The sequence below is a fragment of the Bombyx mori genome, chromosome 16 (assembly GCF_030269925.1).
Source record: "Bombyx mori chromosome 16, ASM3026992v2".
Lineage (NCBI taxonomy): Eukaryota > Metazoa > Arthropoda > Insecta > Lepidoptera > Bombycidae > Bombyx > Bombyx mori.
In genome coordinates, this window is record NC_085122.1 from 11,005,952 (window position 1) to 11,150,130 (window position 144,179).

Genomic DNA, 144,179 nt, shown 5'->3' on the forward strand with positions numbered 1-144,179 from the left:
ACTGGAGCCCATAGACATCTACAACATAAATGCGCCACCCACCTCGAGATATAAGTTCTAAGGTCTCAGTATAGTTACAATGGCTACCCCACCCTTCGAACCGAAACGCATTACTGCTTCACGGCGGAAATAGACGGGGTGGTGGTACCTACCCGTGCGGACTCCCAAGAAGTCCTACCACCATTGAAAAACCAGCTATTATACGTTATACGTTTTTGACTGACTTTACATTCACCTACGCTTTCAATTAATGAAGTCCACGCCATAAATTTTGAATGTGATTTCACCCCGCCAAAAAAATCAGCAAAAAGCTCAAAATTTGCTATTTTCTAAGTACATGATATTTTTATAGACCTACACAGAAGCTTACAGAATATATTTTGAAATCAAGATGCAAAATATACATTATTATGTATGTCATTATTGTAGGCAAATCAAAAAAGTTGTAAATAAAAAATGTGTCACTCAAATCAAAGCGATTTCACAGCCGGTCCCAAGATATAAGTACAATAACTCGATGGGAAAATAATTTAATAACGTTCCGAGATTTGGCGCGAGTGCGTCTACGAAATTACAGTTTGACTTGTAAGGGAGTTTATTAGAAGTCGATAAGATATATCCTGAAAGGGATTGAATTTATGGAGATTTTATTGATATAGATGACAAATTATAGTCCTAAGTAGCTACTCATTATCTTCACATTTTGGAGAGTGTCGTCAAAACTCTTGAAGATCTTTGGCCAGGAGATCTAATTTTACAATAACTTGTCCGAGCTCCCTTTTGTTTGGTCAGGAGGAAATCGCCGGACTTCCGCGCTCCCCTGGGGATGTCCGAGTCAAACTGACTAAAACCTCCTGTCGCTCAACAACCCACCTCCGAACCTCGCATGAGACAAAACTCATTAAAAGGCAAAGGGGGGAAAGTGAAGCGCTTAGTGCGGAGCACATCTCTTTCATCACCCTCCCCCTCGGGACGCCGGACCAGCGGTCGTCGGCGCCCCGACCACCAGCCCTCTCGGTCGGCAGGCTATCCGGAGCCCGCCTAGATGGCACCGGTTAGAATGGGTTGTCCGAGCTCCTAGTGTTTCTACATCACGGTAAAAACCAGTCCGTATTTTTCTAATATTTCTCTCTCTTAGTTTTGATCACCGATGATATATTGAATCAGGTATAGCCGTTTCTACTCTGAGGTCATCACGCATTGCGCTCTTAAGTGTGAAAAACCACTATTCCACAGCAAATGTGATTTAAATATCTGCTGGTTCTAGATTCTCAGGTGCTGCTGGAGCAAATGGTGACATTCATGTCTTTAAGGACTCTAATGACCAATTACATTTGACTGGCCGTTGAGATCATTGATATATATACAAGCTAAATATATAATATATACAAGCAAAATCTACTATCTGTAACTACAGAGGATTGGCTTACGTCTATGCCAGGTAAGGAACTATGTGGTGAGTTTGTTATACTATTTAAAACTTTATTATAGAAAGCATTGATTTCATAGCTTTAGATTCGTGATCCTGCTTTAAAATTAAAACTTGCACTACTATTAATGAAGTTGCTGCAGAAAGTGGCTTTACAACATCATTGATGCTTTTAACGGAACTCATCCTAACCCGTGGTCTTTATTTGGTTCTCTCAGATTTTTAGCATCAACCATCTATTTTCTTTTGTCTTAGAAAAAACATTACACCTCATTCATATTTCTTTTCATGAAATTCATGCCTCCACATGACATGTTTATAATGAACAACCCTCAATATCCCCGTCACTCAAATTTTAACACCAAACAGTGGTAATGCAAAAAAACCATTCAGAAAACTCTATTAATTATTCTGTTTGCACTGATCTTTAATTGTCCAATAAATCAAATAACACCTAAATAAACTTATATTGTATCATATTATATGATATAATATAATATATGTATATTATATTGTGTGATTTTGAACAAACACCCGAACATACTAAATCCCGAACTAGAATTCTATACAAACACACAATGTTAGCTAATAATTAAATTAATACGAGGTCTCGAAGCCAAATCGAGGCCAATTGAATAATATAATACTTCACACCAACTAACTCAATAATGTACCGTCTCTACGAATGGAGGATCGAAATCGAACGACATTGTATCGAATTAATTTGGTATTATTATATCGTGTCAAACACATATGCGCAAGTCTGTCTTGAGCATGTAGGACGTCTGCCATATGAAATCACGCTTATAAGTCTTATATAACTTTCATATTACGTATTTCGAGTTCTCATGGGATCGGTGCTGGCCAAACTCGATTGAACCGATAATATCACAGTAATTTTAGAGCTTCAGAAACCTTTTTTTTACTACCAGCGTATATTATAGATATGCTATTTTGGATTTTTGATGTGACAACGTCTTATAATTCGATGGAGCCGCACGCACGCACGAAAGAACATGACTCGTGCGGCGTTACCTCGCTCTGAGGCGTTCTATTTAAGGCTTGAAGTGCAAGCGAGAGCGCGCATCAAGCGACAAAGAGGCACAATCGGCCTCCGCGTTCGGCAGCGTTCGACATCTGTCTCTCTCCTACTTGAGTTAGCGATGCATCCGCGTGGACAGCTGCTATACAATAATACATTTACATGTTTTCGTCAAGTATGAAGTTCAGTGAAAAGTGTTTTTTTTTTGCTTAGTTGGATGGACGAGCTCACAGCCCACCTGGTGTTAAGTGATTACTGGAGCCCATAGGCATCTACAACGTAAATGCGCCACCCACCTTGAGATATAAGTTCTAGTCTCAGTATAGTTACAACAGCCTTCAAACCGAAACGCATTACTGCTTCACGGCAGAAATAGGCAGGGCGGTGGTACCTACCCGTACGGACTCACAAGAGGTCCTACCACCAGTAATTACGCAAATTATAATTTTGCGGGTTTGATTTTTATTACACGATGTTATTCCTTCACCGTGGAAGTCAATCGTGAACATTTGTTAAGTACGTATTTCATCAGAAAAATTGGTACACGCCTGCGGGATTGGAACACCGGTGCATCGCTACATACGAATGCACCGGACGTCTTATCCTTTGGGCCACGACGACTTCAACATGTGGTGTCAATTGTTTATAGCAACGATAATTGCGATAATTGAAAGATGAAACCATTCTATCAGTATTTTCTTATGACGTCGTCACGTTCAACTATCGTCAGTAAGCCAACTTTACAGACAACCGATTTTTTAAGGTGGGTTAGGTCCGTGTATTATTAAGTTTTAAAGAATATATTACACATGTAAACACATGTAAAAACATAAGATAGAGGTGTATGTACATATTACATATGTGCGTATTGCGTTGCATTTTTTTTGTAAACTTAAATTTAAAAATTTCTTTTTTTTCCTTTGTGCGCTTTTTACTTATATGTAACTTTGATGGTGGAAACTTGTTCGGTTTTATCTTAGCTATTTTTTAATCCATATTTCTATACTAATACTAGCTGTCCCGGCAAACATTGTTTTGCCATATATAAGATTTCTAGGGAATTTCTAGTGTAGAAAAAAAAAAAAATTTATTGTAAGTGTGTAAGGATGTGGTAAATGAGTGAAAGAGGCATGTAGCGCTGTGAACGTTGAGGGAATATATAATAAAAATAACAAAACCTCATTCAACCACATAATACCTCATTATAACAAAAAAAAAGTCCGAATAAAAAAAATATGTTAGGGGTGGACAACCCTAATCACTTAGGGGTATGAAAAATAGATAGTAGCCGATTCTCAGGCTTATTGAATATGCATAAAAAAATTCATGAGAATCGGGCAAGCGGTTTCGGAGGAGTATGGGAACGAACATTGTGACACGAGAATTTTATATATTAGTATTAGATTATAAATGCGAAAGTAACTCTGTCTGTCTGTCTGGCTCTTTCACGCCAATACTACTGAACCGATTTAAATGAAATTTGGTACACAGATAGTCTAGAACCCGAGAAAGGACATAGGCTACTTTCTAATTCGAGAAAAATGTTGTAAAGGGTGGAAAGGGGGGAATGAAAAGTTGTGTGGAAGTATCGTCATTTTTAGAGCTAAAAGCTTGAAAATTATTTTTTAGGTTATGGATTTGACATAAATAAATATGACACTAAGCTTACACATCAGAATAGCGCACAGGCTATAATTTAAGTCAAGTAAGAAGAAAAAATCTGCCATCTGAGAGATAACTTCCGTGTGCCGCAAAAATCGTTGGAGTTACACCTACATATAGCATAATGTTAAATGAAAGTCTTTATCTTAAATAGTCCTACAAAAAAGTCCATGACAGCATATATATCTATCTTTTATTTGTAAGCCATTATCGTTAAAAAAGTCAACCATTAATATAAGAAGAGGAAATTTATTAGATTTTTTGTTTGTTATTTTCTTTTTTTTTTATTGTGTTTGTTACTTACTGTCAGGATCAGATTTGTTTACAAGAATATTCAATAAGATCAATAATAAATTATAGTTCCCAAGACGTAGCGAGGGCGGGTCGCTAGTATATAATATGTTTGTTTTGTACTGTTGGTTTCCACAAATAAATAAATAAAATAAATAGATTTATATATCCATACTTTTTTATGAGTGCACAAAATTTACTTGCAGTGAGAAATGCATTTACATTGTTAATGGAATTACCATTAAAGTGTTTTTTAGATTGGCAGGTGAGAACTCCTGATGTCAAATGGTTATGGGGCTCAGAGATTAAGGGCCCATTAGCGGGAATTCCGCCCTCCGCGTTGCGAAATGAGGTCGCAGCCTCAACACTACTCACTCAACTGAACAGTAGCATTTGTTCGAGCTTTTTTTTCATTGCTTAGATGGATGGACGAGCTCACGGGCCAACTGGCGTTTAGTGGTTACTGGAGCCCATAGACATCCACAACGTAATTTCCGCCACCCACCTTTTACTGTTTGCGATCAGAAACTCAAAAATGCGATGCGGCAAAAATTGGCTGGATGACAGTATCACAAGTGATTGCTAGGCATAAGACGTTCAAAGAAAAGATTAGCATTATTTTTTCGTATGCCTACTAAGTCCTCCGATTCATTCACCTTGTAGTATTATTGTTAAAGTTCCGAAGACCGTTGAGACCTCGTGTTCAAACATATTGTTTCTAGTATTTTGGAGTCCCTACCGCACGCCAAATTTTTCTTAATATATCATCATCATCAACAGCCCACAGTCATCCACTGGTAGATATAAGCCTCTCTCAAGCCACACCACTGAGCCTGGTCTGCGGCTCACCTCATCCACTTCTTGCCGGCCACCGTTCGGAGGTCATCACACCACCTAACCAGGGGGCGTCCCACGTTACGTCTTCCGCTGCGCGGTCTCCACTCGAGAACCCGTGAATATATAGCTGACGTATATACAAGAATAACTTCCATGACAAAGGAAGATGAATAATATTATGTTATAAAAGTCCATATTTGCTTTATAAGGCCGGTTAGATACCACTGTATTATCTGCTTCTGCGACAAAGCAGTCATCCACCGTGGTTTGAAGGATGCAAGAGCAATTGGCTGGTATACGGTACAACTATGCGTTCTACTTTGTGTCTGCGGTTGAATATCGGCATTCCCGTTGTGACGTCTATGGACTCTGGCAACCACTTAACGCCAGCTTAGTCGTGAGCTCATCTGACTAAGAAAGCTCGACATAGGTTCAGATCGACGACCCTAGATCGGGTTCAATTCCCATATCGGGAAAACACTTTTGTGATGAACAAATCTGTTTGTTCTTTGGCTGGCTGTTTAATATATATATATATATATATATATCTATGTATTTATTGAAACATATTCATTTGTGTATGTCCATATATCTGGTTTGAAAAGTACAGGGATCCTAGTTTGTCATCAAACAGTCAATCAATCATCAATAGTCAAATAGGAAGTCGTCGTGGCCTAACGGATAAGACGGCCGGTGCATTCATGTTGAGCGATGCACCAGTGTTCGAATCCCGCAGGCGGGTACCAATTTTTCTAATGAAATACGTACTCAACAAATGTTCACGATTGATTTCCACGGTGAAGGAATAACAAACCGCATTACCAATTTGAAACCCGCAAAATTATAATTTGCGTAATTACTGGTGGTAGGACCTCTTGTGAGTCCGCAGGGGTAGGTACCACCACCCTGCCTATTTCTGCCGTGAAGCAGTAATGCGTTTCGGTTTGAAGGGTGGGGCAGCCGTTGTAACTATACTGAGACCCTTAGAACTTATATCTCAAGGTGGGTGGCGCATTAACGTTGTAGATGTCTATGGGCTCCAGTAACCACTTAACACCAGGTGGGCTGTGAGCTCGTCCACTCATCTAGCAATAAAAAAATAAAAAAATCCTATGCGATCTATACCCAATTATTTATTCGTTATAATACTTTATTTAATAACTAGCGGACTCGGCAGACTTCGTAGTGCCTTAATCGATAAGTAAAAGACCTAAACTTTTGTATAAAATAAACTTAAAACAAACAAAAGGAATCCGTCTGACGGGGAACACATCAAAGTAAAAACATTTATTTATTTATTTAATTCTGAGCATTTTCATATTTATCTACCTTTTAAACCTTCTCTGGACATCCACAAATAATTCAAGACCAAAATTAGCCAAATCGATCCAGCCGTTCTCGAGTTTTAGCGAGACTAACGAACAGCAATTCATTTTTATTTATATAGATAGATAGATATGGCAAATAAAAGCTTGAAGAGCAATTCCGTTGTTACTAATTTCGAAGTCTTTCATGAGCGTGCGCTTCTACTTATTCATTTTAAAAGCACATCTGACTAAATTGAAAGCAGAAATGTAACAAATTGGACAAAGTAGCTTTGTATTTGTACGTATTGCAGACGTGAGTCGGTAAATGCAAGTAGTTATTGCATATCGTTTTTATTAGTATAGTAATAATAATAAGATAATCGTTATCACAATTCTGAGTTGGTGTTTTTCAATTTTGGAACGATGTTCCTTATGGGACGATGCGCCCTGTACCCTAACCGGGAAAAAACGTCCGTAACGTAAGATTTGTATTAGTAATGCACACAGTGTACGACTTAACTTTGTAATAACGTACAAAAAATAACAAATTTTTTACTATATATTTTTTATAAATCATTGTGCATAAAATAAAGTTGATAACTTTGTAAAGTAGTTTTTTATTTATTTTTATTAATAAAAAAATCATAATAAAAAATGTATACCCGAATAATTATTTTCTTTGTACTTCGAATAGAACTTAAAATTTATAGTTTTATAATAAGGAACTTCGTTCCTGTCCGGTGTCCCACGACACCACACATCTTTTTTTTATAGTTTGCAAAATCACGTCACTATACCAGACGTTTTATTGAGGGATGGACTACTCATCTTGAAGCGAACTTGACTTCGAAGTGCTTACGGCTGTGGGTGCTTTAAATTAAAGCACTTGTCTCTAGTTCTTGAGTAGCTGGAATAGCCCTTGGAATAGTTCTTGAGTAGCTGGAATAGTCCTTGAGTAGCTGGAATAGCCCATTTGGATACCAGTGCTTACGGGGAGGAAAAGCGCTTGTCCATTTTAAGCAAAACTGGGAGGTTGACACTACTGTACAATGTACCCAACTACCATAAGACTTCAAAGAGGGCGCCGACCTTTTGACTTTTTGCAGTAGCTTAGCATCAGACCGAGGGGTCGCAATGCTATAAAAATCTACAATTTACATGATACACAAATCGCTATCAGCTTAGTTAATAATCACCACTATCTACTCTGGACAGTCAAATGAGATTTACGATAGACTGAAATAGATCAAAACGTTTTAAATCTAATTATAGTTGAACATTAAAGTTGAAGAATATAGACTGTTGTTTAACATGATTTCTGAATTCAAAGCTTTATTTGTTATTTTCGCCTCGCTACTGGTAGTCGCAATATCAAAGGAGGAATCGAATGTTCGCCTAGAGAAATCAGATCTACGAAGCTATCGGTAATATTGAATGAATGAATGAATGAATGAATGAATGAATGAGTGAATGAATGAATGAATGAATGAATGAATGAATGAATGAATTTATTTCAGACAACAACAACAAGTTCAGTGGGCCGTATGCTCGTCTGCCTACACGGGCAATAAAAATAAATAAAAGTCCATATGTGTACATAGTATCATTGAAACATACTAAAAATTACCAAAACAAATCAAATAAAAAATACATTATTAAAAATAATTATCAGTTGTATACATTTATAATATTCCATTCAACTTGTTCATATTATCTTAGTATTGTCGATCGTAGCAACTAGAAACTTAAAATGCACCCTATGCTATTAAATTCAGGATGCATGTTGAGTTTTCGGCTTAGAAACAGAGAGCTCAGAATAACAACTACTACTATAATAATATAAACTACAATTGCAGTCATTCGAAACTGTATTGCTGTGTAAGTGCCTTTATTTAAAAAATAGCCAGAACTGACCCCAGAAGAGAATCGAAAATTTCTGTGACGAAAATCTCGTTAAAATTTTTTAAATTGCATTCATGGGTGAACGTGCTTACAGCCCACCTGGTGTTAAGTGGTTACTGGAGCCCATAGACATGTGGCGGGTAGCCATCATACAACGCAAGATAATTGACAGATGCCTGAATCTCGCTTACGACATTTTCAAGATAAAGCGCATATATACAAGTTCCGAACAACAACATTCCTGTCCTGGTGAAACTGGAAAGGCCTCCGGGCCACCAGTAATCCTTCAATCATAAAAAAAAAACAACATTCGGACCGTCGGTCTACCGAGCAATATCATCCGCTCGGTGGAAGATCTTCCCTTTGTCGTATATATATCCCCAAAGACATCTATAACGTAAATGCGCCACCCACCTTGTGATATAAGTTCTAAGGTCTCAGTATGGTTACAACAGCTGTCCCACCCTTCAAACCGAAACGCATTACTGCTTCATGGCAGAAAAAGGTAGACCCGTGCGGACTCACAAGAGATTCTGCCACCAGTGAATGCGTTAACTGTTTTTTTTTTTTCGATTTTCGCGAATTGTACACGTAATTATCGTAAAGAACCAAGTCAACCAAACTGCTAGATCAGAAGATACTGTTAGTTCATTCTGTATAAAAGATAAATATCTAGATATATTTTTATACGTAAATAGACTGTAGTTCGCACAATGTTCAAATGTCAACGAATAACATTTTTATTGTCCAAGGCCTCAATTATTCGAAACGAAACACTACATAATAATATAACTTAAAAAAACGCAAAATCAAACCGTAAAAGAAGCTTAAATCATAAATGCTTTCCAACGCGTTGCCGAATGATACGAATTAAAAACAAGCGTGACATTTGTACTTATATATACTGTAGCGAATTATAATTTATAATTTGCGTTCTAAAATATTTTTTATTCGAGCAAACCCGCTTAAAAAATGCCATTTAAACTCGTAGCGTCAGTGCGGAGTTGTACTGACGTTAATTTCTGTATGAGTTGAGATTTATAGTCACCAGGGATGGGGTTTCGTTGTTCGTTTGTCGACCGTGGTCTTTTTAAATGTACCCTTATTTTCTAATGTGATAATTTACGTTTTGTGACAAGGTCGGTCATGCAGGTTCAATAACCTTCAATAATTTAAATTTAATATAAATTGTCTATTTAATGAACTCAGTGTTAGGTTCGAAGTAACGCATTCCATTGCGTATTCATGGTCTATCGATTGCGGGCGTATAGTAAGCCCGCAATGTTAGGCCATCCCGCCTCTGATTCACGTGTTATTTGTTGAAGATTTCTTGCGACGAAGGGCTCGACGGGCGAATTAACCCACAGACACAGCCCATTAAGTTTCTCGCCGGATCTTCTCAGTGGGTCGCGTTTCCGATCCGGTGGTAGATTCTGCGAAGCACTGCTCTTGCTAGGGCCAGTGTTAGCAACACTCGGGTTTGAGCCTCGTGAGCTCACCTGCATGGTGAAGCTGAAATGGCTTCTCAAGGTTATAAGAATAGGTAGGAAAAAAATTTAAAAAAAAAAGATTTTTAAATTTATACCGAGTGGATTCTTTATTCACTGCATGAAATAAAACAAAAAAATAACTTTAGAATAAATGGAAGAAAAAAAATTGAGATTCCGGAAAAGTGAAACCCTGTGAATCCCCAATCCAATGAAAACACGGCCTCGCCGTTGACAGCTGTTGCTGATATTTAAGATTGTCATTACAGTAAAGCTGACGGCTATTACAGCACGAGACGGGTAATGATTTATGGTCAGCGCTGCGGTTTCGCCAGTTCCATGTGCATTGCGGTTTAATCAGTGTCACATATATAATGCCGCTAATGTTAGTGACATTACATTATGCACTCAAAAAGTGTGTTTTTTATTGCTCGGACGGGTGTACGGGTTCACAGCCCACCTAGGGTTACCGGAGACCATTGCCATCAACAGCTTAAATACCGCGCGGGTAGGTACTACTACCCTGTTAGCTACCTACTACACTTTGTTAGTTTTCTTTTATTTATAGATAGATCGATAAGTAAAAAAAGAGGTTAAATAAATTTTAAACATGTTTTTCTCGTCATTTTTTCACTTTGACTTTTTTTTATTGCTTAGATGGGTGGAAGAGCTCACAGCCCACCTGGTGTTAAGTGTTTACTGGAGCCCATAGACATATACAACGTAAATGCGTCACCCACCTTGAGATATAAGTTCTAAGGTCTCAAGTACAGTTACAACGGCTGCCCCGCCCTTCAAACCGAAACGCATTACTGCTTCACGGCTGAAACAGGCAGGGCGGTGGTACCTACCCGCGCGGACTCACAAGAGGTCCTACCACCAGTAAAAAAATCAATCAAATATTCAATCGCATTTTATAAATAGCGTAACTAGTCCTCTTCTGAAAGACGATAATCGTATCGAGACTGGGGGCATATCCAATATCAAAATGTCGTAAGACGTAAATAGCTTTATAATGTACAACATCGTTAATTTTTTTTAACGTATAACCTAAAAATTTATGAGACTTTTGACGTTTTATTCGCATGTGCGAGGGTAAAGCACCATAAACGTATGCTCGGCTCGACTTTCAAGTTTTGCAACAAATATTTCACACATTTAGCGACATTTACAACATATCGTGTCTGAGATTTACTGGTGTAAAATGAAGTGAAATTTTCATACAAAAGCGATTTATATTCAGCGCGAGGTCACACGGCGCGTCCAGCCACGGCCACAGGTGTAGCAGAAGTATAAAAGTCGCGTCGGTTTGTCGCGACTGAATTATTCATGTTGCGACAAACGACGGACATTGTCGCATAGTCCACGGAACAAACAATAGGGACATGCGCTACGTCATCTTCTTCTTTTTCTCCACCTTATCCCAACAGGGGGGGTCGGCACAGCTAATTTTTCTCTTCCATTCTCTTCTATCAGCCATCATCTCAACACTCACTCCTCTCTCTCTCATATCGTCATTCACACACTCCATCCATGTCTTCTTCGGTCGACCTCTTCTCTGTTTACTTTGCACTACCATTTCCATACATCTCCTAGTCACATGCATCTTCTCTACGCATCACACCTCCATACCACGCTAACCTACGCTAACATGCGCTATGTCATAGCTTTTATTTACGTCTTAGCTTTTTTTAGCAGTGTACTATTAACAACACATTATTAAAGAAAATACATACATACAATAAATAGATATAATATATACCATTAAACACAATATGAAATCACCATATGATTTACTAGCGACCCGCCCTCGCTTCGCTTCGGAAACATTAAAACAAACATGAAACCAAAAAAATAAAATAAAAACAAAATTTAAAAAAAGTAGCCTATGTTCATCAGGGACAATATCGGCTTCTAATGGAAAAAGATTTTTTCAAATCGGTCCAGTAGTTTCGGAGCCTATTCGAAACAAACAAACAAACAAATCTTTCCTCTTTATAATATTAGTATAGAAGTATAGATAATCCAATATACTTACATACATAAATTAACAGTAAGGATAAAGCATAAACAAGCAAACAACACTAGGCGGATAGGTAATGTTCCTTCGCCATTCTTTCAAAGCAGTTTAAAGTTGGAGCACTTCTCAAGACAGAAAAAATTATTTTTGTTCGAGCTTCACTTACTGTTCCACATTATACTGTGTCAGTAATCCATAGCTTGCCGCGAGACTGTAACGCCACCAACAATGTTACCGTTATTTGCCGCGGCATGTTACACGCATTTTTTTTTTTTTTCGGTGTACATTGCTGTTTGTTTTGTGTTAACTGATAAAATAATTTAGTTTAAGCTGAGCTTTTCAAACATTTAGTTTCTGGTGTCTGTTGTAGTTTTATAAAAGTTTTTTTTTTTGCATCGATGGGCGGACGATCTCACGGCCGACCTAGTGTAAAGTGGCTACCGGAACCCATAGATATCTCAAACGTAAATTCGGCCACTCAACTTAAGACGTGAATTATAAGATCTCGGTTTTTACAGTACAACAAATGCCCCGCCCTTCAAACCGAAACGCATTATTGCTTCACGGCAGAAATAGGCAGGGTGGTGTTACCAATCGTGCGGTCTCACAAAACGTCTTTCGAGCAAAGTAAGTCCGAAAATTAATATTAGTTATATTTCCTATCGCTATTTCCTGAGCGCTAAGGCATGTCTTTATTCAAGCGAAATTGACGGAGAGTACTCAATGGTATTGTTACGCGCTGGGGTTCGGGATAAATAAAAATTCTACCGATGTCTAAACTAAAAACTGTATTCAACACTTAGAACACCTTAAAACACTCAACAAACACTTTAAAATTCTCAATTCGCTTCTTCCGCTTCGCTTTAGGTGATCCGTTCGCTGTTACGCTTCGAGTAGTTCCGTTTATTATCAACCTTGGTGCCATCTCTGCAACGTTTTTATAGTCGAGACGAAATCCCTAGATTTGTCGAGAACATTCCTCACAAGCCGAGTACCTTCGATCTGTGTTTCCGCTATCTGACAATAGATAAATAATAAATATTTACTAACAATCACGCATCAATCATTTATTATACACATACATATATTTAATATACATCCATAACCCTGGAAAAGACATTTTTATATTTATCATACAAATATCTTCCCTTGGCGAGATTCGAACCCGCGACCCCCTTGTGTAGTGACCATGTCACTTACCACTACACCAGATGGCGTTGTACTCCACGAGCGTTCTAGATGCTACTAGATCCTTCGATATTCGTTCGACTATTTGGCCGTAGATGGCGTTACAGTATCATCAGTCATTACAGTCTTTTTGTTCTCTAGTGGCGTATTAAACTTTATCATAGACATTGTTCGCGTGTAGCAGTAGTTATATTTTTCAAACTTCAAAAAATCAATTCAAAAATAGAAGATTTTCTCACAGCGCCTATTTATATGACTCAATTTAACAAATAAGATTGAGATCCCGCGGTGTTTTGCTGAGAGCGACATGGAAAACACATGAAAACTATTCGCAATTGCAAACGTTTTTGTCAGAAACACGTGACGTGCCTTGAAAACAGAACGAGACGAGATACGTGGCTATCACATCTTATCCGAATCACTCGAGCCGAAAATATTATCTGTAAATAAACAGAGACAAACAATTCAGGAAATTTCTTTCTTCACTATGTGTTAGCATTTTTTTTTTGTTTCACAGCTTTTATCGAGCTTCCGTGTTGTTACTATAAAAAAATGGAAACTGTTTTTTTAGCACCACGAAAATATGCAATGTAGAATATGCATTAAGAAAATGTAGTACATAGAATTCGAAATCTTAGGGCGTTATTAATGAGGGCCAAATTTCAAATATTGAAACATTACTAATAAGAATAATAATAATAACTCTGAAAAAATCACGCACTGTCGTCCGGTCCCAAATTAGGATTCCCTGTATTACCGGTACTAAAGACTGACATAGATACTTATTATAAGTTTTCAATGTTCAAATCCTGCATTCTGGTAACGTAATTCTCAGACATTATTTACTTACAAAATTAAGCACAAATACCTTTTATTGGACTGTCAAAGCCTTAATCTTGTGCTAAAATAAATAATCCACAATAAATCCACAACTATCAACCCATTTTAGATTTCCGATCATAAACTTCATAAAATTCAGTCAGACATGTGAAATTTGAAAATGCAAACAAAAAATATTTCACATTCCGAAATGCAATATCTTGACTTGCGAGCTTTCCCGAATATTGCTGGAGTACAAATAAAACTAAGCAAATATACCGAGACTATTTACTACTGGCATGAAAGGAGACTTTCATATAAGAATTCTCAAAAGCTTGATATGCTGAGTGATAAGCTTTACCTACTGGGGCCATGCTTTCAGCAAGTATTATAGTAAGCACTGTCTTTCCAATTTATGTTAAAAACAACAGATATTTTGGCACTTAGACATAAAGTTTGGTTAGTATTTCTATATTATTTGCCGATTCAAGAAATATTTCTAGTTAAATAGTTTTTTTTTATAAATTACAAAGATTGTTGATTACGAAGAATGTTTGTAATCTTGAAAATCTTCCGAAAATCTTGTAATCTTTGTAATGTAATGTAATACACATTAGTATAGTAGAAGAAGAGGTAGACTTAAGAAGAAATGTATGGATTGCGTGAAAGACGATATGTGTAAGAGGGGAGTGAGTGAAGAAATGGTATACGATAGAGGAGTATGGAAAAAAAATGAGAAAACATATTGCGCCCCAGGTGACGGGAAGAAGGGCAGGAGAATGATCATGTAGCATCGTCTTTATTTGGTATGAAAAGCAGTTCGTCACTTATTAGTATAAAATCGACAGCCAACTTATCGACACGTAGCGGTAGGCAGCGGCTTGGCTCTGCCCCTGGCATTGCTGAAGTCCATGGGCGACGGTAACCACTCACCATCAGGTGGGCCGTATGCCCGTCTGTCTGCCTACAAAGGCAATAAAAAAAAAAAAAAAAAACGTGTTCAACAATTTAGGCCCAAATTTATCGATTATCGACGTTTAATTATATCCGCGACTAATATCAAGATTGTCATGGCAGCAACGTAGCTAATTTTAAGTATTTACACATTAGCAACACGAAATGAGTGGAACATGTTACGTTTAAAGCATTAAGTGCTCCCCAAGCAAAGCGGAGTTCTTATGAGATTACCGTCAAATTCCTTCGGAGATAATTTCATTTAATTTTGTGCCTTTTAACGGATTGTACTTTAGCAGTATACGGAGATGTCGTTTCGACTTAAGCATTTCTTTTACGATCGTATAAATACGTACTTAAGTTTATTAAAAGCCTTTAATGGTGGATTCGGAGAGTTTGTATCGAAGTTATTCATTCGATGGATTAAAATTTAATGTACACGGTAGGCATTGATTTAATTTAACGGCCGTCTGGTGCAGTGTTAAGTGACATGGTCACTACACAAGGGAGTCGTGGGTTCGAATCCCGCCAAGGGAAGATATTTTGCTGGAGTCATGGTTCAGGTGGCTGGCCGATCCTTCGGCTGGTCGTAGGACCGTCGAGGCGATTCGCCCGATTCTTGTGGATTGGGTGAATCGTGACAGAGGACGCCTCACTTTCCGGCTCACGCAGGTGCTCACTGGGCATGGTTGCTTCGGTGAGTTCCTGCACCGGATCGGAGCCGAGTCGACGTCAGGATGTTACCATTGTGGTTGCGACTTGGACACGGCGGAGCACACGCTCGTTGCCTGCCCCTCATGGGAGGGGTGGCGCCGTGCCCTCGTCGCAAAAATAGGAAACGACTTGTCGTTGCCGAGTGTTGTGGCATCGATGCTCGGGGGCCAGGGAGGCGGATCTCGCCCAAGCCCTGGCCCTCTAAGTGTTTCGGGTCCCCCTCATATGTCGGTGTGGGGCCCGGCGAAGGGGGCCTAAGAAGACGACGTGCAAGCTGCTCTGCACGCGTTTTACGCAAGAGCATCCGGGTGATGGAAGGCCGGCTATCCTCGACCCACGCTGGTTCTGACCCAGCGGGGTATTTCGTAGAATAACCCATTCAAACCGGCGCCATCTAGGCGGGCTTCGGACAGCCTGCCGACCGAGAGGGCTGGTGGTCGTGGCGCCGACGATCGCTGGCCTGGCGTCCCGAGGGGGAGGGTGATGAGAGAGATGTGCTCCGCACTAAACGCTTCACTTTCCTCTCTTTGCCTCTTCATGAGTTCTGTCTCATGCGAGGTTTGGACGTTGGTTGTTAAGCGACAGGAGGTTTTAGTCGGTTCGACTCCGACATGCCCCACCCTCCATCCCCAGTGGAGAGTGGGAGTCCGGCGATTTCCTCCTGACCAAAAAAAAAGGGAAGATATTTATAGGATAAATATAAATTTCTTTTCCAGGGTTATGGATGTATATTAAATATACCTATATATATGTGTATAATAAAAATCTTACATTTATTTCCGTTATCTGGTACCTGTAACACAAGTTCTTAACGAACTTATCACGGGACCAGTTAACGTGGCGTGATTGTTAGTAAATATTTATTTATTTAAAAAAAATTGATCCGTTAGCAATGTTGCTTAACAACCTCTAACATATCATATAGATACGTATGTAGCTAGATTAGTCTTGAAGAATTTATGCGTTATCCTGGTATTGAGTGAGTATTCTTTTGAAAAATGATTGTTAATATAATTAAAACTACTTTTACGATTTAATCTCGGATTTTTTTATTCATCATTATCATTATCTCAGCTTATAGTTGTTCACTGTTAAACCTCATCAATTGATCTCCAGTGCAGGCGGTCCTTTGCCACATGCATACAACATGACCCAGCGATCTTCACTAGGTCGTCGCATTTTTTTTATTACTTCCGTCTTTTCGGAACCACATTAACTTCTTGTAATCATGAAAATATAGTAACTCTATACTAACTATATAGTAAAAGAAAATATAGTAACTCTATACTAACTATATAGTAACTCTATACTAACATAATAGAAACTCATTTTCAAATGATATCGCAAAATTAAATTCGTTGCAAGCCAATGACAATATGTTACATGAAAAAACAAAATATCGTCGCTGTCAAACCAAAATCTGCTATGTGCAAAAACTCTATTTTTAATTAACGAGTAAAAACATTTTCGTATAAAGAACTATATCAAATGAAAGCTATAGATAAATATTAAAGCTATAGACACATAACAGCTTTTTTTATACGGTAGATAGGGCTGTGAACTATACGAAAAGGTCAAAAAAGTAAAAATCTCAAAAATTGCAAATAGCAGATTTTGGTTTGACAACGACGATATTATTTTATATTTTTTGTGCTATAAAAGTTGGATCAGATGAAACCGATATAACAGTTACTTACAATCCAAGGTACAAACCCGGGCAAGCCGCTACTTAAGAATGAGAATTCCTTTCAAACTTCTTTCGTGGAAAGATATATCACGGCGCTCAAGTCGTCGTGGCCTTTATGACGTCTGGTGCATTCGTATGAAGCGATGCACCGGTGTTCGAATCCCGCAGGCGGGTACCAATTTTTCTAATGAAATACGTACTCAACAAATGTTAACGATTGACTTCCACACATCGTGTAATAAAAGTGAAACCCGCAAAATTATAATTTGCCTAATTACTGGTGGTAGGACCTCTTGGGAGTCCACACGGGTAGGTACCACCATCCCGCCTATTTCCGCCGTGAAGCAGTAATGCGTTGAGGTTCGAAGGGTGGGGTAGCCGTTGTAACTATACCGAGACCTTAGAACTTATATCTCGAGGTGGGTGGCGCATTTACGTTGTAGATGTCTATGGGTTCCAGTAACCACTTAACATCAGGTGGGCTGTGAGCTCGTCCATCCATCTAAGCAATAAAAAAATAAAAAAAATAGATTCATCCAGTATCGATTTCAGAAGCTGAATTTTAAACAGCTTAAGTTTCAAGTACTATCACTCTTGTAAGAGTGCCACCAGGTTTCGTGCCCGGGGGAAATTGTCCGGTTTGCCTCATATCCCGCTGCCTATCCGGTTCTTGTTTAAATAGCCGGATCCTTTGATTCCGTGCCTTTTTGCTTTATTCCCTCTTGAGAACAGAACGACAATCTGTTCAAACGCTCTTAAATGGAATCAATAGATTGTTAGGTTTTATTTCATTCTTGACTAGTAACAATCGCGTAGTTTATTTGAAATAGAATTCTTTCGTATGTTAGAATTTATAATCACTTAATAGCAATTTTAATAATTTGGGCAGGTGAAGGATCTTCTAGTTCATTCGACATAAAGTGGTTATCAGAGCCCCTAGACATCACCACGTGATTGCTACCACTTACTATTTAACATGAGTCAAAACCACAACCATATGGTATAAGTTCAATTCTTCGACTTCAGGCATGGCCAGACTGCTTCGTAGGAGAAATAGCTAGAATAGTACAATGAACGTGCTTACAAATTACTCCACCACAAGTAAATTGGTATGATATTCAGGGAAAGCTACTGCTACCAATCCTCAGATGAATGCCTTAGTGACTTTTTACAACTGCCACAGGAAGAAAATGTAGGGTAGTATTCTGTGTTGACATCACACTGCAATTCTATGATGATTTACGTAAGATTTTTTTAATTGCTTAGATGGGTGGACGAGCCACAGCCCGCCTGGTGTTAAGTGGTTTCTGGAGCCCATAGACACCTCCAACGTAAATGGGCTATTCACCTTGAGATATAAGTTCTCAGTATAGTTACAACGGCTTCACGGCAGAAATAGGCAGGGTGATGGTACCTACCCGCGCGGACTCACAGGAGGTCCTACAGCCGGTAAAAAAATGTATATCTCAAGAGGATAGAAACAAGAGACTAACAAGAGATGGGCCATGTTGTAGTGGGCTTGTTTACACATTGCATGTAGCGGTAGCTGTCACAGAATAGAAGATAATTGACAAGTTCCTGAATCTTGCTAACGAAATTATCAAGAATAACTTGCACATATAACTAAAAGTTTCGAACAAAAACGTTTGACCCGCTCGATGGAAGAACTTTGTCGTGTTCCTCCAAACATGCAATAAAGATAAACCAATATTATCTTCAGTACATTGTAACACGTATCAGATTGCATTACAAAGTTATGCTCTATTGGGATTCGTGCGGACCTATCTTTGTTGTCTCGTTAGGTCGTTACGTCTTGTGTGTTGTTTGAGATGATGCAATATATTCTATATGCAAACAAAAAGGATACTAAATGTACAAAGCAGTATTTATTAAACATTATAAAGGAAATTTATGGATATTTTAACCTCTACAATTGCTGGTCTAATGTCGCAATGTAATTGTATTATCTGCCATCTAGTTAAGACAATTTCAAGATAAGCTTGCATGTATACAAGTTCGGAATAACAACATACGCTAGTCTGCAGAGCAACTTCGCTCGCTCGGTGGAAGATCTTCGCTTTGTCGTATCTTGGAAACTCGTTAAGCCAGGGTCACCAGACATCACGTCATTTTGGATCCTGTCGATCCACTAACGGTGCTTTTAGATACCCCAAGCACCGGTCATCGTTCTCGGCGAACTCGTCGCTTGCAACTAAGGGTTCGGCGAATAAATTAACCCACAGACACAGCCCACTGAGTTTCTCGCCGGATCTTCTCAGTGGGTCGCGTTTCCATTCCGGTAGTAGATTCTGCGAAGCATGGCTCTTGCTAGAGTTCGTGTTAGCAACATCATCATGTTTGAGCCCCGTGAGCTCACTTACTAGTTAAGGTTACGCTGATATGGTCTCTCTAGACCATCAGCTTAGGTAGGAAACAAAAAAAAGGTCACGATCTTTTGTTCTGTGGCTACCACTATAAGCTTTTTTTTTTATTGTTTAGATGGGTGGACGACCTCACGGCCCAATTGGTGTTAGGTGGTTGCCGGAGCCCATAGACATATACAACGTAAATGCCGCCACCTACCTTGAGATATGAGTTCTAAGGTCTCAGTATAGTTAAATGTAGCAGTCAAGAAATATTTTTTAAAAATTACAAAATTTCATCTCTATACACAAATATTTTCGTCACTTTTCTAAGACATTTAAAGAATGTACAGTCTTAAATTGTTCTGGAAGCTAAAATGCCAAAGTAAACACTACATGGAGATAAGAAGCATACAAGATGTATTTGCATTTGACGTAATTCATATACTTAACCCCGTCAACGGTAATTACGAGAATGTTGACCCTGCTTGTCGGCTGCTTTTAAGCTGTGCACAACAAATACATTGTGTGCAGTGCAAAAAATAGTAAAATAAAAACCTCTATTTTCGCCACGAAGCAGCGATGCGTTCCAGTTTAAAGGGTGGGGCAGCTGTCATCCGTGTTCACGTCTGTCACAATAATTATATTTTTCATATGAAACTCTACATATCGAGATCAAACCAGGAACGAGGAGATTCGCAGGAAAACCATGGTAACCGACATAACCTAGAGCATTGTGACGTTGAAGTGGCAGAGAGCAGGACACATTACTCGTAGAACAGACGCTGGGGCCGAAAAGATCTCGGATAACGACCACGTGCCGTAAAACGCGTGGCATGGGTAGAGGCCTCCCACGATGTGCACTGATGACGAAGTTCGCGGGAATCCACTGGATGCAATCAGCGTAGGACCGGTCAATGTGGCGAGCCTTAAATGAGGCCTAAGTCGAGCAGTGGACGTCTATGGGCTGAAACATAGAAGAAGACTCTATATCTGGATATCCATATTATCTGGAACCGCTGCGTTCATCGACAGTGCGTTTCCAGAGGTCTTTTTTGCCACGTACCATACGGCTATCGAATAACCTCCCCTTCACGGAGACCCCGAGCGCTATGACATGTTCTTCTTCAAACGAGGATTGTGGAGAGTATTAAGCGGTAGGCAGCGGCTTGGCTCTGCTCCTGTCATTACTGAAGTCGATGGGAGACGGTAACCACTCACCATCAGGTGGGCCATATACTCGTCTGCCTAAAAGGGCAATAAAAAATATTATATATATATAAATAAGCAAGCCAAGCCGACAAACACAACACAGTCATGTGGCCGACAAAGCCAATATGTCTATTATGTCTATTAACTTGGCTGGCCATGGTATCAGCACTAGTTTGTGCTTCAATAGCCGTTACATAAAGTTCATTTCTCAATATCGTATCGCTATCAACTATCGTAATACCAACAGAGGTCCTTAAGGAATTGTGCACACATCCCGACTCGCAGTTGACTCGTTCGAAGTTTCTAGTGTCTGCTATTGAGTTGAGGCGATGCATTATAATTTTTGTTTTGATAGTAGAAACATATTTGTCGATATTTAAGGCGAAAGGTCGTAACTATACGAAATTCACTATTGAACATTTCATATTTTGTAACTGATTTTTGTATATTTCACATCTCTATTAGATCCTTTTGAAGACGTGAATAGACGTTAGAAGTGATTCTCTAACTAATTGGTTCAAATACCAATCTGAAGACAAAAACTACCCGTAAAATTTGTGTAAAAACAGTTATTGTTCATAAAAGTAGAATGAAAAGATAAAAAAAAAACATTCAAAACAAAGATCGAAACTACTTGTCACGTTTTTTTTTATTGCTTAGATGGGTGGACAAGCTCACAGCCCACCTGGTATTAAGTGTACAATGTAAATGCCACCGCCAACCTTGAGATATAAGTTCTAAGCTCTTAGTATAGTTACAACAGCTGCCCCACCCTTCAAACCGAAACGCATTACTGTTTCACGGCAGAAATAGGCGGGGTGGTTGTATCTATCTACCCGTGCGGACACAGGTGGTCCTACCACCAGTAATTACGCAAATTATAATTATGCGGGTTTGATTTTTTTATCACACGATTTTATTCCTTCACCGTGGAAGTCAATCGTGACCATTTGTTAAGCACGTATTTCATTAGAAAAATTAATACCCGCCTGCGGGATTCGAACACCGGTGCATCGCTCGATACGACTACACGATAGGACGTCTTATCTTTTAGGCCACGATGACTGAAATTAGAATTAATTAAGAAATTATGTAATATTCCACAAAAACGGTTTACCTAGAATTAAGATCAAAACACACATAAAAAAATACAGTCGAATTGATAAGCTCCTCACATTTTTAAAGTCGGTTAAAATACATTTCGGGTGCATATTAATTAAGAGACACAAATACGACAATAAAATTGAAAATGAAATACTCCAAATGTTCGTTTACTCGTGATTCTATGAAAAAGGAAGTTTATCAAAATCAAAACACACGAGAACGCTGTTGAAAAACATTTTCTAGAAAGTTCTTGGCTGGTGTACGGAGCTGGGTCGGGCTCAGTTGACTTAAACAAATTGGCTGGCACAATGTAAACAAACCACACAGAGCGGAGCCTACAGAAGGTGCAATGGTTGCCTTTAAAAAACAATGACATTAAAATTAGGATATTCTATCATATAAAAATAAAAGGATTGTGTGGTTTTATGAAACCACGATAAAAGTTAAACTTTTTTTCACATTATAGACATTTAACTCTGACAAACAACATTTACATTAAACACTGACAAAAATAAACAAAAATAGCGTGGAGCACTGGCACAAATGAGTAATAGTCTATACACTACACGGTCAGCTGCTACGAACTATAGGCGCCGCCATATTGGCCTTGGCTGCTATGACGAGCGCCTTTCACTTTACCCCTACTCCGCGGTTGACCGTCACGCGCGACATGCAATACATAGACGAAAAAGTTGGAGACGATGTAATAAAAGTTTCACTTAAAAAATTTAACCGTAAAAAATGTGAACGGGTTTGCGACATCTGTCCTCAGTACTATTTCTGGAGCGAGATACATGCACCATCATCGCTGGAGTAGATGAGTTCTTGAGTCGAGACCACACACTGCCCGATGTAATTTGGCATACCATCCGGCCAGATGGGTCAATAATTTGTGAAGGGTGAGGGGCCAGAAATACATGAGAAGAGCCAAAAACTGGGCTTACTGGTGTCAATTCGAGCTGTCCGATGCCTAGCATGATGATGATGAAAATGATTTTAGCTCTTATTGGCATCCTACCACAACACCATCAGTTACAATTTGTGACACAAAGGAAGTAGATATAAGATGAGAATACACAACAGCGTTCTCTGAGTATTACATTGACCTTTTAGCACAATTACTGGTTGCACGGTAGGCAGCGAATTGGCTCTGTCCCTGGCACTGTTGAAGTCCATGGGTAACAGTAACCACTCACCATCAAGCGGGATGTATGCCTGCCTACAAGAGCATTAAATATCTATAAAGGGTATTGTAAGTCCGCACGTAGAATTATCACGATCCTGCCGATTTTTGCCGCGGAACAGCCTTGCGTTCCAGTTTGATGGATGAGATAGTTGAAATGGAATGCAATTAAGACTCTGACCACTTTTGCCCCATTGGATGCACGGGCTCATCTAAGTCTGGCCATGTGCGTAGCTACTAATTTATCTAAGCAAATACGTAACGATCGCATACACGATCGACTTTTACAATGAAAATAATTATAACAAACACAAAAAAATATCGTAATTTTTGTATTTAGCGGTGATAGGAAGTACCACACGGGTAGGCACTGACATACTCCCTATTTCGGCCATTAAACATTGATGTGTTCGATTGAATACAACTGATTACACCTCATGTCTTCGGATGTGTGATGGAATGCGCGTTGTGAGGTTTATGGGTCCGGTAACCATTTAATTTAACGAAAGATGTGAATTCATCCATGCATCTAGAGCAATAACAAATAATAATATAATTTTGAGCATAGACTAAAATAACTACCTTTTTAATTTTTCAGGCATCTGTATTACTCTGCTTGTGCCAAAGACGTCCTCACACCAACGGACATTTACATTTCAAACATGGGCAGCGATGCTATTTGCAACCTCTCGCTCCGTTGTCCAGCCAAATATTTGGATGCTTCCATAAATAAAGTGATTTAGTATGTGCGTACGAATTTTAAGGGGTCGAGCTGAGTTCAAAGTAAATACTGGTTTGTTAAAAACTGTAAGCAAATTCAGATCTGAAAGATAATTGAATTTCAGAGTTAATTCCTTCGAGAGTACTCTTTGAAGCAATTTAAATATAAAATTGACTTGAGGATCAGCTGACATGAAAATTATCGATTCGAATTCTAAATATTGATTTCGGTTTATATAGATTTCTTTATCTTTTTTCATATGGTGTATATTTTTTTATTTTTTTTATCTTATTTACTGGTGGTAGGGCCTCTTGTGAGTCCCCACGGGTAGGTACCAACACCCCGCCTATTTCTGATTTGAAGGGTGGGGCAGCCGTTGTAACTACGCCATCTATCACCGAATAGCCGCTCGAGAAGTACAACGCCATCTATAATATTGTCAGATACCGGAAACACACATCGGAAATACTCGACTTGTGAGGAATGTTCTCGATAATTCTAGAGATGTCGTATCGCCTATAAAAGTGTTGCAGAGATGGCACAAGTCAGTTAGTAATCGGAACTACTCGAAGCGAAACAGCGAACGGATCACCTGAAACGAAGCGGAAGAACCGAATTGAGCATTTTAAAGTGTGTTTTAAGTGCTAATACAGTTTCAATTTGTACTTCGGTAGAAATTTTATTTATCACGAACCCCAGCGCGTAACAATTATATGTAGTGTGTATATATGCATACTTGAAGTTGATTTGGGAATGGGGCTAAAACGGAATGAGGTGAGAGGAAATTAAGTGATTTCTCAGTAAAATGACACTGACACTTCACCGAAGTCTTAGGAAGAACCCGAGATGCCACGTCCAGCTACTCTCTCTCAAAATCTATTGGGTAATATAAAGTGGGAACGCATAGAAATAAAATTCTTCAACAATGCCGCCTAGTTGCGTTGATAGAACGAATATCGTGTCCTTCAAAACGATTGCTTCATTTATTTGGTGCTTTGTTTTTATTTTTTTTATTGCTTAGATGGGTGGACGAGCTCACAGCCCACCTAGTGTTAAGTGGTTACTGGAGCCCATAGACATCTACAACGTAAATGCGCCACCCACCTCGAGATATAAGTTGTAAGGTCTCAGTATAGTTACAACGGCTACCCCACCCTTCGAACCGAAACGCATTACTGCTTCACGGCGGAAATAGGCGGGGCGGTCTACCACCAGTGATTACGCAAATTATAATTTTGCGGGTTTCATTTTTATTACACGATGTTATTCCTTCACCGTGGAAGTCAATCGTGAACATTTGTTGAGTACGTATTTCATTAGAAAAATTGGTACCCGCCTGCGGGATTCGAACACCCGTGCATCGCTACATGTGAATGCACCAGACGTCTTATCCTTTAGGCCACGACGACTTCAGACTTTGTGCGTCTAGTAGTACCAAATAGAATTGTTTATCTTTTCAAACAGCTGTGTTACATTTCTGCTCGTAAACTGCGATCTCTTGCAGACGTAAGCTGTTCATGATAATAAAATTTTATTACTATCAGTAGTTTCTTCTTTGGGTGAAGCTTTTCTAATTCATTAACTAGAACGCTATAGAAAAACGTGGTGTCTTCAATCCTTTGAGACTTCACCGAATAACAATTAAGGTAAATCGTTAAACTTTGTCACATTTCGTGTATAGTTATACCCAATATCGAGTCAAAACAATAAGAGATGTCAAAGATTCTGATCACTGTCTATAGCACTTATCTACATATTAATACGTGAAGCAAAAACTTTGTATCCCTTTTTACGAAAATTGCGCGGACGGAGGAGTATGAAATTTTCCTCAATTATAGAGAATATAGAGAAGAAGTGCACAATGCTAATATTTTTTTTAAATAATGCATAAAAGATACATTAAATCAATAAAGAAAGCATTACACACACTACATACCATGTATTTGACGCACACACGCAACATACAATTTATTGTCAAACTTTTGTTCTTGACGTCTGTTGCCAAATTGAGAATAGATTAAATATTGTTTGTCTTTGTTAATATTTTTTATAGTGTAGTCTTGGCGAAATTTGTGATTATAGAAGTATAAAATACAATCATAATAGTGTACAAACTTACAATTCCAATTAATTATAGTCGAATTTAGACTACGATGACAAAAAATGATGTCAAAAAGGAAACCAATATGTTTACTACGGATTCGAAGCGTTCTTATTAGCGAAAATACCCGGAGCAGTCCTAAGCCTTGAATCGGAACCTCTCTTCAGATCAGCAAATTATATTATAAAAATACGAACTCTGATAGACTCGGATTAGACGCCACCTGTACACAAGATTAGGAATCGAGTTGAGAGGAATTCAGGGAAATAGTAACCTGACGATAAATGATAGGGATCTTCTTGTATTTCTTTACTTTAATTTAACACGTTTGACGTGACATGACTGCCATGTTTGGTAGCCAGTGCCCTAAGTTCTGTGTCTAAGCTTCTGGATTGCCTTACTGTGCCTTCTTTTGGTTTTAATGTATATCTTTTAGGTCTCTTAGAAATAGATTCATTCTCAGTAGCTTCCGATTCATATTTCCCAGAGTCTACTAGATATTCCGGCGCCTTAGTAAGAAACAAAGTCCGGTGCATTCGTGTTAAGCGATGCACCGGTGTTCGAATCCCAGGCGGGTACCAATGTTTCTAATGAAATACGTACTCAACAAATGTTCACGATTGACTTCCACGGTGAGGGAATAACGTGTAATAAAAATCAAACCCACAAAATTATAATTTGCGTAATACTGGCGGTAGGACCTCTTGTAAGTCCGCACGGGTAGGTACTACCGAGCTCGAACGAGCTCACAGTCCATCTGGTGTTAAGTAGTTACCGGAGCCCATAAACATCCACGACGTAAATGCCGCCACCCACCTTGAGATATGAGTTCTAAGGTCTCGCTATAGTTACAACGGCTGCCCCACCCTTCAAACCGAAACGCATTACTGCTTCACGGCATTAATAGGCAGGGTGGTGTTACCTATCCGTGCGGACTCACAAGAGGTCCTACCACCAGTAATTTCGCAAATTATAATTTATGTATGGATTAATATACTTCCTTTTGGCGTCGAAAAAGGACAAATAAACAAAATTTACATGTAAAATATCAGTAAATATATTCTAATATAACAGGAATGATGACAAACAAGTCGCAATCATCATACCCAGTTTGCGTCATTAAGATCGGGAGGCAGAAGCCCGCACGGCTTGCCTTTTTTGTACTTCCCATAAAAGAAGCTGTGCATTGTGACTTTATTCATATTAACCGTAAACTTAATACAATTGAAACTTTTCCATCAAATTGTCGCCTGTTTTTCAACTGATCTTGACTCAAGTTGAACTGATCTCCCAGAAATTCACTTTGAAATGGAAAACCAAATTATAACCGAGCGAAGAACCAAAACATCCAAATCGTGAGAATGAAAACGATAATTTTCAATTCGTTCCTGTAAATGAGAATTTATAGCAGGACCATTGAAATGCATTGGGAAATGGCGAAAACGGAAAAGTTAATTTGGTAGTCGATCACATAAAAACGCGGTTGGGAGAGCAATCTCGTGATGACCGCAGATATTCCACTACATAAAATCGATTTTGGACTCAATTACAGAGAGCTGCATTATGGCGGTATTTAAAAATTGAAACATTTTTTACTGGTGGTAGGACCTCTTGTGAGTCCGCGCGGGTAAATACCATCACCGTGCCTAGTTCTGCCGTGAAGCAGTAATGCGTTTCGGTTTGAAGGGTGGGGCAGCTGTTGTAACTATACTTGAGACCTTAGAACTTATCTCTCAAGATGGGTGGCGCATTTACGTTGTAGATGTATATAGGCTCCAGTAACCACTTAACACAAGGTGAGCTGTAAACTCGTCTACCCAACTAAGCAATAATAAAAAATAAAAAAAACCTAAATTAAGTCCAAGTCTATGTCATGAATTATTTTAAATAGCGCCTTTCTACATTACACAGTATACTTACACGTGTGGGCCTGTAATGTAAAACTGGAACTAGGAAGCCTAGGAAACAAGCACAGAGGGGATTAGGGGGAAAACAAGTGCACTCCACATGAATGGTGGGGCGACGGTAACTTAAAGATATTTCCATACCCGATCCTGTAGGCCGTCATTAGAGATCCTCCCGATCAATTGGTGTTTTTAGGTACCTCAAGCACCGGTTACCGTCCTTGCTGAACCCGTCGCTTGCGACGAAGGGCTCGACCAATAAGTTAACCCATAGACACAGCCTACTGGGTTTCTCGTCGGATCTTCTCAGTGGTTGGCGTTTCCGATCCGGTGGTAGATTCTGCGAAGCACTGCTCTTGCTAGGGCCAGTGTTAGCAACATGCCCCAGTTTGAGCCCCGTGAGCTCACTTACTCGCCCGGCTACGCTGAGATAGCCTCTCAAGGCCATAAGCTGTTAGGCAGGAAAAAAAATTATATTTCGGAAGCAAATTACCAAATTCTATATCTTCTACAATTCAGACTACTATCTTAAAGATCCTCTGACTCTAAAATTCCTAAACGGATGTCGAGTAAAATGTGTTTTTCTGTTGGAGTCGGCCAGAAAGTTCATAATCCTTATTTTCTAAGGCCCTTATTAGCATACGCTTACAGCGCGACCTCGGGTTCAATAGAACTGATGTAACTTTGAATAAATTGACTGTTTCGGGGATTTAGGACTGAGTAATATTGGCGGAATGTTTGATAAAAAACGTTATTTGAGGCAATCCTGACGAGGTTTTGTTCGATACGTACCTACATAGAGACGGGTGAAAGGTCCTTTGGTATAAGCGACATTTCGCTTAAAACGCGACATTTTTTTTTTGTAATTAAAGGTTCGTTTTTGTTGGTATTTAGCATCAATAATTCGATATTTTTAATTGAACTAGTGGTCCCCTGGTAGTCGAAATTCGACTATAACTAATGGAAATTATAAGTTTGTACACTATTATGATTCTATTGTCAAGGACTATTATGCTTCTTTAATCACATATTTCGTCAAGACTACACTTTAGACAAATATTAATAAAGAGAAAATAATATTTAATCTATTCTCAATTTGACAGACTATAATTGACAGACTGCAAAGAAAAGTTTGAAAATAAACCATCAATAAGCTAATAGTATGCATGCGTGTGTGTGTCAAATACATGGTAGTGTGTACAATGTTTTCTTTATTGATTTAATGTATTCTTTATGCATTATTTTAAAAAAAATATTAGCATTGTGCTCTTCTTCTCTATAATCTCTATAAGTGTGGAAAATTTCATACTCCTCCGTCCGCGCAATTTTCGTAAAAAGGGATACAAAGTTTTTGCTTCACGTATTAATATATAGATTTCAATTAAGCTTACTCCATTCAGTTAGCTGAAGAGGTATTTTTTGTCATGATATAATTTCCACAATGTTAACCTTAAATGGCTCTCTTGTAAAGTTGCAAAAATGTCGCTTAAACCAAATAGCCCTCAATATAATCTTGGATCATGTTTAAAAGCCATGCAGAGCTTACTATGAAGCTACTTGTTAATTTAGAGCTCCACCACTTACGTCATTATCCATTCATTGTATTAGAATAAACAGCATGTTTTTTTCTGATTTTTTCCGGTATTAAATTTTTTTTAATCGGAGACATCGTGCCTTTGGCCTAATCTATCAATAGGTCCAAAATTTGGTAGGCAGCAGCTTGGCTCTGCTCCTGGTATTGCTGAAGTCCATGGGCGACGGTAGCCACTCACCATCAGGTGGGCCCTATGCTCGTCTGCCTACAAGAGCAATAAAAAAAAAATCATAAAAAAATCGAATATTGAACGACACAGAGCAAAATAAACTTACTAATATTTGTTGTGTAACAAACTGACTAAAAGTATTGAAAAACATTAAAGTATTTTCCAACTCAATCCACTTAATAGCTTTTGTATATTAATAAGTTCCCAAGAACTTGCCAATAAAATACGAAAAATTATAATAACCTTGAAAAATTGATCCAAGCAAATTGCGTTCTTAAACGCCAAACTCTAGTGTCCAAAGAATTTACGTCCTGATCTGACGTACAACAAAGGCTAACAATGTACCTCTTCAGCAGAACACGTATTTTGTAATAGAACCCTAAAAGACATGGCCCTCTGCGAACACGCAATGTACTTTGTCTCCAATCTGCGGGATTTAGGTCGAATCGCAATATAAGTTGTATAGAAAAACCACTGTCTATGGTAGCGTTGAATAAGTGTTAATTTATATAAAACTAGCGACCCGAGCACGCTTCGCTTCGGGAACTGTATTTACTGTTGATCTTATTTATTTATTTAATATATTTTGTACACACAGCTGTTAGAAGTAACACGACAATAGGGATACAGTGTACAAGGGCACTACTTATTTCATGTTGAAATCTCTTCCAGTAGGCCCGCAAAAGGAAAGAAGAATTAGGAACACAAACCAAGTGCATACAGTAAACATTACATATAATAATATATACATATTACAAGATACAAAACAATATATATACATACAAATACACACACACACACACATATCATACATATACTTACTTTATATTTTATTACATTATACAAATATATATATTTTTATTTAATATGGTAAGGAATGAAACTTAATGAATCTGAATTGAATTTGAAACTTAATGAATTTTATTCATCTTTCATGATATCGCGAACTCGGTTGCTTATAGTAAGTAATAAGTATTCAAATATTTGCCCAAATAAAAGACAAAGTTTGTATACTTTAATTACGAGATGCGATAAAAGTATTTATATTCATATAAGAATCAAACACATAAAAGAGAGATATTTATTATTATATTATATATTTATAATAGGGAGATATTTATGCTGTCGCGGACTTTTTTGTAGAATTATTTAAGATAAACATTTCCATAATACATTACATACGTCTAACTTCAACAGTTTGCAGCGCACTCTAGAATACATCGCAGATGGTAGATTTTTTTTCTACTTACTTGACACTTATCGTTATATTTTGGGTAATTCACAATATCACTCTATAAATTATATCCGATGTGTTATTCTGAGGCTTAAGCTATATTATTGTAAATTTGCATCAAAATCCATTCAGTAGTTTTTGCGTGAAAAAGTAACTAACATACATCCATAAATTCTTACAAACTTTCATATTTATACCTAGTAGGGCAAAATACACATTGCAAGTCTATTTCAAAAAAATGTACACAGTAAAAACAAAGACTGCTTAGGCTAGAGTTATGTCATACAAAAACATGGAACACGATTATAAACTGGATTATTCATAAGTAGCTCATCGTAGAAGACTTTAGGCTAGCTGGCAGTGACTCATTTTACATTGTCAGGCATTTAAGAAAAATAGTGGAACGTGCTATTATAATCTTATGAGGTATGCGCGGTATGCGTTTTTTTTTTTTTTTTTTATAGCTTAGATGTGTGGACGAGCTCACAGCCCACCTGGTGTTAAGTGGTTACTGGAGCCCATAGACATCTACAACGTAAATGCGCCACCCACCTTGAGATATAAGTTTTAAGGTCTCAATTATAGTTACAACGGCTGCCCCACCCTTCAAACCGAAACGCATTACTGCTTCACGGCAGAAATAGGCAGGGTGGTGGTGCGGACTCACAAGAGGTCCTACCACCAGTAAAATGCTTTATTTTATTGCCCTTGTAGGCAGACGAGCACACGGCCCACCTGGTGGTGAGTGGTTACCATCGCCCATGGACTTCAGCAATGCCAGGGGCAAAGCCAAGCCGCTGCCTACAGAAATACCTGTGATACCGCGTGATACCACTATGCCCCTTTATAACTTACCCTCATTTGTTCCGTCTGTTTTATCTATCTATACGCCAGAACGTAATATTCGCAAACTTTAAGATATCTGATGAAGAAAAAATGTCCACGTATGAAAGATATAGACAGAAGACAGAAAGATAGAAACAATAATTTAGGGTGCTACCCAGACTAGCATAATCATTTTTGGGGGAAATAACAAAAGTATTTCACACAGCGGGTAGATAAAGCGACGGTACGAATTTTGTAGTTCAGAACTTGCAAACATACAAACTTATTAAAAAAAATATTGTTAGCGCAATTGAAGTTTTTGTCCAATATCATCTGATTAATAACCACAGCCGCTACAACCAGAGTAAAAAAAAATGTTTGATTTTTACTCCGGTTCGCTAGTAAATCTTTTTTAGTTCGTTTTAAAACTAAATGTATATTTAGTGGACTGTTTTCGCGGTAAATTTCATACGTGACATTTGACATGCCATTTGCTCTCCACGTTTTGTTTTATCAAATGACATAGCGAAACAACATCATATGCACACAGACGGATTATAAACACGAGCCGAGGAATATGCAACCAAGTAGCTTTAATTCAAAACGCAACCGAACTTAACGACCGCAGATGACAAATTCTATTTAAACGAAAATGGAAACAATTCGAGGCCTAGTGATTCTAGAACAGTGCATGAGTCCAGGAGCTCCGTGTGGCAGTCCCAGGTGTGTATGTGCAATTATTCATTTGTTTAACCTTAGTCGTACATCCGAGAGTCAGGATCCCTGCTGGGCAAGTTTTGTATCCATCTCCGACCGGGAATCGATTGGTGAGTCCAGACCCAAGGTGTGTGTCATAAAGCTAACTGGCTATACCGAAATTACCGAGCTGAGAGCCAAGTTTCACATGCGTTTAGTAACACCATCCCTCTCTCTATTCATTTAAATCGAAAGAATCTAGAGTTTTGCTGAGGCGCAGTCTCCGTTCTAGAATTATCCTAAGGAATATGAGGAAAGATCCAATTGATACTTAATCATTCCCGATCCTGCGGACAGAATGGAAATCAGTCGACGTCGCCCAAAACACGTCATTTCGGATCCTCCCGATCCACTAACGGTGCTTTTAGGTACCTCAAGCACCGGTCATCGTTCTCGTCGAACCCGTCGTTTGCGACGAAGGGCTCGACGAGTAAATTAACCCAAAGATACGGCTCACTGAGTTTCTTGCCGGATCTTTTCAGTGGGTCGCGTTTCCGATCCGGTGGTAGATTCTGCGAAGCACGGTTCTTACTATGGTTCGTGTTAGCAACGTCGTCAGGTTTGAGCCCCGTGAACTCACCTACTAGTTCCACTAGTGAGCCGTAAAATCGATCAAATGTTTCTTTAAAACAAGGTTTTTAGTGTGAACATTTTAATTTTATAACAACAATAATAGCATTTCGTTTTATTCTCTGATTACTGTTATTACTGATTTCTTTTACTTTAAACGCACTAAGTTTTTAATGATTTGTGATGAAAGTAGTCAATAAATTCCTTTAAAGTCTACAACTATTTCAGAATCATAGTCTCCCTAAAATCTCTGGAAGCCAGAGTGTCTCTCATGAATTATTAATTGGATACATCGAAGATTCTGGACGTCGCGTGTCTGCAACGATGTTCTTGCCCCGCAAGCTGTTGTATTTCCACTCCAAGATATTTGCATTCTACCCGGTGGCTTACCAGAGTGAGCATTTTAAAACCACTTCCCTATTAGACTTATACGTTTAAAGTCCAATTGTTATAACATTTTAAGCTGGGCTATCAACTAATTGGGTTAAAAGAAAAGAAATTAAAACCAAAGATCTCATATTGGATTGTTTACTTAGTACTATTTCGTTACTATTGCTACTCTCCGTGTGATTTTGGATCCAGTACTTTATTACTCATTTGTCGAAATCAATCAAAAACATTTTCCATCCTTTAAGAGTTCTTCTATGAGCTTCTTGCATTCCATTCTCTTTAGTTTTCCTGAGTGCGTATGCGGCAATGAGTCCACGAACGCAATGCCTCCGTGCAATCTCTTGTGATCGCTTAGTGTTGCTGTAAACAAAAATTATGTACAGAAGATAATAATAATAATAAATAAATAAATAATAATAAATATTTACTAACAATCACGCCACGTTAACTGGTCCCGTGATAAGTTCGTAAAGAACTTGTGTTACAGGTACCAGATAACGGATATAAATGTAAGAGTTTTATTATACACATACATATATTTAATATACATCCATAAGCCTGGAAAAGACAGGGACTTCCCGCCAAGGGAAGATATTTATCATACAAATATTTTTCCTTGGCGGGATTCGAACCCGCGACCTTGTGTAGTGACCATGTCACTTACCACTACACCAGTTTGCCACAGTAGTACGTATTTTGTAGTAGTAATAAGGACTCCATCGAACGGTTGTTCGTGCAAGGGAAAGTTGAGGGCAAAAGATCTCACAGACGATCTCCAACACGATGGACCGACCTTATAAAATCTGTGACTCACTCCAACATAAATGATTGCTCTCACTCTGCGAAACATCGTGCCACATGGCGTCGCAAACGAAATTAAGGAATACGGAAGCCGTCACAATTTGCCATTTCTTAACCCCATTAATAATGTACACAAAGATTACGTAAAATGTATTTGCTTACTGTAATATTTGTGTACAATCTAACTAACGAAGTTTTTGTGTTGTGGCGACAGAAAAAAAATTGTACTAGGATTAATTTTAATTTAGTTAAATAGTATTACTAATAAAAGTTTATCGTCTGATTTTGACAGCTTGATTACCCTAGAAATAAATAAATTATAGCTATAGGCTCTTTGAAGAAATTCTACGAACCAACACGGCTTTTAATGTGTTTTATTTTAATTATATTAAACAAGCGACCCACCCTCGCTTCGCTTCGGAAACAAGAAATTTTATTATTGATTATTTACGACATCACATTAGAAACCTCAAAAATAACAGTATTTCTCCACTATTTAATGGATGTTATTATACATATAAACCTTCCTCTTCAATCACTCTATCTATTAAAAAAAATCGTATATAATATGTTGCGTAGTTTTAAAGATTTAAGCATACATAGGGATATAGAGACAGAGAAAGCGACTTTGTTTTATATTATGTAGTGAAGTGCGCTCCTCAACCTCGCGGCCTTTTTTGTGGAGTGTGGAGAAAATCACCGGATCCTCACCCGCCCGGCGGGTGGGGTATGTGGGAGTTGAACCTCGCCAAAAACTCCTGCCACTCACAGCCCTCACAGCCGGCGTCCTACCTCGGACCGGGCCGGAGCCCAGTCGGGGCTATTGAGACGGCAAGACATGGTTGACGCAGAGCATATTACATATTACATCCGTCCCGCCGTCACACAGTTGCCGGACCGGCGGCCGCCAGCGACACGACCACAGGTCCCCGGTCGACGGGCCGGAAGCCCGCCTTGATGGCGCCGCGCTTCACCTTCTCCCGAAGCGGTGGGGGGAACGCGGCCTACCGGCTTCCTATCACGGGCAAGCGTGCTGGGCACGCCACCGCACACCTGGATACCTAGCCGCCTAGCAGGCGGAGCCCGAAGCTCTTAGGGGGCTAGGTCACGGATGGGACACCATTCCCGACCCCCTGCTCAGTAGCGGCGGATAAACGGATTTCTGGGTAGTAGCTTTACCTGACTCGCAGAAGTCGAGCATAGCCTTCCAGAACTCGTCCCCGCCAAGAATTGACGCCTCAACGCTAAGGAGCGACAAATCCGGTCCTTTAAGCTCACGGCCTACGGGATATGGATATGGACGCCACAAACGTTGAGGTCTCAATAGAACCTCTTGTGAGTCCGCATGGGTAGGTACCACCACCCTGCCTATTTCTGCCGTGATGCGTTTCGGTTTGAAGGGCGGGGTAGCCGTTGTAACTATACTGAGACCTTACAGCTTATATCTCAAGGTGGGTGGCGCATTTACGTTGTAAATGTCTATGGTGTCCAGTAACCACTCAACAGCAGGTGGGCTGTAAGCTCGTCCAACCTTCTAAGCAATAAATAAAAAAAACAAAAAAAAACGAAAACTCAGAAATAACTTACTGGAGAAATGAACAATAATCTTGTACTTACAGTCTACAGCCTTATTAATATCTTCTCTAGTAAGGTCGTATTCTGGTAAGAGGACTACAGCTGCAGCGGGTCCGATTTCAGTTGCCACCACCACGCTCTCGTGTACTCCTGGTAATTTACCGATGACGCCTTCAACTTCTTCCGGAGACACCTGTAGGAAAGTTCAATGGTTTTAAAAATTTCAATACTGACCAATGAAATTGATTTAGGTATGTAGATGTTAAGCATTCGAACAAAATTCAACAAACGTATTCGTCGTGTTGTTTGAATGTTTACGTGATATAAAAACAGAACCTTCAGCCCAGAACTTGTGCTAATTACTATATACTTATAGTATATGCTATCAATCATGAACACCCGAGAGCAGTGTATGCTAAGTATATAACAATGATTTATGTACTTCAACTATGAAGGAAGAAAATTCGCCTTTCCGCATTAAAAGTGTACAATTTACAAAAAATATTCGAAATTGAATTAATATGCGTAAACATTTGGTATCACCAGTATTTTTCTCATAAATACTGTCAAAAGGGCGTAGTTTTTTAGTTTTAGTTTTTTTTAGTTCACCTATATTTAGACTACTATTAACAAAATTAATACATTGTTACTGGTGGTAGGACCTCTTATGAGTCCGCGCGGGTAGGTACCACCAACCCTGCCTATTTCTGCCGTGAAGCAGTAATGCGTTTCGGTTTGAAGGGCGGGGCAGCCGTTGTAACTATACTGAGACCTTAGAACTTATATCTCAAGGTGGGTGGCCCATTTACGTTGTGGATGTCTATGGGCTCCAGTAACCACTTAACACCAAGTGGGCTGTGAGCTCGTCCACCCATCTAAGCAATAAAAAAAAAACATAATTTTATCTTATTATACTAAGACAGATAATGTATAACTGGTAAAAAATAAAAATAAAATGTTGCAAATATGATTAATATTAAATATATTACCTTTAAAACACTCTCCTGTAAAATTTGTAAGTTTTGAGATTATACAGTTTTAATACGAGAAGACGAATAGTGTAACAAAAAATCACTAAGGTGTGCATTGTGGTAGAAATGCGGGTTTGACGTTAACCCTTTGAGGTCCACAGTGCCCATACGTATTGGACATCTATTTTCTATATTATATCTATTTTCTATATTTTCTATATTATCTATTTTTTTACTGGCAAGTGTTAGACTCCTACACCAGTTGCGAGGGCATTAATGATGTGAATCTTTGTGGGGTGAGAAATAATAATGATATATATAAATAATAATGTTATATGAGTCGTCTATTATCAAAGGTGGCAATCTGTGCATTTGGACAAAAAAATGTTATTGATATGTCAATACAGATTGATTTGAATATAATCGTCTCCTTCAAAGAATACGGTTCAAAACCTGCATTAAATAAAGGTTAATAGTTAACCTGTTATTTATCTAAGATGTCGTTCCGAAGAGTTTTGTGACTGCCAATGGAATACAAAGACAATAATTAGTTTTTCTGATTTACCAATAATTATCCAAAAGTCAGATTGCCGGCTTTGATAATAGTCGACTCATATATTATAGCTAGTATATTATGTATATAAATATACATACGTGACACCCCCGGAATTTGAAATTGAATTTCCTCCTCTCCAAAAAGTGAAGGCGTTCGTTCTCATCCAAATGGAACCAGTCTCCCGTTTTGTACCAACCGTCCACAAAGGATTCGCTGTAGGCTTCTTTATTTTTGTAATAGCCCTGGAAAAGAGTTACCAAAATCATTATTTAGATCCAAAAATGCTTCGACCTAAAGATGGACAAATGGAATAAAATCGTATAAATGTGCCTACATCTAACGACTGTACAATATTTTAACTGTCAGTTTTCCAAGAAAAGACACCTTCTCGGTCTAAGATCTACCCTAAGTAGTCTTTTCATATCCAGCTATAAGAAATATATGTGTATTAACACGGCATTCCTACTTATAACAACATATTAATTTTCTACCATCCATGCCTACTCTAGTGTGCCTAGCTTCCTACTTCCTAACCTCAAGTTCCGATCTTAAGTACAGGTTAAAGGGTGTGTTACTAGCCTGCACGGGGGAATTCCACTATCCTGCCTATTTTACCATAAAACAATGCGTTCCTGTACAGTAGAGCATCGGCATTGTTTACCCAATTCAGAGATATAAGTAATAGTAATATATATCCAGAGATATAAGTTCTAAGGTCTCAGTATAGTTACAACGGCTGCCCCACCCTTTAAACCGAAACGCATTACTGATTCACGGCAGAAATAAGCAGGATGGTGGTATCTACCCATGCGGACTCACAAGAGGTCCTACCACCAGTAATTACGCAAATTATTTGTGTGTTTGATTTTTATACACGATAGTATTCCTTCACCGTGGACTTGATAAATAAGTTTTAATACCTTAACGACACATTCGCCTTTAACGTAAAGTTCACCATTACTCCCTGGACCCACTTCAGCGCCATTATCATCGATCAACTGCAAATAATACAATAGATAACTTTTCCAAAAATATATTAGCTAGTGTAAAGTTTCAATGGTAAGATGGGAATTTAGAGATTTTAATCTTACGTCTCAGTGCAGTGCAATAAACACGTTGTGATAACTAGGGCATCTGGTAACAATTCAACACTAACAGAACCATGATCTCATCCACTTACCAAAAGCATTATAAATGTCTAGACAAGAAATTAAAGTCTAGATGATTTGATATTCTGAATCTTGTTTCCAGTGTCTTCTGTGTGTTTAGTGCGAGTTTTTTAACATTCTCGGTAGCGTAAAAGTTAACTCATTGTATGCAGTTGGAACAACGCCCCTAGCGATAAACATAGGCAAAGGTTCCAACTCCATACAAAGTTGAGTTAACTTTTACGCTATCGAGAACGTTAAAAAACTCGCACTAAGCACACTTATCTAGCTTCATTTAAACTAATGGCAGGATGTTTCTTGCATATCTATACCAAATAAATCAATATTAACTATTTCTGCAGAGAAGCAAACACGAAAACCGGTCTTAAAACAAAGCAGAAGATTTTCGACAACGGCAATCAAACTCTTTATAGTTCTGATTAGACTTGTTTGTGATGTTTAAAAACAAATGTTGACTCCGTGTGTTCCGATTTCGTGATTGAGGGAACTTGATACTGATTTATCACGAGTACTTAAAGCTCAACAATTCATTGTTACCTTGTAATGTAAAATATTATACACCCATCCATTCGAGCTAGCCTCCGCGTCTCTGTCGGTCACAGCGATGAATCCTTGTGTCTCGGTGGTCCCATATCCATTACATAAATGTGTATCTGGGTGTAGTTTCTCCTAGAAAACATATTGTTATACCGGTAAGAGTAACGCCATCTATCGCCGATTTGTCGAACGAATATCGAAGGATCTAGTAGCACCTAGAACGCTCGAAAAGTATAACGCCATCTATTGTCAGATAGAGGAAGCACAATACTCGAAATGTGTAGAATATTCTCGATGATTCTAGGGATTTCGTCTCGACTATAAAGAGTTGCAGAGACGGCACGCAGTCAGCTAGTAACCGGAACTACTCGAAGAGAAAGAGCGAACGGATCACCTGAAGCGAAGCGGAAGAAGCGGATTGAGAGTTTTAAAGTGTTCTAAGTGTTGAATACAGTTTTTAGTTGTACTTTGGTGGAATTTTATTTATCCCGAGCCCCAGCGCGTAACAACATTTTCAATTAGAGAGCAGTGGATATTGGGCTTTTTGTAATCCCGCACCTGTTGCTACCAGAGCAATCACTTTTATTGGTGGTGCGCCTCACCAAGGTGGGTGGCGCGTTTACGTTGTAGATGGAACCCATAGATTCCAGTAACCACTTAACACCAGGTGGGCTGTGAGCTCGTCGACCCATCTTAGCAATAAATAAATAAACTGTCGTAAAAGGCCACAAATAGATTGTCTAAAAAATGGTCAACATTATGGCACGTATTATGGCACCCGTGGCGATTATGGCAATGGCGATTATGTCTTGTCTATTACCCTAACATTTTATGACATCATCTTTAATAAGAAATATACTTAGGTAACTTCATCCCAGAAATAATTATGAACACTTCGTTAAAAAAAGTTTTATAGATGTAAAGTAAAAAAAAATGAAAACATAGCATAACAAAATAAAAATAACTTTGCCTACCATCAGTAAAATGATGATGGGATGATTGGGTGATGACATTATATGCATACTTTTTTTACTACGCACCTTGAATTCCTTAACTAAATCAGGAGTGACAAGAGATCCGAGGAGTATTATGGTCTCCAAAGATCCTATCTGTTCGCGCCTGACGACCGCCAGTAAGCCTTTCGCAAAAGCTGGATTGAAAAACGTCCAAGTCGGCTAGAAAATTTAAATGGAGCTTTCGAATTTCGGAACGAACTGAATGCAATAATATTAAAAAAAAAAAAAAACTTATTTTATTGGCTGTATTGAAGTATAGCCACGGCCTAGCGTATGTGAAACGGTTACCAGATTCTATAGGTTTTGAAATCGAAGTCTCAATTAAAAAGTCATCGCGGTCTAAAAGATAAAATATCTAATGCATTTGTATAGAACGATACTACAGTTACTGTGCTGATGTTCAAATTCAGCAGGCAAGTGCCAATTTATCTATACCAATATGTAGTTCAAGATTGACTTCCACGATGAGTGAATAACATCATATAATAAAAATCAAACTCGCAAAATTTATAATTTGCGTAATTAATTACTCGTAGTCGAGCATCTTCTGAGCACGCTCGGATAGGTTCCACTATCCGGTCTATTTCGGCCGCGAAGCAATAATAAATCAATCCAAATTTTAGCGCGTGATATTTACAATGTCAATGGGCTTCGGTAAACATTTAATAAAAGGTGGGCCGTAAGCTCGTTCGAAAAATTGAAACAATGAATCAAATAACCACTTTTTATACGCTACAAGATGGCGAGTGAGCTCATTTGAAAAATTTAAACAATGAATTCAATATCAAGAAATAAATAACATATAATTGAATCAAAACATTTAATTTAATTTCAACAGCTTCGTCATCTAATTAATATATAAACACTGATGTAACACTCATTTACGAGGGTGTGCCAGAGTGACTCCGGGGATGAATGAATCGTAAAATAAATTTTACCGCTACCTCCAAAGATACAACGCATAATGGTCTTGCCCTATTAGATATCACAGTCTCGGCTGTTGCTGTCATAAGGGACGTAGATTTCTGATTTGATAAGTACTCGTAGAACAACCAATATACTATGGGAGAAACTTAGTACTTAACACAGCTTAGTCTTCATATAGAGCAATACAAAAATGAGACCCCAGTGATAGGTCGTGGTTTGATTCTGCCACTGACATTATTAATATTGTTGAACGACGCCACATACCTTTTATGATTGAACGATTACTGGTGGCCCGGAGGCCTTTCCAACTTCAGCGGGACAAGTGGGCGAGCACGGGCTTAGTCAGGAGGAGTTAGATTTCTTATCGGCTACTCGAGTGCCTTAAAAGGAGACCTAACAACTCAAGAGCAGCTGCTTCGCGAATTAATCTACTACCGGATCGGAATCGCGACCCTCTGAACCGACCACGAACTCAGCGGAACTGATGTTCAGGTTAGATTACACGTCGAACTCTTTGCCGAGTTCCTAAGCCTACTCCTAGTGTTAGAGCTGAAGGACTCTATTGCAAGGGTTATTGGATCTGATGGATCCGTAAAGACGTGTTTAATATTAATACAGTACAACAACCATTGTCACCTACCCGGAAGTTCTCGATTATCTCAATGACATGTTCGACTGTTCTTTTCTTGGGAGTTACTAGAATTGGTATGTGGTAAACGGCGCATGTCGTGATTTTCATGGTAAACGTCATCCATTGCGCTGTCGTCAATACCATCACCAGATCAGTTGGCGTAGGAAACTTCGTGTGATACGTCCTTAAGGTTGTAAAAATAAAAATAAAAAATGTTTCAAAAAACAACAAAAGATCTGGCAACTGATATTAATTGAATGCTCGAAACTCGCCGAGACGTGGTGTTTACATGTCATTGTGAATGTATCAGGCTTCATACTCTTCAGATCTGAACGCAGAAGATCTATAAAATATTTTAAAAATGTAAATAGGACCTACTGGTGCTTACACTCTTACTCTCCAGCTTACATTAGCTTACACTCCAGCAATATAGTACAGTATTGATATGATTACAACTAAAGTAGGCTATGTTCGAAGTCAAGTATCCAAGTTAAAGAGTTAATAATTCCTGTGTCTTTTTCACACGAATACTGAATAGAGTATTCAGCCGTAGGTTCAGATGAATTCAAATCAGATATTCAAGATATCTGTTTCTATACGTGTAAAAAATTCAATAGTTGTAAAATACCCGTGCTTACAGACACTGACATAACTTTGACTAGCTATAAAACCTTATACAGCAAACTATTGACCACACGTCATTTGATTTTTTTTATCTTGTAGCCTTATGCAAACAGTATGGTCAATATTTTACGAATGTGTTATCAATATTTCCGCATATAATGAACTTTCTGTAGAACTTTTGGTCATGTTAAAAATCTTACCAAGACGTAGGTAGATGAGCAACTATTCCCCTATTTGTTAAGAGTACGGCTTTAGGTAGTCCAGTGGATCCACTTGTGGGTAGTAATAATATTGTATCCTCTGGATTCCCTTCGGGAATCCTACAAAATAAGCATGGCTTGGTAAATTATAATGAACGTGGTATATCGTAAAATAAATAGCTGGAATTATGGAGAAAATAATAAAAACCCTTTTAAAACGATTACGCAGATTTATGAATTCGCAAACCGAGACCTCTATAAATGTATATAAATAATATGTCCATGCAGGCCGTTCTATACGAAGCTATGGTGATTAGCTATGAAAAAAACTACAGATTTCGGACTTGAAAAACTTCAAATGCACCCTATTTTGGTGTTTCTAGAAGCTCTAGGAAATTTCAATAATGATAGAAACAACAAACAAACTTGACAAATCCAGATAAATCAATCCAATTCACTCAAGATTATTGTTCCTTTTATTTAGTTTTCAAATTTCACATTACAATTCAGTAGTAGTTTAATTTGAAGCTAATTCACAAAATACTTCGCATACAAATTGACAATTACCATTATTTTCCGTACATAAGTAAGTCGTTTTATCTCTTGACCTCTTTTATAATTTATGAATAAATTTAGCAACTTTCACCTTTCTTTAAACCTTTATTTTTAATAGCCTACCTAAAACTGTCGATGTCGTTACTATGCCCATTTATAAAATCCTCTAGAAGGTCGTCTTCGTTGCAAATGTAAACCTCTGTTTTAAGATCAGGCAAGTCATCTAAAGATTTTTTTATGTCGTTGTAATATTCTCGGTCACAAAACACTATACTTGGTTCGAGTAATTGAAGAAAATAACCGAGTTCATCTGAAAAATAAAAATAAATCCAAACTACCTTCGACTTTGTGTTTCAATTGTTAACGTACTGTAGCTTAGCAGGCTTAGGCTTAGCTTAGATCAGATGAGGTTTTTACGTGGCATTAACCGAAGCCATTGACGTTCCAAGGTGACAAGGACTTTAAAGCACGGATTCGAAGTCTTAAACAGCTTATGTAAAGGCCATATCTTCAAATAAACATACACGTTATATCTGAAATTTCTGCTTACTCTAAAAATTCAGTTCACAATATTAAAATGAGAGCACTAGGAAGTATAATCACAATATAATAGTGAACTTTTCAACATCTTCCAAATTTAATAAACAGATGACTACTTAACTAAATATCGCTGAATTTTGTGTTAAGTTAGATTTGATATCGACCATAGATAGTTTTAGATTTTTGTCAGCGATTGAGGAGATAAAACTTAACGAGCATTGTATGATGATAAGTATCTAGTACCAAGATTTACCACCAAATTTTACCATCCAAATTTTAATATCACACGCGCTGATTACATTTAACTAGTTATATAAAAATAGCAGTTCATTGGACTGCCATAGAGGAAACAATATGCCATAGACAGTGGCATAGCAAATTCATCAATAAAAAATGTAGTACTTGGAGATTTCTAATTCGTCTACTCACAAACAGTAGTGCTGGGATCCATCATGAAAGGTAAAGCACCACTAAGTAGTAGTGACCAATAGATAGAAAATAAATTTTGATGGTTTCTCATCACCACCATAATGTTGTTCCCTGCGGCCCCTCTGGCCATTATAGAACGTGCAATAGATACAGCGCGTTTCAGAATTTGCTCATTTGTGAAACTTTCTCCAGTCGATCCGTTTATCTGGAACAATAGTGTAAAGTAGAGGAGAAAAGGTTGTTTGCTCTTAAGCGCCCAAAACTATGGTGGTAAAGCATATTACAATTCAAGAGTGGGTAGCACAATTTAGGTTATTAGTAGCCTATTTAGGTCCCTAGATAGTCGTAAGCACGCGTATGATTTTCGGGGATTAACAATCTTTGTTCGATAAAAATTAAGGTCTTATGTTTTATATTGGGGAGCGGTATTCTCATAGTATTTATCTATTAGCTTTGGCTCATAAAAACCTTATACAAAATCACTTAGTTCAGGGAGACTGAGTTAATCTTTCAATCGTTTCGAAAGACTATAATAATATGAACCACATTACAAAAGCCATAAGGTCTAATTTTTATTGCACACTAGCTAACCCGGCAGATTTCGAAGTGCCTCAGTCGATAAATGAACGACCTAAACTTTTGTGTAAAATAAACTTAAAACAAACAAAAGGAATCCGTCCGACGGGGGACACGTCAAAGAGAAAACAAAATTGTTATTTTTATTTGATTCCGAGCATTTTTATATTTAGGTACCTTTTAAACCTTCTCTGGACTTCCACAAATAATTCAAGACCAAAATTAGCCAAATCGGTCCAGCCGTTCTCGAGTTTTAGCGAGACTAACGAACAGCAAGTCATTTTTATATATACACATAACAATTATGGATGCCAGCTTATGCTTCACCTGGTGTAAAGTACTTAACGCAAATCATAGGTATCACATCTTCATATCTAACATGTTAAACAATTTTATTTTTAAGCTATTGCATAGCTCCTTGAGCTATCGCTGGCCTTGAGCGCGGCGTGACGTCGCACTGCCGCATACGCATCATGAAAAGTCTGCCCATCTCTCCCTCGCGCGGTCTAGGTTATGAGTGTGAAGGGGACAGTTAATGTTTTGCTTTTGTTAATGTTTATAAATATAACGTGGTCTTATTTTATTGTTGTTTTAATATTAAATTATTATTGTCGATTTCGATCGGAAGAGCTCACAGCCCACCTGGTGTTAAGTGGTTACTGGAGCCCATAGACATCCACAACGTAAATGCGCCACCCACCTTGAGATATAAGTTCTAAGGTCTCAAGTATAGTTACAACGGCTGCCCCACCCTTCAAACCGAAACGCATTTCTGCTTCACGGCAGAAATAGGCAGGGTGATACCCACCTGCGCGGACTCACAAGAGGAGGACCTTTACTGGTGGTAGGAACCACCAGTAAAAAATAAAGTAATAATTGCATAAGTTGATAAAAAATGCTATGCAATAGCTTTACCGCGGCAGTCTCCGAGTGCCACACGTGTTTTTGGTATTTACTTACCATGTTTGTGGCGTTTGGTCGTTTCTTTAGACAGTGAAAAGCAATTTCTGCTAATATCAATCTATCCCGCTCTTTTGCATCTGGAACGACACCTTTGGCCGTTAATATTTCATTTAACACTTCATCTAGATACAGTTGAGAAGCGTTTGGCTTCCCTCTTAAAACAGTGTGTGACATTTCTGTAACAAGAAAAAATAATTTTAAAAGAAATTTATCTATAATCAAATTAACATTGTTGCTTTTTTAATAATTGACGTAGACAAGATAATAATATAATGCATTATGATAATTTAATTCCGTTTTTGACTTCATGTTTCAAGATCAAGGCCACAGTCAAGATATAATCTCTGTCGGCTGCAGTAATTAAATAATACTAAGTTACATAATAACATGGAAGTTCCTAGAGATTAAGTAAAAAGCGATGACGTCATCATTTCAAACTAATGTAAGTAAATAAAATACCGGACTTATAAAAAAAGAGAAGCACAAATAAAAAGCATCCAATCTATCTCGTGGAACACCTAATTACTGCGATAAACAAGATAGAAGAGTCCGTGCTGTTGTATTAATAGGATCAGATCTTGAGGATTGCATTTGGTGAATCTAAATGCTTAAAATCCCCTTGAATGGTTTGTTATAATAATGTTTTAAGCCGGATATAGCTTAGTTTTGTGACGTCAATTCAATAATGACGTCATTAATAAATGTCACGTGATCAGTTTTAGCAGGAAAAACATTTGACTCCTAGAACCTTTTATTATGGTGTAACGCTTTTAACAGCTGTAAATCACATTCGTTAGTTACGAAGCATCTTTTTTTCCTACCTATGCTGATAGCCTTGAGAGGCTATTTCAGTTTCAGCCTAAAGTGTAGGTGAGCTCTCGGGGCTCAGACCGGAAGTGTTGCTAACACTGGCCCCAGCAAGAGCAGTGCTTCGCAGAATCTACCGCCGGATCGGAAACACGACCCACTGAGAAGATCCGGTGAGGAACTCAGTAGGCTAGAAGCATATTTGATAGCAATGGTAGTTAAGAATTTTTTTGGCTTTAGGCCTTAGGCCTAGGTAAAAGTAGCTTATTCGTACTCATTTTATTTTTATTTTATTGCTTAGGTGGGTGGACAAACTCACAGTCCACCTGGTGTTAAGTGGTTACTGGAGCCCATAGACATCTACAACGTAAATGCACCACCCACTTTGAGACATAAGTGCTAAGGTCTCAAGTATAGTTACAGCGGCTGCCCCACCTTTCAAACCGAAACGCATTACTACTTCACGGCAGAAATAAGCGGGGTGGTGGTACCTACCCGCGCGGACTCTCTAGAGGTCCTACCACCAGTACCACCACCAGCTTCTAAAATTTCTGTAATTTTTTTAGTTTTCATTTCCTCATTCCAGCATTTATTTTAAACATATAATTAAATTTGTACATAATATCTAACTCAAAAATGTATTCCATATTATGGGTATTATATTTTCTATTGATTATAACGATTTTCATAATTTACAGCGATGAGCAGGGGGTCCGCCCCTCCATTAGCTAATGGCCATAAACGACCTACAACCAAGTCAGCCATTAGCTCGTCTGCCAACAAAGGCAAAAAGATAATTTGAAGAAATAGCAACAGTTCCCCAGAGCACTCTTCATGGGAGTACACATAGAGAACCAAAGCCTCTCTCTCCATTGTCCTAGACTCCAAACGTGCGTTAGTGGCAATATCTTCATCGTATTTTCTAACTCAATCATCTCACTGATTTTATTCTTATCCATAATTCCCAAAACCAAGTCCACGATTCTCTCGGTAATCTTACAATATTACCCATACTACAAATAGCACAATGTTTGTGAAACGATGGTATCCGACACATACGCTTGGTCTGGACAGACCAATCGATCTCCAGTCGGGGATAGATGCGGATTTTGCCCAGCAAGGTATCCTAGGTTCCCGATACACGTCTAGGGTTAAACAAACGAATAATTACACCACATATGTACATACGCACATGGAACTGTCAAACAGAGCTCTTGGACGCGTGCACTGTTCTAGAGACACTAGGCCTCGAATTGTTTCCATTTTCGTGTAAAAGAATTTGTCACACGCGGTCTTTAAATTTGGTTATGTTTTGAATTAAAGGTATTTGGTTGCATGTTGCTCGGCTCCCGTTTGTAATCGTATCGAAGATTTTGTGTATCAAATGTCACATTTAAAAATCACCGCGAAGACGTTACAATTATTTTGAATCAAGCGGTACCGACTTTTTTATTGGGATAAAGTACATGAAATAATTATATCAAGCATTGTCAAAAGCTGCAGGCAACAGACTCAGACTAAGCACCAAGGTACATATACTAATATCGCGCAATATATTGTACATGTCGTGGTTAACGACTTTTAATAACATTAAGACGTTGTTTTGACTATTATTTTAAATGATGAAATGTTGTTTTGATAAATATCACAAAATGTAGGGTAGACTCCGTAACGCCACAGTATAAAATGGCGGCACGTGGACAGAATCGTGGCATTCCGTGTCAGACAGTAAATTCAGTCCGTATCGGACGGTCCGTCCGTCTCAGTCAGTGAGTCTCTGGCAGTCAGTCAGTCGGTATGTGGAACGAAACTGTCGGTTTACCCTGTCATTGTGAAAGTTGTGTGTGTTGAGTTTCAATCATTATTATTCAAAAGTTTTATTGACTAAACTGAGTTCAATCGAATACGAGTGATGACGGAAACTAACGCTTAGTCATCCCTGGCACTGCACCGACATACATATAAATAAAATGCTTAACAGGTTTTCTAAGGAAAATAACACCTAAACTAATTATTTATAATGATATGAAAAACCCCAAGATAAAACAAATCTTTCAACACAAATAATACCCATAAACCTCCGCTAAGATATAATGCGTTCGCAAACACCGCTAATTCTCCTGTTATTATTTAAACACAGCGTAACTGGATTTAAATTGAGCAACAATTAAAATGGCTGATAACAATTAATTTTATGTTACTCGAGAAACTTTCGGGGAATTTTGTGTTAAGCTTCTTGAAATATGAGTCTGAATAGACCAGTTCATGATTATCCAAATTGTTATTTTTTTCCCCTTGCTAATCGTTGGTGATCTCAAGGACTCAACCTGAGAGAATTGCTAACACTAGCCCCAACTAAGAGCGTTGCTTCACTGAGTCTACTACCGGGTCGGAATCGCAACCCACTGAGAAGATCCGACGAGAAACTCAGTGGGTTGATCCAAATTGTCGCGCAAACTTAACACGTGTGACGTCATTTGAGGCCAAACAAAATGACGAGCCACCCATCAAATACTGCATTTAAATATGTAGAAATATTAGGCTCGCATGACATCGTGGTTCGTGATTGTCTGATTAAGTCATACTTCGTTGACCCTTTGAGCGCGAACCGTCGATAGAGTGTATAAAGTACGGAGCGTCGGAATATCGACTATTTGCGCAGTTTCATTATAGGGATTATGTATCGACCTGTGCGGACTTGTCTTAGCTCACGCATGCATAACGTTATCAATAATTTTATGAAATTTTAAATAAATAACCATTTTAAATTATTTTGTTGTGAATTATGGATTTATTTTGAAATTTTTCTTAAGTAAAATTTTTAAAAGAGACTTTTCTTCATTTTTTTCAAAAAATCTCGAGCAATGTATGCATAACATGTGATTATAAGCTCAGCACTAAAAGGGTTAATAAGAACTCGCTACCCTGCGTTCGAGTCTGGAGTACACGTTGGCTTTATGGAATAAAGAGGTGGGAGGTTGGTACTCATTCGTGCTCACAATACATTCTACCAGTTCGGTGGGAGATCGCAATGTGCTGGTGGTATAATACTCAGAGGAAGCTGCCATTCTCCAGCGGATTAATCGCGTTTTACCACACCTTTGAGAAGAGATAGGGTCGGGTTAGATCGATGCCATGAGGCCATTTAATAAAACTGAACACGAGCTTAACTCTTCAATGCATTTTCTTGGCGTAGTTATAAGAAGTAGAAGACTATAAGCTTTACACTGGTGAACATGGGCCTTTTCCAACTCACGCTACGGGGTCTTTGGATGTCTTTATCCATTTCTGATGGCCACCCATCCCAAATCATCGCTCCAGCTGAAGGCAGAGTTATTCAAATAAATATGATGCGTAGCCATCACATAGCACAAGATATTTAACAGATGCCTGAATCTTGGTTACGACATTTTCAAGATAAGCTTGCATATATACAAGTTCCGAGCAATAACATCTGAACCGTCGGTCTACCGAGCAATATCACTCGCTCAGTGGAACATCTTCATTTTGTCGTATACCTCCACACTAATTAATTATGACTTATAAAATAAATAACAGGCTTTAATATGGCACGAATTAAAACCATAAAGACAAAGTTAATGTGTTATCTGTGACCGTTATGTCGTGTTCTTGACACGTGTACACATTATCAAATTATACGGACGTTTTGGACAAAGATGACGAAAGCTACGTTTGTATTATCCGTTATATATAAGTATAATCAATAAAAGCACGTCATTAGTTGTTAAGCCCAGCACTATAAACTTTTTACATAAAGCTCAATAAACTTCAATAGATAAATAAAATATAAAGATATCGAAAGAAAAGTAACAAAGAGGACTTACTATAAGTGTTTGGCAATCGCGGCAAGCGCGTTTGCCTGCCAGGACAGAGTGTAGTTGACTGATAAAATAATGATTTATCTCACGAATGAATAGAAATGCTCGTTTATATATCGGGATTCTGAAACCAAATTTAATGGCGAAAATTTAAAATTATTAAATTGTTATTATTTTATTAAATTGTATTGCCCGTATTAAATTGTTAGCTATCATAATGGAAAACTATTTACCATTAAATTTATAAAGTATCCGTCTTTATTTATTTATTTATTTAGACACACCAACAGCAATACACACAAAACATTCAAGCTTAAAATTAACATGTATATAACTAAGTACTGGTATGTAAGCCGGTTACAGGCATGTACAGCAATCTCTTATAACAAACTATGACATGTTACAGCAATTTTACGAACAGCGGAAAAATAGGCTAAATTTAAATGTTAGCAGTACGACAAAAAAAAGTATATTTGAAAATAACATGAAAACAAGAGTTAACTACTTAACATTCTCTCATCAATTATAAGCAAAGGAACTTCACTGGTGGTAGGACCTCTTGGGAATCCGCACGGGTAGGTACCACCACCCCGCCTATTTCCGCCGTGAAGCAGTAATGCGTTTCGGTTCGAAGGGTGGGGTAGCCGTTGTAACTATACTGAGACCCTAGAACTTATATCTCAAGATGGGTGGCGCATTTACGTTGTAGATGTCTATGGGCTCCAGTAACCACTTAACATCAGGTGGGCTGTGAGCTCGTCCATTCATCTAAGCAATAAATAAAAAAAAAAAAAAAAAAAAAACTTGGATACTACATAGTTTGTTTCTGAGACCAGGACACGTGTCGTTAAAAATGTCAATGCCATCTTAGATGATTCAACTACTGAAATAAATAAATACGATCCAATAGTCATGTTTTTATTCTCATTAAGAGTATAATATTATGTATTACGTTTCGTGTATTTTACGGATTAAAGCGTAAAAGTAGCTTTAAAAATTTCGACATATACACATAACCGAAGACAGTAATAATTTTTTTTTTATTTTTATTGCTTAGATTTGTGGACGAGCTCTCAGCCCACCTGGTGTTAAGTGGTTACTGGAGCCCATAGACATCTACAGCGTAAATGCGCCACACACCTTGAGATATAAGTTCTAAGGTCTCAGTATAGTTACAACGGCTGCCCCACCCTTCAAACCGAAACGCATTACTGCTTCACGGCAGAAATAGGCGGGGCGGTGGTACCTACCCGTGCGGACTCACAAGAGGTCCTACCGCCAGTTAATTAAGGTACATAGTTATACTAAATACATGTAACTGAGTGCTGAAAGTATTTAAGTCTATATGGTTAATTGTATAGAAGTAGAGTCGTGTTCACATCTATAGTAGAATTATTTTGTCCGTGCAGTTTGGATCATAAAAAATCGGAGTGGTGAAGCAATTATTTCGCTCTCTCTTCCACTCACGAGCCTTATGGACGGGCATAATGATGCGCAATATTGTTGTCGATAATGTATTTAGTTTTGTCATTTTGTGGGTTAGTGATAAAAATGAAAGAAAAAATCACTAATCGAACACTTACACCACATATCGCCGCAGCTAGTTAACGAGAATGGCAGAAATTAACAATTTCTAACTTTTCGAGATCTATTCTCATTTCAGTGAAAATTTTTAACACATTGTTGAACAACACGTGCAAATTATTTTTTGAATAAATTCTGCCATTTTGATACAAAACAAAGGAGTAGCCATTGTGTCACTAAAGAAATTCAGAGAACGAATGCATAAAAACACATTTCTCTTCGACATAATGTACTATAATTTGCAGGTAAGTACAAATGCCTCTTAACATAACAATGTCTCACCACCCTTGTATACCACCCCGCCGCCGTGTATCTGCCTTCGATGACTCCTTTATTTTTATCGATAATGGCGATGCGCCCGTGCAACTTGCTCACCACCCTAGCCGGGCTATGTTTTATGACCCAAACTGCACGGACAAAATAATTGTACTATAGACTACAAAATTTTACTACTACAAAATTATAGTACGAACAAGATACAACAAGTGGCGCTAAAATAATTTCTTGAGAAATTCATATTTCTTTTTCAAACAATTTGCAAGCAAACTTCGGAGCGCGATCGAGTTTGACTAGTAAATGATAAATAAAATCTTTATCTTGAATTTATATACATGATATCCTATAATGGGCATTTAAAGCCGAAACGTGGCTATATTATCAACGATGTAGACCAAGTTAAAAATGATTAAAACATACTTAGTCACTTAGCTTTTTTTGTTCAGGAGGAAATCGCCGGACTTCCGCCTACGCGTTGAGGCGGTAGGCGATGCATAGTCAAAGCTGCATAGACTAAAGCCCTGTGTCACTCAAGACCCCGAGCCTTGGATGAGGTAGATACCATCAAAGGCAGACTGGAGGTAAAGTGACGCGACGTCTATAGTTTATGGTAACCACTTAACCTCATCACGTCACCCCGATAGAAGTTAAAGACTTGATCAAAGACCTACGTCCTCGCAAGGCTCCCGGTTCCGACGGTATATCTAACCGCGTTATTAAACTTCTACCCGTCCAACTCATCGTGATGTTGGCATCTATTTTCAATGCCGCTATGGCGAACTGTATCTTTCCCGCGGTGTGGAAAGAAGCGGACGTTATCGGCATACATAAACCCGGTAAACCAAAAAATCATCCGACGAGCTACCGCCCGATTAGCCTCCTCATGTCTCTAGGCAAACTGTATGAGCGTCTGCTCTACAAACGCCTCAGAGACTTCGTCTCATCCAAGGGCATTCTCATCGATGAACAATTCGGATTCCGTACAAATCACTCATGCGTTCAACAGGTGCACCGCCTCACGGAGCACATTCTTGTGGGGCTTAATCGACCAAAACCGTTATACACGGGAGCTCTCTTCTTCGACGTCGCAAAAGCGTTCGACAAAGTCTGGCACAATGGTTTGATTTTCAAACTATTCAACATGGGCGTGCCGGATAGTCTCGTGCTCATCATACGGGACTTCTTGTCGAACCGCTCTTTTCGATATCGAGTCGAGGGAACCCGCTCCTCCCCACGATCTCTCACAGCTGGAGTCCCGCAAGGCTCTGTCCTCTCACCCCTCCTATTTAGCTTATTCGTTAACGATATTCCCCGGTCGCCGCCGACCCATTTAGCTTTATTCGCCGACGACACGACTGTTTACTATTCCAGTAGAAACAAGTCCCTAATCGCGAAGAAGCTTCAGAGCGCAGCCCTAGCCCTAGGACAGTGGTTCCGAAAATGGCGCATAAACATCAACCCAGCGAAAAGTACTGCGGTGCTATTTCAGAGGGGAAGCTCCACACGGATTTCCTCTCGGATTAGAAGGAGGAATCTCACACCCCCGATTACTCTCTTTAGACAACCCATACCCTGGGCCAGGAAGGTCAAGTACCTGGGCGTTACCCTGGATGCATCGATGACATTCCGCCCGCATATAAAATCAGTCCGTGACCGTGCCGCGTTTATTCTCGGTAGACTCTACCCCATGATCTGTAAGCGGAGTAAAATGTCCCTTCGGAACAAGGTGACACTTTACAAAACTTGCATTAGGCCCGTCATGACTTACGCGAGTGTGGTGTTCGCTCACGCGGCCCGCACACACATAGACACCCTCCAATCTTTACAATCCCGCTTTTGCAGGTTAGCCGTCGGAGCTCCGTGGTTCGTGAGGAACGTTGACCTACACGACGACCTGGGCCTTGAATCTATCCAGAAATACATGAAGTCAGCGTCGGAACGGTACTTCGATAAGGCTATGCGTCATGATAATCGCCTTATCGTTGCCGCCGCTGACTACTCCCAGAATCCTGATCACGCAGGAGCCAGTCACCGTCGACGCCCTAGACACGTCCTTACGGATCCATCAGATCCAATAACCTTTGCATTAGACGCCTTCAGCTCTAACACTAGGAGCAGGCTTAGGGACCTCGGTAACCGTACTCGTCGAACTCGACAAAGAGTTCGCCGTGCAACCTAACCCATGAATCAGCTCGCTGAGTTTCTCGCCGGATCTTCTCAGCGGGTCGCGATTCCGATCCGGTAGTAGATTCATTCGCGAAGCAGCTACTCTTGAGCTGTTAGGTCTCCTTCGGAGGCGCTCGGGTAGCTGTTAGCAAATCCCACCTCTCCTGGCTGAGCCTTTGCTCGCCCACGTGTCCTGGTGAAACTGGAAAGGCCTCCGGGCCACCAGTAATCTATCAATCATAAAAAAAAAAACCTCATCACTACTTAATACACCATCCAAGCAATAAAACTGTTTCCATGACTGTGGAATAAGCACAAAATATAAACACTACAACATTGGAACAGTTTTATTCTTTACCAAGGCGATAAGATTGATGTTAGTAATTATGCAAAAATATTTGCATTAACAACTAAAGATTAGATACACGGTACAAGGTTACTAAAATTTTAGACAATTGACATAATTAAGTTACATAATGCATATGAAGTCGTCGTGGTCTAACGGATAAGACGTCCGGTGCATTCGTATCGAGCGATGCACCGGTGTTCGAATCCCGCTGGCGGGTACCAATTTTTCTAATGAAATACGTACTCAGCAAATGTTCACGATTGACTTCCACGGTGAAGGAATAACATCGTGCAATAAAAATCAAACCCGCAAAATTATAATTTGCGTAATTACTGGTGGTAGGACCTCTTGTGAGTCCGCACGGGTAGGTACCACCGCCCCGCCTATTTTCTACCGTGAAGCAGTAATGCGTTTCGGTTTGAAGGGTGGGGCAGCCGTTGTGACTATACTGAGACCTTAGAACTATATCTCAAGGTGTGTGGCGCATTTACGTTGTAGGTGTCTATGGGCTCCAGTAACCACTTAACACCAGGTGGGCTGTGAGCTCGTCCACACATCTAAGCAATAAAAAAAAAAAAAAAAAAAAAAATTATTATTTAATGTCATACTAAAATTATAAATGCCAAAGCTTTTAGAGACGGATGCGTGTTTGTTACTTCTTCATGGAAAAAACTACTATAGTAGAATTATTTTGTCCGTGCAGTTTGGGTCATAAAAAATCGTAGCGGTGAAGCGAGCATTTCACTCTCTCTTCCACTCACGAGCCTTATGGACGGGCATAGTGATGCGCATTATTGTTGTCGATAACCGTTATCGATAGTGTATTTAGTTTTGTCATTTTGTGGGTTAGTGAGAAACCTGCAAATTTCTATTGTAAGCAGTAATACGTTTAAGTTTGAAGGGTGGGGCAGCGGCTGTACCTTAAAAACTGAGCCTTATAACTCATGTCTCAAGGTAAATGGCGGCTTTTCCATGAGTTCCAGTAATCATTTAAGATCAGGTGGACCTCGGGCTCGTCCACCCATCTAAGCAATAAAAAACACAAATTCGCACATTTTGATATGTGGCTAGCGTTATTTATCGCTGGAGTCATGGTCCAGACGGCTGGCTGATCCTTCGGCTGGTCGTAGGACCGTCGAGGCGATTCGCCCGGTCCTTGTGGATTGGGTGAATCGTGACAGAGGACGCCTCACTTTCCGGCTCACGCAGGTGCTCACTGGGCATGGTTGCTACGGTGAGTTCCTGCACCGGATCAGACCCGAGCCGACGGCAGAGTGCCACCATTGTAATTGCGACTTGGACACGGCAGAGCATACGCTCGTCGCCTGCTCCGCATGGGAGGGGTGGCGCCGTGTCCTCGTCGCAAAAGTAGGAAACGACTTGTCGTTGCCGAGTGTTGTGGCATCGATGCTCGGTGACGACGAGTCGTGGAAGGCGATGCTCGACTTCTGCGAGTGCACCATCTCGCAGAAGGAGGCGGCGGGGCGCGTGAGAGACGCACAGGCCCGCCGCCGCCGAGCGGGGGCCAGGGAGGCGGATTTCGCCCAAGCCCTGGCCCTCTAAGTGTTTCGGGTCTCCCTCACATGTCGGCCTGGGGATCGGCGAAGTGGGCCTAAGAAGACGACGTGCAAGCTGCTCTGCACGCGTTTTATGCAAGAGCATCCGGGTGATGGAAGGCCGGCCATCCTCAACCCACGCTGGTTCTGACCCAGCGGGGTATTTCGTAGGATAGACCATTCTAACCGGTGCCATCTGGGCGGGCTTCGGATAGCCTGCCGACCGAGAGGACTGGTGGTCGTGGCGCCGACGACCGCCAGTCCGGCGTCCCGAGGGGGAGGGTGATGGGAGAGATGTGCTTCGCACTAAACGCTTCACCTTCCCCCCTTTGCCTTTTCATGAGTTCTGTCTCATGCGAAGTTTGGATGCTGGTTGTTGAGCGACAGGAGGTTTTAGTCGGTTCAACTCCGACATGCCCCGCCCTCCATCCTCCCGCCTCCCAGTGGAGGGCGGAAGTCCGGCGATTTCCTCCTGACAAAAAAAAAAAAAGTGTTATTTATCACCACGAACCATATTAAGGTGCTTTGCGTAAAACATCATTAAATTATGTTCATTGTGCTTAAGTAGTCTTTATTCCGGAAACATTTAATTGGGAACTGTTTTGTTACGCCGGATCGATTAGTCTAAAAGAATACTGTGTACAGTTTTCTACTTCACTAACCCTTTGTGAGACACTCTGTATAGACTGCAATTACTAACGATGAAAACAGGAAAAACAAATTAAATTAGACGAAAAAACAATATGAGGCTACTCTACTAATTATGTCCGAATAAATATTATAAAGATCACTGATTTTCGGATTTATTTATTTACTGGGCACAAAGATTACAAAAAAGGAAACTGGAGCTGGCTTTTTTCCTGGTGGTAGGAGGACCTGTTGTAAGTCCGCGCGGGTAGGTACCACCGCCCTGCCTATTTTTGCCGTGAAGCAGTAATGCGCTTCGGTTTGAAGGGTAGGGCAGCCGTTGTAACTATACTGAGATCTTAGAACTTATATCTCAAGGTGGGTGGCGCATTTACGTTGTAGATGTCTATGGGCTCCAGTAACCACATAACACCAGGTGGGCTGTGAGATCGTTCGCCCATCTAACAAATAAAAAAAAACTGATATCAACAAAATAAAATAAGAATACCATCAATGTAGTCGAAGTCAATTGAATAATAACACCAGTTTTAAAATAAAAATATATAGGTAATAGACTCATCAAAATCGGTTCACCAAATAGAGCACATTTTTTTCCTACCTAAGCTGATAGTCTTGACAGGCTATTTCAGCGTAACTTTAACTAGTAGGTGAGCTCACGGGGCTCAAATCGGAATGATACTAACACTGACCCTACCAGAGCAGTGCTTCGCAGAATCTACCACCGGATACGCGACCCACTGAGAAGATCCGGCGAGAAACTCAGTGGGCGCACACACATAGGTAAAATAAAAGATTCGAACTGACAACTTCCTTTTTTAAAGTCGGTAAAACAAAATAAATTCGCATTCTGCAAGAGCAAGGTTTTTGTTATGCCGAACGCCATTGATAGTTTATGTACCAGTCGATTTTTAGATTCGTTGGTACATAAAATCCAGTACAAGCTGATAGACACAGTGTTGTCTTCATTAAAGTATATATAAGTAGATCATGTTGTTTAAGAGCATAAAAGTATCATACGTCTCAATCCAGGTTACAAACTATATTTGTACGAAGTTTCATAAAAATCCGTACAACAGTTTTTTCATGAAAAATTACAAACATCCAACAATGTTTACAAACTTTGACATTCAAAATATACGTGGGATTTATTTATTTACACTTAATTTTACATAAGATTTTCTGTGTCACTCAAATGGGTATCTTCCAGTACCTTCCCGTTTTATTTTAGAGTTATCAAACATTTGAAACTGGTATCTGATTGGCGAACATTCAAAATAATGTAATATTCCCCAGAACCCTCGATATTTGCCTGAAATTTCATATCAAATATTATGAACATGACCGTCTGTATGCATAAGTTCCTATAGCTTGCCTATATTAGAGCTAGTGACTAGTTTTAAGAGTTCATATCGACTTTATTTTGAAGTAGCCAGGATTTTATGGTAGTAAGTGGCATTTACATTTCGATTTCGGCAGGCTCTCCCCGCCACTTAGGACCAAATGAGCAGTGAGCTCCTCAAGTCAAATATAGTTGCCAAGCCCATGCCAAGTATAGTTACTGGCAATTACTTCTTGGCAGAAATATCAGCTGGCAGAATATGCAAACACCTAATCCATGCGAATTCAACATATTATTATACTGCACTCAAGATATCAAATATCCAATTGTAAAAAGAAAGGCTACTAATTAGATGTTAACTCCAAAATTCTATAATCAATCTTCGTCCGATAATTGAAACATCCCACCATATTTTACCTCGGTTAAGAAAGGCATTTCGAAATACTCCATCGAAGCCAAAACAAATTAACAACCAGACAGAGTCGCATTAGATTAATGGTGGACACCTTACCTAATATTTTCATTTTTCTGCTGTTTTTTTGCGAAATGTCAAGTGCTTTAAATTAAGGCGATGTTGAACCCGGGGCTAGATTAATGTCAAAATCTTGTGGGCTAATGCAGACGGTCGTCAAAAACGCTTTCAAATCCAAAGGAAGCGTTATTTTGTTCAAAAGAATTTATTAACACCGAGAGTGTGTGATACAGAAAGTTTCACCTCTGAAATACGTGAGACTGTGGACCCATTGTTGCTGGTTTGTGATACTCCCTATCCATATCTACATTCTACATCTATACCTACATATAGATAGAAGCAAAACGAAAATCATTTGGAAAGAAGAAGTTAATAACGCATGGTGTTGACACTGACCAACTACTGCCTCATCCTTTAAGCTGAAACTCATGTCTAGTTTGCTATAGAAATAAGCATCATAATCGTCATACCTTTATGTAGACTAAGTGCTTATCAGACGCTCTACTGTCAATAATCACGTTTATAAAAGTATATTTGATTTTGACTACACGAGATTGCTCCTTCATTTGTATTCGAAAATCGATCAGTTCTGACTTTGTTCGCACACTGTCTCAACGCGCTCTGTTTTCTCTCAAATTATGTTGTTATTTGTTGCATTTATTAGTTATTTCGTTGTTATTTTGTTGTTTTTGTTAATTTTTTTATTGTTATCGTTTTTTTGTGCCACGTGTAGTAAATAATATGGCTTATCACAAACGAGGAAAAGTTCTTCACAGTGATCCACGCGAAATCGTGTATAACGTTATTAAATACTTTGAAGAGGAAAATATTTTTAATTTAATTTTTTTTTTACAGTAAACAACTTTTTCTTTCTATCATTCTTTTTATTTGTTTACCGTACCATCTGTCGGTGCAGGTACATAGACGTCATTTTCGATTCGTTTCTTTATTGGCGCGGCTTATACTAAGTACACTGATGTTTATTTTAAAAAACGCTCGTCTGTACCGCTTATTTTTGGGACACAGTTAAAAATGTTAGCGGTGAGTTAATTAAGCTACCCTTTGTAATAATCGAGATTCCCGGAGTGCCGTCCCGAGACATTTCAAATCACACCTTTCGGAGGAAAAAAATCTGTTACTTTTTTGTTTCCTTTTGAAGCGCCTTTATTTTGCGGCGAAAAGCTTTGAATTTACAATTTTGAGATGTGAAAGTTTAATGTACCGTTTCGGGGTTTTTTTTCTAAAAACAGATTTTGTTTAACGTAGTAAGGAAAAATAAAAACTCAGGCTCGCAACGGACTCGGTATTTAATGGTAAAATGAATTGTGAAAATGCACGGGTCGGTGCCTTCATCCAGCCTATTTCTGCCACAAAGCAGCCATGCATTCCAATACCAATACGAAGGAAGGAATACCAAAATACGTATATTTCTTCCGGTTTTCAGTCAATACCATGTGGGTGGTTAGCTCTTCCATCCATATAATTTCCTTATATGAGGGTAGTTTCGTTCGAAATAGTAAGATAGCTATCGATTGTTGCAATAAAAGGAATAATTAAAATGATTATAGGGGAGTGCGTCCATGGTATTGTATTATCAGTATTATAATAAATTATATTCATCAGTATCTTCACAGTAGGATTTTTATTTAAGTATGCATTTATATGTCATCGTCAGCTAATTAAGAATCAATTTCGTCACTGAACAGAATCTCCAAAACGGTAACCGTACTCGTCAAATTCGGCAAAGAGTGCGACGTGCAACCTAACCTAAACATCAGCCGCTGAGTTTCTCGTCGGATCTTCTCAGCGGGTCGCGATTCCGATTCGGTAGATAGATAGATAGTAGATTCATTCGCGAAGCAGCTGCTCTTGAGTTGTCAGGTTTCCTTTGAAGGCACTCGGGGAGCTATTAGCAAACCCCAGCCCTCCTGGCTGAGCCTTTGCTCGCCCACCTGCCCTTGTGAATCAGGAAAGGCCTCCACGCCACCAGTGATCACAAAAAAGTAATAATGGTCAAGAAGCTAGAGATTACTAATTTTTTTTCTATTGCTTAGATGGGTGGACGAGCTCACAGCCCACCTGGTGTTAAGTGGTTACTGAAGCACATAGACATCTACAACGTAAATGCGCCACCCACCTTGAGATATAAGTTCTAAGGTCTCAAGTATAGTTACAACGGCTGCCCCAGCCTTCAAACCGAAACGCATTACTGTTTCACGGCAGAAAAAGGCAGGATGGTGGTATCTACCCGCGCGAACTCTCAAAAGGTCTTACCACCAGTAAAATTTTCCACCAGTAATTTTCTAATATTATATATTTACAATACAGCACAAGATTTACCAAAATATGTTTTGAATCAGTTCTTAAGTGTGTCTGTAACCAGTAAAAACAAGCCTGCATTTCTGAACACTGATCAAAGATTCGATCAATTCTGTTGAAATGTATAATTAAGTAACAAAATATTTATTAGTACGTCTCCATTCGTCTATGCTACTCCGTATACCTTTTTGCGGCTACGTCTCGCTGTATTACACACAAATCGACACACTTCGCTCGTCTTTCATCCCGCAAATGGCGGAGTCAACTCGATTCGCCACAAAGGAGTCGACGTAAAAATTTTCGTTCACGACCCCGGAGCTTGGCGGCTGATTTCATTACCCCTCGATCCGTTTACGCAAAGCGATTTTATCGGTTTCTTTAAAAACCGGATGACAGAAAAAAAAACAATTTCTCGTTCCCGACTGTCGGCGGAACGCAGAATTAGATTTCTAGATTTCTCTTTTAGTTTATTAAATTTTATTCTGTCATTAGGTAACTTCGCAGTCAGTTAGGTTTATCCTTTTTCATTGCGCCAGGCTTTTGGGTTGTCGAGCACATAGCTTACCTTTATAATTTCAGCTCACAGCCCACCTGGTGTTAACTGGAGCCCATCTATGACGTAAATGCGCCACCCACTTTGAGCTATAAGTTCTAAGGTTTCGGTATGGTTACAACGGCTACTCCACTCTTCAAACCGAAACGCATTACTGCTTCAGGACAGAAATAGGCAGGGCGGTGGTACCTACCCGTGTAGACTCACAATAGGTTCTGCCACCAGTAGGTAATTACGCAAATTATAATTTTGAATTTTATTACACGATGTTATTCCTTCACCGTGGAAGTCAATCGTGAACATTTGTTAAGTACGTGTTTCATTGGAAAAATTGGTACCCGCCAGCGGGATTCGAACACCGTTGCATCGCTACATACGAATGCAACGGACCGGGCGCCTTATCCTTTAAGCCACGACGATTTCAAAGTGCATATTTTGCACTAGATGGCAATACGTATCGTGTTATTAGTGTTCTCACTGGTGCCATCTATTGGACTATCGAAGGAAAGAAAAATAGCCAGTTGAATATCCAATATTAGGGTGATACCATTTACTTGTACTTAGTGGTGTCTCTGTTCTTTGAGTTATAGACGGATAATGTACATACATACAAGTCACGGTGGGGGAAGCTGATGGGATATATTCTGATTAAGAACTAGCCATGATGTTTGGATCTAACCTGTCTACCATGGGTACCAACATTAGCAGGAAATGGAAAGACCAAATTTACTTTTTATTTTTTATTACGATTTCCTTGGTACAGTATGGCACTTAAATTAAGACGTTACATACTTAAAGTCGTATATATATTTTTATTATCTTCTTTTAACGTGTGTGCGAAGTTTCTTGCGCCCTTATAGCACATAATGTATTTCATTGTAAAGTTACATGTATTAATTAAGATTTAAAACTCTATTTAAGTACGATTTATTGAGTAAATTTGTATATTGATAAATAAATACATTCTATGAATGCTGTGTGTAAACAATTCAAATACACGAAAGAAGTTTTTAATACGCTTTTATTAGCTTCAGACGTATGAATGTTAGTATGTGACGGAATCTTTGAACATGATTTTGACCCCCTTCAAAACGTCGGATTAACTCGAAATTTGGTATACTTATTAAGGACTGCTGACAATTCAATATTTAAAAAATAGAAAATAAAATTTAATAAATTTGAATTAAAAATAGTGTAAGAAAAAATTATTTTATTGTAAAAAGAAAAGGGTGGGATTTCAGGATATTATCAAAATAACCCTTCTACTCATATCTATACATAAAATATTCATAACTACTTACTGATACAATGCACCCCTCGCTTTTTTTACTATATAATATAACTTTTTCTTAAACTATTTTTAATTCAAATTTATTTTCTATTTTTTAGTTGAATTTTCTATAAAAGCGTATTTTGTTAGTTTTTTTTAAACTATTATTTATTTTCTAAAGAAGAAGTTTACTAAACGTTTGTAGCTTACAAGGCTCAATCTGGTAGAAATCTACCACCGAATCAGAATAACGACTTACTGAGAAGATCCAGCGAGAAAATCAGTGGGTAAGTATCAACAGCGACGCCATCATCTTTTAAGACATCCAAACTGGGGTCGAGAAACGGCGAATCGCAATTGTTTGAATCTGATATAATTCAAGGAACGAAAAACTTTCCTTCTTATTTTCAAATTTTGCTGCGTAGTTTCCAAAACTTGCCTCATTTCTAAAACTTCATGACGTGTTACGTCACTTGGGGCTATCGATCATACCAAAACAACAGTTCCATGTAATCTGATCGATTATTGGTTTAGCTTGACGTGAAATATCTTAGGTTTATTCGACTTTAGTTGGTTATTTAAAATGTAAATGTTAGATTTTTCTTAAAAATAGCGATCGAATTTTTTTAAATGTAATTGAAGCTACTGTCTGAAACCATTTAAACTCTTTTCTTATTGGAATAAATTGATTCAAATATTCCAATAAATGTTTTATCTTCAATTTGTTTCGCTATTAGAATATTTCGGATTTAAGATGGTAACTTCGACGTTTGGTACAAAATCTCAGCCATTATCCTCATCGACATTTATTATGAAGCAAACGTGGATGAGGCAACTCCAAAGCAAAGCAAACGAAGCACTGAATAACATGCAATTAGCAGCAGAATCATGGTTACAATTGAATATTATCAAACGTACAAAATACACAATTTACAGTGCAAATATTATTCGACACGATACAGTTTAGTTTGTGTTTATTTTTGAGGGGCTCCAATGCACTGCGTCTCTTTATACAGGGTGTCCCAGAAAGGACGGATAATCCTGAAACACCTCATAGTAACTGTAGAGCTACTGACAACATAAAATAAAAAATCACAGATAGTACCCAAATTACGTATTTAAAAAAAATTATTTATGTTTTCCATACTGTTTTATGGAATATACAACATCTACAAATAAATGAAATCCATAGGCTTTTTGGTATTCTAATATTCTACATAGACTATACTAAGGAATGTGAAAGAAATCGTATGAGTAGTTAGTGTATTTTTTTTTTATAAAAGTTAATCTGAAACTTAAATTTTAATCATGAAATTTAGAATTTTTTTGTTTAACTTGGGAACTACCTTAGATTTTTTTTTGAGTCCCCTATACCTCTACTATGAGGGTGTTTCAGGATTATCCATTCTTTCTGGAACACCCTGTATATTACTATCTGTTTTTATACAACACAATGGAATGTTGGTGACACGTCAAGTCGCCTTATCAGAAGAGCGACTGGCATATGTTTTGCGTAATTAGGAACACGCGCAACGTCTATAAAAATTTTCCTTGTATCACGCCCGACTTCTATTCGCATCGTCAACTAATGGCGATTAATTGTTAATTTATTAAACCAGCTAACACACAAGATGGGTATGAAGCGAAAATAAACACATGCGAACATTTTTCGGTCTTGACTTGACAGATTGGCGCGCTCGAGCTAAAAGTTAAAAACAATTTTATTAAATACTAGCTGACCCGGCAGACTTCGTAGTGCCTCAATCGATAAATAAAAGACCTAATTTTTTGTATAAAATACACTTAAAACAAACAATAGGAATCCGTCCAACGGGGGACACATCAAAGGAAAAACAAAATTGTTATTTTTTTTTAATTCCGAGCATTTTCATATTTATCTACCTTTTAAACCTTCTCTGGACTTCGACAAATAATTCAAGACCAAACTTAGCCAAATCGGTCCAGCCGTTCTCGAGTTTTAGCGAGACTAACGAACGCAATTCATTTTTATATATCAAATATTAAAAATACATTTATTTTCGTATGTTGTTCGTACATAATGTTTTACGATTTGAATAAAACTATTTAATAAAGGTCTTTTTGATACGCTGTGTTTGTTAATTCAAAGGGTTTATCTAAGAGATGCCTAATCATTTATTCGTGTTCGCGTTTCGTAGAATTTCGCATGTGACAAGAACCCAGTCCTATTTTTTCTATGAACTGAGAATATTTCGTTAATTTTAAACGACTAATATAATGGGTTAACGTCGAAATGTATGTGTGAAATACCCTTAATAAAAAAAACTTTTTTTTTATTGTTTTTCCTTTAATCCGTATTTTGTTGTTGCGTTGTTATTTCGATAGGCAATACTGCCGAAATATCGGGAAATCATTTAAAGTGAATTAAATCACGGTAAAACAGGTTAAGTAATAATTTTTATAATGTACATAGCCGGAAGAGTTTAATACAGTGTTAACAATATTTATACTGTTTAGATGTTAGATTTTTATTTTATTAAGCATACTCCGCAAACTCTGGAAACAAGTTTTATAAAATACATACCTAACCAAAACTAAAAATATTATCAATGTCAAAATGGAATGCTATTTAGTATTACTAATAATAATGTACTGCCTTAATAATGTGTTATACATATTGTAATTCTGTTTTTAAAAATATAATTGAACAAAACATTTGATTGACTTGACTTGAAATGTTGACTATTGAAAATTTAAAAAAAAACTTACAAAATTTGTACAGATTAATAGAACGAAGAATAATGAAACGAAAATGATAATATGACCTATACCTACACTAAATGGAAGTAATTTAAAAATCCATCGGGATGTTATGATAAATTTTTCAACTTACTTAATACTGATTATTTAATTACTGGAATTAAATTTCATTTTATGACAATAAAATTTATGGATGTGGCAACTTTTAGTTAACTCGAATGAATAAACTCAATTCTAGAACACTGTTTCCAAAATTAAAAAAGCATTTGTTTGACGCATGCCTGACCACACATAATACAAGTAAATGTGCAAAGAGGCCTAACGTTAACAGCGTTTGAGCGGGAAATTTTGAATTTATTACTAAAAATTTATTTGGTTTTAAATGCATGATTTAAAAAATTCTAGACATATGAGCACAGACTGGAATGTTTTATTAACAAAAAATACCATAAATGGATACGCTGATATTTTTTTTTGTATTTTTTTTTCGGGATCTCAACCTTTTACTACTTTAAAGTGTCGTTTATAAAAAAAAAAAAAAAAACTTTACAACTGATGGGATTGATATACAATACATACAATAATAATTATCGATTCGTAAAGTTATCCCGATTTTAATTTAAATTAAACATGTATTTTGAATAGTTTTGTATTTTTCATTTCGATAAATTATCAACTTCCCCTGATTCAAATCAGGGGAAGTTGATAATTACCTCAAGGTAATGATTTTTTTTTGCAGATCTATTTTTCTTCTGTATCCCAAACAGCAGCTATGCGGTGTACGTGGCTAATGGTGATAGTTCCACTGTTTTCGGGACAGGAGGTGCTGTGGCCTGCACCAATAATGGGCCGTAAATTTGGGGCTTCCGACTGGCCCCAACCCTGAAGAATCCGCGCTTCGCTGCCACTATCAATAGAATTATCACTGACAGCGTGAATGAGAGGACCTGCAATATAAGGTTTTCTGGTTAAATTTATTCTAGAACCATCCGTGCCTGCGACTTTGTCCGCGTGAACTTAATCATAGCTAAGAAATCTATTTTAAATAAAAAATCATGTAGCAACCATAGCGTGATTTAGGAAACTAATAACACCATCTATCGATTGTTATTATATTACATAGCGGCCCGCTCTGGCTCCGCTCGGGTCTTTAACAAAAATTTCAACGATATTCTTGTATTATTATAGTTATGCCACAACACTTCTTGTGGCATAACTATAATAGTCAGACATATGCTGTCGCGACACTTTTCCTAAATAATAATGTGTTCTACAAAGTCGTAGTACATTATTTTATTCTATCATCAATAGTTTTCGCAGCGCACGCGCTGTAAACAATATTTAGGGTAATTTACACCTTCGGTTACAATATTGGAGTTTTAATAAGAATCCCTAATTTTTTTTCAAAAAAAAATATACCCCATGTCACTCGGGAATACTGTAGCTTCCAAGCAGTAAAAGAATTTTTCAAATCGGTTCAGTAGTTTCGGAGCCTATTCAATACAAACAAACAAACATATCTTTCCTCTTTATAGTATTAGTATAGATAGACAGGTAAACGAATTTACAGTCCACTTTGTTATCGTATTGTTATGCCAGTACCACTAACTTGGATTTGTATCCGAGACCGATGATAATACTGTTACGCGCTACATAGGGTTCAGGATAAATAAAATTCTATCGAATTCTGTATTCAACACTTAAAACACTCAACAAACACTTTAAAACTCTTAATTCGCTTCTTCCGCTTCGCTTCGGGTGATCCGTTCGCTGTTTCGCTTCGAGTAGTTCCGATTACTGACTAACAGCGTGCCATCTCTGCTACAACGTTTTTATAGTCGATACCTCAACCCTTTTTTTTATCGCTGGGGAATCCTTTTACGGATACCCGGTCGAGAGGGGTAATAAACCGGGTTATGTCGGACTCCGGCGCCTCTAGAGAAGAAGAGAGAGAAGAGGAAGACCAAAGTCCTCCTCTTCTTCCACTTCCCTAGAATTATTGAGAATATTCCACACATTTCGAGTATTGTGTTTCCGCTATCTGACAATAGATAGCGTTGTACTTCTCGATCGTTCGTACACTAGATACTTTAATCGTTCGACTATTCGGCGATAGATGGCGTTACTCTTACCGGCGTAACAATAAATACATTTTATTACTGGAAGAAGCATCAGAATAGCAATATAATTTCATCTCTTTAAAACAAAAAAATTCATCGTGCTATTTATGCTCATTAATTTTCAAGTACATTTTTATTTTTTTTTATACATAAAATGAGTCGACTATTATCAAAGGCGGCAATCTGACTTTTGGACAATGATTGGTAAATCAGAAAAACGAATTATTGACTTTGTATTCCATTGGCAGTCACAAAACTCTTCGGAACGACATCTTAGATAAATAACAGGTTAACTATTAACCTTTATTTAATGCAGGTTTTGAACCGTATTCTTTGAAGGAGACGATTATATTCAAATAAATCTGTATTGACATATCAATAAAAATGTTTTGTCCAAATGCACAGATTGCCACCTTTGTTAATAGACGACTCAAATGTAAAATTCGGAACGAAATACATTTCATACGTTTTTTTTTGTTAACGCTTATCATAAAATTCGTCTGGTAGTACTTGTTATCTGGGCATACCAATGTTTGATCTGTGCTCTAAAAAAATATATATCAACATACCTATGGTAAATGTTAATCAGTAATTGAATAAAAATCACGCGCCTTTGTTACGATTTACTTTAGAAAAAACAACAAAGAAGGTGAGATCTGCCAAAACAAAAGACAACCTTTTTCTTTTCTTCTTTTAGATCTTTTTTGAATAGATTCTTTGAACTCTACTTTGTTCGATTTGATTCTTAATGACAATTCTAATAATATATTCCTATTAATTCTGTTTCGTAATAAAACTAGTAACAAGTAACTAAGAGAAAAAACATAAATTAATACATAAATAATACAATCGACTTAGCCTATATGGGTATGCTTAGTCTATATATTATATAGTATAATATATAGCTAGTAAGTAGCTATAATTGGTATATTATATTATATTAGGTAGGCAGTTATTGCCTCGAAGCGATAATCTCTTACAATATCTAAAGCCAACGTTAGAAGAGGATGAACAACTCTTCAAGTTTTCAACAGTGTATAATACTATTTAGTATAAACAATAGAATAATTTAAAGAATTGGGACGGAAACTTGCTAGGCAGGTAAAGACTCGCAATATGCGCCCGAGTTTAAGATCGTGGTATTTTATTTCCTGTCTAATAAAATTAACACGAACATTGGATTTGCGTAAATATTCATTTAAGTTAATATATGTAATTAATTCGCCATCGAAACAGACCTGTTTTAATAAGGTGTTTAAAGTACTGCCTAAACCAGTCTATAGTGTCAAGGTGTCTGCTATCAAACGAAATCGCAGTTCGAGACAGCATACCTATATGTTTTAAGAGATGATTAAATCGGTAACTTTCTCTTACTCAAAATTATTTTTGAATTTAGACATGTGTGTATGATAAACCAAATATTTACTAAGCCAAATACTACCTATGCGTACCTATTGTACCTGATTAACGTATTTAATTTCAAAAAGGCTTAAAACACGATAAAGCTATGGACAATTTTATTACATACCATTGAGATCCCGAAGGTGGTGATTGCGTCGTAAGTCAAAAACATTTCCACTGTTTTCCAAGTCTGAACAATTACACAAATTAAGTAAGCATAACATAAACACGCGTGTTTATAAAAAAAAGAATCGTAACTACGTTCCTCGTGGTGTCACAAACAAAACAACTGACAAAATGATAATGACTGACAATGGATTTGCGTGTCGAAAGAGCGAGAGCCTTGTGTGTTGAAATGTCAACACAGAGCGACACTGTGTGCGACTGTGTCGGCTCAGTTTGATAGAATGAATGAACAGCGCAAACGATGTAGCTAGTTGGAAAGCCTATCCCCGATGTACAGTACGGCAACGGCGCGCGCCCAACACTCGAGACGCGCTTCGGGTGCGTGCGCAAGCGCCATTTTGAAATTTTTCGAATTTTATCAAAACATATTTATTTAATTTTTACCGTTCCCTTATATATTAATACGGAAAATTACGCTGCTATTATTGATGGCGCTCCGCGAATTCACGAAAACTATTTATATAACATCCTTTCTTAATGTTAAAGTGAACTGCATAGGAGTAATAGGTACCTATGCATTATTGCATTATTGGTGAACTGCATTATTGCAGTGATTCCGAAAAGTGTCACAGCTCTGTAAGGAACCGACGAAACAAAAGTGTTGCTGCTTTTTATTTTCTGTATTTTTATAATCTACAAAAAAAAGTGTACAAAATGCATAGGTACCTACGTACCTAAGAGGCTTAATTAAACAAAATTAAGTCATCAATATTTCATAGATATTATTTATATTCCATTCGCGTATAATGATTTACAAGGTGTCGGATGTGACGTCCTTTTGAGGACATCAAGAATTTATTTACAGTCTCGACCATGCGTTAGCATAGTTTGCATACGTTAGTGGCAGTGACGTCAGCAATTAGACGTGCCAAAAGTATAACTGGCCGAAAACAAAACACTAGAAAAAAAAACTTTGATCGCAATTTGACTTAAAAGCAGTATATCACAATTATTTTATCCTTTGGTAGAACCTGTTATGAGTCCGCGCGGGTGGGTACCACCACCCTGCCTGTTTCTGCCGTGAAGCAGTAATGCATTTCGGTTTGAAGGGTGGGGCAGCCGTTGTAACTATACTTGAGACCTTAGAACTTATATCTCAAGGTGGGTGGCGCATTTACGTCGTAGATGTCTATGGGCTCTAGAAACCACTTAACACCAGGTGGGCTGTGAGCTCGTCCAACCATCTAAGCAATAAAAAAAGTACATAACTTGGATATAAAATTAATTGGTGACCAGTAAAAGTCGCGGCGGCATTTCGGTATGTGGACCCAATCCCCATTAGGCTTTAAGATCTTGGCCGTACAGGGTCGATTCACTCATACCCTACTACGTGCCAACAGACCAAGATTAATTAAAAGAAAAATGTTTTATGAACCATTCACTACAGGGCGCTGTAATCGTCGGCTCAAGTGAATGTGGGATGTCTATGGGCTCCAGTAACCACTTAACCCCAAGTGGGCTGTGAAATCTTCCACCCATCTAAGCAATAAAAAATAAATAAAAAAAAACCTTAAATTTTACTATAAAGTAATTAGTAGATATTATTATATCCTCGTTTTCCTTGAGCCTAGCGATGAATTAGTATTCACAAAAATGTACCGAAAAGTTATTGTTTTAAAATCTAAAACGGCACAACGCCATCCAAACACAAAATCTTTAGTAGCATTAATAACTCTTTATTACTAAGACCATATTATAATCTCAGTAGTCTCAAGTGATCTCATTGTCGACTAGTTCTGCTGCGGTAGTGAATCTTTGAAAGGCGAGCAGTGATGGCGATTCCCTTCCAGGTCTCCTCGTTGATGTGATCGATGAAAGAAGGCGGTACCCTGAAGTCGTAGCCGTATCCAGGCAGCTCCAGCGTGTACGAGAAGGGGACACCAACATGCTGTAAAGGATATTTATTAATACGCTTTTATTAGCTTCAGACGTATGTATGTTTGTAGCGGAATCTTTGAACACGATTTTGACCCCCTTCAAAATGTCGGATTAACTCGAAATTTGGTATACTTATTAAGGACCATGACAAATCAATATTTAAAAAAAATTTAAAATAAAATTGAGAAAATTGAAATTCAACTAAAAAATTTAAAATAAATAATAGTTTAAAAAAACAAAAAAAATACGCTTTTATAGAAAATCCCACTAAAAAATTGAAAATAAATCTTAATAAATTTGAATTAAAAAAATAGTGTAAGAAAAAATGATTTTATTGTAAAAATGCGTGGAGGGACTTCGGTTCCCTCAGTATTTTGTATCGTATGTTCCATGGGGAGTGCTCTGAGGAATTGTTCGAGATGATACCGGCATCTCGTTTTTACCATCGCACCGCCCGCCACCGGAGTAGAGTTCATCCATACTACCTGGAGCCACTGCGGTCATCCACAGTGCGTTTCCAGAGGTCTTTTTTGCCACGTACCATCCGGCTATGGAATGAGCTCCCTTCCACGGTGTTTCCCGAGCGCTATGACATGTCCTTCTTCAAATGAGGCTTATGGAGAGTATTAAACGGTAGGCAGCGGCTTGGCTCTGCCCCTGGCATTGCTGAAGTCCATGGGCGACGGTAACCACTCACCATCGGGTGGGCCGTATGTTCGTCTGCCTACAAGGGCAATAAAAAAAAAACGTAATTTATAATAATGAATTTTTTTTCCACTACCTATCTACATACATATATCTATTAGGGCTATCTATCATGACGTGGACCTATTATGGCTACACGTGTACTGGTGGGTGAGCTCGTGGGGCTGAACTATGCTAATATCTGCCCTAACAAGAGCAGTGCCTTGCCGAATATACCACCGAAACGGAACCGCGATCCACTGAGAAGATCCAGCGGGATACTCAGTGGGTTAAAGGCTAACATAATATGAGCTCTGAGTTAATAAAAGCAACAAAAACTAAATAACAATTATTATTATTTTACAACTCTTATTTAGTTTTTGTTGCTATTATTAACTAAACAAGTTCTGATAGCGCCATCAAAAATTTAGGCTAACAAGCATAAGGCCACTTGATGATAGTATAATAGCCGGCAAACTTCTTGAGCATTTGTTGACGTAGTGGGGGTAAGTTTGCGCATGGTACACTCACATGCAAAAACATTATTTATTCTGCGTCATAATGCAATTAAATTATTAAAATCAACATATGTATTTTTTTATATATTTATTAGAACATCAACAAAAAATGTAGGTTAATAATTGTAATAATTTAAACTTGGGGTAAAATAGATATTCCTTCTATTAAGTCAAAACTAGAGCTGTTGCCAGGTCTTGGTTAAGTTGAAGCGAAGCAGGTATTTGTATATTTTTTTTTCGTTATCATAATCTTGACCATCATCATCATCACTGTTTTCATCACCCGAGTCGCTATCATCGTGATTAGTCGACATAGGGCTCATCGGTGTAGTTTACAACTCGGTCGATTCGGTCTTCTTTTTTGTCTATAATTAATTATTTTTTGAAGATATTCGATTCGTAGTAATCGAATGTTACTTTTTTCAATTACCAGCTTCCGATTATTTTCTGTTCTTTTTTTTCATCTAAAGCCTAGCTCTTTCATAATACGTCGTAAGCTTCATTCCGAGCCATTAAAATTTATATCTTCTTTAAAATTTTCGAAGACTTTCTACGGTACGGAGTTTCGCTGCTTGTTATGTAGTTATTATGATTACATCTTTTTATTACAGATTGAACGAAATTATCCATTCCGGTAACTTTCTTCTTCCCTGATCTTTTCTTACCCGGAGTCCGAAACACGGCGAGCAAGCCAGAGCCTCTAGCTTCCTTAATAATGCACCTAACAGTCCTCACTGATGGTTTTGTTACTTCCGAAGTCTGTTTTAATTTTTCCATATCATTCTTCCCCTGTTTTATAATGAAGCAATATACGTCGTACACAATTTTTCTACCCTTTCTTTTGAATACTACACCGGTTTGTCGCGGCATAGTGTATGTTTTATAAAAAATCAACAAACACTCAACAAATAGCAATGGCAACAAAGTCCACAAGTAATTATAACAAATAACTTAACGATTAATAACGATAGACTTTAATAATATAATAAGTTTCCACTGTACGCAAGCGTACTTTTGGGAGCAAGCGGAATGAGGGCGCGGTGCGGGATGCAAGGTTCGACTGATCTACCAATAAAGCGCTCGATACGATTTCCCCTGCCGTCGCGCCTCACCCTCACCACCAAAGTGATCTAAAATTCGGTTCTGCGCAGTCAAGGTCATTTGCTCAAGATGTTTGCCGGTTACTATAACACTAATGAATACATATTTACAAGCGCTTAAAGAAGCACTTAGATCTCACTATAAACAAGTCAAAGATCAAGATAATGGTCTATCGCCATTCGAGAAAAACAAACCAGCCAAACCAAAACAAAAAGGCGTTAACTGGCACGCTGAACCTACGGAAAATAGATGACTTCATCTATCTGGGCGCTGATATTTACAGCAACGGGTCTTGTGAGGCTGACGTCAGACCGCGCATAAACATATCAAAGGGCGGCATGTCTCAGCTGTATAGAACGTGGAGAGATAGGAATATATCTCTTAAAACCAAAATGGAACTTCCGAACTCTAGTGCTCTCAATCTTTCTCTATGGTACTGAGACGTGGACTCTGAAATAAACTGATCGCCATCGCATTGAGATCACCTTCGAGATGTGGTGCTGGAGGAAGATGCTACGAAACCCGTGGACAGCCGAGAACATTCTCTGTTCTCGGCTGTCCACGGCTATGGCTAAATATCTACCAGAGAAAAATAATGGGAGGAGATGGTTACGACCCTCAGATATGGGAAATGCGACTCAAGACGGAGGAAATCATTTAACACCGTACATATTATTTTTCAGTTAAACCTAGCCGGTCATGAAAATGACGTGTTTTCTCCGATATCATCAACAGTACAAACGCGACGAATACTAATTACGGTTAAATGCCGCCGCCAGATAAGAGCCTCTCTTATCAAACAGACAGCTTATCAAACGATAAGATAACGGATGCGACCATAAACTGACTGCGTACAATAATATGATAGCTGCTTGCATACTTAAATAGTTAAAAATCTGTTTATTTATTCTTTTTAGGAACTAATAGTTCAGTACTGTAATTTTGATACAATCGTATAATAAAACTAGCAGACCCGGCCACACGTTGCTGTGGCTAAGGTTTTTGTTTCTAAATAAACGTGGCCGGCTATGCTAATACCAAAATTAACCATCCCATGGTATGCCCTAAGCTAAAATTTCCTTGTTATGTGTAGAAAGGTATGAACTTCAAAACGTTACATTTAAAAAAATAGTACCTATATAGTTCCATTGCAATTTTATAACTGTACGTACACCGCAGATAGTGCTCGTGGTTTTTAATCGAATTCAAAAAAGTTGGGGGCTCTCAATTCGATTGTATTTTTTTATTCCTCAGCATTTTTTGGAAGTGCACCGATTTGGGTGATTCTCATTTTATTAAACAGTTAGTTCTTCTCGTGTGGTCTCATTTATCATGATTTGGCCAGTAGTTTTCGATTTAGTCTTAATAATGCATATTTAATTCATTACGTCTACATGATTATATTCTCGTTTTATTTCGTTGAAGTCGGTTGTCTGTTAGCTTTTTTTAATATTAGTAATTCGTTTGTCCTGCCAGTGATATAGATCAGCCTTTTCCAAAGTGGGCGATAACGCCCTTTTGTGAGCGCTGCAAGCCTAAAGAGGGGGCGGTAAGGGAACCAGAAAAATGGGGGGTTGTGTACAGACTTGGGAGGCGATTTGTAATTTTATCTAGGAGGACTCTTAGACATCGACTAAGCTCTCGCTATAGTGGTTTTTAGGTAGGTGAAATGGGGGCGCTAAAAAATCATTTATTCTCAAAGTGGGCAGTTGACAATATAAGTTTGGGAACCCCTGATATACATATATTTAGTGTATGCTCTCACCTGACCGTAATCCTGGGCGCTTCCAGAAGTTCTGTATAGCACCAGACCGCTGTTACCGATCAGATAATATCCGGCTTCGGGTAATTTGACAGCGTCCATGGCAGCGCCCATCGCGGCAGCCACATGATGCAGCTGCGCCACATTAGGTGTCAAAGTGTTGTTTCCAAAACCGAACAAAACATAGTTTCCATGGCTATGAATGTTATTGTAAAGCTGTATACGTGGCAAGTACTTCGAGAGGATGTCCCGGACTATTCTTGTTTCTGGTTCGGAGAACGGCGCGACCCCTGGGTACGTCTGGGAGCACGGGTCGCTGGATACCCCTAGGGTATTGAAGTCGACATCAAAGTTCCTATTCGCGTCGACTCCAAAGCAGGTAGTACTGACTTCTAGGTTGACGGAACGGGTGCGACGCCAAAGACGGTCCTGGCAATAGATGAGTTTGATTATAATTTCACTTCTCATATTACTGGTGGTAGGATCTCCAGTGAGCCCGCGTGGGTAGGTACCACCACCCTGCCTATTTCTGCCGTTAAGCACTAATGCGTTTCGGTTTGAAGGGTGGGGCAGCAGTTGTAACTATATTTGAGACCTTAGAACTTATATCTCAAGGTGGGTGGCGCATTTACGTTGTAGATGTCTATTGGCTCCAGTAACCACTTAACACCAGGTAGGTGGGCTTGTCCACCCATCTAAGCAAAAAAATTATATATAAAAAAACTTCATTAGCCTGCGGAATTCAAACACGATATAAACACGGACGTTAGTTAGGTTGGAATTTCACATGAAGCCAAATATTTTATATATTAATGTAGAATTGGGAAAATACATTCCAAAACACTGGATTTCAAACCGAATAACTCGGATTTTAAAATATTTAGTTCCAAGTTTTACAAAATTCGGCTTATTGTAAAGTCCTATGACGTCATTTATTAAGGAACAAATAAACGAGCTAACCGCTCGCCATACACAAATACTGAAAGGATAACCACATTTGACGTCATTTGATTTACGTTCAGTTTTATATGAAAAGTTAATAGCATAGCAATAATATATTCTATTTGCTGACTTATAACATAACTCTTTTATCTATACTATTTTATCTATAACTTACTACTTTACTATAACTTACTTTTATCTATAACTATTTTACCCAAAATGGTGATTCATAAACGACTAATTTTCGTTTTCACATTTTTGTAACAAAATGTATGGTATGAAGTCGTGAATGAAAGATTCGAGAAATTGATACAAGGTTTGAAACTTACGTCGGTATGGCTAAACTCATAGCCATCAGGATTGACGATAGGCAAAATGATCCAATCGATGTCCTCAAGCAGATCCCTCTCATTATCTCTCAAGTTCTCTACGAGCCTGAAGATTGAGTACATCGTGACTGGAGTCGTGACCCATTCACGAGCGTGCATCATGCCATCCATGAAGTAAACTGGTTTGCGAGGATCCTCGAAGTTTGTAGTCGATATCTGTAAAATATTTGTCTAGTTATTTGACACGCTCTTTAGCTCCGAAAGTTTGGGTGATTAAAAAATATGACGGATCCAAGATTTGGTTGCGGTGCGATCCCATATTTTTCTATTGTACAAAGAGACTAGGAATTATATAATAAATATAAAATTTATTTCTAGATCGTGTCATCGCCATGGCGTATATGGGATTTCTTTTTTTTTTTTTTTAATGCCCTTGTAGGCAGACGAGCATACGGCCCACCTGATGGTGAGTGGTTACACTGTGAGCCAGTTTACCTTTTAAATATGTTATGGAATGGTTAAATATGGTTAGTACATTACGTGTAATACAAAAAAAAAACATTAGAACAACATTTTCTATAGCTGTACTGTAAAAATACCTTCAAATATTTGATGTCTCGCCCCTCGAAGCTTTTCCCTGCGTTGACTAGGGTCACCAAATTTGGATATCTAGCGGCAATTTCTTCCATGTATTGGTTTACCTATACAAAGTCGAAAATTCTTACTTAGTATATTTTCGATGTTATCTTTTGATGAGGAAGTCGTCATAGTGTGGTATTTGTTAAACGTTAAATATATATAAACTACGTGTCATATTGTTTGTCCGCGATGGACACCTAAACTACTGAACGGATTAAACATAATACATTTTTAAATATGTGTTTGTTTCAACTTAGGCCATAGGATGTTTTTTATTTCGATTAATGGTCGCAATATTTATTAATTAACAATACAATGATTTCTTATGTTGATTATTGTTATTAATTGTAAGTTACATAAGTCTAAAGCAGATGGCGCCTTAAATCAGTTTTTACAGACAATTGTAATGCTGTCTGACATGAATATCTCAGAGATGTCGCTGCGTTAACAATACCAACGTTTCACATAAGCTACAATTTAATGGCATAAACACCACGTGTTGCTGAGGCTAAAGTACAAGTGAAAATTTCGTAGTAAACGCAATACAGTGAAATCCAATTGTTCTTACTTTGTTTATTTTTGGTATTAGCATAGCCGGCCACGTGTTATTGAGAAACAAAAACCTTAGCCACAGCAACGTGTGGCCGAGTCTGCTAGTGCTTTATAAAGTTTCGTTCTAGATTTTAGTGATTCACTCAAATTCGAACTGATACCGACATTGTTAAAAATATATTTGTACCTCAGCGTAACGCGGATAATCTTGAAAGATCATTCTGTTATTTCTGTTTCTCCTCCATTTCGCCAGATCCTCTTCGTGCTCCTTCAGAACTCTGCAAATGAATAAAAGTGATAGTAATTTTAACTTAAAGCCTGATTACACTTTCAAGAATTATTCTGTTTCTATCAGCTTATAGCAGATACCAGGAATTAAGTGTTCAAAATATTTTTCACTCTTGTGATTATTACCGTTACGTTATTAGATCAGAGATAAATTAGACCTTCTGGCTATTTGACCTTTGAATGCTAGAACTACATTCTCGTAACCCATGCATCTACTAACGAGTCTCGTCATTAATCTTCTCTCTCCCGATCTTTTCCATTTTTCGACACTCAAATCTTCACTAACTTTACCGATACTGTATGTACGTACGTACCACTATTCGATCTCAACTATTCTTTCCGTTTCGAAGGGTAAGTTAATACAATGGTAATGATGATGAGCCCTATGATTTCAGTGTCCTCTGGTATCCGCTCAGAGCCAGGTGTGTCAAACTTCTACATGTGGGTCATGAGGTGTGTTCATGGATGCTCGTGACTAGCAATGTCTTAGCAACGCCTTGATTTTTTTCATGGCATGAGTGACAGCTACGTTTCTTGAATTTTAATTCTAAAGTATCTCAAAAGCTCTATTATATGGTGTTGCTTAAACGAAATTTGAAAAACTTAACTCTAACATTGCCGATGTAGTGTGGCGAAGATGAAATTATTTACTTAATTTATATTTTCAAAAACTTACTTAGAAACATCTTCTATTTTCAAATAATACTTCAAACCGTTATTATCTAAAGTCTCGAAGAACTCCTTGGACTGCTCCGGTGAGACCATGACTTCAGCGTCTCTGACTCTGGCCATACCGTGCTCCCAGATATCGACGTTCAGTTTTTGCTGGAGATTGAAGAGAGTCGCCACATCATCCTGGTCTCGAAGCTCAACACCGTAGACAGCATGTCTATTGATAAATAACAATTTTATTATTCCGCTTTTCAATTAACCAAGTCAAAGTGTAAATGAAAAGGTTTCTTCTAAACATTACACTGACATCTCGAGAAAACTCTTACTCTCTCTACTCAAACTTGAACTTAATGTCCCAAAGTTGAGACGTAGCTTAAGACGATTAGTGAAATACCTCGCATATCCATATAGGGCCGGTAGTACCGTTTGGCCTATTTCAGTCGCAAAACCATTATGCGTTCCACATTGTAGAACATACCAGAGGCTGCTATAATCTAGCCATAGCCTCTATGATCTAGCCATAGCCTCTATGATCTAGCACTCTGAACTAGCACTGTAGTCGTCTCATTCCATCTTTAATGGCATCTTCTTCTTCTCACGTCCTTATCTCACTTTGTATAGTCGGTGCAGGAGGATCTCTTTTTCTATTCAGGCCTATCCTACGTCATCTGATTCTCTGCACTCACACGATTTTCATGCATCTTCTCTTTGACACAGTAATTACCAGTCTTATTAAAAAAGGGTCTCCTTACATTACCGTCTAACCTACCTTTTATATAAATAATATATGCACATTTAAAAAAAAAACAGAAAAAAACACCTTTATCTTGTTAATAATAATTACTTTAGAGTAAAGTTGAAAAAATATTTTATACTCATCGCTCCTAGATGCGTCTGCAAATTTTCCAGTTAATCATAACTTCTTGAAATGGGTGAAAATTACGTACAAATTTTCCTTAACTTACATACAAAAAGAAACGAATATGAGCATATTTATAAAAAACATTAAACCTACTTCATTAACTTATTTTATTACCAACGCCATTATAATAACATACCTCGAGTAAATATCGTGTTTACCGGCGAACACGGAGCTTACTAAAGCGAGAATAACAAAAAAGCTCGTATCCATTTTAAATTTGATCATTCTCATTGAACGTTTGTCGCCTATTGATTAGCATTTTAATTTCTGTGACGGATCAATATCAAATTGATTAGATTCGAATATTACGTTATTTATTAGTCTAATGATATTATGGTTTTTTATCTATCATAATTGGGCCAACGATATCTAGTGATATATAATATATAAGCGAAGCTTAGAGCAGATGAACTGATGTTAAAATAATTTCGATTAAACAAAAGGATAAAATAAGATTTACATTTGTAGAATGATGCCAGTATGTTAGCATTAAAATAATGCAGACGCGGCAGTAGTCTGGTAATCTGATTAACAGCACCTATTTCTGTGGTAATGCAACTAGACTGCCCTTTGAAGCATTGACGTTATACTGCTGTATATTCGAGTTTACGAATTCGTGTTTTAAATTGCATAGTGGCATTCACAATTTATGTCCATGACTTTAAACCAAAGCGCTTAAAGCCTTGGGTTTTGAGCCTCCATTGCACAATCATTGAGCACATTTTTTTATTTTTTTTATTGCTTAGATGGGTGGACGAGCTCACAGCCCACCTGGTGTTAAGTGGTTACTGGAGCCTATAGACATCTACAACGTAAATGCGCCACCCACCTTGAGATATAAGTTCTAAGGTCTCAGTATAGTTACAACGGGTACCCCACCCTTCAAACCGAAACGCATTACTGCTTCACGGCAGAAATAGGCAGGGCGGTGGTACCCACGGAATAGATAAATAAGGTTATTTATCTATTCCGTGGTGGTGCCTACCCGTGCGGACTCAGAAGAGGTCCTACCACCAGTGATTACGCAAATTATAATTTTGCGGGTTTGATTTTTATTACACGATGTTATTCCTTCACCGTGGAAGTCAATCGTGAACATTTGTTAAGTACGTATTTCATTCGAAAAATTGGTACCCACCTGCGGGATTCGAACACCGGTGCATCGCTACATACGAATGCACCGGACGTCCTATCCTTTAGGCCACGACGACTTCCATACATACTCGTTTTCAAGTCTTCGCCCCACTTCGTTAAAGCGGCACGATACGAGAACCTCTCATCGTGGCCGCCGGTAACTACATTCCCGATCCTGCGGACAGAATGGAAAGCAGTCGACGTCGCCCCAAACACGTAACTTCGGATCCTCCCGATCCACTAATGGTGCTTCTAGGTACCTCAAGCACCGGTCATCGTCCTCGTCAAACCCGTTGCTTGCGACGAAGGGCTCGACGAGTAAATTAACCCTCAGACACAGCCCACTGACTTTCTCGCCGGATCTTCTCAGTGGGTCGCGTTTCCGATCCGGTGGTAGATTCTGCGAAACACGGCTCTTGCTAGGGTTCGTGTTAGCAACCTCATCAGGTTTGAGGCCCGTGAGCTCACCTACTAGTTTTAGGCTACGCTGATATAGCCTCTCAAGGCTCTCAGCTTGGGTGGGAAAAAAAACATCTCTTGAAACTCACAAGTTCTGGGATCGGCTACAGCTTTTAACGAACATCGAACAGATACAAAAGCGCATTGTTAGAGAAGTTCTCCACTTTGAACAATCGCAATTTTCCAGATACACTCATATCGTTCTTGTTATCGCAAACGTATATAACATTTTCAGACTGAATTGTTTTGAAGCAACGAGGAGCGCTCGTGATAACACGAAACCTTTGGTATGAAATCGATTCTAAAATGAAATAAGTTAAGTTTGTTGAGTTTTCTTTACCGTGATGTAGTTTAACAATAAAAAAATGAGCCGTCACGGGACGCCTGGCAGATGTGAAACATCGACATTATTTTGTAAAAGTAATATGCAGAAAAGAACAGATTGTGATAGGAACTAAATATGTCATAATGATAAGATAAAATATTACAAAAAATGATTTGTTTTCAAGTAAAACACAGGTTATGTGTACTGTAGTAAACAACACTGTATACACTACGGAGTATACACTATAGGTATCCGAGCTCAAATTAGCGAGAGAGATAGCTTAACGCTGGGTCGAGTGGGAGAGAATAGCACAGTCGATTGCGCACAGCGACGCGTCGCCACGGCCTGCGTCGCCACGCCAGAAATCGGTTTTACGTGCGGCTATAGATGTTTCACATCAAAAATTGGGTTAAGACACACATTGTCCTTTCTAAGCTTCTTAAAAAGAACAGAATACTTGTTTGTTCCTCAATGGGAACGATGTGAAAATTGCTTAGATGTCTGTTTTCGAAATAAATAAGTATACAAACAAAATTCTATACAAACACCCGAAACTTCTGACTCGTTTTCCGGGAAATCGCGTCCAAATTCGACCCAGCGCAGCGTTGTGTATTGCAAAAATTTTATTTATGTGCCACCAGACTTCATGGAACCGGAACGTAGCATAATACGTTAGTGACAATGACGTCATCAATTAGACGTGCCAAAACCAAAAGTATAACTGGCCGAAAACAAAAAACTAGAAAAAAAAACTTTGATCGCAATTTGACTTCAAAGCAGTATATCACAATTTTTTTATTCTTTAATTTTACTATAGAGTAATTAGTTGATATATCCTCGTTTTCCTTGAGCCTAGCGATGAGTATTTACAAAAATGTACCGAAATCTTGTTGTCTTAAACACAAAGCCTTTAGTACCATTAATATTTCTTTATTATTAAGACCATATAATTTCAGTAGTCTCAAGTATCTCATTATCGACCAACTCTGCTGCGGTAGTGAATCTTTGAAATTCGAGCAGAAATGGCGATTCCCTTCCAGGTCTCCTCGTTGATGTGATCGATGAAAGAAGGCGGTACCCTGAAGCTGTAGCCATATCCAGGCAGCTCCATGGTTAACGAGAACGGGACACCGATATGCTGTGGACAAGGATATTTATTTTGGATCAAGATTCTGAGCCGTTGACATCAAGATTCTGATCAAGATCAAGATTCTGAGCCGTTGACATAAGACGTGAGCCTATACTTGCTAAATTTAAAAGTTTATTAAAAAAACACTTGTTGAATACGTTATAACCATTTACGTAAATTAATTGTATTGTTACGCCGGTAAGAGTAACGCCATCTATTGCCGAATAGTCGAAACAATTATCGAATTACAACGCCATCTATTGACAGACAGCGGAAACTACGGCTAGAGTCGTGTGGAACATTCTCGATAATTCTAGGGATGAGGTATCGACTATAAAAGCGTTGTAAGGATGGCACGCAGTCAGCCAGTAATCGGAACTACTCGAAGCGAAACAGCGAACGGATCACCTGAAGCGAAGCGGAACCAGCGAATTGAGTGTTTTAAAGTGTTTTAAGTGTTGAATACAGTTTTTAAGTTGTACTTTGGTGAATTTTTTATTTATCCCGAACCCCAGTGCGTAACAGTATTAATATAACCTAATTTATAATAATAATAATTTATAAGCTATGTTTATATAAAGCGAGCTACTTGCAGTCAAACTGCGTAAGCTGTTTTGCGGGGCATTTTTTAAATGAAAGTGTAACTTTTTATGAATAAATATATTACATACATACATACATTATTTGGTACAATTGAAATTTCTACCTAATTTGTTGTTACCGTAATTTATAATGATGATAATATTTCCCCTACCTATCTACCTGTAATAGCCTCGAGGGGCGGTTAGGGCTTCACGTGGTCTCATGGATGAGCTCACGGGGCTGAACTTTGCCAATATCTGCACTAACAAGAGCAGTGCTTCGCTGAGTCTACCACCGAATCGGAATCGCGACCCACTGAGAAGATCCAGCGAGAAACTCAGCGAGTTTAAGGCTCAGTGTGAACTTTGAGTGAATAGAAACAACAGAAACTAAGTAATACTTAGAAAAATCCAGAAGCTCTCAATGTGCCTCCAAATTTAGACTAACAAGCAGACGGTATACTGGTGGTAGGACCTCTTGTGAGTCCGCACGGGTAGGTACCACCACTCTGCTTATTTCTGCCGTGAAGCAGTAATGCATTTCGGTTTGAAGGGTGGGGCAGCCGTTGTAACTATACTGAGACCTTAGAACTCATATCTCAAGGTGGGTGGCGGCATTTACGTTGTAGATGTTTATGGGTTCCAGCAACCACTTAACACCAGGTGGGCTGTGAGCTCGTTCACCCATCTAAGCAATATAAAAAAAAACCAATACCCAGCAACTATAATAACCTTGAAAAAATAGATCTAAGAAAATTGCGTTCTTAAATATGGAGTACACTCTAGTGTCCAAAGAATTTACGTCCTGATCTGACGTACAACAAAGGCTAACAATGTACCTCGTCAGCAGAACACGTATTTTGTAATAGAACCATAAAAGACATGGCCCTCTGCGAACACGCAATGTACTTTGTCTCCAATCTGCGGGATTTAGATCGAATCGCAATATAACTTGTATAGAAAAACCACTGTCTATGGTAACGTTGAATGAGTGTTAAATTTATGTAAAACTAACCCACCATAAATACCCATTTATGCAATAAAAAAGAAATATGGACACTTGATAGTAATTAGTTAACTATGGCCCATGAGCATCAGTAACGCCGGTAGCACAACCAAGCCGCCGCTTACTGTGCATTGGGAAAATTACATAGTCAACATCTATCTATATATATATCTATCTATATAGGTATATATAAAAATGAATTGCTGTTCGTTAGTCTCGCTAAAACTCGAGAACGGTCGGACCGATTTGGCTAATTTTGGTCTTGAATTATTTGTGGAAGTCCAGAGAAGGTTTAAAGGGTAGATAAATTTGAAAATACTGTGAATTAAATAAAAATAACAATTTTGTTTTTCCTTTGATGTGTCCCCGGTCTTACGGATTCCTTTTGTTTGTTTTAAGTTTATTTTATACAAAAGCTTAGGTCTTTTATTTATCGATTGAGGCACCACGAAATTTGCCGGGTCAGCTAGTTAAGTAATAAATATTTACAAGCGCTTAACTCATTTAAGTAATAAGTTTCAGTAAAATCCAGCTGGCCATGGAAATGACGTGTTCCCTCCAATACCATCACTAATACAACCGACGAATACTAATTATGGTTAAATACCGCTGCCAGATAAGGCCCTCTCTTATCAAACAGGCAGCTTATCAAACGATAAGATAATGAATGCGACCATATACTGACTGTGTACAATAATAGCTGCGTGCATACCTGAATAGTTAAATATCTGTTTATTTATTTATTTTAATAGCTGATTATTCAATACCTACTGTACATTTTGATACAGTCGTATAATAAAATATCGACAGTCTATTTCGTTCAAGCGACATTTATCTTTGTAATTCAAGGTCAATCTTATTTCTTATTACCATCAACAATTCGATGTTGTTAATTGAACTTCAATAAAGTTTACCCCACTTAAATAGCTGAAGAAGTATTTTTGTAATTGGATATTTTTTAACAAAATTTAAAACTTTAAATGGCTCTCCGGTAAAGTTGCAAAAGTATCGCTTAAAGCAAAGAGACTTTCTCCTCGATAGATAGTTTAAAAACGGAAAAATAAATCCACATTAAATAGCGAATCGAATTTATAATTAATTAAGTATTTCAGAGCGAAATGTACTGTAAAAACTGAAACTTAGAACTCATGTCTTAATATGGTCGGTGGTATTCACGTGGTTGATGTCTATGGGCTCCTGTGACACCTTTTTTTTTTTTTTTTTTTTTTTTTCGGGTAGAGGGCTGAACCTCCTACGAGGTCCCCGCGCAAAAGGGGCGCGCGGGGTATGTGAGACTCAACGATCTGCATGGTGTTGTGAGCAGACCGCGGGCCCAAGGATTTTAGAGCCCACCCACTAAACGACTCCCCTGCACTCTTACACCCGACGTCCGATCCCCTCCGAGGTCAGAACCCGGATGAGGTAGGGGGGCTACCGCGGTCAACACTACAACCAGACGGCGCGGCTCACCCCAAGGACGCCCAGCCGACGGAGCGATGGATTCACAGTAGTCCAAAAAGGTAAGAGGCGCGCTGCGGAAGCCCGAGCTCCCGCGGCCGCCAAAGTAAGCAGAGCCGCGAACGCGTCGCGCCTCCGTCCACCGACCCCCGTTGCTCCCCCTGCCCGTGCTACACCGTCGCCGCGCCCGGTAGTACAAAAGAAAATCCAAGCCCCTCCCCCGGTAATCCTTCAAGAGAAGGCAGCCTGGGAACGAGTTTCCCTGGCCCTTAAGGCCAAAAATATTAATTTCACGAATGCCCGTAACCTCGCGAACGGCATTCAAATTAAGGTTCAAACACCCGACGACCATAGGGCCCTCTCTTCTTACCTCCGTAAGGAGCGTATAAGTTTCCATACGTATACGCTCCAGGAGGAGCGCGAACTTCGTGCCGTCATACGTGGCATCCCTAAAGAGTTGGATGCCGAACTCGTCAAGGCCGACCTTCTGGAACAAGGCCTACCAGTAAATTCAGTGCACCGCATGCACACCGGCCGCGGTAGGGAGCCATATAATATGGTTCTAGTCGCCCTCCAGCCTACCCCCGAGGGTAAGCAAATTTTTAACATACGTACCGTCTGTAGGCTCTCCGGTATCGCCGTCGAAGCCCCCCATAAAAAAGGCACTCCTAGCCAGTGCCATAACTGTCAACTGTACGGGCATTCTTCCCGTAACTGTCACGCGCGCCCCCGATGCGTCAAGTGTCTAGGCGATCACGCTACGGCCCTTTGCACTCGCGATCAAAAAACCGCGACGGAACCGCCTAGCTGCGTCCTGTGTCGAACACAGGGTCACCCCGCAAATTACCGCGGATGCCCCCGAGCCCCGAAAATAAATCGCCGCGTCGCCCGCCAAAACCGCCTCCGAGCTTCCCACCCAGACATCAAAGCCTCGGCACCCTCTGTGTCGCAGGCTAAGCCAGCATTCGTTCCGGCGCCGGTGCCCAGTGGCTCGGCCTGGGCGAAACCGCTGCCGTACACGAACACGGCTACAACTCCCTCCTCCGCGATTCGTCCCGCCCCCGCGATACGCCCCTCCCCCGCGAATTGCCCTCCGACAGCGTCCGACAATCTTGCTCTAGCGATCGACTTCTTTCAATCGATTAACTTTGAGCGCGTTAACGCTTTAGGTGACGCCATCCGCGCCGCCTCCACTGCACAGCACTTCATCGCCGTTGTGCAAGAATACGCCGACGTATACGCGTCGTTAAATACGTACGTCCTCCCCTCACTCCGCCGGTAATCAATGGCGTACAAAAGTAGGCTGAAACCCCTATCCGTAACAATAGGATTTTTTAACGCATACGGTCTCGCAAATCAACGTGATCAGGTTTGTGATTTTTTGCGTGACCATCAAATTGACATATTTTTAGTACAGGAGACTCTACTTAAGCCCGCGCGCCGCGACCCTAAAATCGCGAACTATAACATGGTTAGGAACGACAGGCTCACTGCTCGTGGTGGTGGTACCGTCATCTACTACAGAAGAGCCTTGCACTGCATCCCGCTCGATCCCCCCGCGCTCGTTAACATCGAAGCATCAGTATGCCGAATCTCACTGACGGGACACGCGCCGATCGTTATCGCGTCCGTTTATCTTCCACCGGATAAGATTGTTCTAAGCAGTGATATCGAGGCGCTGCTCAGCATGGGAAGCTCTGTCATTCTGGCGGGCGACCTAAATTGTAAACACATCAGGTGGAATTCTCACACCACAACCCCTAATGGCAGGCGGCTCGACGCGCTAGTTGATGATCTCGCCTTCGATATCATCGCTCCGCTAACCCCGACTCACTACCCGCTAAATATCGCGCATCGCCCGGATATACTCGACATAGCGTTATTAAAAAACGTAGCTCTGCGCTTACACTCGATCGAAGTAGTTTCAGAGTTAGATTCAGACCACCGTCCCGTCGTTATGAAACTCGGTCGCGCTCCCGATTCCGTTCCCGTCACGAGGACTGTGGTGGATTGGCACACGCTGGGCATCAGCCTGGCTGAATCTGATCCACCATCGCTCCCGTTTAGCCCGGACTCTACCCCGTCTCTTCAGGATACCGCTGAAGCCATAGACATCCTAACGTCACACATTACCTCGACATTAGATAGGTCATCGAAGCAAGTTGTAGCGGAGGACTTCCTTCACCGCTTCGAATTGCCCGACGATATTAGGGAACTCCTTAGAGCTAAGAACGCTTCGATCCGCGCCTACGATAGGTATCCTACCATGGAAAATCGTATTCGAATGCGTGCCCTACAACGCGACGTAAAGTCTCGCATCGCCGAAATCCGAGATGCTAGGTGGTCTGATTTCTTAGAAGGACTCGCGCCCTCTCAAAGGTCTTACTACCGTTTAGCTCGTACTCTCAAATCGGATACGGTTGTAACTATGCCCCCCCTCGTAGGCCCCTCAGGTCGACTCGCGGCGTTTGATGATGACGAAAAAGCAGAGCTGCTGGCCGATACATTGCAAACCCAGTGCACGCCCAGCATTCAATCCGCGGACCCTGTTCATGTAGAATTAGTAGACAGTGAGGTAGAACGCAGAGCCTCCTTGCCACCCTCGGATGCGTTACCACCCGTCACCCCAATGGAAGTTAAAGACCTGATCAAAGACCTACGTCCTCGCAAGGCTCCCGGTTCCGACGGTATATCTAACCGCGTTATTAAACTTCTACCCATCCAACTCATCGTGATGTTGGCATCTATTTTCAATGCCGCTATGGCGAACTGTATCTTTCCCGCGGTGTGGAAAGAAGCAGACGTTATCGGCATACATAAACCCGGTAAACCAAAAAATCATCCGACGAGTTACCGCCCGATTAGCCTCCTCATGTCTCTGGGCAAACTGTATGAGCGTTTGCTCTACAAACGCCTCAGAGACTTCGTCTCATCAAAGGGCATTCTCATCGATGAACAATTCGGATTCCGTGCAAATCACTCATGCGTACAACAGGTGCACCGCCTCACGGAGCACATTCTTGTAGGACTTAACCGACCAAAACCGATCTATACGGGAGCCCTCTTCTTCGACGTCGCAAAAGCGTTCGACAAAGTCTGGCACAACGGTTTGATTTTCAAACTTTTCAACATGGGCGTACCGGATAGTCTCGTGCTCATCATACGAGACTTCTTGTCTAACCGCTCTTTTCGATATCGAGTAGAGGGAACCCGCTCCTCCCCGCGACCACTCACGGCTGGAGTCCCGCAAGGCTCCGTTCTCTCTCCGCTCCTATTTAGTTTATTTATTAACGATATTCCCCGGTCGCCGCCGACTCAGCTAGCCTTATTCGCTGACGACACAACCGTTTACTACTCAAGTAGAAACAAGTCCCTAATCGCGAGTAAGCTCCAGAGTGCAGCGTTAACCCTCGGACAGTGGTTCCGAAAATGGCGCATAGACATCAACCCAGCGAAAAGCACAGCAGTGTTATTTCAAAGGGGAAACTCACCGCTTATTTCCTCCCGCATTAGGAGGAGAAATATCACACCCCCGATCACCCTCTTCGGCCAACCTATACCCTGGGCTAGGAAGGTCAAGTACCTGGGAGTCACCCTGGATGCATCCATGACATTCCGCCCGCATATAAAAACAGTCCGCGATCGTGCCGCATTTATTCTCGGCAGACTCTATCCCATGATCTGTAAGCGGAGTAAAATGTCCCTTCGGAACAAGGTGACACTTTACAAAACTTGCATAAGGCCCGTCATGACTTACGCGAGTGTGGTGTTCGCTCACGCGGCCCGCACACACATAGACACCCTCCAATCCCTACAATCCCGCTTTTGCAGGTTAGCCGTCGGGGCTCCGTGGTTCGTGAGGAACGTCGACCTACACGACGACCTGGGCCTCGAATCGATCCGCAAACACATGAAGTCAGTGTCGGAACGTTACTTCGATAAGGCTATGCGTCATGATAATCGCCTTATCGTTGCTGCCGCTGACTACTCCCCGAATCCTGATCACGCAGGAGCAAGTCACCGTCGTCGCCCTAGACACGTCCTTACGGATCCATCAGATCCAATAACTCTTGCATTAGATACCTTCAGCTCTAACACTAGGAGCAGGCTGAGGAACCCCGGTAACCGTACGCGTCGAACTCGACAAAGAGGTCGACGTGCAGCCTAACCCATGCATCAGCCCGCTGAGTTTCTCGCCGGATCTTCTCAGTGGGTCGCGATTCCGATCCGGTAGTAGATTCATTCGCGAAGCAACTGCTCTTGAGTTGTTAGGTCTCCTTCGGAGGCGCTCGGGCAGTTGTTAGCAAATCCCACCCCTCCTGGCTGAGCATTTGCTCGCCCACCTGTCCTGGTGAAGCTGGAAAGGCCTCCGGGCCACCAGTAATCCTTCAATCATAAAAAAAAAAAAAAAAAAAAAAAAAGCCGACGGAGCCTTCGAGGCGAATCGAAGGCTCTGAAACGTCGGCCGTCTCGGTACGGCAGCCCGTCGGGCCGCCCAGACGGTGCCGCTGGTGTCCCGGAATACCCCGCTGGACCAGAACCAGCCTGCCGGGTCGGGACGCGATACACCGTCGACCGGTCGCTCTATTCACTCCACGGCAGCGCGCTAGAGTGCTGGTAGCGCGCCGCGCGGCCTCACCCCCTCAGGTCGCCCCTTGACCTTCACCGGGGGGAGGCCGCCACCTACAGGGGCCGGGACGTACGGGCGTATTCCCGCCTCCGGCCCCCGGCTCGACGGCGACGGATCGGTGCGGAAAGGGAAGAGCTCTCCCTCTCTCGCTCCGCCGCCTCCTTCTGCGAGATGGTGGACTCGCAGAAGTCGAGCATCGCCTTCCAGGACGCGTCGCTGCCGAGCATCGTAGCCACGACGCGCGGCAGCGAGAGGTCCTCTCCTATGACCGCGACGAGGGCGGCGCGTTGCTCGTCGAATCCAGAGCAACGCGCCAGCGTGTGTTCCGCTGTGTCTTCCTCGTCGCGGTCCGCGCAGTGGTGGCACTGCGCCGTCGGTTCCCTTCCGGCTATCTTGTGCAAGTACCGGCCGAAACAACCATGGCCGGTAAGCATCTGCGTTAGCCGGAAGGTGAGGCATCCGCGGTCGCGGCCCACCCAGTCCGCGAGAACCGGGCGGACCGCCTCGACGGTTCGGAGGCCGGCCGACGGGTCCGCCAAGCGGCGAGACCACGCCTCCAGCACGGACCGCCGAGAGTGGAGCCTCCGCGCTCGAACTACACCTTCGCCGGGGCGCCCTTCCCCCCTAGAGCGGAGGTCGCTACGCCACCTGTAATCGGCAGCGAGCGCCTCCGCCTCCAGGTCCCAGGGTGGCGCCCCGGCGAGCAAGCACGCCGCCTCGAAGGAGACGGTGCGGTATCCTCGGATCGCCCTGACCGCGATCGCACGCTGCGGACGTCGCAGAGCCGCGACGTTCTTGCGGGTCAGGGCGCGGCACCATACGGGAGCCCCGTATAGTGCCATCGACCGCACCACCCCCATGTAGAGGCGGCGCGCCACCTGATCGGGACCTCCTGTGACACCTAACACTAAGTGAGCCGTGAGCTCGTCCACCCATCTTGACATTAAAAATAAAAATAAAACGATTGCATCGTCATCGTATAAAATTACCTCTCAAAGATTTCTCATTAAAAATACTTACAAACAAACCAAGCTGGTAAAAAAAGTGTTTGTTGAAAACAATAACAAATACTAGGGATGTTTTTTTATTTCGTTGAAGACGGATTCTGCTAGATTTTTTTAATATTAGTAATTCGTTTGTCCTGCCAATGATTTATCTAATGTATGCTCTCACCTGACCGTAATCCTGGCCGCATCCAGAAGTTTTGTATAGCACCAGACCGCTGTTACCGATCAGATAATATCCGGCTTCGGGTAATTTGACAGCGTCCATGGCCGCGCCCATCGCGGCAGCCACATGATGCAGCTGTGCCACATTAGGCGTCAAAGTGTTGTTTCCAAAACCGAACAGAACATAGTTTCCATGGCTATGAATATCATTGTACAGCTGTATACGCGGCAAGTACTTCAAGAAGATATCCCTGATAATCCTCGTTTCTGCTTCGGAGAACGGCGCTACCCCTGGATATGTTTGGGAGCACGGGTCGCTGGAGACCCCTAAGGTATTGAAGTCGACGTCAAAGTTCCTATTCGGGTCGACTCCAAAGCAGGTAGTACTGACTTCTAGGTTGACGGAACGGGTGCGACGCCAAAGACGATCCTGGAGATATATGAATATAAGGATTAATGCAGTGGATTTGCTTACGGCATTCAAATACGATATGAGCACGGAGTTTAGTTAGTTTGGAATTTCACAAGAAACCAGATATTTTATATTGATTTAGAATTAGGAAAATACATTCCAAGACATCGGATTTCAAACCGGATAACTCGGATTTTAAAATATTTAGTTCCAAGTTTTACAAAATTCGGCTTATCGTAATATCCTATGACGTCATTTAAGGGACAAATAAACGAGATGATCACTCATCATACATAATTACTAAAGGATAGCCACATTTGACGTCATTTCATTTTCGTTCAGCTTAACATGAAAAGTAAATAGAAAAATAAAATGGTGATTAAGATCGACTAATTTTATTTTCACATGTTTGTACCAAAATGTATGGTATGATATCGCGAATTAAAAGCTCGAGAAATGGATATACGTCTTTGAAACTTACGTCAGTGTGACTGAACTCATAGCCATCGGGATTGACAATAGGCAAAATGATCCAATCGATGTCTTCAAGCAGATCCCTCTCATCATCTCTCAAGTTCTCTACGAGTCTGAAGACTGAGTATATCGTCACTGGTGTCGTTACCCATTCACGAGCGTGCATCATGGCGTCCATAAAGTATACTGGTTTGCGGGGATCCTCGAAGTTTGTTGTCGATATCTGTAAAATATTTATCTAGTTATTGACACGCTTTTTAGCTCAGACAGTTTGGGTGATCAAAAAATATCGCGGATCCAAGATTTGGTTGCGACGTGATCCTACATCCCACGCTCGTTTACCCTTTAAATATGGTATGGTATGGTTAAATATGGTAAGTACATTGCATGAAATACAAAAAAAAAAAAACATTACAACAACGTTTTCTATAGCTGCACCGTAAAAATACCTTCAAATATTTGATGTCGCGTCCCTCGAAGCTTTTCCCAGCGTTGACTAGGGTCACCAAATTCGGATATCTAGCGGCAATTTCTTCCATGTATTGGTTTACCTATAACAAAGTCGAAAATTCTTAGTATAGTTTCGTTTCAGATTTTAGTGATTCACTCAAATTCGAAGTGATACCAACATCGTTAAAAATATATTTCTACCTCAGCGTAACGCGGATAATCTTGAAAGATCATTCTGTTACTTCTGTTTCTCCTCCATTTCGCCAGATCCTCTTCGTGCTCCTTCAGAACTCTGCAAATGAATAAAAGCAATAGTAATTTTAACATAAGGCCCGATTACACTTTCAAGGATTATTCTGTTTCTATCAGCTTATAGCAGATAGGAGAAATTAAGGTGTTCAAAATATTTTTCACTCTTGTGATTATACCTCTATTAATACGTAGATCATAAGATCACTTAGAGGTTACAGTAGACCTTCTGCATATTCAGGGCATACGAATATACGATCCCCCACCCTTAAATGCTAGAAATAATTTCTCGTAACTAATCTTTTCCATTTTGTGGTACCCAAATCTCTCCAAATTCTATTGATACTGTTATACGTAGGTACCACTATTCGATCTCAACTATTCATTTATGGTTTCCGTTCCAAAGAGTAAGACAGTCATACTACAATGCTAATGATGATGGGCCCTATGATTTCAGTGTCCTCTGGTATCCGCTCAGAGCCAAGCGGGCCAAACTTCTATATGTGGGACATGAGGTGTGTTCATGGATGCTCGCGACTAGCAACGTCTTAGCAACGCCTTGAATTTTTTCATGGCATGAGTGACCGATACGTTCGTGAATTTTAATTCTAAAGTATCTCAAAAGCGCTATTATATGATTTTGCTTCAACGAAATATGAAAGACGTATCTCTAACATTGCCGATGTAATGAAGCGAAGATGAAATTATTTACTTAATTTAAATAAATAACCATGTTCATAAACTTACTTAGAAACATCTTCTATTTTCAAATAATACTTCAAGCCGTTATTATCTAAAGTCTCGAAGAACTCCTTGGACTGTTCCGGTGAAACCATGACTTCAGCGTCTCTGACTCTGGCCATACCATGCTGCCAGATATCGACGTTCAGTTTTTGCTGGAGATTGAAGAGAGTCGCCACATCATCCTGGTCTCGAAGCTCAACACCGTAGACAGCATGTCTATTGATAAATAACAATTTTATTATTCCGCTTTTCAATTAACCAAGTCAAAGTGTAAATGAAAAGGTTTCTCCTAAACATTACACTGATATCTCGAGAAAGCTTTTACTCTCTCTACTCAAACTTGAACTTAATGCCCCAAAGTTGAGACGTAGCTTAGGACGATTAGTGAAATACCTCGCATATCCATATAGGGCCGGTAGTACCGTTTGGCCTATTTCAGTCGCAAAACCATTATGCGTTCCACATTGTAGAACATACCAGAGGCTGCTATGATCTAGCCATAGCCTCTATGATCTAGCACTCTGAATTAGCACTGTAGTTGTCTAATTCCATCTTTAATGGCATCTTCTTCTTCACACGTCCTTATCTCACTTTTTGTAGTCGGTGCAGCAGGATCTCTTTTTCTATTCAGGCTTATCCTACGTCATCCGATTCTCTGCACTCACACGATTTTCATGCATCTTCTCTTTGACACAGTAATTACCAGTCTTTTTAGAAAGGCTCTCCTCACATTACCGTCCAACCTACCTTTGATATAAATAATATATGCGCATAAAAAAAAATACCAAAAAAAACACCTTTATCTTGTTATAACTTCTTGAAATGGGTGAAAATTACGTACAAATTTTCCTTAACTTACATACAAAAAGAAACGAATATGAGAATATTAAAAAAAACATTAAACCTACTTCATTAACTCATTACCAACACCATGATAATAACATACCTGGAGTAAATATCGTGTTTACCGGCGAACACGGAGCTTATTAAAGCGAGAATAACAAAAAAACTCGCATCCATTTTAAATTTGATCATTCTCTTTGAACGTTTGTCGCCTATTGATTATCTTTTTAATTTCTGTGACGGATCAATATCAAATTGATTAGATTCAAATATTACGTTATTAATCTAACGATAAGATGGTTTGTTATCTATTGTAATTGGGCCGGACCAACGGTATCTAAAAGCGAAGCTTATACCAAATGAACTCATGTTAAAATAAATTCGATAAAAACGTAATTAAAAAATTCAATATTTTTTTTGTTGCTTAAATAGTTGGACGAGCTCACTGCCCACCTTATGTTGAGCGGTTACTGGAGTCCATAGACATCTACAACATAAATGCGCCATCCACCTTGAGATATAAGTTCTAAGGTCTCAGTATAGTTACAACGGCTGCCCCACCCTTCAAATCGAAACGCATTAGTGCTTCACGGCAGAAATAGGCAGGGCGGTGGTACCTAACCGTGCGGACTCACAAGAAGTCCTACCACCAGTAATTACGCAAATTATAATTTTGCGGGTTTGATTTTTATTACACGATGCTATTCCTTCACCGTGGAAGTCAATCGTGAACATTTGTGAAGTATGTATTTCATTAGAAAAATTGGTACATGCCAGCGGGATTCGAACACCGTTGCATCGCTACATACGAATACACCGGACGTCTTATCCTTTAGGCCACGATGATTTCATGTATAGAACGATATTAAATGAGGACCTTGTCCGCTTTGACAAGAGTGACATGACAAAACAAAGAACGTTGCCAGTATGTTTGCATCAAAATAATGCAGACACGGCAGTAGTCTGGTAATCTGATTAACAGCACCTATTGCTGTGGTAACGCAACTAGACTGCCCTTTGAAGCATTGACGTTATACTGCTGTATATTCGAGTCTTCGAGTTCGTGTTTTAAATTGCATAGCGGCATTCACAATTTAGAAAAGGAAGAGAGGTCGCCCCAGAACAACTTGGCGTCGCTCGGTGGAGCAGGAGCTAGGGGCCTTGGGCATGACGTGGGAGGAGCTAGAACAGATTGCCCAAGACCGATATAAATGGAAAAATTTGATTCGAGCCCTACACCCCAGCAGAGGGTAATAGGAAAGAATGATGATGATGATGATTCACAATTTTATGTCCATGACTTTAAACCAAAGCGCTTAAAGCCGTAGGTTTTGAGCCTCCAGTCCACAATCATTGAGCACATCTATACTCGTTCTCAACTCTTGAAACTCACAAGTTCTGGGATCGGCTACAGTTTTAACGAACATCGAACAGATACAAAAGCGCATTGTTAGAGAAGTTCTCCACTTTGAACAATCGCAATTTTCCAGATACACTCATATCGTTCTTGTTATCGCAAACGTATATTACATTTTCAGACTGAATTGTTTTGAAGCAACGAGGAGCGCTCGTGATAACATGCATAGAATGAAATCTTTGGTATGAAATCGATTTCAAAATGAAAATAAATAATAGTTTAAAAAGACTAACAAAATACGCTCTTATAGAATATTCAACTAAAAAATAGAAAATAAATTTTAATTTAAAAATAGTGTAAGAACAAATAATTTTATTCTAAAAAAGCGTGGGGTGTATGGTATCAGTAGTTATAAATATTTTATGAATAGATATGAGCAGAAGGGTTATTTTGATAATATCCTGAAAAGCACCCCACGGTTTTTTTGGGATTTTCTATAAAAGCGTATTTTGTTAGTTTTTTTAAACTATTTTTCATTTTTTAGTTGAATTTCAATTTTTAAATATTGTCATCGATCCTTAATAAGTATACCAAATTTCGAGTTAATCCGACGTTTTTAAGGGGGTCAAAATCATGTTCAAAGATTCCGTTACAAACATACATACGTATGAAGCTAATAAAAGCGTATTAATAAGTTAAGTTTGTTGAGCTTTCTTTACCGTGATGTAGTTCAACAATAAAAAAATTGTGTTAAAACCCACATTGTCCTTTCTAAGCTCCTTAATGAGAACAAAATACTCGTTGGTACTTCAATGGGGACGATGTGAAAATTGCTTAGATGGCTGTTTTCGTAATAAATAAGTATACAAACAAAATTCTATACAAACACCCGAAACTTCGGACTCGTTTTCCGGGAAATCGCGTCCAAATTCGACCCAGCGTTGTGTATTGCAAAAATTTTATTTAAGTGCCACCAGACTTCACGGAATGGGAACGTAGCATATAATAGATTAAAAATGAAGCATAAAATCAGTTAAGCCCTCAATCGACTGGTTAAACTGGAAAACGAAAATGTATAATTTCTATAAAAAAATCTGCTGTTAATTGTTGTGTTATCGATTTTAAATTTTATTTATTGAATACAAAAGTTACCACTTGCAGTAGGTCCAATATTTATTTTATTATTATTCCCCAGTAATCATTAGCTGCAATTATAAAGTGTATGGTAAATAAAGACGTATTTAGCCTAACGCCCTTTCTGCACTTTTCAGTAATGTTACTTCTTACGAAATCAACCGTCTATGTAATTAGAGAACAATAATTTTGAAAGTAACGGAGATTATTAGCTCTCAATATGTTTAAGTATTTAACCGAAGATCAGGGAATCCGATGAAAAAAAATTGTTTTGTTATCCGTCGGTATAATTATTTGTAAGAACTGCATTTTATGGATACTTCATTTACCCAAACGTTAAATAGACGAATTGATTCCATTAAAGAGATCGAAGAAACTTGATTCTTCAAGAGCTTTTGCACTTATTAGTACATGGTCTACTTAACTATTCATTTTCAATTAAAAAACTAGTTCACTCTTTGCCAATCTTCCATTCCAAGGAGCCATGTCTTCTAAAGTTCTAAATCAACTTTTCCTTTTTTATTTACTCCAACAATCATAATAGGTTACTGTTTCAACAAAATCACTTGTTTACATGTAAGTAGTATTTGATTGAACAATGATTAGTCACATTTTTTTGTTCACAATGCTCCATATTATTATTCGTAGTAAAAGAACACTGCCCCCGCTCCCCAACTCACCTACTTCATCAGTTAGTCGTTTCCGACGCCTCGTTCCGACCCTTGTCTATTCAGTTAATTTACTGACCGTCAGCCAACTCAAGCTTGAATTCCAATGGACCGTAAGAATCCTACTTGGCGATAAATGATGGTGTGGAAGGATAAGAATTACCTGAGACTGTATTCTTGAATCTGGGTTCAGTTTTCGAGAAATCGATTTATTTTCATGTTTCGAGTTTCAAGACCAAAAACTTTGCGACAATACAATGTTTATTTTCGTAATGAATGAGTATTAGATAGATAAACATACTATTAATCTGGAGTTCAAAGTTACTGCCATTGGTAGACACCATTAATATCATGTAAGATGGTAAGATCTCGAAATAGGATTACAGTCAAACCTGGATAAGCGAGAACTGGATAAGTGAGAAAACTCTATAAGTGAGAGTAATAGCCAGGACCCGTCATTTTAAGCTCCCAAAACCTCTATTAGCGAGAAACAGAAACCTCTCTAAGAGAGAGTCGTTTCTCCCTCATGGACCTCCGTAAGTGAGACTGCTACTTATTTATACCTCTATAAGCGACAGTCGAGCTTTATTTATTTATATTATTTAGGAGGAACAAATGACAAAACAAACTACAAATTTAACATCTGCTATTTTATGACTCATTCTTAACTTTCGGGGAACTTCCTATAATTGTTTTTGTATTGTTTTCTCGTCAATATTGAACCTATTCTATTTCGTGGAACTAAATAACGTTGTTATTTTATCGCATTATTTTCGAATGGACACGTGTGCCTGTGTACCGTCCTGTTTGTCGGCCTTACTTAGTTTATCGTTAATTAATTGTGAAAGAAAGTTCTGTTCTGCATCATGTCAAAACGGAAAATTAAAGTACTGTCATTAAGTGATAAACTTAAAATAGTGAATGCGTTTGAATCCGGAAAATCGCGAAATGAAATTCATTATGAGCATTACCGAGAAACTCGGGTTAGTGAGAAACCTCTATAAGCGAGAATGAGATTGTGCTCCCTTGAACTCTCGCTTATCCAGGTTTGACTGTATTTAATTGCATTATCAAGTACTAATAGCAAATGATAGCACACAATCTTTAATTACTCAGGAAGACAAGATAAGGGAACTGTTAGTAAACTTTTTTGTGTTACTTTATCCGTTGTTTCTGTTCTTCGGGTTTCTTTTACTTTATCCGTTTTCGATTTTGTTATTCGTATTTCATAATTAAAAACATTTAAACGGGAATATAGATTTTCAAATATCAGAAAAGTTTTTTATCGTATTCCTGTATTTTCATAATAATGCCAAGATATATATGGAATTCCAGTGAATTCCATTTTTTCACTTTATTATCAAGATTTTTTTCAAAAAATCAATGCTAGCTGTTAAACTGTTAACGTTGATTTTTTTAAATATATCTTGGCATTATTATGAAAATACAGGAATACGATTATAATGTGATTTTTTTTTATCTTTTCTGATATTTGAAAATCTACATATATTCCATATAATGGAATTCCAGTGATTTCCATTTATTCATTTCACTTACAAAAAGGATCAATTTCACATATAAAAGGATCAAACTTAGGGGCGACCCTAATTACTTTATCTCAATTAACACAGCAAATAAGTTCATTGAGCACATCATTACCTTCGTAATGCCTCCACCTTACAGTTTTATGAAAACCATTCCACTTGTAATGATGAGAAACGGTCTATCGTAACAAACCGGAGAACATTTTAAACCTAAATCAGGGTTGCTAAACGTTCGGAAAAAAAAAAACATTTTTTTATAATAAACAAATTTGACGGACAAACCCACTTGTAATTAGCGGTTGCCTAAGCCATATACATACGTGAACACTCGTTTTACAAAAAAACGGTGCGCGTGCAACTTGGTGTACGTGAATGCAGTGAAACTTCTTTTTCGATGTTGTAGTACTGTGGTTTTCTTCATTTTTCATCATTAAATCAGATTGCTCTTTTAATAGGGAATGCTCTGTATAAGGGATGTGACATCTTCATAATTTTTTTTTTATTGCCTTGTAGGCAGACGAGCATGCAGCCTGCCTGATGGTGAGTTGTTACCGTCGCTCATGGACGTCAGCAATGCCAGGGGCCAAGCCGCTGCCTACCTAATTTATATTAGATATATTTTAAATTATAGATAGTTTTTTTTTTTTTTTAAATATTTATTGATATTGGACGCTACTCGTTGCTAACGCTCACGCTTGCCTGTAACAGCTATACTACGCGCATGCGTTCGAGTGCCACACATTCGCTCTCGCTCTGTCTCTTTCTAGTATGGTAGCGTTAAACTTTTAACGCAACCTTGTTGGAAGTCGCAATAGAAGTTTCACTTTTAAAACAATATCCGCTATGTGTAACTTTGAAGTATGTAATAAAAACGTTACAAATTTAGAATATTTTAAATAATAAACGTAGTTTAAAAAATATTTGAAAAAAACCACCAAAACACCAAACAACACTTTTTTTTTTATCCTGTCAATACTAATCAGTACATAAAAGGGGTTATAAAATTACTGTATTGCCACCGGTCTTTGATGCATTTTGAAATTTTCAAGTTAATCGGACGTTTTGAAGTCCTTGAGAAGATTCAAGATTCCCTAACATATATATCTTTTTTATGATTGAAAGATTTCTGAAGTGACCCGGAGGCCTTTCCAGTTTCGAGCAAGGCGAGGAGGCGAGCAAGGCTCAGCCAGGAGAGGTGGGATTTGCTAACAACTGTCCGAGCGCCTCCAAAGAAGACCTGATAACTTAAGAGCAATTGCTTCGCGAATGAATCTACTACTGGATCGGAATCGCGACCCGCTGAGAAGATCCGACGAGAAAATCAGCGGGCTGATGCATGGGTTAGGTTGGAGGTCGACCTCTTTGTCGAGTTCGACGAGTACGGCTACCGGAGTCCCTAAGCCTGCTCCTAGTGTTACAGCTAAGGTTTATAACATATGTACAAAAAAAGTATTTACATATTATGCTAATATGAGCATGTTAAAAACTAATATAAAATAAGCTGTATATAACAAGCATGTTGTACGTTATTTTACAGTATTGAAGGTACTCAAATTTAATTACTGATTTATTTGTAATTACCATATTAGAGTCATCTTCAACAAGTACACATGCTACATATTGTTTTGACCACGGCGATATTAAATTATCGTCTTCTACAAAAGATGGCAAACTCAATTAGGTAGGTATACTTTTGTTTTTGAAATTGTTATTGAACGTGCTCACGGCTCACATGCTGTCAAACTTAAATGGAGCTCATAGACATCGCAATGTGAATACCAACATTCGCGGTACTAATATACGGAACTCAAACAAAAAAAAAACCCAAACACCCGTAATTACGTAAATTTTTTTATGGTTTGAAAAGACAGAGAGAGATAGAGAACCGTACACTTTATTGCACACCAAAACACAACATCAAACAGTCAACGGGGAGATATAATTGCGGACATGATTTCTTTTAACGTCGAGAATTAGGAATGTAAAGTTTATGTGAATATCTACGTAAATGATAGTCTATTAAGTTATTAAGAATGTTAGTGACATGTATAAATAATTAGGGTAATCGTCCACCTAAGAAAGCTCATAAAAAAGGCCCTAAAAAAATTCAAGGCAATTATTCTGTATAAAAATTTTCGTTTGACAACCCTAATCAGTCCGAGCTGTTCTACTCATTCCTACTTCAATCTCAGCTTGTTTTCAAAGGGAGACTTTGTAACTTTTAAATTGCTGTCTCGAACACTTTGAGAACCTTCTCAGGTTTTAACTTTATGACTTTTGATGGTAAATAATATTCATTACTAAAGTGGTGGTAATTAATGACAACGATGCAAGCAATAGGATGCTATTTTTTTATTGCTTTAATGGATGGACGAGCTCACAGCCACCTGGTATTTAGTGGTTGCTGGAGCCCATAGAGATCTATAACGTAAATGCGCCATCCACCTTGAGATATAAGGTCTAAGGTCCCAAGTATAGTTACAACGGCTCCTTTTCTAAAGTTTGCAACTCCGTATGGTACAGGGTGTGTTCTAATATTTTGCAATGTCGAAAATTGGAAATAGTACTTTAAGCTGAACAGGAAACATATTTCTTAATTCATAAAACATAAATAAAGTATAATTATAACAACGCTTTTTAATTTAGCTTAAGTTAGATTATCCATTTGCCTTAAAATTCTTCCAAAACACCCTGTATACTTAAAAGCTCACTTATAATTTCTACGGAATTGACGGTTCAATTTAAACTTAAGGCTTCTGTTATTGATAGTATATTCATTAGAAATAAAGTTGGTAAAGTTGGGTCAGTTTTTCTCGAAGGAATCGAGCATACGGATCTAACCATAGAAGGTGGTACCGACGGGTACTTTCTTCTTCGTCGCTTTCTTCATTGCTGAAGGTCGTGTCCCTGAAACTTGACCGTGGCCTGTCTCGTGAGCTGTGTCCATCTCGTCCGATCCTCAGGTTCTCGAATGGCGATTGCGACTGGCAGCCCAGTTAGGGCGGTTATTTGACCACACCAACAGGTAGGTAATCGGCCGCGGGGTCTCTTTCCTTCTACTTTGCCCGTCACAATCACTTTGTCCAAGTTATCTGACTGTCGGCGGGGAATATGACCGTAGTAGCTGAGGATCCTCTGGTAACAGATTGTTGAGCCTGACTCGGATTGATATATTGACGGGTACAGCAACACCGATAAAGTAAAAGCCAAGTCTTAGTAAAAAAAACCCAATAATTCTTCATAAACAACATACAATAATCTAGTAAAGCACCACCATCTAGTTGATGCCTAAAATTATATATCGAGGGTGAATGGCTATTTAGATAAAGCGACATTTTTTGCAATTTTACAGGAGAGCCATTTAAATATTTAAATAAAAATTTGGAAAAAATATCATAGCAAAAAAAACTTCATCAGCTATTTGAATGGGGTAACCATAATTGAAGTCGGGATTTTAGAAACGATCTTGACAACCAATACTCAATAAGTCCAAACATAAGAAGTACCCAAAAATAAGGGGTTTTCATCACGCACGAATGCTTCAGGAATGCTAATAATTTCCTTGGTTACATTTTTTTTCATCACACCCGAGAGCCAGGAAAATCATGTCATGCCAAGTTAAAAGAATTTCACACGAAAAACTCTGGCCCAGCTCCAAATTAATTTTTATACTCATTCCTAATTCTCTGGTTTTTTTTTCTATTTACGTTAGTAGTTGTCGCAAAATTTTCAAACTAACACCAGCTACAAAATTCTGTTTTCGTTATGTAAAAACGCAAATTGAATTTACTCGTGTAAACAGAGGTAACAGTATTATGGCGCCACGGGAAGATAAATACTCCATGACGTCATTATCGCTGCTACCTTGAAGGTTGTTTTATTATCACCATTTTTGGTCTGACGATTGGAATAATTTGGAACATCAGACACGGGAGTCTCAATTATACATGTCTATAGTCGGACGGTGAAATAATGATGTTTCAGGTATATTTAAAATTCTAAATCATAAAACTGCGGAATATATAGGAAGTTTACTTGAAAAGGACAAAAATACTCGGATTCAGTTGTCAAAAAAAAAACAACGTATTTTATATTTCGTAATAGCTAATGGCAGTCTTATTTCCTACAGTTAGGTAGGCAGAAGATACTTTTATCACAATCAGTCTTTGTATAGTTTAATTATATATAAATTTTGACCTCAACTCTCAAGGTAAGTTATTACTCTCAAGATAAGTTACATATTATATACATATATGACGGCTTTCACACTGTTATGTTTATGGGCTAAGGTAACCAGACCCAATGGGAGCTCGTTTGCTAATTTCCAATTCCAATTGATCAATATAGATTGTACATTTAACGCTTACCCAACCTAAATTTTTTGGCCCAATGAGTACATTCCCAGCGGTATTTTGTGTTAGGCAAGAAATTTCCGTTAAGATTCGTATTTTTAATGGGTTCGGTTAGACAGACAAAATAACGGCACATCTGGTATTAAACAGTTCCCAAAGCCTTATTCTTCAAACTATATCGCATCGTTACCACCATCAATCCATAGTCGTTCACTGCTGGACACAATGCCTCTCCCAATTTACACCAATTAGTCCGGCCTTCGGCTGTTGTCATCCATTTCTCGCTGGCCACCCTTCGCAATCCATCACACTACTTAGCAAAGGGGCGCTTATACTGGCATAATAACCCAGAAATTGACAGGACTGTAAACATAATAAGATCAAAATTTTCAATTGAGCATTTAAAATTGAACATTCGATTAGCAGGTTTTAAAATCTCTGCCTGGTATTTCGGTGATTGTGAAATTATTCTGTTTATCTGAATTCTGAATATTGTATTGGCAAAGAAGTTGGATATTTGGTTTACATGATGAAAGGAAAAAAAAAGAAATTACAGACTACAGAGAAACTGCAAGAATATCATTATATTTGGATAGAGTGAAGCTATTATCTGCAGAATGCACTGAATCTCAGACACAGCAGCTAGTTCGGTCTACTATCCTATTACTACTAAGCAGTTTTATCGCATCGTATCTGAATTATCATTAAAATAATATAGAATTCGATGCTATTAGCATCAGACCGGAACCTGGAAGCATTGGAGAAGTTACCTCCATTCCAACGATCGTGAAGCCAATGGCCAAAGTTTCAATGCCCAATGTGAGCAAAGAGGTGAAAACATAACACAACGCGTGGGCGGAAGTCCGAGTTTTTGATATCCCAAAAAAAGGAGTCGACTTTATAAAAAGGATTACAGTGTATTATTACTTATTTTGAACTAAGACAAATGAATACTGAGCATAACATGCGCTGTGTTATTTTGATATAAAAACACGAAGCGCTTTTTTAAGGAAAAAATACTGAATTGATCCAGCGTAAAACGGGGTATTTAATTTAAATCCGCGCTTGAAGACAAAGGCTCCTAACCTTTTTTTTAGGGTGACGTAACGGAATCAGTGTTGTACCCTGCTCAATCTACGTCCAACGGTACACAGCGATCTTTTGGAAATCAGGAAGCGACCATATTAATAACCGATAGCCGATTTAAACCAAATCTCTTGATAAGCTTCTAGCGATTTCTGTCACTTATAGTGAAGAATGTGATTCTCATTGAGCATTGTGCTATATCTTGCGATTTTTAGCACATCGTACACGCCCCAACTCGGCCGGGAATACCACCAGGGTGGAGACCTCTTGTGAGTCTGCACGGGTAGGTACCACCACCCCGCCTATTTCCGCCGTGAAGCAGTAATGCGTTTCGGTTCGAAGGGTGGGGCAGCCGTTGTAACTATACTGAGACCTTAGAACTTACATCTCGAGGTGGGTGGCGCATTTACGTTGTAGATGTCTATGGGCTCCAGTAACCACTTAACACCAGGTGGGCTGTGAGCTCGTCCACCCATCTAAGCAATAAAAAAAAAAAATTAAAAAAATTAATACATCCCATGAGTCCACGAGTAGTTTCCAGCTATTTCTGTCGTGAATCAGTCATGTATTCCGGTTTGTGGAGATATCTAGCATACAATTGAGGTTTCCACCCCATGTCTCAAGACAGAAATACATATATGACCAGAAAACTGACCGAAATCAAAAGCTTAAAGTAGGTTATAGTATAGTCCACCCTGTTTTAAATATTATAGAACCGGTAGCAAGTGTATAGCTATAGTATAACCGGACAATTTATGAATAATAGTTTTTGTAAATTTATTAGCATGGACATCCAGAACCCCTATAACTCATGAATAAGTCTATAACATTATAGTTCAACACGCTTTGGCCTACTAACTAGTCCCGACCGTCACCTAAGCCTCACATAACCTTATAAAGTGTCACGCACTAATCTCTTGTTACAAAACACTTCCAACATGGACAGTAAGAGGATTCAGTGTTTTGTTCTGTGCCGGAAGTAGGCAAAAGCCTTGTTAATTAATACCGAAATATGTCCTTAGTGACCCAATCTTATAAGCTTGCAAAGTGCCGTGTTAGCTAAATTGCAATAGCTTGTAATTAGTCTATCTATCTATATATCTAAATAAGTTTAAATTGATTTTTGTGTGTCGATTACGCATATGTAACCCGTTCATATGATGCTAATTATCAGCATTGGAACATTGGACAGGATATTCTACCCTATTTATTATGCCGCTTTGAATGCTTTCCGATTTGAAGGGTGGGGCAACCGTTGTACTATAAAACTGTGGTTTTGATCGAAGTCGTCATGGCCTAAAGGATAAGTCGTCCGGTGCATTGGTGTTGAAGCGATGCAACGATGTTCGAATCCCGCAGGCGGGTACCAATTTTTCTAATGAAATACGTACTCAACAAATGTTCACGATTGACTTTCACGGTGAAGGAATAACATCGTGTAGTTAAAATCAAACCAGCAAAATTATAAATTTGCGTAATTACTGGTGGTAGGACCTCTTGTGAGTCCGCGCGGGTAGGTACCACCACCCCGCTTATTTCTGCCGTGAAGCAGTAATGCGTTTCGGTCTGAAGGGTGGGGCAGCCATTGTAACTATACTTGAGACCTTAGAACTTATATCTCAAGGTGGGTGGCGCATTTACGTTGTGGATGTCTATGGGCTCCAGTAACCACTTAACAACAGATGGGCTGTGAGCTCGTCCACCTATCTAAGCAATAAAAAAAAAAGATCTGAAGGTAGACTTCGCATTTACATTGTTTTCGGTCGGGTCCGCTATCTCCTTAATCCTAGGTGGGCCATGAGCTCATTAACCAATATAAGCAATAAATTAAACAGAACAATATGAAACCTTTCAAAGCCAAAAGTATGTGGAATCATTTATGGAAAAGAAATCTTTAAATCTCTCAAAGTTCGTCATCAACTTTTCATACACGCATTTTCAGTTAGGGCTGCAGTTATCCCGTACTTTTTATGGAGATGTGCAACTTAAGATGCAGGGGTAGAATTAAAAAAAAAACACAATAAGCTAATTTGGTAAAGCTTGACACAGCTTTCCGTAGAGCCATTCAAGCCAGTCGAAAGTGACCTCGTTGAACACGACTCGCAGCTGAATACAACAGCTTCAATGGCAAGCTGCCAGTTCATGCTATTGAAACGGCTGCTAATTGAAACCATTCGAGTGCTTGGCTGAGGGACGCTGGCGAAATTTCAACTTTATTACAAGGTCGTTAACAATTCATTAACTAATGGCGTATATGCTCTTTTTTTACGGTGCTGCGTGTATACAATCACCGCGCTCGTCTTGTTGGATCTTCTTAATTTGAAGGTAGTAACGAGACCTTACTCTTCAAGAGCTCATTATTACTTTGCGGCAAATTTAAGCATAAATGTAATTACGACTTCTAGATTCTTATTGAGTACAAAAAGGATGAAGTTGTGGTTGGTGATTAAATAATAATCCTTGGGTACCCTGCTGGTACATAGGGCCCTCATAAGCTGTCTCCGCTTGACCCTATCTTGCGCTTGCTTCTTGACATCACTCCAGGTCATACTGGCAGATGAGGACTGATGAATAGGGATGAAGACTCTTAATTATTCAAAGTTAAACCTGCAATTATTATTCCTTAAAGATCTACTTTCTTAAATTTAATTTCTTAAAAAATGGTGAAAAAATTAGATTTTATAATATATTTCCAAAAAAGTTGACAGCTTTGGTTGACGGATGTTTGAAGCTAGATATAGGCCTCAGCATTACAAATACTAGAGATCTGGATAACACAGTATCGATCGTTGATCAAAAGAGTTTGTTTGGTGTTAGTTGAGGTAAAATAATTTCAGCTTTGCTTTTTTTTTTTTATGCTTGGATGGGTGGACGAGCTCTCAGCCCACCTGGTGTTAAGTGGTTACTGGAGCCCATAGACATCTACAACGTTAATGCGCCACCCACCTTGAGATATAAGTTCTAAGGGTCTCAGTATAGTTACAACGGCTGCACCATCCTTCAAACCGAAACGCATTACTGCTTCACGGCAGAAATAGGCAGGGTGGTGGTACCTATCCGTGCGGACTCACGAGAGGTCCTACCACCAGTAAAAACAGGTTTCTTTCGAAGAAAACAAAATACGAGTGAAACTGTCACAAGAACACGCCCAACTAATAATATCTTACAAACTCCTCGATCTCTGTCTATAAATCCTAATAAAGTCGCCGAGTTTAATTTAAAAGACAATATCTCATAAAACGTTATTTTCCCGGTACAGTTAGTTTCTTAAACTGTTAAGCTTTCGTTAAGCTCGCTATTAAGATACCGGAGCTTTATGGAAGTATCAAAGTAAGGTGAAGTTTTCTTTGAAATCCCCCTAAGGAACTAAGCTTAATGTGCTAGTCGAGCTACCCGGGGAGAATTATTAACTTTCATCCATTTTAAACTTGTGTATTCTTTATTTAAAATATCTTCTAACCTTGTGACATAGCTTCGATTTAATTCCAAACGAAATTGGTGGTGATAGAATATTGTTGTAAATATTTTTATTTTTATTGTATATTATTATAAATAGTTAATTAGTTAATATATTATTATTATTATGTTCATTATTTTGTTAGCCAGATGGATAGAAGGCCGTACAGTAAGACATTATAATTTGACTTCAATTGCATTCTTTAAATTTTTCTGATTCTTATAAGAGAGATATTTAGATTTCTTTTTTCCTTAATAGATACATCTTAAGTACTAATCTTTACTTATAAACGTTAATAACGGTGTTCAAGAACGATTTCTCCAAACATAACCATACATTTTCAGAATTGGAGACTGCGAACCCAGTTTGTGACTATTCATAAGTTTGAAGATAATAAATATTTTTAATTTCATAAATGATTGTACTATGCAGAACTTCCCGATACTCTTTTTTTTATTGCTTAGATGGGTGGACGAGCTCACAGCCCACCGGGTGTTAAGTGGTTACTGGTGCCCATAAACAACTACAACGTAAATGCGCCACGCACCTTGAGATATAAGTTCTAAGGTCTCAGTATAGGTACAACGTCTGCCCCACCCTTCAAACCGAAACGCATTGCTGCTTCACGGCAGAGATAGGCAGGGCGGTGGTACCTACCCGCGCGGACTCACAAGAGGTCCTACCACCAGTAATTACACAAATTATAATTTTGCGTGTTTGATTTTTATTACACGATGTTATTCCTTCACCGTGGAAGTCAATCGTGGACATTTGTTATGTTCGTATTTCATTAGAAAAATTGATACGCCTTATCCTTTAGGCCACGACGACTTCATATTCACACACTTCCCGATACTCTAAAAGTCCTTAGCATAGACTTATAAAATAAATAAGGGTTTATATGTCAATTACTAAAGACGCTACACTACGAACACTGGAGTGTTTCTCAGTCACTAAAACCAATACAGCCTCAATAAGTATATTTCCAAATAGATAGCCAACCAGATATCAACCGCTAAGCTTGTATAAGCCACATTAAAGTCAGACGATGAACAAAAAATCTATATATAGTAATTTTCAAGAGCGTTGCACGGACTATACGTCAGAAATTTAATCACACTTCCAAAGGCTCGCCAATATATTCCCTGCAAGTAACAAAGTGCCCACATTCACTTGAGCCGACGATTACAGCGCCCTGTAGTGAATGGTTCATAAAGCATTTTTCTTTTAATTAATCATGACCTGTTGGCTTTAATAAAATAAATAATCGTCCAACTTAAATGATAGTCAGACGATGAACAAAAAATCTATATATAGTAATTTTCAAGAGCTTTGCACGGACTATACGTCAGAAATTTAATCACACTTCCAAAGGCTCGCCAATATATTCCCTGCAAGTAACAAAGTGCCCACATTCACTTGAGCTGACGATTACAGCGCCCTGTAGTGAATGGTTCATAAAACATTTTTCTTTTAATTAATCTTGGTCTGTTGGCACGTAGTAGGGTATGAGTGAATCGACCCTGTACGGCCAAGATCTTAAAGCCTAATGGGGATTGGGTCCACATACCGAAATGCCGCCGCGACTTTTACTGATCACCAATTAATTTTATATCCAAGTTACGTATTTTTTTATTGCTTAGATGGGTGGACGAGCTCACAGCCCACCTGGTGTTAAGTCGACAGACATCTACGATGTAAATGCGCAACCCACCTTGAAATATAAGTTCTAAGGTCTCAAGTATAGTTACAACGGCTGCCCCACCATTCGAACCGAAACGCATTACTGCCTCACGGCGGAAACAGGCGGGATGGTGGTACCTACCCGGGCGGACTCACAAGAGGTCCTACCACCGGTAAATATCGTTGATGAAAAGTTATTTGGTTTAAGTGACATTTCGCTTAATACAAGACATTTATTTTTGAAATTAGAGATGCGTTTTATTTGGTATTAACATCAACAGTTCAATATTTTTAATTGAACTTCAATTAAGCTTACTCCATGGAAACAGCTGAAGAAGTGTTTTTGTTCCGATAGTTTTTCCAAAATGTTCTTTAATGGCTGTCCTGTAAAGCTGCAAAAATGTCGCTCAAACTAGCTGACCCGGCAGACTTCGTAGTGCCTTAAACCTAAACTTTTGTATAAAATAAACTTAAAACAAACAAAAGGAATCCGTCCGACGGGGAACACATTAAAGGAAAAACAAAATTGTTATTTTTATTTAATTCCGACCATTTTCATATTTTCATATTTATCTACCTTTCAAACCTTCTCTGGACTTCCACAAATAATTCAAAACCAAAATTAGCCAAATCGGTCCAGCCGTTCTCGAGTTTTAGCGAGACTAACGAACAGCAATTCATTTTTATATATATAGATTTCTCAATGTTTTTTTCCAAATACTTTTTTATTGGATAAGACAGGTAGACTCTCAAGGAGCATCTGACTTTAAGTTGACTGCGGCATCAGACGACCTTGTGTGGTTACCGCTACTAATTTTCATATATTAGACAGAAATTTATGGTTTTTGGAAAATTCGTATCTATAAATGGCTCTAAGGTTATTCAAGCTTGAAATTTCGCGACAAAAATATATAACAATATACACAAAAAGATCGAAAACTATGTTCATCCTAGTCCTATTTACTTTTTAAATTCAAGTTCATTTCTACATTAACATTTTTATGTTTTTAATGGGACGATAATATCGTGTATTTCGTATTGATATTTTAATTTTCTTTGGAAATCTTTTTGCCAATCTTTTTCCCGGCTACTTCATCTAGTCAATGCTACTTTGACGACCCACTTATCAAGTCATATTTTAAGTGCGGATAACTTGGAAAAATCAATTTATTTTCAATAATTGTCACAACTACAACTAAATTTTCAGGATCATGAAAAATATATGTAACTAGCGACCCGTCCTCGCTTCGCTTCGGAAACATTTTTAAATTTTATTATTGATAGACGAAGCCCGCCATGTTGCGCGCGGTACGACAATAAAGGCGGGTGACGCCGCGCGGCGAATTTAGTCTAAAAAAAGTAGCCTAAGTTACTCCTTATATCATCAGCTACCTATTAGTGATAGTCTCATCAAAATCGATCCAGCCGTTCCAGAGATAAGCCGGAACAAACAGACAGACAAAAATTATAAAAAATGTTATATTAATATGCATGTAGTAAAAAGCGGTTATTTCAATACTACAAACAGATACTCTAATTTCATTCATATGTATAGATGACAAATCGTTCAAAAATCGGGTAAACAAATGACATTATAAACACGAGTTTACACAGGTGAAGCGTTTGGATCAAACATTTACTTAGTCTCGTGTCAATGACCGCGTACGTAGTTTCGATCGCAGCTGCAATTCAGCAAGTGTATTACGTCCTTAAGTGTATGTAGGTTGTTCAAGCAATTTGTGCCCCGGCCGCGGCGTCAATTAGCGAGGTCGGAAAACCTCTTGAGTCGTGCGCTTGCCGGATTAGAAATCCGAAATAGCGTTAGAAGTCCACCTTTGTATGTACATATATAGAGGTGTGTTTTATTTTTGTTTTTGAGATTTGATTTTTCTTGTATTTTTGTTTTATTGCGTATATAGGTGAACTAGCTCACAGCCCACCTAGTGTTGGGTGGTTACGGTTAGTTGGCATACGTAAAACTCGAAGGCTGTAAAGATTTGCCAAACTGTTTGCTAAAATCCGTAATCTATTTTCACACATGACATCAACATCTATACTTATAATAATAATAATAACAATAATAATAATATTATAAAGAGAAAAGATTTGTTTGTTTGTTTGTATTGAATAGGCTCCGAAACTACTGAACCGATTTGAAAAATGCTTTCACTGTTTGGAAGCTACACTATTCCCGAGTGACACAGGCTATAATTTTTTTTTTTAATTAGGGATCCTTACTAAAACTCAAATCATGTAACCCAAGGTGTACAAAAATTATCTAAAATATGCTTTACATCGCGTGCCCTGCGAAAAGTATTGATGATAGAATAAAATAATAATAATAATAATGTTTTTATTTCAAGTATCCATGACTCATATAAATTGTTAATAGTAGTTATATTTACATCACAATGAATTACTGTGGTAACATCCCATGGGAGATGGCACCACAGCGACCCATGTATATACAGTCCAGCCTGCTTGCGATCATGCTCAGGATATTGTTGGAGCTGGCCCTCACTCTGTTTACCAGAGATGCACACCTCTTACGCATGGTAGCGTAGAAACAATCTATGTGCGCGTCTGCAAACATCCCTGATGCGCTACAAAAGCGGGGCAGCACCACCAGCACCCTAAACGCGTTATTGTATTGAACACGGAGAGCATTGTACGATCTTTGAGTATATCCAGACCACAAGCTGCACGTGTAAAAGTTAGTACAGTAGGCCCTAAAGAGGGTGACCTTGACTTTAAGTGAACACCGTGCAAACCTGCGAGCTATCATGTTTGCTCTAACCGACAACGCTCTCCGCTCTCGTTCAATATCTTCATCATCTTTGAGATCAGGGGTCAACACATGGCCGAGATATTTAAATTTATAAACTCTTGTCAATGGCGTTCCGTTGAGTACTACGGGAGGTATTTTATCATGCGTCCCACCCCTGGTCTCAAAGACCATGATCTCCGACTTTTTACAGTTGTACACCAAACCGTGTGATTTTATCCCTCACACAAAGAAACAAGTTGCCTTAGGCCACAGATAGACGCGCTCAGCAGCACCATATCGTCTGCGTAGCTGATGTTGTTTACGCACACCCCGTCTATGAAACAACCAATCCTGGTCCTACTGAGCTCGCCGATCAGCTCGTTCATATACAGGTTGAAGAGCGTAGGCGAACTCAACCCGCCTTGTCTCACCCCGCACTCCAACCTATACGGAAGAGACAAAGCCCCAGCCCATCGCACATTGTTGATCTGGTTCCCATACCAAAACTTTAGAATGTTATTTATTTCCGTGGGTAGTTTAATATTTTCCAACTTTTTCCACAAGAGGTCATAGGAAACCAAATCAAACGCCTTGGACAGATCAAGAAAGCAGGCATAAACAGGTGTTCCTCGCCGCGTGTAGTATTTGACAGCATGCTTAAGACTTAAGATTGCACTCTCTGTCGACAAACCTGAACGGAATCCGAATTGGTTATCATGAAGATTTACATATTTATTTAGTTTAAAGTTAAGCTTGCTGTCCAACACTTTGGATATAACAGTAGCTAGTGAGATAGGCCTATAGTTACTGCTATCTGCAAGGTCTCCAGTCTTATTTTTAGCTATTGGTACAACTACTGTTCGTATCATTTCCCTTGGCAAATAACTATGACCCACACAAATGTTATACAGCATTGAGAGAACCCTAGAGATGTGCACGCCCGCATAACGCAGGTGCTCAATGCTGAGCCCGTCATAATGTACTACGACATTGTAGAATAAATTATTATTTACAAAAAATGTCTCGACAGCATATGTCCTAACTATTATAGTTATGCCGCAATAAGTTTTATTTTATTGAAAAAAATAAATCAACGTCAAATATCGCTGAAATTTTTGTTATGGACCCGAGTGGAGCCGGAGCGGGCCGCTAGTCTTAAATAAGTTAAATTAAGTTATATGCTATTATTTGGGAAAGGAGTAGAAGTCGCTCGAGCAGTGTTGCAGAGCGGTACCTATTCCTAACCAACCTATCACTATACTAAACAGATAAAAACAATTATTTTGATTATTTCTTAGTTCACATATCGTCAGTTTTTCATTTTTGAAAAAATTTTTATTCTGCAAGCTATGTATATAAGTTCAATTTTAACAATTCTAAAATCGCATCACAGTACTTAATCTAAATAATATGACAAATATACATGTTAGGCAGCGGTTTGGCTCTGGCCCTGGCATTGCTGACGTCCATGGGCGACGGTAACCACTCACTATCAGGTGGACCATATGCTCGTCTGCCTACAAGGGCAATAAAAAAAAAGCATACTTAACTATCAAAAAAAGCGACTCAAAGATGCTAAATAGAAACGCATAAAAATTCAAATTATAATTAAAATGGAAAAGTTTGCGAGCGCGTTGGGCGTTTTCGAGATGTGCAGACAATCGTGTGCACAGATCGTGTGCGCATTCGAATTAATCGAAATCGTTATAAACTTACAATCGAGTCGACTATCAAGATTTTGATCAATACATCGTCGGACGTCCGCCAATAAGTCATACTGCTATGTAGTCCAACTAACTAAAGACCTCTGTTAACAGACAGGTAGGTAGCAGCGGTAGGCAGCGGCTTGGCTCTGCCCCTGGCATTGCTGAAGTCCATGGGCGACGGCAACAACTCACCATCAGGTGGCCGATATGCTCGTCTGCCTACAAGGGCAATAAAAAAAAAAACACAGACAAACTTCAGGAGAGATAGAATTCAACCGAAACAGTCTGGGAGCAGAGTGACGAATTTACCATGACACCACATCTCAACCATTACTCTATCGTAACAGATCGCGGCATATTCATTCATAATATAATAAGACCAACTATTAATTCTTAACCGGATACATTTTATATGACATTTCTTGAATCATCAAACGGAAACCTTAAAGTATTCAAAAATATAGAGTTTGAAAAGTAATAGAAAAAAACTATTAGTGCCGGTCGTTCTTAATCAAAGACCGCATCACTCATTTGTTTCTGCCCCGTTTTTTTTTGTAGCTCAGATGGGTGGGCGGACTCACAGCCCACCTGATATTAAGTGGTTACTGGAGCCCATAGACATCTACAACGTAAATGCGCCACCCACCTTGAGATATAAGTTCTAAGGTCTCAGTATAGTTACAACGGCTGCCCCGCCCTTCAAACCGAAACGCTTTCACGCCTGAAATAGGCAGGGTGGTGGTACCTACCCGCGCGGACTCACAAGACGTCCTACCACCAGTAATTACACAAACTATAATTTTGATTTTTATTACACGATGTTATTCCTTCACCGTTGAAGTCAATCGTGAAACATTTGTTAAGTACGTATTTCATTAGATATCGATTTGAACTTCTCGATTTTTCCCATCGCTACTTTCCAGCTTCCGCTCGCGCTAACACACCCCGGCGAGTACCACATGCATTACCCTCCACAATAACGTAAGCGCTCGGAAAAGTCGTTTACATTTACATAATATTATACACTTTGTACGAGGATCGTAAAATGTGAGCGGCTTAGCATTCACGACGCGATTTCTCTCCCCTAAACTTTTTGAAGTGAAAACTTCTTTAGAATCGTTGTGATTTCAAACCGGATGCAACGGAAAAAACGACAGGTAAGAGACACAAATACAAAGAATGAGACAGAAATATACATACTATTTAATACAGCGCCATCTGTGAGATTTTTTAATACTAACGTGTGTATGAAAGCTCTTGTAGTAAATTTTAATTTAGGATTATACGTGAAATTAAAATATCAATTCACAGAGGGCGCCACCTTACAATTATTTACTAATGACAAAATTTTACATATACTTAAGACGTTTAGGATAATTGTATTTTAATTTTGGAAGGTTTCACTTCTACCACGTGTGAATTGCACACATTTTGTTTTTTGAAATGTTTTACGCTTAAAACGAACCGAAGCGATTGTCGTTAATCTGGTTACGTCATAAACGACGTCAACAAATAACAGAACCATTTTACAATACAATTAAATCTATATATTAATACGTGAAGCAAAAACTTTGTACCCCTTTTTACGAAAATTGCGCGGACGGAGTAAGCAGTATGAAATTTCCCACACTTATAGAGAATATCGAGAAGGAATGCAGAATGTTAACATTTTTTTAAATTATGCAAAAAAAAAATACATTAAATCGATAAAAAAAAAACATTACACACACTAACATGTATTTGACACACACATGCAGGTATATTATTTGTTTATTGTCAAACTTTTCTTATTGCTTATAGTCTGTGGTCAAATTGAGAATAGATTGAATATTGGGACTTTTTGGCGGGAACGCAAGGAGTGAAGTTGTGTGATTTGTTTTATTTTGTCTATTTAGTGTTTCTTCGGGTTTAAATGTGTAATAATGGTGGTTTATTAACTGTTTAATATCTGTAAAAGTGCACAAATGTGGGAAAATGAAACAAAGCCGCTGGACGTAACTTCTCGGGATCCTCCAAAAATTCCACTGAAAAATCTTAGTAAATGACCACCATTTTACTGAGATTATATTTCATCCCATATCATCTCATTTCATGTCATTTAATTTCATCCCAGTTGATTAATGTCTCAAATTAATCATCTTCATTTCATTTCACTCCATAATATCATTTTTCATAAAAATATGAATATTAATTAAAATAAGACATGACTTAAAGGTCAAGTTACCAGGTCATAAAATACCTTAAAAAATAAAATTTAAAAAAATTGTATATTTTTTGTCTTTATTAATACCTAACTGACTTTAATGTAGTCTTGGCGAAATCTGTGATTATAGAAGTATAATAGTCTTTGACAATAGAATCATCATAGTGTACAAACGTATAATTTCAATGAATTATAGTCGAATTTCGACTACCAGGGGACCACTAGTACTAGTAACAATATCTACGCTCTCAAACGTAGGCTGTTTTATTTATTTATCAAAAATGAACATTACGAAAGAAATAAATAAGGCCTCGATCGGCGTAGCCTGGATGTATTAAGGCCAGATTCTAAGATTCAGATAAAACGATAATATTTTTTATTTATTTTTTATTGCTCAGATGGGTAGACGAGCTCACAGCCCACCTGGTGTTAAGTGGTTACTGGAGCCCATAAACAACTACAACGTAAATGCGCCACGCACCTTGAGATATAAGTTCTAAGGTCTCAGTATAGTTACAAACTCTGCCCCACCCTTCAAACCGAAAAGCATTACTGCTTCACGGCAGAAATAAGCAGGGTGGTGGTACCTACCCGTGCCGACTCACAAGAGATCCCACCACCAGTAAATATAATATGTATATGGTAATTGATAAAGTTAATGCTTAAAGAATTTAGTGATGAGGTTATATAACTTATTCACGTGAATAGCAGTAACAATAACTCAGTAACAATCTCTTCTTTCAACAACTCATCTTTCGTGGAGTTCTCACGTTGCTGAGATTAGTAGGAAGGTGCACTTTGCCTTGCACTCGTTGAGATGTCTGCAGGGCTTCTTACCTCAGCATACAAAAATTTCTCTCGTCCAAGCTCTCATTCTACCCATAATTGATTACGCCGATGCCTGCTACTTGGATGCCACTGAGGAGCTCTCAAACAAGCTTGAGAGGATGCAAAATCTATGTATCCGTTTTATATACAATCTCAGAAAATTCGATCATGTTTCTCATTTTCGCAAAGAACTTAAATGGCTCCCTATACGCCTTCGTAGGAATACTCGAATATTATGTCTCCTATTCAATATCCTACATAAGCCCACTTCTCCCTTATATTTACGTGAGCGATTCTCTTTCATTCGTTCTCCTGATGCTCCCTGCAGGTCCAACCAACGTTCTGTTTTGTTATTCCCTTCCCACAAAACCAATTTCTATTCTCACTCCTTTACTGTGCACGCGGTCAGACTGTGGAATTAGTTGCCGGCTGACATCCGAGTTTGCAAGTCTGTTTCTGTTTTTAAATACAAGGTCAAACAATTTTATCTCTCATCAACCGAATGATCATGGTTCTATACTCTTCGCATATACGAGTATTACTGTGTTACTTATAATATTTGCTATGTGTATGTGCTATAATTCTCATGTTGTATTTGTTATTTTAGTTATGTGTTATTTGTTCTACACACACTCATCACTTTTTATTATTATTCTCATTATCCTCTCGCAGGTCTGCTGGAAGAGATTTCTCAAAGAAATAAGCAGTGCCTTTGTACATAATTTTCCTATTACTCTGTACTGTGTCTTGTTTTCTGTGTGTACATAAATAAATAAATAAAAATAAATAAAATAACAATTTAATTAAAATAATGGATCGATATCCCGTTTCCTAACGCACCGTGTCTTACTTTTAAATACCACAACAGCTAAATATTAAATTAATACTGCATATTTAATATACCAAACAACATAATCTATGTAACACCACTTCTTCTTCTTCTTCTCCATCGCTCCCTCATTGCTGAGGGTCCGTTTCAGCTTGTCGACTGCCAGCTTCGATCAACAATAGTTGCCGTTAAATTGCTTTTTCGGGCATTATTTTTGCAACTTTTGAATACACACTGCGGCATTGTGAGACGGGTTGACATTGGCTGTGTTTGAAGTGAACTAAACAAAATAAGAGCTCACATTTCAAGTGAGCTGTTATTTGACGAGACGGATTTTCTGCACCGACCCGAAATCTAGTTACTATTGTTGATCGAAGACTGCCAGCCTCCATCGGTTCCGGTCAGTTGCCTGGTGTAGTGCAGCGCTAAGTGGTCCGCTGGTTTGCTCGGAGATCTGGTCGGACCAACGTTTGGGGCTCCGGCACTACACTGGACGATGAATTCGGAAATTTTAAGTCCTTTTGTGCATGTCATAAGTAAGTAAGTTTATTCAAAATCAAAACATCTCATACTTATTGTACGTGAGTCGCACTTCGATCTCAACTATTGTTGTTACATTCTCAGATATCCGACTCTTCGAAAGCAAAAGTTGTTTTTTGTTTAGGTGGTTTCAAACGCGAAAAAGGCTCCATCGTTCCATCGTAATAAATACCGAAAATTAATTTTATTAAATTATTTATTTAAGTATGTACGAGTATTTGTATCTATAAATATTATGTATGTTATATATACACATATGTTTAAGTAATATCACTATTAATCACACTACACCTACTAAGGTTCATCTCTGCACTCCCCTAAGGTAGACTGTCAGAGAATGCCTATGGCATTAAGTCCGACTTTATACTATCTAGTATATCTAATATATAAAATTCTCGTGTCACAATGTTCGTTCCCATACTCCTCCGAAACCGCTTGACCGATTCTCATGAAATTTTTTATGCATATTCAGTAAGCCTGAGAATCGGCTACTATCTATTTTTTATACCCCTAAGTGATTAGGGTTGTCCACCCCTAACATATTTTTTTTATTTGGACATTTTTTTTTGTTAGAATGAGGTATTATGTAGTTGAATGAGGTTTTGTTGTTTTTGTTCCTCATCGTTCACAGCACTACATACCTCTTTCACTCATTTACCACATCCTTACACAATTACAATAAGTAATTTTTTTTTTCTACACTAGAGATTCCCTAGAAATCTTATATATGGCAAAACAATGTTTGCCGGATCAGCTAGTAAAGTTATAAATAAATAAAATTAACACACAATCGACGCGTGAACAGATCGCTTTATTTTACAACCGCGTGAGGCATTTTCGAGTGTTAACACGAGGCTTTGTGCGTACACGTAACTTTGTCAATTAGCAGTATACTAGAATATATCCAACAGCAGGATCCTATTATTCTCGACGCATACAACGAAGGAACCATTTAGTATCCAAGTGGATGCTTCGTGCCCATCGTTGGATTTTGAAGACAAGTGGAAACGAAAAAGAGATGATCCTATTTAAGCTACCTTGTAATTTTAACATAATCTGTCTCTATACAATTTTACGAGGGAAAAATCCCCGCTTCTTTACTTCATTTAATTTAACCAACTTTCTTGCTGCTGTACTTCATTTATTTATCAGAATACAAAACCAAACATCTCTAAACAAACTACTGTACAAATATAAGATAAAGTCACGTAAGAAACACAACGTGATTTCATTGTAACATAAGATACATAATTTTTTTTAAAGATAATATTAAAAATAATTTTTTTTTAAAAAACACTATATAAAAATAGATTGCCGCTGAAGGCGGTGTCTACGACACAGGCCACGAGTGGTTAGGACTCCAGAATGAGAAATTGCAGTATCGAGGATAATTGCCTTCTGTATCAGGCCCTTAACCCAGCTGGATAACGAAAGCTTCTTAAGGTGTTGATCGAAACTTATTATTATTATTATTATTACGGGTTTGTTTTTTGTTACTCAAACATTCCTTCATGACTGAAGTAGTTTTTTTTTATTGCCTTGATTTGTGGACGAGCTCACAGCCCACCTAGTGTTAAGTGGTTACTGGAACCCATAGACATCTACAACGTAAATGCGCCACACACCGTCCTTCAAACCGAAACACATTACTGCTTCACGGCAGAAATAGGCGGGGCGGGGTTCCTGCCTGTGCGGACTCACAAGAGGTCCTACCACCAGTAATTACGCAGATTATAATGTTGCGGGTTTGGTTTTTAATTACACGGTGTTATTCCTTCACCGTGTAAGTCAATCGTATCGTAAACAAGGATCCCTCTTTTATTCTTAAAATTAAAAGCATTAAAATTTCGAAAGTGGTAAGACAGATATATACGTGCCAAGTTAAATAACATCCCCACAGAACTTCTTCTATGAAAACACAGTTTCATTTTGTCAGGATTAAAAGGACTTGAACTAAATTTTAGTTGATGAGAAAAGTTGTAGCGCGTTCTTGACTTAAACACATTTTTACGACCAAGAAGTCAGAGGGGTTACAAATCCTTGCAACAGTTTCTGTAGGTACACTTATCTATTCTCGTACACTTGCGATAGTTTTAATGCATTCCCTTACTATAGTGCGTGAAAAGAAACAAAAAAATATTTTTTTTTTTTTTTATTGCCCTTGTAGGCAGACGAGCATACGGCCCACCTGATGGTGAGTGGTTACCGTCGCCCATGGACTCCAGCAATGCCAGGGGCAGAGCCAAGCCGCTGCCTACCGCTTAATACTCTCCACAAGCCTCGTTTGAAGAAGGACATGTCATAGCGCTCAGGAAACACCGTGGAGGGGAGCTCATTCCATAGCCGGATGGTACGTGGCAAAAAAGATCTCTGGAAACGCACTGTGGATGACCGCAGTGGCTCCAGGTAGTATGGATGAACTCTACTCCGGTGGCGGGCGGTGCGATGGTAAAAACGAGATGCCGGTATCATCTCGAACAACTCCTCAGAGCACTCCCCATGGAACATACGGTACAAAATACAGAGGGAACCGAAGTCCCTCCGCAGACCCAGAGGCTCCAAACGATCCGTGAGAATATCATAAAATCGTCTTAAATTTCGCTAACGTCACATTAAATTTAAAATGATCATTTTAATTATAATTGGTATAGCTAGCTCGATCGGATAGGTACTAAAATTGTGACTATTTCTGTTGCGAAGCAGTCATGCGCTCCGGTTTGAAGGTCTGAACAGCCATTCTACCACACAATTGAGTTCGACCTCAATGTGGGCAATGATGTCCATAGACTCCCAAAACTTGTTAGCTAATTATATAAACTAGTGGTCCCGCAGTAGTCGAAATTCGATTATAATTAATTGGAATCGTAAGTTTGTACACTATTATGATTGTATTTTATACTTCTATAATCACAAATTTCGCCAAGAAACACTATAAAAAAATATTAATAAAGACAAACAATATTTAATATTTTCTCAATTTGACCACAGAGGTCAAGAATAACGATAGACAATAGACGACAATAAATAAATAGTATGCATGCGTGTGTGCGTCAAATACATGGTAGTCTTAGCCTTGTGCACTTCTTCTCTATGTTCTCTATAAGTGTGGAAAAATTCATACTCTGTCCGCGCAATTTTCGTAAAAAGGGATACAAATTTTTTGCTTGACGTATTAATATTATATAGATTTGTGAGTTTTGACTGCTGCCTGTTTGCATATGGAAAATCCGACTTTAGAATGAGCTCTCCTCTACCATATTTCTCGAGCGCTATTACATGCCCTTTTTCAAACAAGGCTTGTGAAGAGTACTTAACTGTAGGCAGAGACTTGACTGTGCCCCTGGTACTGCTGATGTCTATGAGCGACGGTAACCACTCACCATCAGGTGGGCCGTATGCTCGTCTGCCTACTAGGATATTAAAAATAAATAAAAAACTTTTTACGAGTAAAACATTTCTCATTAACAGCAACAGAATAATATCGCTCAAATGCTCAAACAAGCTATTTGCTTTTAAAACAAAATTCGTTTGAGAGCTTAAAAGGTAAATGTCTCCAATAAAAAAGTTAATGAAGCCGTCGTCTGTGGCGAAATAATGTAACGTGTGTCTCCGAGCGATAGTTAAAGTCTCTGGAATTACAAAGATAATGTGCTTACAAAATTATTTCGTTGCTTGTTTTGATAAGCTTCAAGTCGAGATCAAAGGAGGTATTATGATGTGTGTAATTCAAACGAAACTGCTTATTAAAAATATGTATTCATATTTTTGATACATTCACAGTTCATAATAAACCTAATCTATATACAATGATTTTTTATACAACAGATATGTTGTCTTCATAGTAACTGACTCTTCAGATCTGATCGTGCTATATATATCTACATACCTACCGATATAGTGTACACACATGTTGACAAGTAGCATTAATGAAAAGTACAAAAAATGGGATAAGCGCGTGAGTAAACAAGATAGCTATAATTGGAACGATTGCACTTGTTAGTATTGCATTTGTTTAGACGCGACTAAAGACGAAACGTCCCATTTGCCTGTTTTCGAGTCTTCACTTGACGTGCGCTTGAAACATATCTACTTCTTTTTACATATAAAATATCATTGTCTATATATTAATACGTGAAGCAAAAACCTTGTATCCCTTTTTACGAAAATTGCGCGGACGGAAATAATGCGTAAAAGATACATTAAATCAATAAAGAAAACATTACACACACTACATACCATGTATTTGACGCGCACACGCATGCATACTATTTATTGTCAAACTTTTGTTCTTGACGTCTGTTGTCAAATTGAGAATAGATTAAATATAATTTGTCTTTGTTAATATTTTTTATAGTGTAGTCTTGGCGAAATTTGTGATTATAGAAGTATAAAATACAATCATAATAGTGTACAAACTTACAATCCCAATTAATTATAGTCGAATTTCGACTACTGCGGGACCTCTAGTAAGTCTAAAATTGAAATTTCTTAAATCCACCGAAACTAACTAGTTTTGAGTTCGTCACAGCATGTAAAAACTCATTTATAATATTTTTTAACTCAATTCAAAATGTTGTTCTCAATCGAAAATGCGGGTGCGGGTGAAAATTTGAAAAATAGGTTATGTAAAAAAGAGAGGTACTCTTACACGGCAAGATAATAAGTAATATTCCGTGCCTGTACTAAACTTTTCACGGAAGAGTCGTAGCCGAGGAGTCAAAGAGACACATGGGCTCGCGAGCCTTAGCTTGCCAACCACTGTGCTAACAGTAACTTCAAGGAACTTTTCACAAGCATGTTATATAACAACACATCTTCCAAACACCCTGAGCGTCGATAACAGATCAATAGCAGATCTTTCTGTTTTTTTTTGTTTAGCATCCACTGTTACAATAATTTTTAAACTATTGCATTGTTTTTATCGGGCTTTGAGCGCGGCGACCGAATAAAAAAATTCCGTAACGAAAATAAAACCTAACACCCCCCACTCCGCCTACCATGTAGCTCGCGTTCAACATATTCACACGTTGCGCTTGTGTAGTGTTTGTAAATAAACGCGCGGCGTGACGTCGCACTGCATGCCCATCTCTCTCTCGCGCGGTCTAGCTTATGAGTGTGAAGGGGACAGTTAATGTTTTGCTTTTATTAATGTTTATAAATATAGCATGGTCTTATTTTTTATTGTTTTATATTAATTTATTATTGTCTAATTATAATTGCATAAGTTGTAAAAAAATGCTATGCAATAGATTTACCGCGGCAGATTTCCCCGAGTGCCACACGTGTTTTTTATTTTAATATCGTTTATGAATCATTACTTAGCCAAGACGAAACCTAAGTAGCTCTGGAAATGTAATACGAAATACCATTGTTTGTAACTTTGAATGAAGTTGGGCGCTTTAAGGGAATCCCAAAACAAATTCGATTGGATGTTTCTATGGGTTCGTGTAATCAAAAGTCTTTTAGAACGAGTGTTTTATTTAAATCATGACATTGAGTTTTGAAACTTTGTACTATAGAGCTATTGATAAAGTTCATTGAACTGTCATTAGAATATTGAAATGGCAGCAGTTTTATCAAAGATTATAGAGAATTGGCTCGTAATTGCCCATATCGACAAATGCCTCTCGCAACTGCAAATCTAATCGCTCTACCAAAGACGGCGCGACGCGTATACCGGATAATGAAATCAAACGTAGAATTTGACTGGTGATAGATCTTGTAAGACTGCACCGTTACGTATCACCACCCGGCCTAGTTCTACTGCGAAGCAGCAATGAATTCCAATTTGAAAACTCAGAGAGCAATTATAAATATCCAGATCAGGCTTAAGCCTCAAAGATGGTGGCGGCAAACTCGTAAGGTATTCTATGGGCTCTCGTAACCACTAAGCACGAGATGGGCCGTGAACTCAAAAAAAGCTTTGCTTGCTTCCAGAAGCTCCAAGTGGCAGTCCCAAATGAGTACGAGCTTTTATCTGTTATTTTAATTCTAGGCATACAAAAGACATCTACACCTTATTGGGAAAGTAATGTATCCTTCGCCGATTGGGTATCGATTGATTTGTCCAGACCAAACCTGCTTTCCACCGACCATTACCGTACCGGAACAAAACTACTCACACGCACTCTTTATTAGTTTGGTAAGTTTACCCACCCTTCGCTCCCACTACCGTTACTCGTGTAACCAGAATCAACAGTCTCGTTCACAGGAAAAGACTCTAAGCAATGAGTTTCAAGTAACCACAGAGAAAGGTGATATGTCTTTCATCCCGCAACAAACTTAACCCTCTGCTAAATAGGTCACCAGTACCTTACGGAGCGCGTGGATTATGTCAATTTCTGTTGTTACAAAGGCGTCAGAATATCGAGTAGATTCTGGGAAAAACGAATCGGAAGATACTAAGAATTAATTTATTTTTAAGAGACCTAAACGACTAAAACAAACATTAAAGACAAAAGAAGGCAAAGTTAGGTAACCCAGGCGCTTAGTAACAGAAATCGACATAATTACTTCAGTGCGCCGCGTAGGTCACCGGTGACCTACATTTTTAATTTTATTTTTATTGCTTAGATGGGTGGACGAGCTCACAGCCCATTTGGTGTTAAGTGGTTACTGGAGCCCATAGACATCTACAACGTAAATGCGCCACCCACCTTGAGATATAAGTTCTAAGGTCTCAAGTATAGTTACAACGGCTGCCCTGCCCTTCAAACCGAAACGTATTACTGCTTCACGGCAGAAATAGGCAGGATGGTGGTATCTACCCGCGCGGACTCTCAAGAGGTTCTACCACCAGTAAATGACAGCCAATATGTTAATGAATAATAATACTCTTATTGACGTAGGATCCGATTTTTTTACCCCCAAAACGGCAGCAGACTAAGAAGAGACACAGACGATATAAGCGTTGAGATTCTATGCGTCGTGGGCCTGAATGGAATGTACCAACAATAATAATGAAAAACGCGTATGTATGTACGGAAATAAATCGGGTCTGACCACAGGTCAGACAGCGGTAAGCAGCGGCTTGGCTCTGCCCCTGGCGTTGCTGAAGTCCATGGGCGACGGCAACCACTCACCATCAGGTGGGCCGTGAGCTCGTCTGCCTACTAGGGCAATAAAAAAAAAGCTGAAATCTTCGTTCATCTCACAATCATCTTCTTCGCTGTCCTCCACATAGTTCTGACTTTTTACATTCTTCATTCACTATTCAATCTATTCTTCTATGGAATACGCTCCCACTTAAATAAAGTCGGCCACTATACGTAAAGCGTTTAAAACGAGGGTTCGAGAACTGTTTCTCAGAGAATTAGCAGAGTCACCTAATTCATATTAATTTATATATATTTATGTATAGGTATTTTTTCTCCTACCTACGCCGAAAGTTCGGTTTTCGTCCCGCTTTACAGGGAAGAAAGTGTAACTTTTCCTCCCAGGGTACTGACAAGTGCGCATGCGCGTTAGTGTCTACGTCTGCTCTCACGCACTTAAAATGGTCCGCCTTGTTGTGCTCGGGTAATTTGCAATATTGTGTTGAGTGTAAAAGAGAAATAAACAAAAGGCAATAAAATTTAATAGTGAAGTATTAAACAAAGATAAGTTCATCAGACAGTTCTTATTCAATTAGTATAGATTATTTAAAAATTAAAAAACAGTTAAATTTGTTTTATGGGACCCCCGGCTAGGGCTTCGTCCGTGGACCCCGGCTCGGTACTCCACGAAATTTCGGCCTGGTAGGAGAAAGACTAGTATGTGCACCGCGGGAAAAAAGTAGGACATCTCATCCCGCGTGTTCGCCGTGACTGCCAGAGACTCACTGACTGAGACGGACCGACCGTCCGATACGGACTGAATGACTGTCTGACACGGAATGCCACGACTCTGTCCACGTACCGCCATTTTATACTGTGGCGTTACGGAGTCTACCCTACATTTTGTGATATTTATCAAAAGAACATTTCATCATTTAAAATAATAGTCAAAACAACGTCTTAATATTACTAAAAGTCGTTAACCACGACATGTATATTGTTCACCGTTCATGTCGGTGTAGTAATCTGATCCTGCTTCAACGTTCGTCGAATGTTTCTTTGTACGCCATGATTTCCAATTATCAACACTAAAGAACAGAGCCGAAGCCGCGGGCATTAATTATGTACGATCGACTAATTTTAATTTCAAAAATTCGATAATAAACAATGAGTGGTCTCGACAAAATATCGGTTTTACGGATCATTGGACTGCACTGAAAGGTTTCATTGCTAACTTTGTTCACGATAGCAATGGAGTTCATTACGGATCCTCCCGATCCATTAACGGTGCTTTTAGGTACCACAAGCACTTTCGGGGCATGGATGCTTCGAGAGGTATCTGTGGAGAGTCTGCGGAACGGAGCCACATCCGGGCTGCCACCAGTGCGGGCACCCGGACTATGACGCTCAGCACGCGCTAGAAGCGTGCCCACGGTGGGAGCACCCGCGGCGAAACCTCGTCGCGGTGTTGGGGCAGGACCTCTCTTTGCGGGCTGTCGTAGCCCGTATGGTAGAGGACCGGAGTTCGTGGGAGGCCATGGCCGGGTTCTGTGACTTGGTCATGGCGCTTCGTGAGGCTGAGGAGCGCGAAAAGGAATGGGATCCCTCTTCGGCTCCTCAGCGCAGAAGGCGGGGTGGACGGCACGTGCGAGAGGCCGCCGCTCAGCCCTCGTAGGGACTATCGAGTGCCGGGTGCGGGGGCGCCCGGCACTCGACTGTTGGTCCGATGGTGAAGCGGTGCAAGGTGTCTCCTGTGCGCCGCTCACGGTGTGTCTCCCGAAACGAGGTTCTTCGGGATTTTCCCGGGGATGAGATCCCGTCTTAACATTAGTACGGGTACCGGCTAAAGCGAGACTTTCGGCGCGCACCGCGGTACCGTAAGTTTCGTGTAGTCGGTGTGGTGGGAATTGGGGGAGGTGGGGGACCTTGGCCCTTCTATTCTCCCCTTCTTCCTCTCAGGAGGCGCTGGAGTCCAACATAACCCGGCCCGCTACCCCCCTCGAACGGGTATCCGTAAATGGATACCCGAGCGTTAAAAAAAAAAAAACCTACCACAAGCACCGGTCATCGTCCTCGCCGAACCCGTCGCTTGTGACGAAGAGCTTGACGAGTAAATTAACCCATAGACACACCCCACAGAGTTTCTCGCCGGATCTTCTCAGTGGGTCGTGTTTCCGATCCGGTGGTAGATTCTACGAAGAACTGCTCTTGCTAGGACCGGTGTTAGCAACACTCCGGTTTGAGCACCGCAAACTCACCTAAACGTCAAGGAGAAACTGAAAATATAGCCTTTCAAGGCTATCAGCGTAGGTAGGGAAAAAATATCAATCGGAATTCGGCTCTCGGAAGGATATTTGTAACTGATTTACACAAAGATATTGTTACGCGCTGAGGTTCGGGATAAATAAAATTGTATCAAAGTAAAACTAAAAAAACTGTATTCAACACTTAGAACACTTCACAAGCACATTAAAACACTTCACAAACACATTAAAACTCTCAATTCGCTTGTTCCGCTTCGCTTCAGGTGATCCATCCGCTGTTTCGCTTCGAGTAGTTCCGATTAATGACTGACTGACTGCATGCCACCTCTACAACGCTTTTATAGCCAATACCTCATCAGTAGAATTATCGAGAATATTCCACACATCTCTAGTAGTAGTTTCCGCTATCTGACAATAGATGGCGTAGTACTTCTCGAACGTCCTAGGTGCTACTAGGTCCTTCGATATTCGTTCGAGTATTCGGCGATAGATGGGGTTACTCTTACCGGCGTAACAATATAATAAGTGAATAGTTTACCATATGACATACCTTTAAATGAAATTGGTTTTTGAATTTCAGTCACGTTTCCAAAGTGCCAAAACGAACGCGATAGCGATTACGGGAATGTATGAGAATTACCCGCTGATAATAACTTCACCGGTCACGGAACAATTCAAAAGATTAAGCGTTTTATTAAGTTAATAAAACAAATAATATTTAAACGCTGTCTCGCTTTATTTTCGCGTGTGCTTGTTAAATGTATTTGAAATATCAGTTAATGCGATGTGAAATAAAAAGTGATATTTTTGTGTATGATTCTCCAATTATTGTATTAAATTGCAATAATAGCATAATCGAATTGCAAAACGACTACCATCCATCAAATAATGCCCCATGAATGCTTCGCGGCAGAAATAGGCGGGATCGTATGCCACACCAAATCCCCCTATCATTATAGAAGAGTTTTTAAACTTTAATTTTGACCGTACTCTTAGCATACCTAATATTAGCAGCTGAAATATGTGAAAGACTTTGATAGCCTAGTTACGATTAAGCAATGTATGTATGTATATATGTATGTATGATCCATAGAAATTGCTCTAAGGAATTAATCCAGATGATCCCTCATCTGTTTTTTAAAATCAGACCTCACGTTACCGGAGCAGAGTTCATCCTTACTGCCTGGAACTGATGCGTGCATCGACAGTGTGTTTCCGAAGATCTTTTCTGCCACGTATCATCCGGCTTTGGAATGAGCTCCGCTCCACGGTGTTTCCGGAGGGCTATGACATGTTCTTCTTCAAATGAGACCCAGATGGTGCCGCTGGTGTCCCGGATCCCCGCTGGACCAACAGGCTGGTGTCGGGACCCGATACACCGCCTCCTGGCTGCTCTTTTATCAGAGTGATTCTCCTTGGCAGCGCGCTAGAGTGCTGGTAGTGCGTCGCGCGGCCTCGACCCATTAAGGTCGCCCCACCGGGGGAAGTTTTCGGCAGCCCATTTTTTATGGCTGCCATTTTTTTTAAATGTAAATAATCATTGCATCGCTTAATCTTTCCTCTTGCACCACGTACACATGATTTAACGTAGACAAACGCTGACTTTTCAGAGACCAGAAATATTGTTATTGTTGAAAATTCGGGACCACTCCTGATTCCACATTTAATAACAGGTGAAAAATACTCCGAGCGATGGTTATACAGAAGGATGATCACGACGCCCAGTATTGAGGAATACGACGTAAGGAAGAAGAGCATCCTTTATTTTTTTATTGCTTAGATGGGTGGACGAGCTCACAGCCTACCTGATGTTAAGTGGTTACTGGAGCCCATAGACATCTTCAACGTAAATGCGCTACCCACCAAGAGATATCAGTTCTAAAGTCTCAAGTATAGTTACAACGGCTGCCTCGCCCTTCGAACCGAAACGCATTACTGCTTCACGGCAGAAATAGGCAGGGTGGTTGTACCTACCCGCGCGGACTCACAAAAGGTCCTACCACCAGTAATTACGCAAATTATAATTTCGCGGGTTTCATTTTTATTACACGATGCTATTCCTTCACCGTGGAAGTCAATCGTGAACATTTGTTGAGTACGTATTTCATGAACGAACGGAATCTATATTAAAATGTAAAATAAAAATGTATATAAAATTATGAATGTATATTAAATATATGTATGTGTATAATCAAAATCTTACATTTATTTCCGTTATCTGGTACCTGTAACACAAGTTCTTTACGAACTTAGTACGGGACCAGTTAACGTGGCGTGATCGTTAGTAAATTGTTATTTATTTTATTATTGATTTATTATAAATGTAAACGGTATATATATATATATTATATTTATTGTATGTATATATTTTCTATATTAATGTATTGTCTGTAGTACACCGCAACATACCTGCTATATTTTTATATAATCCAGAATGCCTGTAAATTAAACGGTTGTCAGGAAGAGATCGCTTTTATTGTACAAATGTATCTGCTTTTTCACTGTTTTTGAATGTAAATTGTGTTTTGGTGTGGAATAAAGAGTATTCTCTCTCTTTCTCTACTCTGAGAGGCACGTCATATAACCTAAATTAATTATCATTTAATTAAAAACAAAACGACCGGCCATCTCATTACAATCAAGCCGTAATCCAAACTGAAAAGCTTAACAAACAATAACCGGAATAATTTGTCAAAACGGCCCAGCTATCTGGATGATACAGTCATAATATAACGGTAACACGTTAAGGTAGGGAAATGGTTTTGATATAACGAAATTCTATATAAACGATATTCATGACATATTATTTTTAATTATTATTATTTATTTTATTATTGATTAGATAGGTGGACGAGCTCACAGCCCACCTGGTGTTAAGCGGCTAACGGAGCCCATAGACATCCACAACGAAAATGCGCCACCCATCTTGAGTATAGCTACAACGGCTGCCCCACCCTTCAAACCGAAACGCATTACTGCTTCACGGCAGAAACAGGCGGGGTTGTGGTACCTACCCGTGCGAACTCACAAGAGGTAAGTAATTACGCAAATTTTTTGCAGGTTTAATTTTTTTTTTACACCATCTTATTCCTTCACTGTGAAAAACAATTGTGAATATTTGTCGAGTGCGTGTTTCATTAGAAAAATTGGTACCCGCCTGCGTGATTCGAACACCGGTGCAACGCTCCACACGAATGCACCGGACGTCTCATCCGTTAGGCCACGACGACTTTTTATCGTGACTCAGAAATTAACGTTCGGACGCGCTATATATTTATTTATGTGCGCGACATTATTCCTTCAGCTGTAAAAGTAGTTCAACAACACTATGCATTTATTAGATACTTATTTATCACCATTATCCGGCCCTTCTCCCAGTCACCTGGGGTCGGCGCAACATGTTTTCTCCTTCCATACTCTTCTATCATATACCATTTCTTCGCTCACTCCCCTCCTACCCATATCGTCTTTCACACAATCCATCCATTTCTTCTTAGGTCTACCTCTTCCTCTAAATCCTTCCACATTCATAGTTAACACTCTCTTAACAACCTCATTTTCATTTCGTCTCATCACATGTCCATACCATCCCAAACGTGCACTCCTTAGCTTCTCTGTCACAGGTGCCACTTTCAGACTTCCTCTAACATATTCATTCCGTATTCTATCCATTCTCGTTACTCCACACATCCATCGCAACATTCGTATCTCTGCTGCATGCAATCGCCTTTCATAATTAGATACTTATTTATCAACCGATAAAAATTTTAAGTGAATCGAAAACCCGGCAACAAATTACATGGACAAATTACAATTTTCCACCGCCCTGCCTATTTCTGCCGTGAAGCAGTGACGCGTTTCGGTTTGAAGGGTGGGGCAGCCGTTGTAACTATACTGAGACCTTAGAACTTATGTCTCAAGGTGGTCACTTAACACCATGTGGGCTGTGAGCTCGTCCACCCATCTAAGCAATAAATAAATAAAAACATGGCCGCCGCACAATACATTTTTCTCAATCGTTACAATGTTAGGCCCGAAGTGAAATTGGAAGTCGTCATTTAATTACTTTCTATTAAGGTTTTATTAGCTTGACTTGTATTTATTCATTAATACTGGATCCTTCAATGTATTCTTGGCTAGCTTAAATAAGTCCGATTAACTTTAATTTGGCACATGTATCAAAAACCGATGGTAATTTCGTTATTTGGTTACTTTGGTCTAATATTGCTAGAAGGCCACAAGGATAAAAAAATATTAAAATTTTATCACCACCTTGTTCTCTAAGGTTTTTTTTTTGTGTAACTTTCTAAGCTTACGTGAATAATGCAGCCCACATTCAATCCGCTTAAGCAAATATTCAAGATAACAATTTTTTTATTTATAATTCAATCATTGAAATTTGATACACAAAAATCATTCGTCTACTTCAATATTTTTATAATTACAATCCCAACACACACAATTCCAAAAACAGAATGTCGTAATTACTAAATAGATAATTTACCAATAAACTTTTTTTTTGTTTTTATTGCTTAGATCGGTGGACGAGCTTACAGCCCACCTTGTGTAAAGTGGTTACTGGAGCCCATGGACATCTACAACGTAAATGCGCCACCCACCTTGAGATATAAGTTCTAAGATCTCATTATAGTTACAACGGCTGCCCCACCCTTCAAACCGAAACGCATTACTGCTTCACGGTAGAAATAGGCAAATGATGAAATTATTTCATTTTAAAACAACACAGCATTCCGTACATCAAAATTAACGTAATAACAGTATGACGATATAGCCAGAGAATGCTATATAAAATCGTTATTACCGTTAATACAATGCGGAACACGAAAACCGAGGGGAATGTTTGGAATCGAGAATGAGTTAAAAACGACTTTTCTTTTGTGGTTTCCAGGTTGGAACGGCTTCAGGAATTATCATGACTTCGGACCGCGCTCTTTGTAAAGTTTGATTGTTCCAGTTCTACTGCTGAATCATTTATGATTTAATTTTGGGTCGAATTGTTTGTTCTTTACTATATAGTATAAAACAAAGTCGCTTTCTCTGTCCCTATATCCCTATGTATGCTTAAATATTTAAAACTACGCAACGGATTTTGTTGCGGTTTTTTTTAATAGATAGAGTGATTGAAGAGGAAGGTTTATATGTATAATAACATCCATTAAATAGTGGAGAAATCAATAATAAATTACAGTTTCCGAAGCGAAGCGAGGTCGGGTCGCTAGTCTACTATAATAGCTTTTGAAGGGAAGCAATCGTATTGTTAATACATTTATGATAGGTAGCCATCACAATACACAAGATATTTGACAGATCACTGGCGGTAGGACCTCTTGTGAGTCCGCACGGATAGGTACCACTAACCTGCTTATTTCTACGGTGAAGCAGTAATGCGTTTTGGTTTGGAGGGCGAGTCAGTCATTGTACTGAGATTTAGAACTCATGTCTTGAGGTGGTTGGTAAACATCACTGGTCTAACCACTGAACACCAGGCCGTGAGCTATTGCAGCTACGAGCAATCAAAAAAAGAAGATCTAACAAAAAAATACATGTGTGCAATTCACACGTGGTAGAAGTGAAACCTTCCAAAATTAAAATACAATTATCCTAAACGTCTTAAGTATATGTAAAATTTTGTCATTAGTAAATATATGTAAGGTAGCGCCCTCTGTGAATTGATATTTTAATTTCACGTATAATCCTAAATTAAAATTCACTACAAGAGCTTACAAGAGCTACACACGTTAGTATTAAAAAATCTCACAGATGGCGCTGTATTAAATAGTATGTATATTTCTGTCTCATTCTTTGCTAGCTTCATCCTACACATTTTTGTATTTGTGTCTCTTACCTGTCGTTTTTTCCGTTGCATCCGGTTTGAAATCACAACGATTCTAAAGAAGTTTTCACTTCAATAAAAACTGCTTAGAGCCGACCACATACATAAACACGGTTCAGAGTAAGTATACTTCGTGATAATTAACTCCACGCAAATAGTGCAGCGGCCGCGGTCGTCAAAACGCTGATTGACGACCCATTGTTGGCGGATCATAGACCCTAAAGGAACTGGAAACGATTTCTAGTTTAATTGTTCTTCTTGTTCCAATTATAAATAAATAAATAAACATTTACTAACGATCACGCCACGTTAACTGTTACCGTGCTAAGTTCGTAAAGAGTTTGTGTTACAGGTACCAGATAACGGAAATAAATGTAAGATTTTTATTATACACATACATATAATATAATATACATCCATAACCCTGGAAAAGACATGTCATATAATATTTATCATACAAATATCTTCCCTTGGCGGGATTCGAACCCGTAACCCCCTTGTCTAGTCATGATCACTTACCACTACACCAGACGGCCGTTTAATTAAACCAATTAAACTACATTCCTGTTCTTCTTTGTTTCCTATTACCTTCTGCTGGGGCAAAGGGCTCTAATCAAATTATTCCATTTGCCTCGGTCTTGGGTAGTCTGTTCTAGCTCCTTCCCCGTCATGTTCAAGACGCCCAGTTTCTGCTTTACTGAGCGAAACCAAACTGTTCTGGGACGACCTCTCTGCCTTTTGCCAGACACTTTCCAGGTCAGTATAGTGATATATAATATATAGTATAGTTATATGTATATATTCGAGTTCACTTCATAACAATTCCTCTACCGACGTATATGGTCCAGCAGCAAACTTAGAACACTCTATCGCCATGTCATTTTAGAACAGAACAATCGGCTTTATGGTCGATATTATTCCACGGGCTGGTAGAGCAGAATCTACCCGCGATCATGACGCGATCATTAAATAAAGTAATAACTTATTATTCGCGCTTCCTTCATTCGCGTTTTTATTATTAGCGGATTAAAAAAATACCAGTTCCGCCCTACTCCGATACTCTTAGTACATCATCCACACACTGTTGCGATCTTAACCATCTGACGTCTTGTGTGGGGGCTATAAAAAAGTCCTTTTCAATCAATTTACAACAAACAACAGTCTGAATAAAATCATTAAAATTTATCGTTAAGCCATTCCTGTGTTTTCGTACTCCAGGTCAGCGTGAAAACGGGACACGTCAGCATGCGGTCACCAAACAATCCCTTTCATCGACATCCTTTCAGCGCGCAAGTATTTTAAATTAAAAAAAAAAACGAGTACTTACTTGTTTTGAAAAAAAAAACTAATAAAACTAGAAACGACCAGCGACTTAGTTTGTTTTCTTGCTTTTAACAGCACGTAATATGGATGTTTATTTTTGGCGTTAACTGAAAAACAAGAATTTTGAATTAAGACAATTCAATTCTAAAGGCGCAATATATACCTGCGTTTGAACAATTACCGCCATAGCAACTATATCGAATAAAGATGAAAACGACACCGCGATTTTATTAATTTAACTGTGACTTAAATAAATAGTATAGTTGCAAATAGATCACACGACAGTCAAATTGATGCAGTTGGATGAACCGTTGGGATCAATGACCTCGCAGAATAAAATATACAGACAAGAAAAATAGGGTAGTCGGAAAAATGCCTGATCTCGACAGCGCTACCTATTTTCGGTTCACTTCGAGAAATATTTAGATTTATTTCCGTATTGGCATTTATTTTGCGCGTTCGAAGCTCAGACGAAATCCGAAGTTTATGTGAAAGGCACATAATTTTCCTTTCGTGCAATAGAATTTCGTGTAAACGTGTTGTAGGTACCTACTTCGTCATGATTTGCATGCAAGAAAATTTCTGAAAACACATAAAACTGAATAAATATTTTTCCTCAAATCGAAATATTATTAGGGATACTCACAATGGCTGCTCTGTAATCGTATTTAACTAACAAATATAATATTGAGAATATATTTAAAAAAAAAAAATTGTATATCTTAATCAAATCGTAGTAAATATCTTCGCATACCACAGAAGAATTAATCTTATCTAATCGCGACGGGGCCACGCAAAGCCGCCTTTTTTTTTCATACCTATTCTAGTAACCTTGAGGGGTTATTCTAGACTCACCGAACTAGTAGGTGAGCTCGCGGGGCTCAAACCTCACGTTGTTGATAACATGAACCCTAGCAAGAGCAGTGCTTCGCGGAATCTACCACCGGATCGGAACCGCGACCCACTGAGAAGAAGGCTGTGTCTGTGGGTTAACTTACTCGCCAAGCCCTTCGTTCCAAGCGACGGGTTCGATGAGAACGATGACCGGTACTTGAGGTACCTAGAAGCACCGTTAATGGATAGGTAAGATCCGTAATGACGTGTTTTTGGCGACGTCGACTATTAACCATTCGGTCTACAGGATCGGGTATGTAATTCCCAGCGGCCACGAACAGGAGTGTTTTCATGTCTTGCCGCCTCTCAAATCGAAATTAATACGCTTTTATGTAAACACAACTAAAAAATAAATTAAATTTATTGTAAAAAAAAAAACGTTAACATTTTATTTGTAAAATATTTTCATCGATCTATGTTATGTATGGCAAATTTCGAGTTTATCCCACGTTTTAGTGAGGGTCAAAATCATGTTCAAAGTTTCCATTACATACATACTACCATAATATGTACATACGTATGAAGCTAATAAAAGTTTATTAATGACTTTTACTTTCTGTGTACCAAACGGGAATAAAGACCTACTTAAAGATACTTTACAGTTTGCACAAAAAAGATAACTAATCCATAAGTAGTTTTAAATAAAGGAAGATTTATTTGTCTACAGGGACTAGGTTACCTGAACAACCACTGGCCAAAAGACGAATAACTGAACTGAAATATAGGTAGTTACTTTCATAATTATTCGTAAGGTAAATAATATTCTCGGTCTCCATAGATAAACACATTATTCCCGAGGCTTAACGTCACAGGCCCGAGTTATTGTCAAAGTTATCGCCACACCTCCGCACCCTCATTATTTTCGACCGCAATAAGCAAATTTAAATGAAAAAAAAAATGGTTCACGATAAGAATAACAAAATGGCTGCCGTGATTGTACGAAAAAAAAAATGGCGCCAAATTTTTTAATAGGAATGCAAATTTTTGAGAACCGCTGCTGATTTTGCAAAGGAAATAATCATTGTTTTGGTGAGCAGCAAACGAATAATATACTATAGTATAGGCTTACTGAGATAATTTTCTACTACAGAGAAACTACCACGGACGAATCTTGTTGCTTGGTAGAACGACTGTCGCCAATCCTTCTACCGAGTAGTCTTATAATTTATATACTAAAAGACCAATATTGGCACGCATTGTAACTAGAATGGGTAGGTATAGCCACGGTGCTAAAAAAAAACCTAATAGCAAAAACTTGATACTTGAATCTCATGTCCATAAATGATCAGCACCAAGTGGACCGTAAGCTTGTCTACCGATAAAACTTATTTAACTTTCTAACTTTCTTATACATAGAACTAAAAGGCTCTTTTGACGTTCAACAAGTATGTACTTTCATTTATGTTGAACAAAATAAAATTTGATTTGGAAAAAAAAAAATTTTTTTTTGATTTCTTTTGATTTGATTTAAAACAATAACGCAAAACTTTTAAAAGATAAAATTTCTTTATGTGAAAATTTTAGTCTGGAAGTGTTGACTTCGTGGTAGCATTGTAAACTCTACACACGGTTTTTTAAGTCCATTTTATAAAAGTTTATATTATGTATTTGGAAATTCGTTTCAATTCCCCACTGCATCTGTCACGTGGTCAAACATTAATCAAAGATTAGTTCTCCTCTTCCTTGCATCAATAATCCTCAATGCTGAGAGGGTCGTGGCCTCTCTGAATAACTTTCTCTTGGACTATCTTGCGCCAGCTCAGTCGATCCTCAGCTGCGTGAATGGTAACGTGGACTGAGGTTTTGAGGCTAGAGCGTATATATTCCGACTAGCGCCAGCGACCAGTGGTCATCGAATCTCATAGACGTTACAAAATCAATGCCTTCACGCACCTTCAAATAAGGTAAAAATCTCAATTATATCATATAACGGGTGCCCCTAATTGCACATCAAAACAAATGTTGTTCCTTTGAGCCCCTAATAAGTAAATGATGCGTCAATCCTTTGTTAATTTACTAATATTAGTTCGAGTTAGATTACAGGCCCGCGAATCACAGAACTATTTAAATGATTCTTGAATTTTCATACGAAGGTTTCTTGGTGATTAGTTTCATTATGGTCCTATTGAACCAGGGAACCCTCTATGCGCTGCTCGAGTATATAGGTCGTGATGATACGAAAGGCGACAGACGTCGCGACAGCCGTGGCGCCAACTCATGGAGCTGGACAAAGATTATGACGAATGAACAGAAGGGTCATTGGGTAATACAGTAGAAAATTGTTAGTTTCACATCCCATTTACCAAATTATTGGATATTTTTTCTATGCGCAAATACGAGAAAAAAAGGGGATACAACCATCAAAATCAGCTTATCAAGCTTATAATTGCTTGCAAGCATTTTGTTTATTGCTTAAAATTAATTAATCTTATTGAATCCTCAGGATCCATTCTCGATGCTTTCGAAGCATTATGTCAGGGTGTCATCGAAGTCGTCGAAGACTTTGACGTGTAAATTAGCCCATAGACACAACCCATTGAGTTTCTCGCCGGATCTTCTCAGTGGGTGACGATTCCAATCAAATGCTAGGCTCAGCGAAGTACTGCTCTTGCTAGGGCTAGTGTTAGCATCTCTCAGATGGAGCATTATAAGCTACCTACCAATCCGTGTGTAGTTGGAATAGCCCTTTAGATTAGTTAGTGGTTGCGATCAATGAATCAAAATATGTCCAATTAGAAAAACGATTGATTAGATAGAATAGGAAAATTGGCCATTGAAAAAAATAGTTATTCATATAATTATAAGTAGGTACGTAAAATATTTTACTAGCAACAATACTGGAAATTACGTAAAAAGATAAGAGGATATAAAAGATTTGCTATTGGAAATTAAAAAACGAGAAATAGTTGACCAGAAGAGAATTCAACATAGGCATTTAAACAGACGTACTTTTCACTAATCTGTGACAGAGAGTGCGGGAAAAATCACCCTCTATCCCCACAGTTTTCGATTGGTCTCCTGTGTAACGCACAAAATATCAGCCAATGACAGAAATCGGATGTACAAATCGACCAATCAGTTTTCCTGAGCTGTGCAATACGACCAATGGTTTCAAATTTTCGAGTTTCCCGTGAAAAAAACTCAAAAGCGTGACGTGCTATGAAATGTTCTCTCGTGTTGTTTAAGCAACGTTTATGGGATAATTGCAATGATTCATTAAAATGGGAAACAAGTGTACGCGTGTGAAGTGCATCGAAGTGTAATTCCGATACAATGATAATAATCTACATAGACATTATACTTTTGGTTATTTTGGTAAGTCTACATCGAAATACTACTAAATATCAATACTTTATTGTTAATAGTGATTTTTTTTTTATTGCCTTTGTAGGCTGACGAGCATACGGCCCACCTGATGGTGAGTGGTTACCGTCGCCCATGGACTTCAGCAATGCCAGGGGCAGAGCCAAGCCGCTGCCTACCGCTTAATACTCTCCACGAGCCTCGTTTGAAGAAGGACATGTCATAGCGCTCGGGAAACACCCTGGAGGGGAGCTCATTCCATAGCCGGATGGTACGTGGCAACGTGAAATATATTAAAGTCGTCTATAAGTGGACTGATTGGAAGCGACACATAGTTTTATAATCAATTCAACCTAGACCTCTCGTATGTTAAGTACAAGCTAATTTTATTGTGTATAAGTACCATAACAAGGGTTATTATAAATTCAGCAATTACGTCAAAGACAAAATCGCATGGTTTTGAAATAGAAATATTTCCCTCAAATCGTTAATACCTATATCTTAAAAGACAGAGACTAAGAGACAGACAAAAAAGCGCTTCGTGATTCACAAAACCATGAGCTAAACGATGTATAGGGTAGTTCTTTGATTAGATTGGACCTCCCATCTGACGTTATGTGGTCGTGGGATTCTATGGTATCACAACCTGAACACCACCGATTCCTGATTGCTACTTGCAAACATGGCCTAGCCTGACGCACCTAGCTACAGGCCATGATTAGTAGGTGCAGTAGCATAAGGAAATCTAAGTCAGTTTCTTAATAAAATGAAATAATTTTTTATACAAGTAGGTCTTCACCTGCCTTTTAATATCGCCATTTACAATCGATTGGCAGAGAGGGCGAGCACTATTGCTATTATATATGTATACTGTACATAAATTGCTTACTTGTGCGGCGATGCAGTAATACAATCCAGTTTGAAGGGTATGGCAGGCATTGTACTAAGTCTCTGTTGTTGAAGTCGTCGTGGCCTAAAGGCTAAGACGTCCGGTGCATTCGTATATAGCGATGCAACGGTGTTCGGATCCCACAGGCGGGTACCAATTTTTCTAATGAAATACGTATTTAACAAAATAAATGTTCACGATTGACTTCCACGGTGAAGAAATAACATCGTGTAATAAAAATCAAACCCGCAAAATTATAATTTGCGTTATTACTAGTAGGACGTCTTGTGAGTCCACACGGGTAATACCACCACCCCGCCTATTTCTGCTGTGAAGCAGTAATGCGTTCCGGATTGAAGGGCGGGACCGTTGTAACTACTTGTACTTGAGACCTTAGAACTTATATCTCAAGGTGGGTGGCGCATTTACGTTGTAGATGTCTTTGGGCTCCGGTAACCACCTAACACCAGGTGGATTGTGAGCTCGTCCACCATTCTAGGCAATAAAAATAAAATAAAAAAAGTATTAAGTGTTGAGATAAATCTTTATTAAATTACAGACAAAATTCCCTAATATGTCACACAGGTGTGGCAACATTGAAACGATTTGTAGATTCTGTAGGGAGATGGTGTCATTTGAGCCGGATACTTCGTGAGCCGCTGATTTTGATGTATTCTCAACTAAATCGAAATATAAATATTCGTATACGTAACATGAAATTTGGTGCTTTTTATTACGCTATTATTAGCTTCATACGTATTGTTGGTATGGAACGGAATCTTTGAACATGATTTTGACCCCCTTCAAAACGTTGGATTAACTCGAAATTTGGCGTACTTATCGAGGATCGATGACAATTCAATATATTAAACAGTTAGACCCGTTTTTTTGCTTTTGGCAGTCAAAACAACAAATTCCTTTAAGCGCCTTTTTTTTTTTACTTAGCAAATTAGAAACTGTCGTGAAGTGTCGTGTTTGCCTGAATGTACATTAATGATTACTACTCATATTTATAAATAATACTACTTAACTGAAAAATAAATAATAGTTTAAAAAAAATAAAAAACACGCTTTTATAGGAACTAGAGGTCCCGCAGTAGTCGAAATTCGACTATAATTAATTGGAATTGTAAGTTTGTACACTATTATGATTGTATTTTATACTTCTATAATCACAAATTTCGCCAAGACTACATTATAAAAAAAATACTAACAAAGACAAACAATATTTAATCTATTTTCAATTTGACAACAGACGTCAAGAACAAAAGTTTGACAATAAATAGTATGCATGCGTGTGTGCGTCAAATACATGCTATGTAGTGTGTGTAATGTTTTCTTTATTGATTTAATGTATCTTTTATGCATTATTAAAAAAAAATATTAGCATTGTGCACTTCTTTTCTATATTCTCTATAAGTGTGGAAAATTTCATACTCCTCCGTCCGCGCAAAGTTTTTACTTCACGTATTAATATAAAGAATCTTGAATAGGAAATCGTGCTTCTCAAAATATTATCAAGATGATAATTTTTCTACTCATATCTGTCAATATTTTTTTTTCTTATTAATCAAACTTTATTTATTTTGAAGAAAAAAAAACATAATATTTCTAACCTAAAAGTACATGTTATTATCCGCAACATGCTTCGTCAGATTACAGAAATAGAGTTATCAGCAACATGCTTCGTCAAAAAGTACATTACTTTCTTTCAGCTACAAGCGTCGTCAATGAAATATGTATTTATAACTATTGACACATGCACCTCACTCTTTTTTTACAATTTTTTTTTTATTTTCTATTTTTTTAATTGAACTTTCGATAAAAGCGTTTTTTTTTTGTTTTTAATTTTAAACTTATTATTCATTTAATCATTATTTTTAGGTATGCCTCACAATATTTGCCTGCGGTTACTGTTTCTACAGAGTTCATAGGCTACAACGCGACGGACAAGTGAGTGTAATGATTTGGATATTACTTTTATATGACTGACTCGGTGGAGTAGTAGTTAGCAGCCCTGACTTTTGCGTCGAGGGTCGCGGGTTCGATTATCGCATCGGACAAACATTGTGTGACGAACAGATTTGTTTGCCATTTGTCTGGGTGTTATTATCTATCTAATATATAAAATTCACGTGTCACAATGTTAGTTGCCATACTCCTCTGAAACGGTTTGACAGATTTTTGAAGTTTTATATGCATGTTCAGTAGGTCTGAGAATCGTCTACTATCTATTTTTCATACCCCTAAGTGATAAAAGTTATCCACTCCTAACGTTTATTTTTTGGACATTTTTTTTGTTACTAGTTGACCCGGCAGACTTCGTAGTGCCTCAATCGATAAATAAAAGACCTAAACTTTTGTATAAAATAAGCTTAAAACAAACAAAAGACACATGAAAGGAAAAAGAAAATTGATTGAAATTGATTTTTATTTAATTCCTAGCATTTTCATATTTATCTACCTTTTAAACCTTCTCGGAACTTCTACAAATAATTCAAGACCAAAATTAGCCAAATCGGTCCAGCCGTTCTCGAATTTTAGCGAGACTAACGAACAGCAATTCATTTTTATATATAAAGATAAGGAAGCATTATGTGGTTGAATGAGGTTTCGTTATTTTTATATTCCCTCATCGTTCACAGCGCTACATGCCTCTTTCACTCATTTACCACATCCTTACACACTTACAATAAGTTAATTTTTTTTTTCTACACTAGAAATTCCCTAGAAATCTTATATATGGCAAAACAACGTTTGCCGGGTCAGCTAGTATATGTATATATTTAAACGTGTTTAAGTACATTTGTATACAAGTTCGTTCCTTCCTTATGCATCACACGTGCTTACGTCAGATGTCAGAAGTGCAAATCAACTGAAATGGATCCTAAAAGAACTGTTAATTAATTCGTTGGCAGGTCGAGATTCTACTCAGACCAACAAAGGTCCTCTTCTCTCATAAAAGCGAGGGAGATTCTTGCGAGCAGTTGAGGTAAGACGCGTTAAGTTTATTGGAAAGTGAGCATTGAAATGTGAGTATATGTAAATACCTAAGTTGACACGGCAGCCTTCTAGCTCACTGAGTTTCTCGCCGGATCTTCTCAGTGGGTCGCGTTTCCGACCCAGTGGTAGATTCAGTAAAGCACTGCTCTTGCTAGGGCCAGTGTTAGCAACACCTCCGATTTGAGCCCCGAGAGCTCACCTACACGCTAGGATAAGGCTGATATAGCCTCCCAAGCTATCAACATGGGTAGGTAAAAAAAAAAGCAGGATTCTTAACTTGTTTATTGCTTTTAGACGAGCGGACGAGATCACAAAGAAATATTCGAATTTGTATAAAAATATATTCAAATCATTTATTTTCATTGTGCTTAAAAATAGTTACAAACTAGATTTGGAGTCTCGATTTGAGAAAGTATATACTTGTGTTAGGAGAAACAACCTACATTTTTTAAGTGGATACAGAAGCCCGTGGACGTCAACAAAGTAATTGCCGCCACCCACTTTGATACATAAGTTCTTAGTCTCAATTCTACAAGGGTCGCCCCAGCCTTCAAACCGGACCGTTTTACTGCTTCGTGGCAGACATAGACAAGGTGGTGGTATCTAACTGCACGGGCTCACAAGACGCCCTAACGCGACTGACTATAATTTTATACAGGTTAGATTTTTATTACACTTAAATTCAGACCGTATTTCATTACAAAATTTGGAACTTACCTGCGGGATTCGAACACCGGCACAGTCGCATCGGTCGATATAAGTGCACCAGACGTCTTATCCTCTAGACCATGGTAATAACAAAATCCTTTAACCACTTCACTGCTTTCTCTACCAGGACCGTGGTCGCCTACCAGAACCCGTTCACGGGGGATTACTGCATCCACAAAAGCCGCCTTGGAACGGGCTATGTGAATGCAATGCAAACTCCCGATTCCCCTGACAGCGGGGTTTC

General features: G+C 38.8%; 4 protein-coding genes and 1 long non-coding RNA gene across 9 annotated transcripts in view; 2 read left to right on the forward strand and 3 right to left on the reverse strand.

Annotated features, from left to right (window-relative positions):
* Positions 1-32,098: 32,098 nt before the first annotated feature.
* Positions 32,099-34,106, forward strand: LOC110386512 (uncharacterized). Its single transcript, XR_002431679.3, has 2 exons — positions 32,099-32,472; positions 33,304-34,106. It is a non-coding gene; the product is annotated as an uncharacterized LOC110386512 (long non-coding RNA).
* Positions 33,590-50,977, reverse strand: LOC101741615 (luciferin 4-monooxygenase). Its single transcript, XM_004922745.5, has 13 exons — positions 50,415-50,977; positions 50,188-50,305; positions 45,533-45,711; positions 43,997-44,201; positions 43,151-43,337; positions 42,473-42,592; positions 41,658-41,832; positions 40,115-40,249; positions 39,075-39,206; positions 38,289-38,366; positions 37,467-37,610; positions 35,884-36,034; positions 33,590-33,825 (listed from the first exon to the last, which is right to left on the reverse strand). Exons 3-13 carry the CDS (start codon positions 45,707-45,709, stop codon positions 33,686-33,688), a joined length of 1,644 nt encoding a protein of 547 aa, XP_004922802.2. The 5' UTR covers positions 45,710-45,711; positions 50,188-50,305; positions 50,415-50,977; the 3' UTR covers positions 33,590-33,685.
* Positions 50,978-62,168: 11,191 nt separating this feature from the next.
* LOC101735307 (carboxypeptidase B) lies at positions 62,169-81,452 on the reverse strand. 2 transcript variants are annotated; one of them, XM_012696986.4, is made up of 8 exons: positions 79,583-80,658; positions 78,529-78,741; positions 77,752-77,842; positions 76,973-77,074; positions 76,374-76,589; positions 75,106-75,531; positions 70,891-71,047; positions 62,169-66,399 (listed from the first exon to the last, which is right to left on the reverse strand). In XM_012696986.4, exons 1-8 carry the CDS (start codon positions 79,675-79,677, stop codon positions 66,194-66,196), a joined length of 1,506 nt encoding a protein of 501 aa, XP_012552440.3. In that variant the 5' UTR covers positions 79,678-80,658; the 3' UTR covers positions 62,169-66,193. The 2 variants fall into 2 exon arrangements, with proteins under 2 accessions (XP_012552440.3, XP_037872441.1); XM_038016513.2 differs by lacking the exons at positions 62,169-66,399; positions 79,583-80,658 and adding an exon at positions 81,129-81,452 and having other exon boundaries at positions 70,815-71,047.
* An 826-nt stretch (positions 81,453-82,278) lies between these two features.
* Positions 82,279-94,869, reverse strand: LOC101741476 (carboxypeptidase B). 3 transcript variants are annotated; one of them, XM_038016514.2, is made up of 7 exons: positions 94,613-94,869; positions 93,670-93,882; positions 92,875-92,965; positions 92,673-92,774; positions 92,231-92,446; positions 91,342-91,767; positions 82,279-82,502 (listed from the first exon to the last, which is right to left on the reverse strand). In XM_038016514.2, exons 1-7 carry the CDS (start codon positions 94,699-94,701, stop codon positions 82,338-82,340), a joined length of 1,302 nt encoding a protein of 433 aa, XP_037872442.1. In that variant the 5' UTR covers positions 94,702-94,869; the 3' UTR covers positions 82,279-82,337. The 3 variants fall into 3 exon arrangements, 1 of the variants encoding a protein (XP_037872442.1); XR_009975240.1 differs by lacking the exon at positions 82,279-82,502 and adding an exon at positions 84,790-85,286 and having other exon boundaries at positions 91,070-91,767; XR_009975239.1 differs by lacking the exon at positions 82,279-82,502 and adding an exon at positions 84,790-85,274 and having other exon boundaries at positions 91,058-91,767; positions 94,613-94,769.
* Positions 94,870-139,124: 44,255 nt separating this feature from the next.
* LOC105842612 (uncharacterized) overlaps positions 139,125-144,179 on the forward strand; it is a 12,805-nt gene continuing 7,750 nt past the window's right edge. For both annotated transcript variants that reach the window (XM_021352403.3, XM_021352407.3), the window contains exons 1-4: positions 139,125-139,347; positions 142,109-142,177; positions 143,143-143,216; positions 144,063-144,179. The exon at positions 144,063-144,179 is cut by the window's right edge and continues 82 nt beyond it. In XM_021352403.3, the coding sequence (XP_021208078.1) occupies positions 139,306-139,347; positions 142,109-142,177; positions 143,143-143,216; positions 144,063-144,179 (302 nt within the window). In that variant the 5' untranslated portion in view covers positions 139,125-139,305. The remainder of the gene's footprint in view (positions 139,348-142,108; positions 142,178-143,142; positions 143,217-144,062) is intronic.

Excerpts from the sequence above, each read along its gene's own strand:
- LOC101741476 (XM_038016514.2), bottom strand. The coding sequence starts at position 94,701 with ATGATCAAATTTAAAATGGATGCGAGTTTTTTTGTTATTCTCGCTTTA. Across the intron at positions 92,775-92,874 it reads ATTATCCGCGTTACGCTGAG|GTAAACCAATACATGGAAGA; the intron begins GTAGAAATATAT and ends ACTTTGTTATAG. Across the intron at positions 92,447-92,672 it reads GCGACATCAAATATTTGAAG|ATATCGACAACAAACTTCGA; the intron begins GTATTTTTACGG and ends AATATTTTACAG.
- LOC101741615 (XM_004922745.5), bottom strand. The coding sequence starts at position 45,709 with ATGTCACACACTGTTTTAAGAGGGAAGCCAAACGCTTCTCAACTGTAT. Across the intron at positions 39,207-40,114 it reads ATTTAGTTAAGGAATTCAAG|GAGAAACTACACCCAGATAC; the intron begins GTGCGTAGTAAA and ends TATGTTTTCTAG. Across the intron at positions 33,826-35,883 it reads TATTAATAAGGCTGTAGACT|CAACACTAAGCGATCACAAG; the intron begins GTAAGTACAAGA and ends TTTTGTTTACAG.
- LOC101735307 (XM_012696986.4), bottom strand. The coding sequence starts at position 79,677 with ATGAGAATGATCAAATTTAAAATGGATACGAGCTTTTTTGTTATTCTC. Across the intron at positions 75,532-76,373 it reads ATGAGTTTAGCCATACCGAC|GACCGTCTTTGGCGTCGCAC; the intron begins GTAAGTTTCAAA and ends ATCTATTGCCAG. Across the intron at positions 71,048-75,105 it reads GCGCCCAGGATTACGGTCAG|CATGTTGGTGTCCCCTTCTC; the intron begins GTGAGAGCATAC and ends TATCCTTTACAG.